The 144,179-nt window shown below is 39.4% G+C and overlaps 2 protein-coding genes across 6 annotated transcripts in view; both read right to left on the bottom strand.

Annotated features, from left to right (window-relative positions):
- gramd1bb (GRAM domain containing 1Bb) overlaps positions 1 to 20,287 on the bottom strand; it is a 169,669-nt gene extending 149,382 nt beyond the window's left edge. For 4 of the 5 annotated variants that reach the window (XM_036149451.1, XM_036149452.1, XM_036149453.1 and 1 more), the window contains exon 1: positions 19,975 to 20,286. The gene's annotated coding sequence lies outside the window, so the exon portion shown is untranslated. Of the gene's footprint in view, positions 1 to 19,974 lie in introns of all 5 variants that reach the window. The other variant, XM_036149450.1, reaches the window with a different exon arrangement.
- Positions 20,288 to 47,088: 26,801 nt separating this feature from the next.
- clmpb (CXADR like membrane protein b) lies at positions 47,089 to 133,150 on the bottom strand. The gene is made up of 7 exons (XM_036149493.1): positions 132,640 to 133,150; positions 66,374 to 66,525; positions 59,278 to 59,479; positions 51,566 to 51,733; positions 50,358 to 50,480; positions 49,686 to 49,827; positions 47,089 to 47,893 (listed from the first exon to the last, which is right to left on the bottom strand). The coding sequence occupies exons 1-7, from the start codon at positions 132,668 to 132,670 to the stop codon at positions 47,557 to 47,559; spliced, it is 1,155 nt and encodes a 384-aa protein (XP_036005386.1). The 5' UTR covers positions 132,671 to 133,150; the 3' UTR covers positions 47,089 to 47,556.
- Positions 133,151 to 144,179: the final 11,029 nt, after the last annotated feature.

Genomic DNA, 144,179 nt, shown 5'->3' with positions numbered 1-144,179 from the left:
CCGCCGTTCCTCTGCCTCCTTTAGAAAAAGTCTTATTCAGATTTGGAAAATATATAGGCGAACACATACAGTGATGAGATGTTAGAAATTCATAGGACAATTGTTACTTAGCTCTACCAACGTGATTTTCATTGAGGAGTAACAAAAACAAAGCCAGAAAACGTCCTGTTTAAATTTTGTCATAAGAGATACAACACACATTTCTTCTTTTTGAATGACAGCATTTGGAATATGCTCAGTGTAGCAGAAAGATTTACAGCAAACAAACTATCTACATGCAGAATTGCTATAGTGGGAGTATCACGTTGCTGGATAGTTTTAAAGTGGGCAGCTAAGGTAACATTTTTTTGGGGGGGAATATTGGGTAGAAGCTGGAGTACCCAGAGAGAACCCATGTTAACAGGCAGAGCATACATCTTTCTTTTCCAAAACTACAAAATAAAATGAATGGATATTACATAAATATGGTAATTGGAGGGAGAAATAGAAGGTGCTGGTATTGCCACTGGCTAAACATTCAGACAACCATGACAACAAAACGTGTCACACAGCACTGAGGGATTTGTCGTAGCTCTAGTCGTCTGCACAATCTTATTAAATAGAAATAGCCTAATTTTTTTTAGAAGACTAACATTTGTAAGGGTTTTAGCAAATACAAATGTTATTCCAGATCAAATTATGTCTGCTGTCAGATTTGTCTGGTTCCCAGGTGTGTGTCTTTGTTGAGGCTGGTTCACACAGAAAGATTTTTAGTTCGATTTTTTTCCCCCGATCTTCCCCTTCCGACAGGTCCTGATCTCGGTGTGGGTCTTAAGATAATCTTAAGAGATATTCCTGCCGTGTGTGGTGTGATCTGCTCAGTAGAATTTCGAAACCCCTCCGACCAAAGATCGGGGATATTCAACATGTTTGTCTTGCCCTGATATCCAAGCATGTGCGGTGTCCCCCTGAGGATAAACGAGCACGAGCCTGTTGAATGTGACGTATAGCCAACTAGAAAGCGAGATGAGAGAAACCCCGAGAAGGGGTGCATATCATAGCGCAGCCAATGTAGAGCACCCCATTCACGCCGTTCCCACTCCTTTAACCAGCACCCTTTCTTTTTGTAATGTTTTCTCAGTTAAACTTAGTCCACAAACTATCGGCTTTGTTCTTTCTCATCATCCATGTTTATTTACACTGAGTTCACGCTTGTTCCTAAGAGGTTTCACAAGATTTCCTGTCTAATATCTGAATGATCCTGAGTGAAATCTGTTTGTGTGTGGTGTCCGGTCAGACGGCATGCAAAACACATTGCACACTGTACGAGCAAACCTGTTTTAGCCACAAATTTATTTTATCATTACGCGGCACGTCTCTCAGGCTTTGAAAATCTGACAGCTATTTTAAAATCTAGCTGTGTGAACCAGCCTTTACTCTAATAAGCAGTAATTTAACAAAAATATCCACATGCAGTACTAATTTACACTAATCAGGCAGCACCACATTATTGCCTGATAATGAGTTGATTTCCTGCAGAAACCAATTCCTGCAGAAAAAAAGGCTTCCTTGAGATCCCTAAATGTGTGCTGTAGTACATGCTAGCTGCAGATCCTTCAGTAAGTTGAGAGATTGGACCTTTATAGATCAGGACGGTTTGTCCATCCTACAGATGTTTCTTTTAAAAGGAGGCCCTGTGCACACAGCAATGAGCCATTAAAAATGAGACTTGTTCCATTTCTGTTTACACACACAGACACACACACACACACACACACACACACACACACACACACACACACACACACACACACAACGTGCACTAATAGAAGCGCTAGAAACTGAGTAATGCTACGAGTCAATGACCCAATCCAATCTGCTGGGTTTAATAGAAACTTTTTAACCAGTCTGTCTGTATGATTCAATTGATTAAACTTTGTAAACAGTCTTAAGATGACGGCTGTTGTGAATTGGCACTTTCTAAATAAACTGAATTGAATCACTGCATGGGCTCACCGTTTATCAAATAATAGATCTCGGCCCACAAAGCACTAAATGGTCTTGGGCTGAAATACATTTCTGAGCTGATTCTCAGGTGTAAACCATGTAAACCTCTTAGGTCTTCAGAGACCTACTTACTCAGACTTTCCAGGACCAGAAACAAACAAGATGAGGCAGCATTTAGTTTTTATGCCCCTCAGCTCTGAAACAAGAAAACCTGAAATGTGCAGAAACTGTTGCTTTCTTTACATCAGACCTGAAATTTATTTAGTTGACTTGAATTTTTGATCAGAATAAATCTGACCAATGAACAGTTTCAAACATTTATGCGTATGCCTTTAAAATCTCTATTTTATCATATTTATGTTTGAGGCAATGTTTTAATGCTTAGTTATGTTCTGTCTTTTCATTCATGTCCTATGAAAGCTGACTGAAAACAGTTGCCTGGAAAATGGCTCTCACCTGACTGCACTGTGCCAAGGGTAAGGTTTAGTGCAGAGGAGATTATGGTGCAGGGTTGTTCTACTAAAGTGGGAATGTTCAAATATTCCCATAAACATATTACTAAACCAAGAACCAGATCTGGCCGCTTTCGTGCCCGAGGCAAGATCTTGGACTTAAAAATAATAAAAGTTATTTTTCAGGCAACAAGAGAATATAAACTATAAATACTTACAGGCCTGAGATGGAGTAAAAAAGGTATGAGTTTTTTTGTAATTAATTTATTTTCTACCTGATATGGCCTTTCTTTGGCCTACTTACAGATTAATGACAGTATTGCAGTATTGCAGCTAAATATGGGGCTGTTCTAACACCGGTTCACAGCTGTTTCGTATATAGAAAACAAAAACACTGAAGCCAGCCTCTGATTTATGGCTTCCAGATTTCCTGTTTAATAAGTAAAAGAGCTCTTTCAGGAGCTTGCAAAAACAACAATAACAGAATCCAACTGTTGACATTTAGGTCAAATGTAATTTAAGATTAAAACAGAGATGGACAGAAATATGTCAACATCAACTTTATTTATATAGCCCTTTACAACAAACAAGTGGCACCAATGGGCTGCACATCAAGAACAGAATAATTCATAGTAGTTAAATAGAAAGGGAAATAACACACAGAAGACATGGACAAAATATTCCATTTATCCATCCATCCATCCATCCATCCATCCATCCATCCATCCATCCATCCATCCATTTTCTAATACGCCTATCCCTTGTGGGGTCACAAGGGGTGCTGGTGCCTATCTCCAGTTGTCAATGGGCAAGAGGCAGTGTACACCCTGGACAGGTTGTCACAGAAAATCCATTTAGTTTAAAAGTAATGGAAAAAAGAATGTTGGTATAGAAATAATTAATTATTAAATTATTAAATTAAATTATTATAAACAAAGAACACAAAAAAGCTGACTACAATATTGAAAGCACAAAAGAACATAACAAACAAAAGAAATCGAAACCCCAAATCCCTCAGAATTGTGAAAGTCTGAGTGACAAGCTGCTAGGTCCTTGCTAACTTTGGTAGTTCAACATTAGTGCAACTGTGCATCACTATGACAACACATGGCAGAAAATAAGACGAAAGAAGGGGCTTCTTTGTTGCAATGAAACTCCAAGACAGAGACATTTTTTGCACCATTGCCTGTTACACCAACAGAGAGGCCTGAGCCAAAAAAAAACAAAAAACAAAACAAAAACAATGTTCAGCTGATAACTCTGAAGGCACTTCAAACGATGACGTCCCGTAAGCCGTACTAGAGCTATGAGATCAGTTTGCAGCTTTAGAGCAAAAAATATCCTAAGAAAACAGAGGTCATCATCACTGAAGTTTGTGATCAACTGAAGAGTGTGTAAATACAAATGCAAGAGGATAAGAAGAAAATAAAAGCCATATCAGGGCAGACTGTTAAACAGAAGAGAAGCGGTGAGGCAGAGTGCTACAGGATCCGGTGGTACCCAGCGCTGTATGGTAAGAAAGTTACACCTGAGGAGGACATCAGAGGAGACATGATGAAGCTCTTCGCTGCATTCACACCTGATGATAACAGAAAAGGTGGGTTGCCTCATCCACGCTTTGCACAGAGTTGGTGTAGCCCACTCCCATCGGCCTGTTATCTTTCAGTTCATTATACAATATTTTAAAGACAAGATCTGGAAGATTACTTGAGAGAACTAAATACTTAAAGAGCAGAGGAAGCTACTCAAAGAAGATCTAACACACGTTGACAGGATGGAAAATCTTCCAGGGCCCTCACATTTACATCAACTGGAACAAAGTGACTCGTTGAGGTTGAATTCCATATAACAAAGACAGACATTTTTGTTTTCTCTCTAATATTGTGAAGTTTGTTTTATAGACATCGGCTAACTGTTCATTGTTTGAATTTGAAGTCACTGCATTAATGTTCTCTCAACGCAGAGGAATCTGCAGTACAATACGAAAAGAAAAGGAGCTTTTATATTTTGCAGAGGTTTTATTACAGATATTGCTTTTCTGCATGAAGCCCATTCATATAAGAAGCTCACAATGGAAAGATTCAATAATATTTTCCTGTTGCCCAAATCATTCACGTGGCATAGCAATGTTGTGAAAAAGAATTGATGCAGATATTTCAGGGAGTCTATTGTGTCATATGAAGAGTGATGGATTATGTTAATTTTGAAGTTGGACAGCTTGCAATTTAGTAATCGTGTTGTTCATGGACCAAGTATTGCAACTTATGCAAAGAACACCTTACAAATTCTCTCTAAACCTGGATGCCTTGAAAGTAAAATACAGTGACTCCACTATCATCATAGCTGGTGATTCTAACGATGCTCCAGGAAATTATGAGCCTCCAAAAGTCACATCAATATCAAGTCTCAAACCTACTCTACTCTTGAGTGCAAATGATCACTTTCAGGTTTAGTTTGTTTTGTATTTCATTTTAATTTATTTCATTGTAGGCAATTGCCAATGTGGACTATATCAAGAACCAACCCCGGGAAGACTCAAAGCTGTTGTAGCTGCAGAGGGTGGACCTTTGCTATGGTAAAACCTTTGCATTAAAATGGGATGTCATTAAAGTTCATCTGCGTAAAGGCTAGTGACCCAATACTTTTGTCAGAATGGTGTAGATTACAATACCAATCTTATCTACTGCAGCACTTAATGTAGATGCATAACATAAAACAGAAATATCCAGTGTCTGCACTATCATGACAAAACTCTAAGCCCTGTTCAGCAGCTTTAATTATTTTTTGTAAACTATTAAAGCAATTGGATTCAAAATATCCATCATTTTGTCAAACCTTTTTAAACTGTGGTGGATTGACATGTTTGCTGATGTACAGGAGATCATAATTAAAATTTTCTGCACATCATCGTCTCATCAGCATTTCATCAGCCGGTTGTAAACAATGCGAGACAAGACGTACTGTTTCAACTGCAAATGCAAAATGCAACCAGCCCACAAACAAATCCAACCGTGTCTCCCCAGGAAAGGAAGAACTAATTTCTCTCTTCCTAATTGATCTCTTCCTGTTCAAGTATCTGTACAAGTCAGAGGGTATAGCCCGGATGAGTGATTCATATGACTTCCAGATTTTTTATTCCATATGCACAGCGCAGTGTGGACCATAAATCCTTGAGATTACAGCAGAATTACGTTCAGTTTTCATCGCCTGCCGCGGTTATAAATGAACAAGCTGTGTGTCACTTGGCAACAAAATAAAATCTATCTCTGCTTCTGTTCAGCGACAAAGCCAATATGTTCTCATACTGGTTTGCCAGTGAGTCAGTGTCTCAGAGGAAACTTGACTTCACAGCAACAAAACACAGTGACATGTCTTTAGAAGAGCGAGAAGTTGGCAGTGGGATTTTAATCCCACAGTCTACAATATGGGTATGTGTGATTTACAGCAACAGGGCAGATAATGTGTGAGCAGAGATGTTAAACCATTGTTCAATAAATGGCTTCTTAAAGAATTTGAATAACACATTCTCAGCTGAAAATCATTTCCACATACCCTTTTCAGCTCTTTCTGACACTGAATGTGTCTGAGCTGATGAGCTCACACTCACATGAATTAATTCAGTTCGCCACACTAGTAGCTTCAGTGCCCAGTTTTATGCTGAGTCTAATTTCATATCTTAGTTCTTAATGAGCTATTTCTGAATGTAAAGGCTATCTTTTCATTTGTCATTCCAGGAGACTGACTTTGTATGTCTTTGGGTCCTAGTTTAGCTTTTTTGTTTGATTATTCTTTTTTTTGTTTTATTATAAAGACATACAATTTCTTGTTCATTGCATTTGGAGTTGGATGGATAGTGTTTGTCAACAGCAATTTTGAAGTCTTGCCATAGAATGGGATTTAGGTTCTGATCTTTTTACTGGATTTGTCCAACACATGAAGATGCTTTGACGTTACGTCTGCCGAAGGAAATGATATCCACGGCATGATATTTGCCACCATTTTTTACAGTGGGAATGCTGCCTGCATATATTTGATTTGCAATATTAGGTTAACATGTCTAAATTATGTTTTCTGTAACCCCAAAAACGTAGTTTTGGTCTTATCTTACCAGAGAGCCTTTTTCCACTTTTTTTTTTACTTTGTATCTCACATGGCTTAAGGCTTAAGACAAACTGCAAATTGTACAATTTATGGCTTTCCTTCAATGGCTTTCTTCGGACCCCTCTTCCATACTGTGCCATGCCATGCCACAAATTAGACAACTATCTTGTCTCCAACTTTTGCCACCAGAGCCTACGTTCTATGCTGATCCTCCAGGGTTGCCTTGATTAATGCCCTTCTTGCCCAGTCAGTTAGTTTAGGTGGACGGCTGTCTTGGTAAATTTGCAGTTGTTTTTGTGGCCTTTCCATTTTCAGACTTAACAGTGCTTCTCGAGATATCCCCAGTTTGGTATATTTTGTAATCTAATCCTGCTTTAACTTTATCCACAACTCTATCCCGACCTCTCTGGTATCTTTGACTCCACTACGCTTTTTAGTTTTACTTTCTAAGAAATGACATAGCTATAGAGTTTGTAGACACGTAGGTACCATCAACACAAAGACAGGCGTGGCTGTATACGATAAACTTCTTGGTCGGACAGTATATTCTACAGGGAGGGACCACGAATCCGATCACATTTGAAGCCGGCTGCCAGAGTGGATAAGTCTGAAGCTGCCCCCTGAAGCGGCTCCGTCTTTATACGAATAACTGGACTACACACTGACATGTTTGCGCATGCGAGCCGACGTAGACCTCGCCTCTCTTGTGACACGCATGCGCAAAAAACAACAACAACAACAATGGTGACTTCAGCATTATGGTTGTGTTTAAGACACTTTCAATTTATTGCGGATTTCAAACTTACAGATATTGCTCCTCTAATGTATTTATGAAGACAGCCTTCTTGCTGGTCCACACAAATGTCTCTTTTCTCTCTACTGTATTTGTTGTTTTCTCCCTGCTCTTCTTCCTTCCACTTCCTTCTTTACTTCTCTGACAGCATTACTGCACTACTCACTGGCACGGCATACTAAGGTTCGTCTGGCTTTCTGCAATTTCATATTTATGCTCAAACTTTTCTGTCCAGATACAATATTCATATCTGTATGAATGTAGCCTTATAAATTGTCAATGATGTAAAGCTCTCTTTAAAACATCACATGGATCAAACACATAAAAACATTTAGGCTAAAACTACGATTCTCTTAGAAATAGCTTATGTTTTGCTGTTGTGGCTCATGAACATCTTGCGTCTGCAATCTTCCTACTTAAGCTAGACTTTGGTGTTGTATTTACGTGAATGCCCCAGCTAGCTCTCTACACAACTTGCGTCTTGCCTTTCATGTAAATTTGCTATTTATAGCAAAATACAAAACTCTCAATCACCATACACTATACTTTCAGGTAAACTGGCCATCATTATCTACCTGAAGACTTCTACACTGGAATACTTTCATTTATAAATCCATCCTCAGCCTGCTATCTACGTTCTAAGATGTATCAAAGACAGTGTAGTCACACCCTATGCTCCCAGGATTTTATTTATTTCTCTGTCCCTTCTGTTTTGCACAGAATTCTGGGAAAAGACCTACTCCTATTACTATCCATTATGCTCCATCTTCCTGGTATCCACTGCGACAAGAAGTAAAATTGTCCAGTTTGATACCTTTGGAACATTCAAGGCACATTTCACAGAAAATGGAAAAATTACAATTTCAACTTTGTTCTTAAGTGTTTTTAATTCTGTTTTATGATTAATGTGTTATTTTGTGTAACTAATGTCTTGTGTCTCTGTTAGCAGGTATCTCTTGTAAATGAGACCACCAGTGGTAATGAGATTACCGCTATAAATACAAAGGAAACAAAACAAAAATAATGATATAAAGACAAACTCTAAGGCCTTCACGGAACAGTTGTATTCACACGGTGATTAAACACACAGATGGGTTAGGGGACTTCTGAAGAAAATTGGTTGCACTTGATTTTATTTGGGAATGTCAGAGTAAAAAAGGCTGAATACAAATGTACATCACACTTTGCAGATAGAAATTTAGAAAACAGTGCATCCCTTCCTTTCAAGTGTCAATTCTTTTGCTAAATCATTGAAGTCTGTGTTCGTCAACAGACATCCAAGGGGTATAAACATATTTGCAAGACACTGCGAATGAGGACAAATACATATTTATCAGCTTCATTATTACAAACAGTCAGTACTGTAACAACAAATAAGTCTCACTGGTTGGAATGCCAGAGAGGATATATTGGACCTATCATGAGATTATTTGGAAATCTATTTCTTTAAAGTTTTGACTTAGAAAAATTGTTCATGATGAAGTTTAAATGATATAGCCTTAATGACATTTTTCCTTGACTTTTTTTTTTGCAGAGGAAACTGTTTGTGATATGCAAGTAAATGAGGTTTGCTCAAATGGGAGTGAATTAGTCGTTTTTTTTCTTTAAATGTGAAACAGCAACACAATTAAAACAGTCCTTTGAAAACCTGCTTTGTAATTCACCTCCTTAATAGAAGCCACAAGTTTAGATTTTCCATTTGAAATGTGATGAATGTCAGTATTAAATCAACCCGACAGTTCCTTTAATTTCCATTGAGGGGTTGTTATATAAAAAAACAACTTAATTTTTCAGTGTGAAGAGGAAAAAAGAGCTCTGGCATATCATTAAGGAGACACCACGAGTGAAAAGCCATCTGGAAATAGCAACAAGTAGCTAATTAGTGCAAAAATAACAGACCCTTCCAGCTGCAGATAAAAATAATGGTGAATTCAGCTTCTTTGGGCTCACAGCATAAAGTCCTCACTGGTAGTTAATGAAAGCATTTTCTCTTTGACACTAATGGAGCAGCGTGATCAGTCATGCTTAAATCCTTGTGAACTAAATAGCAATGAAGCGGTTAAAAGACAAAGAAACTATTACTTTGCAATAAATGTAAAAGGTGTCAGTTGCACAAAATAATGTAAAGAAACAAATAAGAATGTCCAATAGCTTTGAGCACTGCACAGATGAAGCACCAGACGACTGTATGTGATTTTTTTTTTTTTTATTAAAATACATATTAACATGTCTGGTACGTTAAGACCATGTTTCCTCAATTGGTGGGACCTACTACTGGTAGTAGTCGAGCTGTTTTTAGAGGTAATCAAATGCAAATTAGGTAAAATAAATCTTTCAAAGTTAAATACAAGTGAACTTACTGTGGTAGAGGGAGGCAGTGAGCCCAAAACAGAAGCTGATAGCGATATATTCAATTGTCCATTTTGCTCTTAAGTCCAAACTTAAATCTGGAAATGAACCCAATAACCCTGCTGCAGTCCCAAGTTCAAACAGCAGTGGGAATTGATAATTGACTTGCTCAGTTAACAAGCTAACACACTGTTTGTAGTGATTAACAATGCTTTTCTCTGGACAACAACGTGTGTGAGTGAAGACTGATGAAATGCACACTCTCACTGAAAATAAACAGTTTTATATTTCAGTAATCATAAAGATTTAGATGCAAAGCAGCCATATTAGATTTTGATGTTCAACTTTAACTTGAACGATTTAACTTCTGAGTTAAAATGGAACAGATCATTACTTCACATGATCTCTCCCATCCATCCATCCATCCATCCATCCATCCATCCATCCATCCATCCATCCATCCATCCATCCATCCATCCATCCATCCATCCATCCATCCATCGCTTATTTTCCATTGAAGGGTGAAGGTCAGCAGATCAGTTTTTATTAGTCGTTCCAAAGGTTTTCAAGGCTTGGAGATTTTGGCTTTGGTGGTTTCATCATTTGTTTTATGTACACGTTTTATATTTTTGCATTTATTTCTATTCATATTTTAATTATCAGCAGGGTGTGTAAAGCTCTTTGGCCAACTGAGTGATGATGGTAAAACTAAGTAAGACAAATGAGTTTAAAAAGTGAGAATGACATAGAGTAACAGACACCCACAGATCTTCTGGAGACAACATACGGTGATTATTGATGAGTCATTAAAACTTCATCTAAAAGAAGCACATTTGTGAACCTTTGTTATGGCCTCTTGTGGTTAGGTTGGACAGTTACCTTTCTTGCAACACTAATTGCTGAAATTGAACACCTGAGGACCAGGTAAGGCCCACATCTTTTTTAAACTCCAGGTGCCACCTACTCTGTCTCCACAGGTATGCTGCTGCCTTTTGCTTTGTAGGCACACTGCAACACTACCACTTGCATTCTCTACTCATGTGCACCATAGACCATTGATTTCATTTGACTTTCTGACTTCACATTGATTGTTTTAGCTTTAACCTTGGTATGATTGAAACACTACGGAAGCGTAATGCTGCCACTGGAGAAAATTATTTTGTTGCTGCATTACAATTCCGTAAAATGCATCTTAAAATGTAGATAACATCAACATTTCTATAAATGGTGTCTCTCCCAGCCAGGTTGCTTTCACACCATTATTGGTGGACTTTAACTTAACCCCATTTTGTTTCCTGTGGGTGTTACTTTAAATATTAAACAGCAACACAGTTTGGATATTTCTCAACAGGTGGTTTTACCGTTAATTCAGGGGTGCTGAAACAAAAGTATGACATACTGTTTAGATTTCTATGCTAAACATTTTTCAAAATCACATGACCTTTTCCTTCCTTTTTATACTCATCCACTACTTTGAAGTGATTTTCTGTGACATAAAATCCCCGTAAAATAAATGTATCTCTTTGTTTGCATCTGGAGACGATTTTAAGCCAGGCACAATTTACTCAACACTTATTTGGTTTAAAATAATTAACCAAAACCATAAAATTGCATATTTTGGGCTCATTTGAATTATTTCTTGCTAGTTGTAAACTTACATTCTTGGACTGTCTTGGGATTACACGTAATTGAAATAGAGCAAAGGCCCTTTTTTACCCACAAATCTTCCCCTGCAATGCAGGCAGCATCATGGTAAAACATTCAAACGTTCTGGGAGTTTTTTGCACTATAAAGCTATGCTGCTTACTGTTATGTGAAAACATTGTTTTGAGGCTGCTATGGTCAAAGAGAATAATATATGATGGTGTGAGATATTTAAAGGAAGAGCTCAAATCTTAGCCACAGGCTCTTTGAAAAATATGATGGTCTAATTTAGTAGAAAAATTCCTTAGCTTTTCCTGGGAGAAAGAAATTAGGAAGGTTTTTTTTTTTTGTATTTCACATAATCAGTGTCTTGTACACTGTAAACTCCAATTACAGCCCACTGTGTGAACTTAATTTGCTGCTACAGATCTGTCAGCAAAACGAAAGCCCTGTGAGACAACGTGAAAATGGAATGATCGCTTCCCTTTGATCTCAAACGCTTATGAATGCATCTGAACTGTGCAGCAAAGCAAAGTTTTGCCCTACAGCTGGGGGCATGTCATAGTTTTACAGTGAACCTTTCTTATGGTGTCAAATTGTATCAAAAAGAAAACAATGGATATGTATTACAAATATAAAAGGAAAAAGATTTCTTCTTTTTCTTTGGTGTTGATTTAAAAAAATATATAGCAATAACATTTTCATTTGCTCCACAGCTTTGTGAACACACAGCACCCTCCACATTTGTTGGTACCCTTGCATACGGCGTTAAAGGGAAAGTTAAAATAGATTCATCTTTTATTGAGGAACAAAAATTGCATTATGAGTATTTTTTAGTGAAGTAACAAATCCAGTATTATGAATTACCTGTTCTTTGCAAGATAATTGTAAATAAATGTGAATAAAGCAATTTAGCTTTTTTCATATTGTACTTTTTAAAGCTAATCATAGTGTTTAGGAAATTGTAACAATGATATGTCATTCAAATTATGCAGATATGCATTCATCTTCAAAAATCAGAAGATGGCTACATAAAATACTGTAACTATGCACCAAACACATCACCAGGCTTATCACCTTTATGTGTCAATGGCACTAATGTGCACAGCTTTAAATAAATAACAACCCAATGTTGCCTTTTTGGCCTCTCAAACCTTAGTTTCTGCAACTTGCTATTGATATTTTGGATTGTCAAAAAATCTTGTGGCACAGACATTACTGCTTGGAGATTAATACAAACAAAGTAGTCGCTTTTACAAATACTGTGTAAAAGCTACTACTATGACTCGATAATATTACTTAAACACATATTACATAGTTTCAGCCTTTACTTAGCTTCCTGAACATTTGAAGAGCTCCAAGATGATGTAGTGAGACCGTTCTTTTCTTATCAACTCAGCTAATAATTAGGTAACTACTTGGAGGCACACACAGACCGTGTATAGAGAGCAATGAACCAGCCCAAGATGTATTAGGAATGGGTGAAGAGACAAAGTAATTTCTCTGCATATACTTTATTCAGTCCTGACAATGGAGTATGCTGCTCATTTTACACCCTTTGTCTCAGGACACACAAACTACATAAATCCGGTGAACATTATAAGCAATACACACACTTCATCGCGATGACATTACCTGATATTTAAAAAAAAAATTGTGTTTTTATTTCACATCTGGACCCATGTAAATGCTTTTTTTAGGCACGCTAGAAAAAACAGTAATAGTAGGTTAAGTAATGGTGTGACAAAGGAAGGAAACAAAATGCTTTTCTCAGTTTATTGTTTCCCAAGTTGATTGTTATTCAGTCTGACACTATTTACAGTGAATTTCTTTGTGTGCCTGTATTTCTATCGGTTTTCTGCTGCCACCGTTTTGTTACAATTGTAGTTCAGAATCTATTGTGTGATTTCAAAGACTTCAGCATAAGCCATTCAGGAAAAAAAATAAATAAAGGCTAATACTGATGCAAGATTTAGTTTTCGGCTCAAATAAAAATAAATAAAAACAGTTTTGCTATGTTAAAGTGTTTGGCTTTGTAAGTGGAACACTTTGTATCTCAATGGGTTTTTAATCAATGTTGTCGGCATCCGTCTGTCTCAGGAGACAATGGTGTAGCTTCTAAACTTTGGATGATCTGTACTTCCCTTAGTGACTGTTTAGACCAACCTATGAGCGGCAGTCTGCACGACACAAAATACTATGTAATAGTTTAGGCAGTAAATAATAGTAAAATTACATTCTATTACCGTTTGCTTGGGCTCTATGTCACACTTTCCATATGTTTGGATTTTCATATGTGTTTGTATTTTGCCAATTTCTTTGTTGTTAAGCTTCCTAGTTGTGCTTTCTTTAGTTATATCCTTATTCATATTCTTAGGTGTTTAAATTTCCTGGGTGTCTTTATCATTCTGTTATTTTCTGTTTCTTTTTTCTAGTTGGTGCCATTTGAGTTCATGTATTTAAGGATTGTGCTCTTAGTCTCTTCTTTACACATTTTGTTGGATTCCTTCTATCCATTTGTTTACAGTTCCTATTCATTATGCTTTCCTCCTCAGCTCATCTGTTTTCATTTATCCCAACTGTTTCTCATCTCCTCCTCATTACTTTCACCTGTTACTGTCTCATTTTTCTCCATACCTCCATCGGTATTAAAACTCCCTGGTTATATTGCTCATTTCTGGTCTCTTCTGTTTGATTTCTTGCTCTCTGTAGCTTCGTTAACATGCTCCCTCTAATTTCGTTATTTTCTCCATGACAGATGTTCTTGTCCCTGAGCTCATTTATAAGTTTAATTCTGTCATTGTTAAAATCCTTGTCTTCATTATGCTGCTTCTGAGGTGCTGCCTGCATGTTGGTCCTGCTAAAACCTCACAGTTATTACAGTCAACTGCATTACTAAATCGTTCATATGAACTATTCACATAGTTCATCGTCAAAAATGTGCAACGTCTGTTATTCTTGTTTGTCAGACAAACTAAATGTCTAAATGTCCTTACTTGAGCTCTGGCCCTGTGTTTTGAATTTGAATAAGATTATTATGTAAATAAACAATTCTGTGACGATAACACAAACATAATAGTTATGTAATTTAAATAGAATATTCCACACAGACTCAAGGAGCATAAAAATAAATGTATGAAACCTTCAATGTATTATGATAGGGCAATGGGTGTCATTACTAATGCTGCGCATTGTATGTGTGACGGTCTTCATGAGCCTGCTTAAGCTGGGTGGTGGCCTCCCACTAATGTGTTCCTTATGATGGGTTCCAAAAACATTTATAAACATCTAATTTACTAAGGTTTTAATCTCCACCATTTAATTTCTTCTTCCTTTCTGCTGCTCTTTTTGAGATTGTTTGATTTAATTAGTAAGAACCAATTGCGACACACATGTAGAAATAAATTCAAATAATTAACAATAATCAAAAGATTTTTATTTTGTGATAGTTTAGAGATTTCATCTTGCTCAAATTCAGGTAGGAGATACTAAATCCAAATAGGTATAAATACAGTGTTTTTGCCAAAGAGATAAGCATGGTTGAATTAATTAACATATGCTTGGTATCAATCTGGGCACTCTTGACTGTTACATATTCATCAGAGTGACAGCCTGTGACAGCCGATATTAGCTTATTTAACTAGCTTATTAAACTTTATTTTTGAACACATAAGGACATAAGAAAAGTAGAAAAGAACAAGAGTTTTGTTATGCTAGTACGTCGACACATGTAAAAGCAGAGAGTAACCAAATTGGGAAGAATGTTTATACCTCAACTGATGACTTGTTGTCCAAAAAGCATCCACGTTATTGTGACGAATAAGGGCGGACCCAAAGACAACCCGAGACAGGTCAGTGGCTCTTGAGCCGATTTTATTGAAAAAACAGGGAAGCGGAGGCTTTCGGGACGTACTGCTCGTGCTTACGGGCCGACAACTCCTGGGGGGGATAGAGACGGGTTAGTGACCAGTGGAGGCGATAGAGAGGATGAGCTGAAGGTTTGCTCACTAACCTGATGGGGAGATGACTTCTTTAGGAGTCCTTGCTCCAAAGCGTGTCGGAAGCCGAGCGACAGGGAAATCCGGGGGGCGTCGTCCAGGGGCAGTCTGAGTTCGGTCACGGGGAAGGCCAATACGTCCAGGCGACAAATCCAAGGGGAAATCCAAAGAAGGGTCCGGGTCCAGTTCCAAGATCCAGTTTCCAGAGAGCACAGATTGATTAAGGGACAGGCAGGTTCCAGTACTCACGGGCTAGCGGGGTCAAAAACACAGGAGGGCAATCCGGGGTCCAGAGGCTGACACAGCAGGGCTCAGGCGGGCAGACAGAATCCAGGAGAGGGCTAGGCTGGCTCAGAAATGAAGGCAAAGACAGGTCGGGCAACAGACAGGCAGGCAGGCAGTTTGATAATAATTGCTGGAAGTTCTCACCGGTTGGCTCGAGACGTTCTGGCACTGGAGGCTGCGAGGCGCAGGGCTTATAAGCCGGTAGAGGTGGAGGCAGCGCAGGTGCGTTGATTGCAATTAGCAGCTCCAGTGCCAGAAACGTTACAGTTATGGGTGATAATATTTCTATTAGAGAAAGGGGTACCTGAGGCTCAAAATGTCCTCTGCCATACGGGCGTCATGTTGACAGTTTCTAGTTATTTAATTTGCTGTGCTAGCCCTCTCCTTGTTGTTTATGACTCCCTCTCTCTCTGGTGTGACACAAAGGAAGTGACTTTTGCTTGCTGGATGTTTTCTTTAATTTCCCTCAGGTATAGTAGTAAAATTATGTCCTTGCATTACCTTAATAGTTATCATGTGTCATAACTTCTGCTATAGTAGATTGAATACAAAAGTGAATAGAGAACAATGAATATTCTCCGCATCTGTATGGTTGATAACCAAATCAGACAAAGTTCTGTTGCTAAGGGATGCAGGAAATTAATGCATCCAAATGTATATATAAAAAGCCCTTTCATACATAGCAGCTCGAACATAAACATTACATTTATAGTGGAAACCTTTCAATCACAACTGACAGAATATGTAAAGCATCTTATCTTGATCTATTTGCATGTCTCTACATCAGACTCCAAGCTGCAGCATTCTTTAACTACTTTGATCCAACTTTAACTTAATTACACTGCCAGAAAAAGAAACACTTGTAGAAAGCAAAACAATACAACGCAATGCTTTTTACATGATCCTTGATTGAATGTGAAGGCAAATCCATAAAACTGATTTATAAAACTGCAGATGAACCTAAAACAGACATGGTAAAAATTAAATAAATCTGTCAATACCTCTAAACAAAATACACAATTTGTCTTATGATCAGGGACGGACCTAGCCCTTTTGGGGCCCTAGGCAAACTTTTGTGAAGTGGGCCCCCCCTCCAAATCTGCCCTGAATGTAAAATATTCTGTAGGGCTTTATGTTGCAATACTGAGACCCAGACAGTGTGGACACATTTTCCTGTAGTCCCTCCCCTGGGCTCTACAGCTAAAGAATCAGAGACATGAGCCTACAGCATTCAATAATAAATGTGTAGATTCATCTGCAGGGAGCTGTCAATAAACAAGCAGGTACACCAGTGTGCAAAATACAAAATGTTAGATGTGCCAAAGTCAGTAACACTGCTGCTCTGTCTACGCGCTGTGGCTTTCAGCTCCTTCAAGAAGATAAGGGGAGCTAAAGTGGTTAAAATGTCCCACTATCTCTCCTCATTTAAGAAAAGATAAGGACTATATCTTTAATAATAACAATAAATAATGATAAAATAATAGTACTACATTTTGTTTCAGCTATATACATCTAGCAGTCAACTTGACCCACGGACTGACCAACCCACCAACCAACCAACCAACCAAATACTCAGCAAAAACAAATCTACCTAGATTTAGCTGATGGTAAAACACTTTTAAAACAAGACAAAAGGAAGAGAGATGTTTCAATACAAAATGCCCAGAAGCCCAAACATTCAAAACAAAGGTTGACTTTTTACTTCCTTATACGTTTGTGGGAAAACAGTACTGGTAATAATCCTTTAGCCCCAAGCAAAACACCGTCTGTATATAATTATTGCAAATATTTGATTATCTCCTGACCTCATACCCTGTAGTGACTTGCCATACAACAATTTTATCCCATATCAGTCAATTAGGCTCAAATAGATTTAATTAGACAGCTGCAATGACTACAGATCACCTGCTTTGACTTTGGGAAACAGGCTCCTTTGATGTAGGGCTAATGGTGTTATGTTTCACATTAGCACCACAGAAGGGGAGACTAACCCAGGGAATGCAGTAGTAGGGAAATTCAACTGTATAGGGTCATTGAACACAAAAAACATAAAACACATCAAAATGGCATTGAAATAGGACCACACTTTGGACCGCGTCTACTTGCTGTAACTTCTTTACAAGACAAAAAACATATTTTTATGACAGCATATAGAATTTGGTTTAGTGTAAAATGCACTCTAAAATTTTGTGGAGACAAAATGTTCAAAATCATTTATCTCCTAAATCTTTTTCCTCTTATGAGAGCTCGTCTCTAAAGAGCACTGTCTTCAACTTTTGTCTTCCTAATAAGATTATGCTATTCAGCATATTCTGTGCAGTCTTTGTAATATGATTGAACAGGATCTGTCATCCCATTTGCAGCATTAACTAAATATTTAATAAGAATAAAACACAGTTTTTGTTAAACGTATTAATTCACTGGCTGTGACTCACAGCAGACATGACTAAAATTGAATTGGGAGATGTTGAAGGGTGCAGTATGATTCAGCTTCCCCCTATTTACATAAACTGTCTAACCAGCAAGTCCAATTGGTGATTCATCTCGTTACTAAACCTAATTATGAGCTAACAAATTATGTGTTCAACAATTACTACATTTTTATTCATTTTAGTACTTTGGCAATATAACTTTTTTTCTATGTGTTGATTATTGGTGCAGACAGTGCTGTTCGTTTTTATTACTGGACCTGAAATTACACACAATAATGTATTACATTTTTAAGCACTCATCAAGCCAATTTGACACCTTACCACTTAATTTGTCTCTAATTTATTCAAACCACATAGCCAAAAGTGACATGCTAGTATTGTATCTAAACTTCCAGTTAGGAAAACACCTCTCTCCACTATACACTGAAAGAACTGATCTGCAGTAATACATCAAGATCCTTTATTTATTTACTGAAACATATTAACTCTTTAGTGACCATGCGTCTTGGGGACTAGGCTTAGTGCATGAGATTCTGGAAAGTTACAGAAACTGCTTACATTCCTGAAATTATACATCAGATGAGATGTACAGTGAGTTTAAAAAAAAACAAAAAATTATATTGTCTTCTAATGCCAAGATTCTTCATTCTTTCCAACCTGTATAGGGGTTGTGCTGCTACACATGGTGGGAAATCCTTCTGAAATGAGGGCCGATTTAAACAGCTGTTGATATGGTTTTGCACTGAAAACTATTCTGATGAAAGTAGATAAAGGACTTACTACTGCAAAAAGAACAAACTGTTCATTATTTTCAATGAACAGCCTGTTCTGAACCTTTTCACATGTTCTCAACATAGGGCTTAGAGAACTGGGACGAGACTGTATGTTTATGTATACATGTCAAAGGGAAGAGTTGAGTTGATTTATTACAAAGACCCCACTTGGTTACTTGGCCATTGTTCCCCTGACAAACTTCCCTACATTCAAACATTTCAGGTTTTTACTAAATATGACATATTCCCTCATCTATTTTTCAAAGGAAATTAAAACAATACATTCCCAACAGTGCTGGCTTCTTAGGAAAATGTAGAACATTGTGTTTGTAGTATTAGTTTTAAAAAAAAGGGGCTGGCCAAAAAAAAAAGGAAAAAAAGGCTAATGGTCAGAACAATACGATAGACACTGGCGTAGGAAGACTTCCAGTAAAGAATGAATATCATAGGATTAAAATAACTTAGTTCTTGTACTTGGAGGTTGTTTTGTAAAATAGTTTTTTTCTGCCATAGATATATATAAATGTATCTATTCATTTATTTCAAGTCCTTAGAATATATTCATCAGCAACAATTTCACGGAAGCTAATGCGGCAGTATATCTATCTATCATCTCTATATCTATATCTATATATATATATATATATTGATTGCAAGCCCTCAGCCTCCACATAAATCCTAATTCTAAAAGACAACACACATATTTCAAAGTGTGCTATTTCCAACAGAACACCTGCTTTTGTTGCTGTTCGTGGCTCCACAATTTGTTAAGTCTGCCACAGCTGGTCGAGGCACAGAGAGGAGCAGCATCGTTTTTTCTCTATGAAGGCAGGCTAAGTGAGGAAAAAACAGAAGTGCAGGTGGCTGCAGACTTATGGGCTGCAAGTTGCTGCCCTGCTTCCATCACCAACCCTGGACCGATCAAGCACAGCTCTAGTAACGAAGGTAACTGAAAAAACTAAACTATGCTCGGAAATTTTACTCCAACTAATGCTGATGTGGTGGTGACTGAGCTCCCCAAACAAACATTTCAGTCACACTTGCATGCACATAGACCTGTCATTTTATTCACATTCATTCACGCACCTCCAATGCAAATAGTGGAGCAATATGCAGGAATAAGCAGGCAAACAAAAAACAGGAAAAGCTGGCATTGGTTACCTCAGTGAGCAAAGTGAGGTATGGTTCCTGGGCGAGAGTCAAAGATCATTCTGCCGGTGCCATCTGTCAAGCAGGTTGGCGAGAAAGCCTGTAGAGGCAAGTGTCCTCTACACCCCTTCAGTTTCAAAACAAAGTCCCGTGTTGGATCAGAGCCGCGAGCCAAGCTCCAAAAGCCGGGGGAATCCTCTCCTGGTCTTGACGCCAATCTGAAGCAGCTTAAATCCCAAATGAGAATAAACGAAAGATGCACCTCTCTTCTCTTCTTACACCTGTTCTACCAGCCACAATACACAGCCCGGTGTCCGTATGTCTCTTCTGTTTCCCTCTCTGCTTTTTTTTCCTCCTCCCCTCTCCCCTTTCTGATCCCGCTCCACTCACACATTCCGCTCTCTCGCTCACTCTGGCAGAGCACACTTTACCCGCTGAGACTCGCACAGACACACAAACCCTGTCCTGTGCCACAAACATATGCAAATATCAAAGATAAGTAAACAAAATGACTCTCACACAAACACATTCGGCTCCCACACACAGCGTTTGTGGCGATGGGGCTTGCTTCTGCCCACAGTTGCTGTCACATAAAATAAATATATCTGAAATTTAAATGTGTTGCTATCATTAAGATGATCTGTAGAAAAAAAACTGGAAGCCCCGATGGCTGAGATAAACACAGGGTTGTTGCTTTTGCTGTTAAAAGAATAAAGATTCTCACACGTTCTGCCAGGCGAGTTGTTTGTGAATGCATCACGATAGAACTGAGGAAACCACTGCTGTGATGTAAAAACCAGTATCATGACAAGACTTTAAAGATTGTGTTAATTTCATGAGAAAATCCTATTTTCCCATGATTACGTAAGAAACGCCACATAGGATGTTCGTGTGTGCATGTCTAGCATGGATGTGTGCACGTGTGTGTGTGTGTGTGAGTTTAACAATACAGTGTAAAGCTACCCTAAGCGTAGCTGCACGCTCTCTAAAGATGTTCTATTTTCAGCCACCCGTCGTAATGCACAACAGAAGAAAGAGGACAGCAAAGCGCTATTATGAGAATCTCCCCCAAATCTGCCCCCTCCTCCTGACACCACTGCTGCTACCTTCTTATCTTCCTCCCTCCATGCTGAAAGCCTCCGCACTTAAGGGGGATCAGCGAGAGGGGGGGGGGATGTCGTTGTCTAAGAGATATAAATAGTCTGCAAGTGACCTGATCCATGGATGCTTAGAGCCACTAATGGCAGTTAGCTATATAAAACGAAATAACAGGAGACTTGAAGCCCAAACTGGTCTGTCAGAAAATTGTTATGCAAATGCATTAAAGTTGTTTTCTTGGAATTCTTAATAGGTATTTTCCTTTTGGATGTTTGCATATATCCAGAGGCTAAAGACAAGGTTCTTTTAAAAAGGTGCTGCTGGGATCAAGGGCGGAAGTGCCGTTTAATTTTTGGGGGGAACACAAACAGAGGTTTCTCCTGCACTGTTGAACATTGTGTGGCCATGTGTGTGTGTGTGTGTGTGTATACTTGTACTTGATGCTCAGAGAGAACTTTTTTTTTCATATTTTACTTGCAAAGTGAGGACATTTTGGGAAAGTGAGGACCCTGTCCTGGTCCTCACTTTTTTGGGATACCAGTCCTGGGTTAAAGGTTACGGTTTAGGTTAGGTTTAAGACGAAGATGTGAATTAGGTTTAATTTAGGGCTAGGTGTGCACTGGTAATGGTAGGGCATTGGGTTAAGGACTGGGTTAGGGCAGTGAAATGCATAGAAAATGAATAGAACTCAATGCAAAGTCCTCAGTAAATATGTAAAAAATGGATATGTGTTTGTTTGTGTGTGTGTGTTCTTGTACTTGCAGCGGAGTGAGAACGTTTTTTGCTCATATTACCAGTACAGTGAGGATTTTGCTGTAAAGTGAGGACCGACAAAAGGTCCTCACTTTCTAGGTTTAGGACTAACTTTATGGTTAGTTTTAGGGAGTTAGGTATTGGGTCAGGGCTAGGCCATAGAAAGGCTTGAAAATGAATGGAAGTCTATGGAAGTCAACGCAAGGTCCTCACTATGTACATTAAACAGGAATGTATGTGTGTGTGCTTGTGCTGGCAGCTTAGTGACAATGTATTTTTCATATTTTATCACAAAAACTGAGGATGAGAGAGAAAGAGAGTGAGAGAGAGTTTGTAAAAACCTTCCAGGAGAAGCCTCTTAACTTTATTGGGGGGTTACAAAACACAAAAGACTCATTATGATTATAAAGTAAAGCACAACAGCCTAATCGGTAGATTAGGTCAAGGTTTTAAAAGTATGGCTAAAGAGAATAAGAAGCTTGCAGAGTTGCCACACATATGCATTCTTCAGTCGTTTACTGCAGTACTCAAACTATATTACAATTGTATACATAAGTAAAAAAAACAGTTTTGTTCAAACACTCTTCAGTGTCTGAAATTAAATGAAACTTCTACAATGTGTAGATAAAATATACTTCTGAAAAAAGTTAAATCTATTTTATACACTATTGTAAAATCTTTTGTAAACAATCTTTTTTCAAGGATTTTTCTAGACCAGTTTGCTAGATACCTTCTCACAAAACTGTTAGATTCCAACAGAACTGATGAATAAGAAATAAAACATGCCAGTTCAGTGGGCTATGATTATACTGCTTAAATCATACTATATAAAGCATACCTAGTACTAAAAATGTGTATTCTTGTTCAGTATCAGTGAGTTCACGGCATGAATGAGAATTTAAGGTAGAATTACTAGGGGGTGGGGGGTGTGTAATCTGGTAACTTATGCTGCATTCATGTGGAGCTTTACTTTTTCAGTTTCATTAAAAATGGATTTGGACTACAGTTAATAATGTGACCTTTATCAAATAAACCATTGTGTTGGTGGGGAAGGGAAAAATAGTAGCTTGTTGAGCCATGAATGATGGAAACCAGAGACAAGCTCAAAACTGATTTAGATTTTTTTTTCTACGTTTGAAAACTTTAAATAACAATATATCCCTAGCTAGTGCCACAGAAGGGAAAATTGTCTCTGCATTTAACCCATCCCTTAGGATGCCACACTGCTCCCCAGGTGCCACTCAGTGTGGCACCTGGGGAGCAATCTGGGCTGAGGGTTTTGCTCAGGGACACACAGTGGCAGTCTGTGGGGATCAAACCAACGCAAATGCACTGCTTTAACCACAAAGCCACCACTCCCCCATTTCACAGTTTTTGTTCATCATTAATATCAAGAATGTATAAAATGTTTACTGATTTTAAATATAGAGTAAATGGCATCTAATAATCTATGCTTTTTCCTAACTAACATAACTGTTGGCAAAGCCTACATTTGAGATATCCACACAAACAGAGCGAAAGTCCGGTTGCCTATGATTCAAGCTGTTGCGATGACCCCGATAACTGAGAATTTGCATAGGCATTTGAGAAATATGACAGGAAATTTAATTGAACATGGTTAAAATTTTAAGTACTTGTAAAGTCTAAATTTCTAAGTAAAAAAAAAAACAATAATTCTCCTGGCTTCTGACCACATTGTCCTGTGTCCACTGACTGTAGTCAAAGTCATCTGAGAACTTATGATGGCGGCAGCCGGGGAGTTTATGGAAAGGTTTGCAGTGTAGCGGGAGAACAGGAAAGGTGCCAGCACAGTTTCCTGCAGGGCATCGTACTACAGACCAGCCTTTCAGAAATAGCCCAGTGTCCTGAAATACTGTGGGCAACCAGTGAGGTAGCCCAGAATCCACAGGGACAGGTGCTCTTCTACCCCTGGTAGCAAAAGTGTCTGACTTCCTGTCTGACTCATGACATTTTTTGTCAAATTGCTGCGTAATTCAGAGCTACTCACCACAAGGTGGTCTGCCGGACCTATTCACTTCAAGCAGATCTAATCGCTATGACGCGATTTCCCGTTGGATCAGATGGTTTGGTGTGTTTCAGCCTTTAATTGAAAAAATATTTCAACTTTGGGTGACATAGAAATAATTGGCAATGTGTAATTTCAGTTAAATTAACTGACCATAAATAAATAAATAAACTGACCAGTCGGGATTATTGAATCACAGCCTTTTTAGCAGATATCTGACCAACTATGATTAGCTTGGTAACTCTGCATAAAATTAACTACCAGAGTTGCTTTAGCCCCAAGCATTCACACAAAAGTAAAAGTAAATTCCTTCTCTCACAATATTTCATAGTTCTTGAGAAAGCTCAAACACTTCTGGGCCATTAGATGCGTGGTCTTCAAAAAAATAAATAAAAAGATATCATCTATAAAATAGAAACCTCAAACAGCACAAACAGAATCTTTAGAAGGACAAACATTGGACATTTGTCTGGTGAACAAATTACATTTTTTTGTTTTTTGGACTGTTTCTGAGTGTTGGGAGTAGCAAAAACCTGAAAACTGAAGTAGCAAAGACAAAAACATTTGCCGAGCAAAACAGCACAAAGACAGGAGAACCGATTGACACCAATTTTGTTTGATTCAGCTGATGTGGGCAGGCTGGTTGACATTTTGACCTCAAAACAAAAGCAGCACAAACTAACATTATAATAGCACAAAGCAGCAACAACTTCACTCACATACTTCATTCTCTTCTGGCTCATTGCTTTACTATTGAATATTTGACAAACCAAACATTTTTCCAACATTACTTAAACATATTGCAATTTTAGTTTCTTATAACTGCATCACCCTTTCTGCATAATCTTAAGCATTGCAATTCAGCAGCATTGTAGCTGGAAGGCCTAAGCATTGACGTGGAGCCTGACCAGGAAGCTCAAATGCTGTATGTGATTAAAAACAAAGACATGCATGCAGTGATCTACATGCACAAACCACACGCCAAGCAACAGAAGAGCTCATTCGCAGCCTCGGATGAAGAATTTGTAAAACAGGAGTTTGCAGCTGCAGCAGGAGTTTTTTGTTTTGCTTTGGTTCTATAATAGCCGCACAGTTCCTTTTTGTATTTTTATTCTTATTTTTCTCTTTTTCTTTGATCCACTGTATATATGAAGATACACTGTAAATAACTGATGCACCTTTCCTACTTTTGCACCTTCTTCTGATTATTGACTAATGAGCCGATATGGCAAGTGAATTTCTCCAATGTGAGATCAATAAAGCCTATCTTATCTTATCTTATCCTATCTTATCTTATCTTATCTTATCTTATCTTATCTTATCTTATCTTAAATTAAGCAGTAGACATCTGTGTGGCAATGTGGCTGCCATGAGCCGGGTCCCCCACATGCTGTGGTTGTGTAGGGACTGTTCATGTCCTCCTCTTGCTTACTGATTGTTTTAGATATAAAAGAAGAAGGTCAATATTAAAAGGGTAATTAGTGGACAGATGCTGGTGCTCACAGTGGACATCATAAAAGGAGCTTTGGAAGATGAGAGGGTGGGGAATATGTTGCAGTTACTGACATATTTAGCTAAATAAGTAAATAAGTAAACTCTGTGCTCCGAGCTCTACTTAGCAATAGATCATCCCAATCATCTCCTTTGTAATATCCTGGTAGCTTGCGGGGCTGAAATATGAGCTAAAACCTTTGTTAGCAGCAAAGCATTGTACTGAGAGGAATATGTTCAATTTATATGTGAATGTTCTTTGACCAGAAAAAACAAAAGATGTACAAACAAGAACTCGTAGCCACTGTAAATATCTTCATTGCTCTCTTCAGCCCACTGTTATACAGATTTTATGTAAAAGAAAATGAAAAAAAAACTCACTGGTACAAAATAATGAGATGCCTGTGCAAATTCTCAGTTATCCAGGCCTTGGCAACAGCGAACAGACTTATATCGGAGGTAACCAGGCTTTCCCTCAGAAGTTTTGCCAATGTTTGCCTACATACACTTTCAGCATCATAATGAGAGTGCATATAGACAAAATGTTGGCAATTACCTGCCCATAATCCTAATGCTTGTTTTGTATCTGTGGTAGAAAAACCTTCTTTGAGCGACCTTTGGTTACAAGATGACACGAGTTGACAACTCTAATATTTTTTTTTATCTCTTTAACACTTCAAGTTGCAAGAGGAGTGTTCTCACTATTGTATTTGCTAATGCAACACCTTGCAATACCTCTTGTGCGCTCAGGTGAGGACGGAGGCAGGGCTGTCAGCAGATCGTCGTCTAGTAGTACGTTTGGCATGATAGACCTTGCATGCTATCATAGCTCATCATACCAAAGTATCAGCCATGTCATTTGGAGAGAGCTTGGAGTAGAGCCTGTGCTCCTGCGGATTGAAATTACTGTTTTTTTCAAGCGTCTGATCAAGACTCCGTGTGGGCGGAGTCTCCTTTGGAGATTCGCAGGGCACATCTTCCTGGAAATAAACCCCTGAAGGTCCCCATGAATGAGCCAGAGAGTGTCACTGTGATGAAGGATGTCTGGGTTTCCTGCCTGGATCTGTTGCCCCCTGCAACCTGACTTTGGATAAGCAGAAGATGGTGGCAGAGTAAAAGGGGGCTGAATATAGAGTTAATGCCACAGTTTTCAGATTTTTATTTGTAAAAGAAATTGAAAACCATGTATTCCTATCATTTAAGGTTTGTGTTAGTTTATGACATGAAGCGTCCAATAAAATATATTTAAGTTTGTGCTTGTAAGATGACAAGGTTTAAGGATACTACTTTGGCAAGACATTGTATGGTCTGTTGGTTCAGTCGATGGACAAAGCATATTCTGAACCGAAAACAGGAGTTTGCAGCTGCAGCAGGAGTTTTTTGTTTTGCTTTGGTTCTTTAATAGCCACACAGTTTCAATAATGAGACAGAACACATTAAATATTTCATATGTTTCAGGCGTGCCGCTGTCCTGATTCAAAGGCTTACAAATCTGTATGTGATTTCACACTATATGGGCACTGACAGTGAAAACGCTCTGCCGAATGCATGTGCTGATTGGTCAGGCCATCACCCACATCATCTGATGAATAGGCTGAACTGTAGTTTTTCTGGCAGGCAGCTGAAACTCCTGCATCTCTTTAAATAGGCTTCGTTCAAAGCTTGTCTTTTATTTCCATTGATTATTCATAACAACAAGGCAGTACACTTAAAGCATCTTTTCCTTTTCCGCATGTCTGTCCCTTGTGAGTATGGCTAAAAAGCTGTTTTCATTCTCAGAGTAAATCTGTTGTGCCACCATGTGGACAGCGAAAGGCAGCACACCCGCAGATGCAAAACTAAAAACAAACGAGGAAAAAAATAGATCTTCCAAGAATTCACAATAGTTTTATTTAAAATGCTTCCAATATAGACCTGATACCTTTGAATGTTTCTCTGCTTTCCTCAGAGGACAGGGAAATGTCCCAGGCGGGTCTGACCAAACCACAAGCGTGAAGTTTTTTTAATTTTTTTTTAAATCTTTGAACGGCACCGGATGCAGAAAACGAGGTGGAGACTAAATCAATTTAGCCGCATTGTCTCATTAGCTGGGGCCCTTGGGTGAGCTGGGCTCCATGGTGATGCCCTTGCAGGGACAATGTGGTGTCGATTACAGGAGCAGTGAGGCAAGAGACTGGAAATGTAATTACAGGTGTTAAAAGTCCTTATCTTTAGCTTAGTATAAAACAGAAAACTGTCATTTCATGCAGCCTCTTATCTTTTCCAGATTTTTAGGGTTGTCATTGAAGAAAATTGCTTTTGAATTTGTCTTTGAACCTTTAGGACTACCTAGGAAGGCTCCAGTACAACCTATAATTATCGGATGAAACAGGGATTCGTTTCACAAAGGTTGTATCTTACACAAATACTTTTAGGTTCATTAATACAATGGGTGTTTCATTAAAAAAAGACCATAGACTAAGAGTGTTCATAAATTGCTGATTAACCTTGAGCACTTGCACCAGCTTATTGATTGACTGAGAATAGGATTAGGGTTCAATTCAATTCAAAAATGAATTATTAATCCCAAAGGGAATTCAAAGTTTGCTATAACTCATTATTCAAGTTTCTTCAAAGAGTTGCTGATGACTGTGGGCAGGAGGTCTCTTTTGTAGCGATCAGTACTGCAGTGGATCTGAAGAAGCCTCTGACTGAAGACACTTTGCTGTCGCATGATAGTCTGATGAAGAAAATGCACAAGGTTGTTGCAAACATTGAAGAAGCTAATCTTACTCAAACAGTACTGTCTGCTCTGTCCCTTCTTGCAGACAGCTTCTGTTGTCCCTCCAGTCCAGCCTGTTATCCAGGTGAACACCAAGGTTCACATTCAAGATAGGATAATTGTCTCACACCATGCCACAGAGCGGTCCGCCAGCTCTCTGTACACAGCCTCTTGTCCATCTTTGATACACGCAATGACCGTAGAGTCATCTGAGCATTTCTGCTGATGGCAGGAGTCTGTCTTGATGACAGAGTGATCAGACAACATGATCCTAACAGCGCTGCCTGCTTGGTCCAGACAAGAGAGGGATAGTCAAAGTATGGGTAGGAAGGCGCCTTCAGGTCCAACTCCACAGTAATAAGCATTGAGGACTATGGACCTGGATTGTGAGTTTTCTTTGGTACGGGAACATGAGAGGATGTCTTCCACAACATGAGAACCTTTTCCTGGGTCAGGCTGACGTTGAAGAGATGCTGGAGAATCACGGAGAATCTCCCTGCAGGCCTTTAGGACTCTGAGGCCTACATCATCTGGACCTGCAGCCTTGTCCCCGTTCAGCCTATTCAGTGTCCTCTTCTCCTGACTTCCAACGACAGACAGACAAGCAGGGAGGGAAGGCAAGGGGAGCAGTAGCATCTCCTGATCAGGTCGAAGAAGAACATGTAGAAGTAGGTCCATGGCTGAGGTGGAAAATAAAATATTTGAGATGTGACAGGAAAGCTGTCAATCAATGGAGGGTGGAATGTCAGTATGGTTGGTGGCAGGAGAGGAGGATGCTGAGCTTAGAGTTAGACTTAGACAGACTTTATTGTCATTTAACTGCACATTCACAATGTACATTTGAGCAAATGTTTATCACAAGGCCTTGAGTAAAAACACGAGAGAATAGAGAAACAATATACATCTAAGTATTTGCCATTTGTCAGAAATGTTGTGGCAAACCAAAAAGACATTTCACATGTACAGAAAGGTTGTCTAAGACGTGAGCGTACTTCTGAACCGAACCCATTGAAGAATGTGTTGAATTAATTGGCTTTGTTCAGATTTCCATCTATCCAATCTTCCTTCTTGAAGCCTGTGATATTTGTCATCCCTTACCACACGTTTCTGCAGCTTGTTCTTGTATGCCTCCTTGCTGTCTTGCCTCCAAGTTGGTTTTGGATACTTTTCAACCTCCCTGAAGGCTCATTTGTTTTTGTTTAGCAGTTCCTTCAGGTCACCAATTATTTTTCCAACATGGCTTGTCCAAGATGGTGCTGCGGATGGCTGCCTCAGTGCTATTATGCTGTTTGCTGCTATTCTGCGGTCACTTTCACCAAAGATTATCACGTGAGAATCAGACAGTGCTATCTGGGCAGATTTTATCAATCCAGATATTTTTTTTTCTGAGATCCCTGTTGGATCCTTGGTAGCTCTGTTGTGGGATTCACCAGAGATGCAGATGTGGGAAATGTGCAGAAATGCTCGTCATGATCTGTGCACTCTGCTCTCATTTATCCAACTAACCAAAGTCCACTCCCGGGTGAACAAAACAGATAAGCTGCTCCTTTTCAGCACAAGGGCTTATAATGGGATTGTAGACATTTTACATCTACTGAAATTATGAACAACAGTTTTGAAATTGAACAAAGAATGAAAATAATAATCTTTTTTTGCTGCAACCTTTATTTATTGACAATGGCGCCACCAAGGGGTTGCCAGGGGTGGCCACGGCCTTCCCGTGTCTTGGCCCACCTCACTGGCCACCCCACTCGCTAGTGTAAATTGTACTAGCATCAGTTTAGCATTTCATCCCATTGTGCAAAGCCAGCAAGGCAGCTGCTGTTCTCGACCTTCTATCATGCTTTTATTTTTGTCTGCCAGTATCTACGTTCCCCTAGTAATTGTTTTGTTTTTCAATAAATTAATAAGTGTACCTGCGATGGACTGGCGACCTGTCCAGGGTGTTCCTCGCCTCTCACCCATTGACAGCTGGAAATAGGCACCAGCACCCCTCACGACCCCTATAGGGATAAGCGTGTTGGAAAATGGATGGATGGATGGAATAAGTGTTTACCTTATTCCTAATATAATTACAAAAATGAATTGTTGTTCAACTCAACTGTACTGCTATTGGTCTATACACATTGGATCATTAGTAACATTAAAATCAAACAAAAAAACAATATGGTTTAATATAGTTTCTACTGGCAGCTTAACTACAACAGTTGAATAAAATCCAGAAATTATGCCTTTTAGTTTTTGTGTATCACCCCAAGAGTTTAAGTGGACCCATCTGGCACCATCTGGCCCCACCTATAAAACATTTCTGGAGGCGCCACTGATTATTGATATAAAGTATCATTAATTGACCTAGCATGCCAGAAACTCTGTCTAAATAATTCTAGATATTGAAATAATTTTAGTAAAGGAATCTACCTTCATCATTTGCTTATAAAACAGAGATGGCAGTTTCTTAAAAAATGATAAAGGACTTTTTTTTTTTTCTAGAGTGTCCATGGTGGAGTGAACCTGAAGTTCAGGACAGGAAACTACACGGTACAAGAAAGCAACTGCAAGGTCAAATGTCTGCTCTTCTTCCTCTGAAGGCTACAGTCCTTTAGTGTATGTGTCACCCTGCTGTGGATTTTTAATGAGCACTGGTGTCATGTGCCTCTTTCTCAGTTGTGTCCTGCTGGGTCAAAACCCTGAAGGTGGATCAACCTAGAAGCCTTGACGAGCTTCTTCTTAAAGCTTGTTTCGTTTTGGAAGGATGGAGGATGTAAGAAATCTGCATACAGTCAAAGAGAAAAATTACATTGCCAAAATTTTACTTTATCATGCATATGTTATCTCATGTTTTATGTGCCATATTTTATGGCTTTAAGATAATGTTCTGCAGTACATTAAAATTAATACTACATATTTAACTCAGTGTCACCAGCATCCCTTTATTGCTGCAGAAATTCTGCTTTAGATAAAAAATTAAACATATTTGACATATTTTAAATATTTTTAGGAATGAATGCAAACCAGCCATTACAAACCCCATAAATTATCTAGATCAATACATTTCCTGGCAGCAAAGCCCAGCATTGAGATCTGACCCAGACAAATGGCGTGACATAAGTGTAGGTAAGCTTGCACCCTGTCATCCAATAAACAGCTCAGCTTGCTAACCACCTGGTTTTTAAACCAGTCTGCTAGTTAAACATCTACAGAGTGCCGTGATTTTAAGCAGGATTATGTTGTTTTGTTATGTGGATTATCTGAATCTAATAATCTTGGAAGGAAGCTTAATGGAGCCAATGCCTTGTTGGCCTTGCTGGTGTGCTGCCTCACTCTTTTGCTACAGAAACATATCATTTCTAGGCTTAGCTGACCAGTGAAAATGTAATATATAAAAAACAAAAACAAATTGTGTGATATGGTAGTTAGTCCCATCTACTATTGATACTCATTACTATTGGTAACCCTGATAATGTTTCATTTATGCACTTGTTTCTGGCAAAGATGTAGAGTTTCAAGTTAAGAATATCTCCACTTGCTAATTTCCTAAAAAAAGTTGGGTGGGGGTGGTACCCAGAAACACTGAGTAAAACCTCATACTTTGACTGTTTTGAACAGCTCTCTATTATTCATGTAACATTTAGTCTGAGTTACAGGTGCTACATTTCAGCGTTCATCAAGTGGGATGTTTCAGCTCAGTTTATCTGCACAAAATACCACCAAGGACAGCGTTAATCATTGCTATTGTTTTAACAACAGTGCAATTATCAACACGGTAATCAAAGATTTGTACTTTTACAAACTAAACTTGCAATTTCCTTTAAAAAATGTAATTGTTAGAATTTTCTTTGCTTAAAAGCATCCAATCAAATTTCTAATTCTCAGTAAACAGATTTAGATCTATGTCCTGTAGCATTTATAGGAGGCTCCTGGCTTAGTTCACATTATGTCATGTTTTGCAGTAGTTTCCTGATCCAGATGCAGAATCATATACAGAGTGCAAATGTAGACGGAGTTTCTTCAGAAAGAAAATTACAAAGAATGAGCACAACTAGGGGATGATCTTGAGTCCGGGGTTAAGTTGAGTTCAAGTAAGAAACCATAAACAACTACTAGAATCACTAGAAAACTCGAAGAACAAAGTTTAACAAGAGTACAGGGGGCTTGACTAAACCAATAAACGTTCTTCATCAGGCAAACAGTGGTCCTCCTGCAGATCCTTAGATCTCCAGTAGTCTAATGAGTGTAATTGCAGATAGGTGATCTGTGTGCTGCAGGGTGGTGACGCCCTCCAGCAGGCATCCTCTGTTCAGAGACAGAACTGACACATGCACAAATCACGCCAGGATCATGACAGCTTATGCCTTGCTTGGGTTCTGCCTACTTGGACCTTCAAATGATTTTGAGCTGTCAAATATTGTGCAGTGTAGGAGGTATGAGATTTTCTTCTGAGTAATATGTATATGTGCTTCAAAATTACTGTCTTCCAGAGACATGAAAAAAATCGTAATTAAACAAAAATCTTGGGAAATTGACAGTCACAGACATATTCCCACAGAGATAAAACGAATTTAAGAAATGTCAGGCCTAAAACTTTTGGGTTCATAAGATTTTATAAAAATATGTGTTAATGTAAATAGTTTTGGACTTCACGTGACAAAAAACATATGGGCTATTTTGGAATATAAAAAATAGGGATACAACAGACATTAAATAGTCTTGATATATAAACTAAAGCAACAAATTCAATATTGACCATGTTAAAATATGCAGAAGAGTTTTTAAAAAAGGTCTTCATAGCTTCCAAGAAGGTTTCACAGAGCATTCAGGCAGAAAATTAAAAAGTGCTTTGTACCAGTGTTAGGAATTGAAATAGACAATTTATGGATGTTTTCTTTCAGTCCTGTGAAAGAAAGCTAACAAACGTTTGAGAAAATTGCAGCTCTATTCACATTTTGATTAATTTAAAGTTATTGATAGCACTCTCACAGTGTAAGGAGTCTCTAGTCACTATTGCCAATGATCTTCCAACTAATAGCTCTTCAGGCCAAATTTAGGCCAGATTCAGCAAATCTGGAAAGAAACCCTTAAACCCAGATTTAGAAAGCCCTGTTCCAATGCTTTGATGTCATCTGTGTTTGTGGATTATTATGGAGGGTTGGATTCAGCTGGAATAAAGAAAAAAGATAAATTTGGGAACTAAAACTTGGCTGCGCCTCATTTTACAGTCAAAGCTTTTGAGTGTGTCCTCATTAGCATCCTCATACAGAAGCCGGCTTCCATTTAAGCCACTGCAGTGGAGAAGATGGTTGGAATTAGCCACAGCACACAAACTGAAATCATTTAATAATTAAAATCAGTCTGTCCCCATTTCACACAAATATACAAACAGCTCACATACGTGTAATAAACCCCCCCCCCCACACAATGTTAGATCCAGCTAAGGCCAATAAAAGACATGTACGGTAAGCATGCAAGTATGAGCTACATTATTACATTTTGTGTGTTTTACTTTGTACACTGGTACTATTTATCCACCAATCACTGAAAATACAACAGTTTTTTTTTCTCAGAAAAACTAAAATACAATAGTTATTTAACAGACTAGATTGAATACAGGCGTTGTAACACAGTGGTATTACATTGCCAACAGTGCTGGTTCAAAACACTTACTTGGAATCATCATAGGCACAGATGTCAAAGTAAGTTTGGGGTTTTAATTATTCATTTGAACCGTTCCGTGTCGTGGGCTGCAGGGTGGCGAGGTTGGCAGCAATTTTGCCAAGCAGCCAGAAGCCCCTGGATTCAAATCACACCCTGGGGTATTTCTGCATGAAGTTTGCATGTTTTCCCTGAGCATGCTTTCTCCAGGCACTGTGGGAAGAAGGCAGAGTACATGACTCTTAGGTTAATGGTCTCTTAGGTGTGTTTGTGTATGATTGTGTGTCTTTATATTGCCCGGTGATGGACTGGCAACATGTCCAGTGTGTACCCTGCCTCTTGCCCAGTGACCGCTGGGGATTGGCACCAGACCCTCTGTAACCCTGCATGGATAAGCAGGTGTAAACTGTGGATGGATGGGTTCTTCTCCCAGGTTAAAATGATACAACAACTTCAGTATTCTTGAATAGGTATTGACTATGTTTTTGAATAAACACCTATGTGCACATTTTGTCCATCTCTGTTAGCTACCAGATCTAGTGAAATGATTCGGAGTCCTACAAACAAGCCATCCATCTCAAAATATAATTTATGACATCAACGTTACTGGAGTTATTTACGTTGCCACGTCATTATTTGGTCAATACTAGTGCTTGTTTCCGAGGCCAATAGATGTCACAGATATCCAACTTGCCCATAGCGAGAAACGGCAGCAGCGAGGCTGTCTGAACCGGGGTGACATTTTTATTGCGTTATGCTGCCACAGACACAGCCGGCGGGGCTGGCACCACAATTATATAAAACCTAAACCCGAGACATGCTCAGGCACCTGACAAGTGAGCCCATTCAGTGGCGCTCTCGGTGTCCTTCAGCTCACAGTTTTACTGTTAATGGCTGTCATCCACACTCCCTATTAAAGAGGGATTAAGTGTCCCGGTAATGACAACCTTCTTACTTTTTATTTGACGTTTGTAGCAGTGAATCACACCACTAAGAAAATTACCTGATAATTCACTCTGCGCATCAATTTTACCTCTTTCTACTGTGAATGAGGAAAGTCGATGCTGATCTGTGATCGGTTTGATCAGAATAAGCTGCTGGGTGATATAGGAACAGTCAAACACGGAGGACACGGCATTAGATTTCTGGCCCTGTTAACGTCGTTGCAGTTCGATAACAGCTCAAGCATTCCACCAGCCCCTCAGGGCAGACAGTAATCCGGAGAATTTCAGCCCACACTGAGGGTATGTCATAAGATATCTGGCACATTTCACACTTCAGGTCAATCTCATCTTAGTGAAGAACAAAGATTTTTTTTTTCCTTCAGTGCAGAAGCTGTCTTTAGATCATACCACATCATTAGACAGATGCCCCTGGTTCTCGAAACACTCTCACTGAGCTGTGTAATTTGGCTCTGACACAGTTGGCTCCCATAGCTTGTATGCGGAGAAAGACAGATTCATGACATTGGAGGGGCTGATTACTGTTCAACAGAGGAAGACATGGAGGCCTAATCACCATACTGCTGCGGCAGCCAATAACCAGGTTTCATATTCTACAAAGCCACAATTAGAGACTAATTGTCCCAGGTGAAGGCTTCCATAGCAACAGGCAGGGATGTCTGCTTTTTCACAGCAATAGTTCACACGAGGCTTGGATGAAACTTAGATGAAACTCTGAAATTGTTTTTTTGGATTTAAGAGATTCATCCTATGAATTCTTTAAAAAATAATTTACCCTTTACAAAGTAAAAACGTTAGATCTGTCCTCGGGGTGTTCAAAGAACCTGTACGCAAAGTGTTTACATTTTTTGTTGTTGCAGTTTTCTAATCATGTTCACAGTCAGTTGAGTTTGGACTGACTGATTTATAAGAACGAACATCCACACATAAGCATTTTACACTAGCCGCAGTTACCTCCATGCTCCTCGTGAATTATCTCCACTTGGTAATAAAGCTACGCAGATATAGACTCTCTTTTTCTTTCGTTTGTTACTTCTTTTTCTTTTCATGTTTACTTTCTCTACCCGCTTGCTGGGCAAACAGTGTGGATGGTCCTCCATTATAACAGAAAACGGCAAATAGAATTGTCTACTGTCGTCTTTGCTTGTTTTCTACTCCTCCTCCACCAACGGCACGTCTTCATATAACAGACACGTGGGGGAAACACGTATGGCTGACAAGTTTGTCCCCCTTCGGCTTCTGAAATCAGAAATAGCAACGCAATATGCTCTCTCCCACTGGGCATGTATTTTTGAACTTTCTGAAGTAATGAGAACGTTTCATTTTGGATGTGAGGTTATTAGACCTTGCCAGAGGTATGTATTTATGAAAGCAATACTTGATGTTTTGCTAATTCAAAGCCAAATTAGTCACACACTGTCCCTTCAATGTCCATATCTTTTATTACTTTGTGTAATAAAGTAATAAAAGTCACATGCAAAACAGTTTTGTTGTGGTTGTTGTTTTCACGAAACATTCGTTAAATCAATTGTGGATCTGATCCCAGTGAATGCCGTGCAGTGTGCCATAAAACGGGATTATGCTTTGGGGTGGGGTTAGCGTTTTGATTAAAATAGCTATTTTAGAGGACTCCAGGTTTTCTTTGCCGGATCCTCCCATCTCTCTGTTACATGAATGTCTGTGTCATTAAGAACTGGGTCATAAACTACATAAAAACATAAAAACTGATACAGCTAAACTTCTAAATTTATAATCTTAAATATTTTTTCTTTGTAATTTTAAAAAGATGAAATAGATGCTTCTAAATTTTTGCAATACCTTGGAGAGGACATTTTCTGAATGCCTAAATATTCTTGTACTCTGCTTACTCGACTCCTGACACTATTTAATGCTTTCACTGGAAAAGAGGATGTACTTTAATGAAGACTGCCACACAAACAGGTTGTCAGACAAGTGTCAGGAGACACGATTCTGCCTGACTGTTACTGACAGCAGCAGTATTGTACACAGTGGTCTGGAGAAGGGAGGGGGAAAGACAGAAGAAAGATTGCTCTGTGATGAGTCTGATGAGGATTAGGTGTGGCAAAGCAGATTGCCATGCTGGGATCCGAATAAGCACACTCATGCAAACACACTATATACTAAATAAAGAAAACACAAAGAAGAAAGAGCCAGCTGAAGTAAATAATCTACAACTATTCAGTTATAAACTCCTTTCTTTGCAATTAGTTTAACTAATAGCTTTCAGGGTTTAGATTCCAGTTCAACATATTCATATTCATTGTTTCTTAGTTTATGCTAAGATAATTCAAAACCTGAACTGAGCTATTATTTGAATCTTTGGGTGAATGGAAAAGACAAACACACATATAAAGCAATTTTATGATGCCACTAAGTGTCACACAGCAGCTTCAGAGCCATCAAATCACACACATTTAAAAACAACACAGCTTGCTCTCAGTTCACCATGTTCCTCCGGTTATAGATCTGAAGTTCCACCAGGGGGAGCTTTAAGCAAAGCTTCACAACAGCTGCACTGAATGCACTGACATACATGTTTTTTATTTTCTTTTATGAGGTTTAAAAGGTTTAAGCTACAAATATTTTGGCTGAGCAATCTATCTATCATCTATAATAATAAAATAATTAATTTTAATATGCAACTTGTCCACACCACCTGGGTTTACACAGGCTCCATCAAATATTTCCGGTAGCCAGGTTCAAATAATGATGTTTCATATGTGATTCAGGGCTTAACTCATGTCATTAAGATCTTGTCTGCATCTGCAGATTACATGAGAACTATCTCCAATCAACACCGGGGGGTGCAATTATTTTAGTGACTTATACCTAAATGTTTGTGTGGCAATTTACTGTTTACTTTTCAGATTACAGAAGGATGCCTAAAGAGAAATGTGGACAAGTAATAATTGAGTTGAAAAGCTGTCTCAGAGCCAAAAGGTTCCTCATCTCTTCTGCAGTTGGGCCAGTTAGAGAGTGGATACATTTATTTCTGACTCAGAATTAAGCGATCTAAAGATTTAAAAAAACATCTATCGATTGAATTGAACACAGGTAGACTCTACTAATTAGGCGACTGCAGAAGGCTACTGATTGCTGTGCATTTCATTTAGGGATAACACAGAATAGCTCTCTGAATACAAATGCACATCACAAAAAGGACACATTTTTAGAGCATATAAAACTTTGATCTCTCTTATGCACTACCTTGTGTTGCTCTGTCACATACAATCTAAATAAAACACATTGGCAGTTGTGGTAAAAAGGTAAAGGGGTGTGAATTCTATTTATTTATTAAGGATTATTGTTGACTTTTTCATTTGCTGGAAAACACAACTATTACCTTCCTATCTACAAAGAATCAGAGGTACTTTCAGCATGTAAGAATCACTCTGATCAGGTGAGAACAGAGGTATCTAGTCATGAAAGGGGAGATTATTCTTCAATATTTATTCATTGCCATCTTCAATATATATGGCTTTGTCCAAATACTGCCAATTTATTTCTGTACTTTCAAAATGGTTTTGAAAAAGTCTCCCCAAATATTTCACTTTAGAAAGCAAATGGTCTCCTTTTGTATCTCCCTTTCCAGTGCTGTTTCTTTAAGCTGTTTAGCACTGATTTAAAAAGGATTAAAACAGTAACCAAACTGAATGGATGTACCCATCTTACTCCAGTAAATATACAAATATTCTGTCGCAAAGACCTTGCTGTTACCAGCATGTTCAATGACTTTTACTATGACGCCTTAATGCAAGGCACATTTGTTCCACTTCCTTTTGCTGCTTTTGGTAAAAATCTAAATCAGAACATAAATAGCAAATTCATATTTCTCTTTATAGTCCAATGTTTAACCCATCCCTTAGGGAGCAGTATGATGCCACACTGAGTAGCGGACGTGGCACAATCTGTGGTGAAGGGTCTTGCTCAAGGGCCCAGAGAGACAGATTGAGTTCCCAACCGGTGACCTTTAAGGACCTCTCCAAGATGCAAAATTCCCTGCGCCCTGACCACCAGGCCACCACTCCCACTGATGTTCATGTAATAGTATTTGATCATCAACAAAGTTCTTCTTACAGAACAATTTGCTTAAGTTTGTATAGAGTAAATCATTCACCTGAAGGTTGATGTATCTCTCCAGCGCTGTGTCACAATTCACTGCATTTTATCTTAAGGTGTTACTTTAAGATCCTGTTTATCTGCTGCAGCCAACATTATTTTTAAGCATGGCACTTCCTTGGTTGTATTTAATATGTCCACTTTTCCCATTTTTTTATTCATAAAAAATCATGTCAGCATATAAAAGGGTCTAGAATTTATTCCGGGAGCTTGAAACAAACAAAAATTGGGTGGTGATTGAAATTGGAGGGTTTTCAGATTAATCGGTATGACAGGTGGCTGGCTCGGAGAGAAATCAAAAATCCATCTTTTTCTGATCAGGGTGCATTAAGCACAACACTCTTCAGTGACACACACACACACACACACACACACACACACACACACACACACACACACACACACACACACACACACACACACACACAAATAGTTGAGGGTCATACAAAAACTGGTTACTCTAACATTATTGTGGTCTGCCTTCTTTGATGTGGCTTTAAATATGGATCTAATAAAGTTATTCATGCTATCAGGATACTGTTTTGAGATAACCTTTTTGTAGAACAAAACTGCCCTGGCACGTGTAGGCAGCCATCTGTTCCATACGGTGTGCCGTGACACGACACATAAAAAACGATATTGTGATTCAGAAATCAAATTAGTCAAAATTGCAATTAGAGCATCACCCTAACTGCAATTTCTGTTTTGTTTTCTTGTTAGAATTTTTTTTATGTCCTTTGAAAAATACACCTATCCATAGGTGTAGTTTTTGTACAATGATTTTTATGCTTGAGCAATTTCCCAAGTAGATCTTATGATTATTGTTCTGGATCATTTTCAAATCCTCAATAATGATTTAGATGTTTTTATACTTACCAGCCATAGTTCCCCTTTGGAGTATTTCTATCTATGGTCTATCAACTATATATCTATATTTTCCGTCTACAAATCTCACACAAAATACAGCTTTATGTAGAAAAATAAAATATCTGATCTTCATACAAGAGTTAAAGGCCAATTTGTTCTCTGCACAAAGTTTGAAATACATGCTGTGAGATCATTGCATTTGTGTAATTGACATTGCAGGGATATGGAATAATGTGTAATATAGATCTGGATACTGAATGTCCTGAACTGTAACCAAGATGCCCAAAATGCCATTAGGGTAGTACAAGCATGTGAGTGTGAATAGTGCCTAGGTATGCCAGAGAGGGTGGTTTATGACAGTCTCATCACACGTGGCCAATCATGTAGAACAATGAGAACAGAGGCATGAAACTGGGGGTGGAGTGGTGTGTTTTGGCCTTGAAAATCTGAAATAGCTTAGGATAGATCATTTTTATTGTTTGAAAATATCACATATAGCATGCAGCCTGTAGCCAGCTCCATGGATGGATCATTGGGCAAAGTGTGTTATTCATGCATTTGTGACTTCCTGCCACCTTCTCTGCGTCCTTGAAACAGATAAAGCCACCATGTTTCCCGTTTGCCAAGGTTTATCCATACTGTGTGTCTTGGCAGTTCGACAGATTGCCAACATAATTCTATGTTCCATCCTCAGGTTTTGAGAAGCTTTGGCTCCAAGTGGATGCACAAAACTAAATGTGAATTGGCTTCAAAATATTATAAGAGTGAGTTATGTTGTATTTAGTACAAAAAAAGTACTGACACATTCAGTCAGTTAAATGCGCAGACAAAGCCTTACCTAGTCTTTTTAGCCCAGTTTTAAATTGTGTTACTAATAAGTTATTATCCTGTAAAAAAACAACAACACCTCTCTGAGAAACAGATGTGACTTCATTGTTAAGGTGAGCCCATTTTACATTAATGTGGATCTGAATTTAAGATCCTAATAAATCGTTCTGTCTATATCCACTAGCTGTTAGACCAAATGCAGGTCAGTTTTACCACTCGTGTAAAAATGTTGGATTTTAAAACAGGCATTTGTAATAATGCTAAGACTAATGTAGCTCTTTAAAATTCACAAAAAAATATTTTGCGCTTAAAGATATGCATCATACTACTTGCTCCCTGCAGACTAATAGAAAGTCAGTCTGTGAATAGAAAGCCAGCCAGCCAGCCAACCAGTCAGCCAGCTGTCTGTTTAAGGGTGACATCGTGTAGTCAGCCAGTCTGTATCAAAACATTAAAAACTGTGGGTATCCCACCTGAGTTTCTGGAAGGGATCTGCTCAACCATCACACACATAAAAATAGTCTGTTTAATTCTACTAGTACATTTACAGGGACTGTGTGCTTTGGTCAAAATAAAGACACAGAGTAACAGACACTGCAGGTGGGTCGGACCTAAAACAAAGAATGAAATGTGGAAAACGCTCCTCATACCCACTGCAAGGCGTGTGGTGCATGAGGCATTAAATGTAATGCTCTGGGTCTCCTTCTCTTCCCAACTCCCAAGGAGCCTTTGCAATACCAGATTTTAAATACAAATCTGTTGGTTTCTCCCAGAACTCCGAAAATGAGTCGCCATCGGATTCTTTATCAGTAACATAACGTGAAATATATGGTCGGATGAACACAGAAAGGGTTCCCCGGAAACAAAATTCCTTCATTGTTTTCTCAGTCCTCAGGCATAATTCCAATAGGAAACCTTCAGGTGAGCTGAAAACAAGAGAGCACAAGAGGAGCCAAGACAGCGGATGATCCAGTCTAGTCAGGTTGTGAAGAGGAACAGGCGAAGTCCCCACTCTTTGTATTCTCCAACCTTGTGAAATCTTGAAAGGGAAGACTAAGTGCTTTGTTGATGGAAAAAATGGGGTTGCACAAAGCATTACCAACAGTCTGATAATGCTAGGGCAGTGAAAGAATAATTTTCTCTAAGCTATTTTACACATCTTCACAAGGAGTGTTATCAAGTCCAAAGGGTTAGCGCCACTGTCATATGCCAATATGCTGTATATAACACATCTTAAATGCCCATAAACTAATACAAGGAAAATCCTTCTTTAACTCTTAAGTCTGGGGTGTAGCTGTGCAATGCTGAAATGAAGTGCTGCTAATATTCATGTTTTCTCATCTTTGGCCTTGCAGGTTTGATTCCTCCGATAAGCAGACAATAAATGTAATTCTTTTTGACAGCTGTCAAATTCTGGTTTAGTCAGCCAAGCCGGCGAGACTGACCCTTCCACAAACACATACGTAAAGCATACAAGTTTCTACTAAGCATAAAAGCTCTGACCTTAACACCTCCCACACACCAGACTTGGCAGAGGAGGGGAGGCTTTGGAGCACTGATAAATTATTCACCAGTTTATAACTCTAGGAGTCTCCCTCATTCCAATTCTAAAGGAAGATGTCACAAGAACGGTTAGGTTGTCATTGAATATTTTATTTGCAAATGAAAGAGTAATAACTCAGAAGTCGTAAAAATATACATTTTTTTTTACTTGTGATATTTACATGGATTGTTTTCATCAAACGAACAAAGGAAAAAAAAAAGTTCTTTATTGTTTTAGAAAACCAAAAAAAAAGAAAAAAAAGAAAAGACAACGCACATCATAAAACAGATGAGAGTAAAGTAAACATAAGTGTTTTACATTTCCCTTTAGTCGAGCCATGCTGAGCCTGTCTGCCCCTGACACTGAATCGACGCGGTCAGGAGGAAACAGCCGACCACACAGAACCAACACACGCCGGTGATGAGCATAGCACACAGAAAAGTGCAAAGTACATGGATAAACGTTTGAAATAACTCAAAAGAAGACAGAAAATAAAGCTTCAAAAATCATTTTGAGTTGATATATTTACAATTTTTGATTTTCTTGTTTTTTTTTTATTACTTTTGGTTGATTACAGGTATGTTACATCAAAGCAAAGCATTCCCATTCATCTGCTCAATCGTCTATGACATGCAGGTACCTTTTGCAATCTCTCCTCACCTTCCTTGAGGTTGAACCGAGCCTCGTCTGTCTCCGCTCTCAAAAAGCAATAATACATCACATTCTCTTATACTGACAGACAAGGCCAAAACCACAGATTGCCCTGCTCGACAGCTTTAACCAGAAATAAAACGCGACTGATGGAACGTAAAACACTGTAGCTACATGAGATTCATTCTCCCATCGCCTACCGCAGGATAACCATTAGCCATTTAACGGCACCTTTGAGTGTTGATAACGAGACAATATGCAGCGCTGACGGATAATATTGGATGTGGAGCCGACGCTCTGAGCTGTGGGGCGTGTTAAGACTTTTTCCTCCTGCGCTCACTGAACTGACAAAAGCGACTTAAAATTCATTTGTTGGAAAAAGAGTGAGTTTGTCGGGCCACAAAGGGGGATGCAACGCGAGGGCTCATAAACTGGGGAATCTGCCACCTGAGACGCGCCGACGCTGCAAAGCAAATCAAAAAAAAGCTTGGAGGAATTTATAAAGCTGGAAGACTTGTCCCCCCCCATCCTCCACCGCCGTTGCTACTTTCATCTGTGGAGGAGGGAATCTCAATGACAAGAGCCCACAGCCCTGGCTCAGAACCAATCCTGTTATAACTCTCCTGTTTCCCGGTAGCTCTCTTGTACATTCCCAAGCAAGGGGGAGAAGAATATTTCAGCATACGCTATCAAGATCTTTAAGATGCACCGCAGTGTCTGTTTTAGTGAGCGCTTGCAAGTGCGTGTGTGGTTTTCCTACTGTATCTTTTTTTTTTTTTTTTTTTTTTACGTACAAGTGTGTGCACATGTCCTCTGAGTGATGCCGCGTCCTGTTCCGTGCCGCATTTAGTATCCCGGCTCCATCAGTCAGCCGTAATACCTCCAGACATTCGATCCATCAAATTGATTCTGAAGGAGCAGAAATAACAGGGAACGCTTGTTTGGGCTTTCGTTTGTGCAAATGGTGTCAGCTTCTGTGAGGTGTGCTTGGATGTGCACATAACTGCATTCTCATATGCATCCTGCATATGATAGGTGCACCTGTTGATGTGTGCGTATATACAACTTGTAACCGTGCGTGCGTGCGTGTTCGGTGAGATGCCATCAATACGGCCCTGGCAAATGTGCATTCTGCACGGAGATAGCGGGAGAGTACAAGTACCCTCCAGAGCTGATGAGAGTTATGAATTATAGACGCTCTTTGTCTCGAGATGCCACCCCCACAAGCAAAAACATGACTGCTGCCTGTGAAGCCAAGTTCAATAGGCATATAAAACTAAGCAAAAGCTAAAATAAACACTGCCAGTCTGCAGTCATGTACACTTAGACAGAGGTTGCCTTGCTTGACTGCATCCTTCGCCCTCAGTGAATGGGTAACATCGGAGTGTGTGGGTGTGGCCCAAGGGCAAGTACTGGATTTACATGCATACACCCACACACATACATACACACACACACGTTCGCACGCATTAGCTAACGTATGCGCTGTCATGCCAGTGCACACGCTCACAGGCAACCCTCCTCTGTTACGAACAAAGAGAAGCCTCCTTGGTCAAATGTGACACTCTGCTGCTAGTTACATTTTTCACCAATTACCGCTGTGGTTAAGTCATGTGAGAAATCCAATGTGTGAAATCAAACACCTCCTTTCCTGGCAGATGTTGCGCATTTAGACCTGAAAAACAACCCAATCCGTCCTAATGATGCAGAGACAAGAGTGATGAGAGTTTTAATCTTGGACATAACAACACAAGATACGGTGGGGGAAAAAAAATGGAAAAAAATGCTAATGGCAAGGCAAACTATTCTGGAGACTTGGTGGGTCCAAGATGCCGCTCTTTGTTAATCCTCACTACTGTGCATTTTTGAAATAGAAATATAGGCCTTCCTTTAGCTTTGCTATTTACAGTTCTAGTTGTTTTAAACATTTAAATGATTGCTCTGACTATAGATGTGAGCAAATTTACACAGACAGTGCTCCAAAGGATAAGAAAGCCCCAGTGTGTAAGATTTTCACACTGGCGCACCATCTGGATTTGCGCTAAATGAATTACATAGGACCTTGCCGTTAAGCGTGCAATAACTACTATGGAAGCCATGGAGTGTCATAAATGTGACAATGTAAATATGTCCTCAATGTATTTGGTACCAAGCTACTGTTAATAGCTTGATGCTTTTTGGGCTCGTTGCTGAACGTGCCCTTGAAAATTCCACCCTTCCAGATAGAGAAACCTGTTTCGGTGATTAAATTCTTCAGGTTAGTGAATTATGGACAAGGAGTTTCTAAAATACATCCTTCTGTGAAATAGATATCTTGAGAAACTACGACCAAATATAGCTTTGTGTACTTGAAACATAATGCAAACTGAACCCCTTTTACAGACACTTTCCTGGGTTCAACAAAATCTTCTGAAACCCTGTCACCGTTAAACTGTAAATTTTATGTTTAAAGGCATGGATAATGTCTGGATGGAAACACTTTAAGAAAAAACTAAAAGTATGTTAAAATAATATAATGATAGAGCAATGAAAAAATCTGGAAAATGAATACTGTCTGCATATACTCCCCAAGGTTATTGAGAATAAATGCAAAAGGAATTAGTGAAAAATATTCCTGGCCTTTATTCTGATTTCTACACCTGTCTCTTTTGTTTCAGCTCAAGGATCTTTAAAATGAGTTGACTTATTATCCAGTTAATTAAATCGTAGAGTCAAAGCTACTTTATGTTTTAGCTCACCGACCCATGTGAAGATTGAACACAGTGATGGTCTTGAAAACGTTTTACATTCTTTCTTCCATTTTATTATTATTATCATTGGTGGCATAAAAACCAAAGAAAAACGAAAAAGAAAAAAAACAACAACTTTAGATTTCACTTTAGATTTCTCACTTGACCATTTCTTGTAAAAGGAAAATCTCTCCTGACGTCCCCTTATTTTTTTAAATGAACTGTCATTGTGTGCGTATATCTATCTGTATGTACAATATAAAACAAGACTGATTACAGAATGTACAGTACATAGTCCCGTGGCATGGGATTGCCTTCTCTCCGATCACTCTACTTGGTGTTCCCTCGGCAGCCTCTGTTACTGGTGCAGTTTTTTGTGATATCGAGTGTTTCCTGCTGGTGACCCTCAAAGCTGCATGTGAACAGAGAATTAACCACTGTTACACTGAAGATAAGAACCAAGGGAGGGAGGTGGAGGCTAAAAAAAATAACATCTAAAAAGGAGAGGGATTGCAAAGGCACACTAGATAGGCTACTCACCCTTTTTTTTTTAAGCTATTTTAAATCAAACTGCGCTTTGTCTCTCAGAGGATACAGCAATTGAGTTTCTTGCTGACAACAAGCATTAACCAAGCGAGTGATTGGGCGAAACAACAATGAAGTGCCACACCGCATTTAGAGATCCCAGGAGAGTGTCGGATTTGGAATCGCACCCCTTGGTCTCCTTCCTTAGACACACTCCAATTAAATGTGAAAGTCCTGTGCCTTAGTTTGATGCTGTACCCTGAAGGGGGTTCAAAAAAAATGGACTCCGCCATCTTTTTACATCACACATTCATCGCAATAGATTTTGGCTTTAGTTAAGAAAAGTAGCTGGTAAAAAGAAACGTGAAAAATGCCGATCATAAGCCGTCATGGGGCATTGGTGGCACTTCTTGAAATAAACGATTGGACACATGGCTGTCTTTGACGTTTTGCAACTCGCTCTGGAAGCAGAGACTAAGGAAAACAGAGACAAAAAAACAAAACAAAGACTCTAGATGCTCTAGTAGATGCTTACCTCTATGTTTAAAGTTCCGCTATAGGTCTAATAAATGCTACTAAATTACTTAGGAGAATATTTGGTTGCAGTACAGGAGTTTAACAATGTAGATGTGGGAGAGCGATAACAAGTCCGATGAGTTGACTTCGCCATCAGTGCTGTATCCTTCCCACCCCCCCCCCTCCACTCCGCTCCCTACCCCAGCCAAAAGGTGAGGTAGATGAGGCGTTCCCGAGCCAGCAGAGTCAGTCTGTGGTTTCTCCTGGGTTCCTTTGCGAGAGCACAAAAGACCGAGTGCAACGAGGCGGATGATGCACACGCCGCACACCGTGTCTGTCCACATGGATGGGCAAAATCGGCCGGGCCCAAGGGGGAGGGAAGGGGGGGGGGGGAGAGCGGTTTGTGGTTTTCGAGCAAGTAGTTGGAAGCAGCCAGACGGAGGCATGGAGTGACATGAATCAGAGAATCACCCCTCCATCCTGGCTTCCAACTTTATTAAAAAACAACAAAACAAAAAACAGCTTCCCGCACAGTCTCCCACTTTCCCCCTCATTTCCGCCCTACTTATGTTCATCTGGTATAACTGGGGGTGAGCGTAAGTATGTTTTTAGTTTCCTTTTCTCACTCCATGCCTAAGCCTTTGATTTGATGAATAAATAAAGATCTTCTAGGGGTGCCTTCCACCTCAATGCACACGGTGCTTCTCTGTACCATCCGAAGCAAAAAGAAGAAACTCAGCAAAAAAGTTCAGCCTTCAGCCTTGGGATCATTTTGCATCTCAGGTTTCTGCTTTTTATTTATTTTTTTGTTTTGTTTTGTTTTTGAATTCAGCAGGGGCAAGCATGTCTTATATTTTACCCTTTAAATTATGCATTCATTAAAAGTACTTTTGGAATTATAGTATTGATTCTTTTAATTACATCCTTTAAACTAGTTGCATTTCTTTGTTTATGGAAGAGTCTGAGTCTTTGGGAGGTGGGGGGAGGGGTTGTGAGGCTTCGGAGAGGGGTCGGAGTCTTACATGGCTGCAGGAAAAGGGGCGTGGCTTTCAGTCCTACACAGTCTGAAAGGCCTTGGTCTGGGCTGGGACCATGAGGGTTGGTGGTGTGGGCCCAGACATGTTCCTGGAGTTGAATTTTGGAGTGACAGGGGGCTCGGGCGTTTTGGGGGGCACCACTGTGGTGTAGGCTGGAGGGGACTGGGGGAAGCCCGGAGGTTGTCCATTTTCTTTGAGAGCTGCCACGGCAGGGGGACGTGGGCGGTGGCCACGCTGAGTGCTGTTGTGCACCATTGACTGGGTGGAGGAGGCGCCAGAGCGCGAACTGCCAGAGCGGGACGAGGATAGGGAGTTTGGCTTCACCAGTTTGGCCTTGGGAGCCTCAGCATCTTCCCTGTATGCCGAGAAAGACAGCAAAGAAACACAACAATATTTATTTGATACAACAGGAAAACAACCCCCACACAATAACTGCACAGCATAAGGCTCGCGCATAACACTATTCCGAGGTCTAAGGCACATGGGACTTGTAGTTTGCCAGGGTCTCATGTAATTCATGAGATAACCCCCATAGCCTCAGAGTTTTCTGCAACACATTTGCATGGAACAATAACATATGCAGGAATCACTAGATCCCCAGACACAACTGTTGGAGCAAACAAAAATGTGCTGAAAACACAATGAAAACTTCCCCAAATAAATCAACTTTTACTGCAGTTTTATCCTGGTAACATCCCCTGAGAATGCACCGGAGTGGCCCATGGTTGTAGACAATGACTGACCATGGCAGCAACCCTCGTTATTTCTTGTCTGATTTCAAAAGCAAACTGCCATAAAAAAGGATATTAAACGTACAGAAAGTTTGTTAAAAAGTTCTAAGTCAGTACAAAAAGTCAGATAATGCTTGTGAACACGCAGAGACAGAAATGACAGTTTGCTTCATCAGAAACAACTAATGCTTTGTGTATTTTATGTTGAGAATATATATTCTAATAGAGCCAAAACACAAAATAATACAAATCAAATGGAACTAATAAAAATGTATGAAGGTGGAGATTTTATCTGCTACAACTTCATACAAAAGCTTCCAGATAACTGCATGCAGAGAACAAGGATCTTAAAGTATCACTATAGGTCTAATAAATGCTAATAAATACACGGACCAGTTTCTAAAAATCCATTACAAAACTGTTGCTTTTTTTTTTAGCTAAATGGGATAAAAAAAAAAAGTACCGAATTAAACAGGTAAAAATTCCTGCATCTCGAGGAAAAATCTTCAGATGATGCTGACAGAATCATACAAACTACAAAAGCATGAGCTTGTCAACATATATGACCTTGAGAAAAATACAGCCCTTTCACTGTATAATGCTAATTATACAAGATATTAAAAACATAAATTGATAATATGATCTAATATAGATCACTTAAACTACAGAAAAAATCAAATTATTCCTTCTGCTGCAAAACGGATAATAATACATTGATTATTACTATTGGGATAACACTATAACAACTATTTGGTACTGACATGCAATATTAAGAACGAATATAGCATGGACAATAACAATATTTAGTAGAACTTTTTTTTTTATTTTAGAATATAATACAGTGTTGCCATTCTGCTCTATAAAATGGTAAAAGTTTAACAGGCTGATTTAGCTGGTTGGTCTATCCGCTATGGTTGCCAGGTGGCAGTCAGTTACTTAATATGCTTGATTGTTATGGCTTGCCAACTGGAGTTTTAAATCAGTGTTACATCAATACGCAATAGCGGGGTGATCGTAAATGTTTCAAAAGAGACAGTTTTATCTTTTTTGTGTAAGTGAGGGAAACATGTTTTAGCTTTAATTGATCCAGCTAGTTGTAGCGTGCAGCAACATGTGGGGGAGGGGTAGCGTTGCATTACTCTATAATTGAGAAACCTCTGGTGACCATAGCACCTTCTCTGGCATCTTGTAAAAAAATATTTTAAACCATGGGAATAGTATGAGAAAAAACTGCTTTATTAATTCACCTTGATAAACCTTGACATCAGTAACTGGCCTATGCCTAAGATAGCCTGATTGAGACGTGGCTAAAACCCGTGAAAAGGCAAATGTTTGTGTCCCAGTTTTTAGTAAGCCTTGTTTTAAACAGGAAGATGGTTTCAAAAAAAGTGACAGAAGAAAAGAATATTTCAGAACCTGATCTCATTTGGGGTCTCCTCCTCCTCGTACTTCTTTTTCTCCTTCTTCCGGAAGACGAGCCAGATGATTAATATGACAATGAGGACACCGAAGGATATTCCCACCACTGCTCCCGCTACTGTCCCCACATCCCTCACATCTGTAGATGAAAAAAAGGGAGAAAGCGATGACAGATAGATTTAGTTTCTCTCTCTCTGGTAAAATAATATTCCCTTTTCTCTGTTAGTCCTCAATTTATTAATAACCATTTTACATGCACATATACCCGACAAAGATTCACTCCTTTCTTTTGAGCCACTCTATGTATAATTAATTTAAGGGCATTAATTTTACACCCAGGCCTGAAAAGTATTTCTGCTGAGCTACTAGATCTGTTGAGACCCCCCCCCCCCCCCCCCCCCCCAAACACACACACACACACATGACCCTGTCAGGGGACTCTGAAGGAATGCATCATTTCTGACAGTGAAACATGACATTTGAAGCAGAGAGGGTTACCAGTGACCCCAGCTTTGAGTTCACTGCATTCGAGAGGAGGGCGGAGGGGAGGAGAGGCAGGGTGGAGAATAAATGTATTTGCTGCCGCAGTTTAAAACAATAACCCTCAATCAGTGTGGCAGTTTGGTGCGAGGTGAAGACTGAGAGGTCAAGTTCCCCACCACAACTCACGCTGCATGGTGACCTCGATGGTGCAGTTCTCCTCTCCCACGTCGTTGCTGGCCGTGCACCTGTAGACACCCGTGCTGTCCATGGTGAGGTTCCTCAGGGTGACAATCTCTGGGTTCTTCAGATCTGCCCAAAATAATGTAAAATAAAATAAAAAATAGGACGTCATTTATAAGCGGGGAACTGAATGATAATCAACGAGAAGGATTTTCCAGTGGAGGTCCATCACGGTCAGGCGGACCTGAGCAGAGAAGCAGGAATACGTCTGACAGGGTGACAGAGTCCCATGGCCCAATGGGATATTTAGTCATCTCCACCACTGACAACCGTGTGGTATTGGCTTTCACTGGACTCATAAATAATGGCTGGTGATGCTGTGTGTTATTGTCCCGTGAAAAGTAATTATACAGAACAGGTGGTGCTTGGTTCATATCATTAACTGGAGTGTTATTGTCTGGACACGTGCCACCAAAAAAAAAAAAAAACACACACAAAAAAAGTCAAATACTCTGTATTTCTCACCTTGTCTGTTGTTTGGGTTTTCAATTGGATTAAAGGAAATGACTGCAAAACCTTTGAGTGCATTGCATTAGATTTTTTCCCCCCCACTTCCGCCTCACTCCCAGAAAACGTTCACTCTGCGTTGCAGCTACGATTCACTTGAGGCGGCTTGACATTTCAAATTCATTAGATCTCAGCTTCAGCTCGAATCCTCGTAATAATACAAGTAATCCCAACGGAACAAAATCACAAATCACAACGTTGTTCTGTTTGATTTCCTGGAAAGAAAATACAAACAGCACTCGTTTTTTTTTACGGTTTTAGGCTCCATTGCTTGTATGCGGGGAGAGAATCGGAGCAGCCGAAACATATCAACTGATTGCAGTATCAGTGGATGAAACTGGTAAACAAAATAAACACGTCTCCCCTTGAGCCAAAGGTTGTAGCTTTTAATTATCCTCGTGAAGCTGCTAAAGGATCAGCGGTGGGAGAAAAAGGCTCGCTTCGGCAGATTTAGGTGCCGCTGCGCTTACAGACGTATGGAAGTAAAGACGAGGGGAAGTGGAGTTGCAGAGGCGTCGCTAATATAAAAATGAATTATCATAGCATTTCTGTGCAGAGGGACTAAATGGTGAATCAGCACATCATCTCAGTGTGGTGTTATCTGTCTTTTTTTTTTAAAAGTCTTTCTAAAGCATTATTTTTCTTACCTATCAGCGCCAGGTTTGGCAGCTTGCCCAGACTCTTCCCTTTGTCGAGCACTCGCTCCCACTTGTAGCTAATGGGGTCTGAACCATCGCTGGATTTACAGCTCAGCTTGACATCCTTGCCCTCCAGGAGTTTTCCATCCATCCAGCACCTTGGCTTGGAGGGCTTCACTGTAAGCAAACAAAAGATGTGCCCCGGGGACAAACAAAATCAGAAGAAATAGCAGATACTGTTTTTTTTTTTTTTTTTAAAAGATGGCACACTTCTTAGAATATTAAGGTTGTTGCTCAAAATCAGTAAATAACAAGCTGCCAGGTACTCCTTTGAAACCATTTACGCCTAAATGAAGCAGAAGGGTGTAGTTGTTGCAAGTTGTGTAGGAAGTGAATTTAAACTATTTTCTTTTCTCCTTGTACGTCTAAATGTTCCTAGAAGGCCACCGATGTAGTCAAAGCAAACATCTTAAACATACATTTTGCCACGTTAGATGTCAAAAACATGAGCATATGATCTTGCCAGGTGTTGTGTTCGAGTTCAGTTGAACACCTGCTAATTCACGGTGCAGTTCCTCTTACGTGGATAATCTTATTCTGCTCATTTAGAACTTCTGCATTGCTAAAAGAAATGGGAGATCAGCTATAGTTCTAAACATGAACTGTGTCAAACCTTAAACGTAAATGCTGTGGTTTTTTATTCACTGAATGGCTACTGTGATGGCAGAAGACAAAATGGGTAAATATTAGGGCAATGTCAAGCAGCAGAAAATGATCATGGTCAGTGGAAAAGGTTAGGTGTGAAAACTTTCTTAAAGAAACACCTTTAAAATAAGTAGGTAGTGTAGTCAACTGTCAGCTAAAACTGGATGATTCCTGGGTATCTCTGGTTGGCCAGCTGGCTTCCACCAGCTTTGAGGGAACTGTTGTCTGTCACCCAGAGTGGGTCAGGAAGCTAAATCAGTGACCCATGCTGGCCAACCTGAAGTGTTAAAGCTAGATGATAGGGATTTGATTCAGAATAGGACGCTCAACTTTTATTTTTGGCTGCTTAGAGCCCTTTAAGTTCTGGATAAGTTATTTTCTGGTAAAAATTAAAAACCTAAAAAAAAAAATCTTTTTAATAATTCGAATGTACACCGCCTCTCGTCTAATGACTGCTGGAGATAGACACCAACCCCCCCCGCAGCCCTGCACGGCTAAGTGGGTATAGACAATGGATGGACAGATGGATAGTTAGGATGCAGACTCAGTTTTATTAGTGTTTTTGTTTGTTACTCTTTCAGTTTGTTTTGTTCATCCTGTTTTAGTTTGTTGATGGCAACTGATGAAGGAAAAGGCTTTTTTTTTAATAATATCCATCATAAATATTAAATCCTAAAATATGGACAGATATTTCCTTTTGCCTCTTTAATGTAATAGAGAACCCGGGTAGAAAAGCAGGATTCATTGACTGATGAATTTATGAATTTTCTCATTAAATTTAGTTTTACTGTATCTGATCCATGAAAGCAAAATCATATACTGAGGTTAAGGGCTTGCTTTAATAATATAGAGTCATTTGAAGTGATAATTTACAGAACAAAGATTGAGAAAAAATAATCCAATCTAATCAAAGGAGGTCTGGTGATACTTGTATGTAAAGGATAGGATGAATAATAATTTACAAACATATTTTTCTTTGATGGCTGAATTCATATTACAGAGTAAATGTAATTAAAACCATCCAGCAATTATTTCTTTTAGGAACAGATCACAAATGAGAAAAATAATAGTAATCGAGGTTTTAATTTAGTTACATGCTAATTGAATAGCAATGCCTTACAGACCGGATTTAGGAAGTAAAGATCATATCTGGGGTCTTGCTGTGTGGAGTTGACCTGCCCCTTACATGTTTTTTTTCTGGGTAAGTTCTTAAGGCAATCAGAGTTTTATTTCTTTTTTAAATTATTTTTGGGTTTTCTTCTGGGTAAGTTCTTAAGGCAATCAGAGTTTTATTTCTTTTTAAATATTTTTTGGGTTTAACACGCCACGCATTGCAAGCATACGATACGGCTACGATTTGCCAGGGTAGTTTTGCTCAACAAAAACGACATCTCAAGAGGGGATCCTTAGATTGACTTTATTTAATCAAGACTGCATCTAGCATCACCGTAGACGGGTCACATTACTGAAATAGGAGCCTGTGTTCGTTTGACCTTCAACCATTTGTCACCCAAAGGTGCAAAATTGTTAGAATGGTGAGAATGGTGGAAAACTTGTGACACTCAGCTTCCAGGAGCAACAAAGGGCAGGTTGACATGGCTCTAGAAGCAGTGGAGAAGGGGCAGGATCTCACAGTTTCCTCCATCTTTTTGAGGCATTGAGTTGGGGAATGCTGCCCCTACCCAACCTGTTACTGGGGGCGTGTAGCCAGCTAGTTGACAGAAGGATGGTTCATTTTAAAATGCTTACCAGAAAGACAAATACAGCTGTTTGGAAATGTGTTGATTTGAGAAAAGTAAGAGCAGTCTAATGGTGGAAGCTTAAGGACAGCACAATAAGTATATCTACAGAGTGTCCTTTCTAATGTTGCCACAAGTAAGTGCCTGATGTTATTGCACAAGTTTCCTTTGGTAGAGAAATGTGTACCATTTGGTTCTATTACTCGGATTGAATCGGAAAGAACACGACTGACTTTGAATCTGTTTATGTCATTGGATTATTCTGATTATGTATTTCTGTATAAAGCTGCATCTGTGTGTTGTGTGAAGTGCCTCTAAATGACATTGTCTTGAATCAGGGATATTTAAATAAAAAAATGGAATATAATTACATCAATTATTAATCCCATGACTCTATTTGTTAGAGGTAGGAAGAATTTATGCTTTTTTCTTTTTTAACTTAAAGCACCTACATCATGCTATGCATTTTTGGTTTTAGTGTTTCTGCCAATACGGAGACATTGGAATTTTACTCAAGTTTTTCATAGTAGGAGAATCTCATTCCAGCCCATGCCTAATCTATAATGAATGAGTGAACAATTTGGACACAGAGAGGCATTAACAACCTATTAACAGGCTATTTTATTAAAAAAGGCATTTCAAATTCTACCAAATTAAAGTTTGCTTTTGCAGTAGCGGGGCAAACTGTTTGTTACTCTTTGAAAGCAATTATATGGCATTTTACAAGTGTATCAAAAGCTTTTGTGCAAACACTGTGATACCATAAGACTGTGGTATTTCTACTCTGGTGAGAAAAGTCCGTCTAATGCATTTGGATGTTTGTCCCTGTGTTGGTCCTGTAACGGATTGCCCTCTGTGCTGGATGCCGGTACCAAGTGGATACTTGTATTTTAAAATCGTCACTGGAACAAAATGCAGTTAACTTTGAGTCTTCTTCACAGAGTGGCCCTCTTTCACTTGGAAGAGATGGATGAGTGTCAGTGTGAACGAGTTATCTCTTAAATACAGGATGTTGTCTTCACTGATTGAAAAAAAATATATCAGTTTTCTGAGTTTATGACAAGCAGGTCACCTGGTCAGGGTCAGGTTGATTCTGCTCACAAGCTTTCTCTCAGAATCTCTAAAAATGACTTGACAAGAGACCCCGTTTCTCCTTACAACCCTTCAGAATCGGCAAAAAAAAAGATCTGTCTACCATTTAGGTGAAGCAGATATGTGATTACCTTCATAGATCAGAAAATGGCTATGGGAAAATAGCTGCTTGTTTGCATTTTCTCATCTATACAGTCACAGCAATAGCTAATAACAACTGTAACTGCAACAAACATGGATGCATGAGGGCCCAAGTTTATTTTGCTCTCGTGTGTGGTGAGCAGAATGATAAGAAAGGTCAAATGTGGCATCATAGGTTCACCAAGCCTCTCTGATCACAATTTATTTGTTTTATGTTTTTGTACATACCTTTAACGATAATGCCTGTTAATATGGAGGACACTGTAGGTGACTTGTTATGGTAGATAATTTGGGAACCTTCATAAACTGTAGTTTAATTTACTACACATTTAAACTTACAGTTCTTTTAAGTTGGTTGGCGATTTTCTGCCAGTTTGCAAACTGGTGGCACAACAGACAAAGGGCTTTCCACGGGGAACGGACAAACAGGGCCTCAGACCAGGCCATGAATGGGTGTAGTAACATTTTCTCCCCAGGTCAATAGTTTTGGTCATAGTCTGCCACAGCTGGAGGCACAGAGCAGTATAGCTGCTGCCTGCTGAGATCCGTACAGCTGCTCGGCTTAGATTCTTGCTGAGAGGCACTGCTTCGCTATAAAAAGAAAATGGAGCACAGTCGTCTCCCTCTCTAGTGACATATTTTTAGACGGTTGGTGGACTAAATTTATATATGTGTTTTGTGTTTTTGTGCAACTGTCAAAATCATCCATGTAAGAGTTGTGTGCGCTCGCTTCTTTAGCTGCTTGTGCGCGAGGCCGGAGAAACAGTAACTCTGTCGCGGTAACATATTCGGGAGTGTGTCAGAAGCAGAATGTCGGCGGCTCACACACGCAGTAAGCAATATAATGAGAGCTGCTGATTGAGGAGCACCGAGCATCTGTCGGCTCTGCCATGGCGAGGAAGGCTGAACTCCGGCAGAGGTCCTTAAAAAGTTTTCCAAACTTACGCCACCGATCCATTTCCCTCCTAAAGCCCGAAATCTGCGCGCAAAAAAAATCAAACACTCAGTCGAGCATACGGTAAACACCTTGGCACGGGTGACCAAGCTTGCACATTTTGCTATATGCACTGGCGAGCGAGCAAATGCAACCACTGGCACTTACTTTCTCATGTCGAGCCAGCTACACGTTCGGCCGCCAAGTTATTATCTCAACGCGGGGGAGCGGGAGGAGAATCGCAGACGTTCGTCCCCTCGCAGACGTGAGAGTGTCACCGCAGAGCTGAAGGCAATTTGTAAAAACTGAGGCTCTAAGTCACCAGAATGTCTTTATGGAAGTCAGAGGAGAGTGAGAGCGACAGGATTAACAGACTGCTCCATTAGAAAACCAATAACTGCTGGTTGAACTAATCTCCCGTGATGTTTTATTAAATCGCCTGCTTTTCTGACATTGAGAACAGCTCTCGTTCCTCCCGCCGGACTTTGTGTCAGGATCTTATGGCAGAGCTTTTCCTCTTTTGCTGCCTGTCCTTTAACACAGGGGAGCTACAGTGTATCCATTGTCCAGGCATGGAACACATGGTATTAGCACTGATTGGTGATGAGTTGTTTATTTTGAATGCATCTATTTACTCTGGTATTAACTTTTTTATATTTTGCTCTTGGTGTTTCTATAGAGTTAATATCACATTAGAATAGTTTGTTCTTTTTCTTCTTCTTTTTCGTTGCTAATAATTGTGTGTAGCTGTAGTATGTGTGTATGCCACTGTCACACCCAGATTTCCTCACTGTGGGACATTAAAGGAATTCTTATTCTTATTATAAGTACAAATTTAATTACACCAAGTATAAAAAAGGCCCTTTGCGGTGCAGTGAAAATGTATTCACGCCCTGTTTTCTATAAATTTTTATTTTTTTTTGCAATTTTGTCGCACTTAAATGCTTCAGATTATCAATATTTAATTTTTGACAAAAATTACCTGAAGAAAAAAAAAATACAAAATGCAGTTTTCAAAAGATATTTTGGTTAATCAAGAAAAAAATATCAAAAGAAAGCTGGTTTATATGAAAAACCTCATTCTTATTGTTTTATATTGTTTTTTTATTGTTTTCTATATTATGAATTACCTGTGATCAACCAATCTTTTTTTTTATTTTTTTTTTAGCAAAGTTGAATTAAATTTCACCAACTACAGCAAGGTCTGAATATGTTTAGATCTGAAGAATAAAGAAGTTGGTCAAATAGAATCAGCCTAACCTGAAGTAGGTTAAAAGTTCTCAAAAAGCAACACGCCATTAGCCTCGTGAGACCATCCTGATCTCACGAGCTTTCAAGGTTTCACTCGCAGATCAGTCTGGCTACTCTCCGTTAAAGAAAATTTGGAGCCGTTCACCAAACGAACGTCCAATCAGCGTTGGCTTTGAGGCGAGTTGAGGTGTGACGCAACGAGAAGCGCGACAGTTCAGTCTAAACAACATGGCGGCTTCAGCCGATGAAACTAGCGTTAGCGTGGCTATCGAGCAAGTTTTATCGGAATTACAGAGTATTTCTTTGCTGAGCTAACGAGCCTTTACCTGCAGCAGCAAGAGTAGTTCGGCTTGTGGTTGTGTTTTCGACGACGAATCTGATTGGTTTATTTGGCCCGTCTATCACCAACATAGGCCAATCAGCTAACCAGTATTTTTGCCCCTTCCCAAAATTACTTCAACGGAAGGTTTCCAGATGGATATGCGAAGCAAATCTATCTGGCGGCGTCAGGTTAACACGCCATGCCCTTATCTAAAAAATGAAAGAAAGAAGTGATAGGAAACAAAGTCCTTGGCCTCTATCAGTCTGGAAAGGGTTATAAAAACAATTTTTGAGGCTTTTGAGGGAACTACTGTCTAGAGAGAGAACAAGAAACAGCGGTAAACTGTTCTGGAAGCCTTATCAAAATTACACCAGGAGCTCATCATCAACTCATCCAGGAGGTCACACAGGAACTCACAACAGCATACTGCAGGGCTCACTTGCCTCAGTTAAAGTCAGTGCTCATGATTAAAAAGAAAGGCAGTGGGGAAACATGACATCCATAGTAGACTTTGAAGGCCTAAATAAATAAATAAAAAGCTTTTTTTTTTTTTTTATTTATTTTTTTTTTTTTTAGCAAAAAATGGTGTAGGAGACCATCTGACCATCTGTCTGTAACCTTTTGCTCAGGTGAATTTTGCTGATGTCATTTGTCCTGCTCCAGAACCAAAGAAACAAAGGTGAAATTCATAAAATTATTTAGTCAAAGTTCAAATTTTAATCCAATTGAGATTCTGTGGTGGGACCTTAAGCAAGTGGTTCATGCTCAAAAACCATCCATTTAGGATTAAAAAAAAAATTCTACAAAAAAAAATAATTAAAAAAAATGGGACTAAATTCCTCCACAATAAATTCCTCCTGTTATTAGACTTAGAATTGGACTTAGACAGAAGACATATTGCAATTGTTGCTGCCAAGAACGATATAAGCAGTTGTTGGATTTATGGGACATTTACTTATTTTTACATAGATTCAGCTTGGTTTCCACAGCTTTTTATTTAATAAATGAAAGAATCGTTGGAAAGCTGCGTCCTCTTAACACAAAGAGTGGGACAAAAAAACAAAACAGAAGGAATATTTCAGAAGCAAATGCTTCTTTCAGAGTGCTGTGTCATTTATGTAACAGAGGACGTTAAGCGTCTTTGAATTTACCAGCAAAGCTGTCTGCGTAACCCATTCCCTGAATCCATCCTCCCGAGCCCACGTCCATGTCCCTCTATGTGTTTTCCGTCTCACCTCATCAAGAAACCAATCCAAACGGACCCAAACAGCATAGGCAAAATCAAATCACACCGTCTGCATCAAATTGAATCATTAGATCAGTCAGCATGATGGAGGAAATGTGCCAGGCTAATGATCTTCTGATTAGGCCTACATGTATATGTGTGTGATATTCTCCGTGTACGTTCTCAGCGCAAACCAGCTCTCTCATCACCTGACGGCATGTCTGACGATCTGCGCGGGCATTCTTCGGAGAGTGTTTCTGCGACCTGAGCTTATTTGTTGGTTTGTGTGAGAGTACGTCTGAAAACACACACCCAGAACGATAAGGTTGACCTGGCTCCAGTGGTACTTTCCGCCAGTCTTGACTTTACAGGAGTAGTCCCCAGAGTCGGTCAGCAGCAGGTCACTGATCAGCAGGGAGGCGTCACCGCCCAGGTACTCCCCGGCGAAGGACAGGCGGCTGGCGTCGCTGCCAGTGCCCTCGGTGTAGACCTGTCCTCCGAAGAAGGTAATGATCTGAATGTGGAAAAGAATATTTACTGTAACACAGGGAAATTGGTCCTTCTCACATGACGGAGAGACAAGGCTCTCATCGTTTCTGCAAAGGCTCAAAACCTGCCGACCTGGTCCTGCCTGACCAAGTCTTTTTACTATTATGAAAAATACAGGCTCTTTTTTGAACCCTGTATCTACATTTGAAGTGCTTGTTATTTTTTCATTGCAAACATTACTCCAATTCCTGTCACTTAGCGCATTTGCCTAACTAGATCTGTCTCAAGAGGAACACCCTCAATCTACTTAACCGGTTGTCAGCCGGCAACATTAAGAATCGCATAACCCCAAAAGATGGTGCATGCACGACTAGTACATAAGCATAGCGTTGCCCTGCTGCCTGCACCGTGTTGTGAAATCCTCAGTCCCAGTCCTTACAGTATAAGTAACAATGTTAACAATTACTTTAGAATTAACCCCTGGGACAGAATATTTTGCGGATGAATGCGTTTGCTGAGATGCCACGGCTCGTTCAGCTGATTAGCTGTGAGGACCGCTATCTCCTTATGGTCTTTGTACAAGCAGAGCTGTCAAAGTAAGCATACAAAAGGACAGAAAAAATCTATTTGGTTGCTGATAAAAGATTAAAGCACCCACGGTGGCACAGATGAGACGTTGGAGCAGAATAACAAGCCACACAGAAGCACAGCAAAGTGCATAATGTAACACTGTATTTTCAGATGGCAACACGTTTCATTTGGCTTGCAAGGAAATTACATTTTCGTTAAAAAAAAAAGGTCAGGAAAAAAGAAGAAGATGAAATCAGATCAGTTTGTCTGCTGTGTTGGGTAACGCTTAGATCTAAATAGGAAAATTTTTTATTTATTTGAAGAAAGTTAGATCAGAAACGTGACACAATTCATCTACAATGTCGTTTTAGAATCTTACATTCTTTATTTTCATGATGAAATGCAAGAAGTAGAGTAAATAATCATTTCAGTACAACTTAACGTTGGTATAAAGTTAGAAATAGTACAACACAGCTTGGTAATTTGCAATGTGACGGTAACTCATTGAAGCGTAGTTTCTAAAAACAGTAACTAAAATATCTGAATTATATAATTAATGTCAACAGAGGATGATGTGAGTTTGGGCTCTCGCAGAGCCATAGTCTGCGGTGAAAACTTCCATTAGATCACTGCAAAAAGGTCACACACTGCAATTTCTGTGGGTATATGGTGAGCTGGTCTTTGCTGAGGCTGTCTCAAAGAGAAGGTTTAGAGTATTTATAACAGAAGTTCAGAGGTGTCTTTTTAAAATAAAGATAAGTGTGTTCATGTGGAAATATATTGTTTTGAGAGAAACATGTGGCTTTGGACCTGCCATCGCATGCTGATGGATTAAACCTCTTGAAATTGCATCAAAGAAACAATAGAGCTTGAAACTTTTTCTTTTTTTTATTCTGACTGGAGTGGTACAGGAGACATTTCCTCAATTGGACTAATTTTACTAATCCCTAATAAAAATATACTAAAGACAGTTTAAAATAGGGGTCCTGTAATTCTTTACTTTTGTTGCTGCAACTTGTTTTTCACAAGCATAATAGCAATAAAAAACAACAACATAGTTCATAGCGATTAATTGCAGCACATCAGAATTGGTTAAAATTGTTGTCAGCAAGTCATAGCTTTACAAAATCTGGCATTAAGTTCATCCCTAATTTATCGCTTAACGCCTAGATTTTGGTGATCAGACAAACTTTCTTAACATCTTCATTCCAAACCTTAGGCTACATAAATGACTCAGTGATTTGTAAAGCCTAAACTGAAGCAAAAAGGGAAACAACTGATGAATAATTTGACCGTGGGCATGTGTAATTTTCAGCTTTTTCAATGCTTTTTTTTTTTTTTTCAGTTTGGTGCATGTGTTCCTCTCCTTTTATCTCTCCCACTCTGTCCACAAGCACAAACACAAACAAACACAGCTGTCACAGTGGCCTATTACTCAGGGCAAGTGAGAGCCTGCAGATGGGGGCCTGCTAAATGCCGGTGCCACAGCACATCAGTGCCGAAGAAACGGGGGCACCTGCTGGGACCACAGGTGACCACTGGCCACTTACACATGCATATACCCAGATCTTCGCACGCAGCCGCCTCTAACGTCGCTGTCCGCGAGCGCAAAACAGACACGCATTACGGCGCAAGCGTGAACTGCCTTGGCACCGTAAGAAAACATTTTGAAGATGCTTGCCTATGGGCACTTTGTTCGCTATTTTTATGTACTGTGGACATTTATTACTCATACATATGTGAGTGCAGACTGCACCATATGACGATGTGTATCCATGCCTCTGGTTATGTCTGGGTGCATGCTGCAAACACTCTTATGAGACCGAGATACTGAAAATGCCCACGGGAGTGAGGAATTGGGGTAAAATTTAGCGAAATGACCACAGGCTGTTGGTGTAGTTTCCAATTAAAATGAGGTGGTTTATTTATTTAGCATGAACTGAAAAACTCGATGAGACACTCCACCTCCCCCCCACCTCCCCCACTGCGTTCTTCAGGTTTAATTAAAATAAATGTGAAATAAACAAATGTCGTGCATTCATGCATTAATCTTGCATTGCCAATTATGCCTCCCAAAGAATGATAATGAGGCTCTATAATGATAATTTTTCTTCTTTTTTTAACATTTTGGTTTAATTTATTAATAATTTCATTCCACGTGTCGGTGGCTGTGGATGAGATTACATAACTCGGATCTACAAACAGGCACAAGCTTATTTCAACATGGAGCACAGCTGGGGGCTCTCCATGTACCCACTGAGGACTAACGTCTGGGACTTCAGCTCCAGTTTACATCTGGCTAAGACTCAGAAGTCGTCAAGAGTCCTCTTTTCAGTGGAGATCGGTAAGACCAGATGAGCTCAAGGAGCCCTTTCCCTTGTTTACTTGAATATTTCAGTTTGCTTGTTATTTTACCATTATTTCAGGGTGCCTTGAAACCTCAATTGCATGTGTTGTTTGCTTTTTTTACAGGGATATTACCAGTTATTTTCATAGTTCTGTTTAACTTAACAGTTTACTTGACTTTATTATATCAGCGTAACATGCATGATGCTGAACTGGAGCTCATAGCGTCCACCTGTCTATCCACCTCAGTGGACCATCCCCCTAATCAAAGTGTTGGGTATTTGTTTGTTTGAGGATATAAAATATCCACTCAGCTAATTCTCAAATCGGTCAATTTCCAATATTTAATATTCAAAGCAGTTTAAAATAGTCTTGATAGCTAAAGTTATTTTGGGTTATAAAGCTATGTGAATTGCATAAAAGGTAAATACTAGGCTTCAGTAATAACTCTTCTGTCTAACTTACCCAGCTTTACAGGTGTAACAGACACTGATAGGGAATCCATCTGTTATCAGGCTTATCAGAACCTCCCTGCGAATGGATCAGCATCATTTTCATGAGCAAGAAAATGTTCTGACACCTCAAATATAGCCCCTCCTGCACATTTCCTAATGAAAAATAATATTTAACCTCCAACTTATGTGATTTGGATTATCTTTTGTATAAATTGGTGGGGGATAAAGTATTAAAATGTCTGGATAAAAAAAACCTATCTCCACTTGTTGACTTACTCTAGCTTAAATCTGGGAAACAATAGTTAATTTACCACAGTATCTTTAAAATGCATTCCACTCTAAATGCAACGATTTATTTTATGCTTTATCTTACCACTGATATTGCAGGCCTCTATGCTGGTTTTTACCAACCAGCACAAAGATATTTTAAAAGTAAATGTAAATGTGCAATACTTATATATAGTCGAGTTGTGTTGCCTTTTTTCCCATCAGAAATAAAGTTCTTGGTTGAACAAAAGTTGCTTTAAATCTAAATGTGCTAGTGGTATGAATAGTTTTGGGCTTAACTGTATGTATGAAGATAAGCTTTGTGACAAGCAGCAGAGTCAAACTTTTAGTGCTTGAGCAATTTTGCAGAAACCTGTTTCTCCACTTCTGGTGTCCCGAATCATTAACACATGCAACCTGTTAAACTGCTAAATAGAGGCTAAATGTTTGACAACATGCCCATTACTTTCAAATACTGTCTTTAGCAGAGAAAAACCACCACACAATTCATTCATTCAGCTGCAAGCTTTGTCTCATAATCAAATTTTTGGATGTTTGATTTTAATTAATGGTGCCTTCAATGTTATCGTCCCTTTAAATATTCATCACAATATGGCGGCTTTTTTCTGAGTTCATTAAAATGTAACACTTGTTTTATTCTAGTTTTTTTTAATCCAAGCTCCTTTTTACTCCTCCAGATTTCACAGTTTTTCCATTTTGACAGTTTTACATCTAAGAAAAAAATTCCCTCTTTTCATCTCTCCAGATATTAGTGTCAGTTTCTGCGTTCTTAAACTCTCCCTTTAGTCAAAACAAAAAATAAATGAATAAATGCCACAAAAAAGTTTGCAGAAATACTATTAAATGTGTTTATTTAAAAAGGTAAGGGGTTTCAAACTGAATCAGATAATATATCAGACAAACTTTGTATGACTATAAAGTCAAACTGAGAACAGCCAAAGAAAATATACTAAAAACTGGATATTTTGAGTGAATTTGAATTTAACGAGCCAGTCATTACTAAAATTACAGTTAAATGAGATTGATCATGAATAAATTGGCTCAATCTGATTTTTCCCTCTGAATGAAAGTCTTGATTATATAATGAAGTCTAAAAATTATGTATGATTTTAATGTTGTTGGATTAACCTTCATCTTCACTTTGCCGCTCTCAGTCATACAGGGCTCTAATTATTCTTCCATTCCTTATTAGGATTTGTGGAAATATCTCAGTGGTGACTCTTACTCTTAAGGAGCAGAACCACAGTGCCAAAATAAATTGTTTAGGGGACCTCATCAGTTCACCACAGTTTAATCTGATAATGTTAATCACTAATTATTCATGAAAGAAACACCTTATTTTATGCCATGTGGGCTAAAAACATTGCTAAGCAGTGTGCAATTCTAGTTTATGGGCCATTTTGATCTGCAGAAAGTATTATTTTTGAATTACTATAGTCTTTTTTTATCAAATACTCATCAGAACTTAGTTATACTACTGCTGTATTTCTTATAATTTTACAATTAAATTTCTATTTCGCCTCCTCAGAATTCCAGTAAATTTACATTTGTTCTCATTTATAGGGGGTTAGGATCCCTCTCATTCTTTATTGTTCATTATCTAGAGAATGATCTTTTGCAGCCTATTTTTGCGTTACTGAAAAGCTGATGAGCACATCTGTTGAATTGAAGTCATTGTACTGGAATCATACTTGAAGGGTGTCACATGTAAGAAAGCTTTTAAAACAAATCAATAGATTAGCATTGTTTCATAGCTCTTTGCTTGCCTTACATCTAAGGCCTTGTACACACACAGGGTATTTATAAAAACGAATATCTTCCCCACATTGTTTTTAAAAATAATACCGTACACACAGAATTGTTTTTAGCAAGGCTTTCATCCACACAAACGTGTCTAAATTCACAATAGACTATTGTTTTAAACATGCCAGATGCATAGGGGGTTATGCACCGCAAAGCTAAAACCTACGTCACCCAGTCAGAATCCTTCAAAATAAAAGTGATGTTGAACAGCATTGTGCCTGTGTAAAACGCTTTTTCCCTTTTGCACCTCCACATATTGGAGCAGCTGTGCTTGTAAAAACAGACAAATGAAAGGCCTCTGAACCAGCTGTAATGTTTAAGATGTTCCATGTATGCTTTTACTTAGAAATCTCGATACCGAGGCAAAGACAGGAAATGCTGTGTGTGTGGAAATAAACAACCAGAGATAAACAAAGGTTAGTGAATTTGTCCATTTTAACAATAATTAGACTCATATTGTTCACAGTCAATCACAACAACAACATAGAAATCAGCACCTCTTTGACAACATTACATTTTTACTTCACTGTATGGCCAAGTCTATAACAATGGCCACAACCGGAGTATTTATAAATCTCCACTTTAGAATCATTCGGTTTTAGGCATGTAAAATGGTGTTTATGTGTGGATTAAAGGTATAACCGCATTAAAAATGTATCCGTTTTCCCAGATATCCAGCTTGGTGTGGACTAGACCTTGTTTTCTTCAGTTGAATCAAAGTATTAAATCAGAGCGAAACGTCGTTGAGAGGTGGATCAAATCCTGCTGTATCAGTGTTAGTTGCACATATATCTTCAGTTTCTCATATTAACAGTGAAGAATTGACATATGTATTGTAATGGCGACCAAGCAGATAGCCAACACCAGCAGACATTGATGATGCAGTTCTGGCATAAAAACATCTAGCATATTACCCATGTGTATTCTGCGGCTAGTGAAATCCAAAGACATAATACCATGTCCTTATCTTATCAGTATCAATCTCACAGTAGCCACTTAGTCATTTCTAGAACTGTCTTTACAAGGAAATTTTTTATCTTATTTATTTCCTATTGCTTTTTAAACATTACTTTCTTTTTGCAATTTCAAGAAGAATCCACATTTGCAATGCGAATGACTGCAAGAAGTTACCTATGCATTTGACACAATGGACATTTTAAATGTTTATGGACAATTAAAGATAAAATTAAGGGCCTACTCCCAAATCAGTGTAGCATTTGTAGCCATTTTGTGGGCAATTGGACCATATGGAATATATAGCTGACAGCAGAGACACTGTCTAATTTCAAGACAAGGGGACAGAAATGGGATGAATAGAAAAGACTCAACATTATACAAATTCCTTTGTTAAGGAACGCTCAATGTTCAACGCACAACTATTCATCCAATTATAACAGCTAAATATTTACAACCGTCCAATAAGACAGTAGCGAAAGAAATTCAGTAAGAAATCTCACCACTTTCTGCTTTGAGTTAGGTTTCTGTAGCAGCCACTCGATATCAAGAGAGCCAGAAGACTGGAACTGGTGGTGGCATGGTAAGGTGGCATTGTCCCCAACAACCTTCTTCATCTCTGTCTGGGCACCCACTGACAGCAGGCTGAACAGAACTGAGGGAGAGGAGAGATGAAAAGATGAAAAAGCAAGTGGTGACATGTCAGATCAGAACAGTGACCTAAACCTAGAATGAGAGAGACAGGTTGTTTAGGTAGCAAACAAACCACAGAGATAGAAAATTGCAATGAAAGATGCAAAGAGAGATTTGTCTAAGAAGCAAAAAAACGATGGTTGCTGACAAGCAGTATGTCTTACACGTCTCTAAAGAGAACACTAAAAGGGCACAAAATATTTTTTACAGGAGGCTTATCAGCAGAAGTGGTTCGACAGACATATTAGCAAGATCTAATCATTAGCTGGAGTTTTGGGTTGTTGTGGTCTGACATGATGTCATTACATACACACTAGTATCAAGGTGGAAACAGTTCTAAGATCAAATCTGACTTCTGTCTACAACTTTAGTTAAATGTAAAAAATGCGGCACATAACCAGAACACCACACAGTCCAAAAACTCACACAAAATTGAAGTCTCTGTTGCGCTTATTTTTTTATTAAAGCATGTATACACATAAGAATGACTTTAGGCACTGGCAAGATTAGCCGGGCTTGTGGGTTGACCATCGAGGCTAATTTATTGGAGGATACTGGACAGGCCCATGGGCTTGAGAAGAATTAACTAAAGGCGTCACTGGGGTTAGCTGGAAGCTAACACTATGGATTGTGTGTGTGTGTGTGTGTGTGTGTGTGTGTGTTGCCATGTGATACTCATGATCCAGAATGGGCAATGCATCTGTGAGATATTTGACTCCCTCCAGTTGGTACAATAGAGCACCCAATGCTGCAGAGTTAAGCTAATCTTATACACACAAATGTAATGTCCCTTTTTGCCTGCATGAACTCATGCCTAATAGTCCAGCTTTTAGTAAAATACCAAATGAGACAACCACATGGGTAGTTCCTGAAATTAAATGTATCAAAGTTTCCCATTCTTATCAGTTTCTCTGGAACTAAAATGCTAACCAGATAATAGGTGAGCATCATGCATGGGATTCACATCATGTTGTTTTTTGACAGATCTTGGTCCACTGTGTGACTCAGCTGGGACACACTGACAGTTAAAATGCCTTTGTATGCAGCAGACATAATCACGGGTTGTCAAATGTTCCTCAGAAGGCCAGGCCTCACTGGGCCCCTGTCCACTTGTTTACTGGTCCAACCTCACAGGAGCCAACACCCTGCCCCATAAGTGATCTCTGGGCCAATAAAAATGTCAGCACTGCACTGTGAAACCAATGAGTCAGTGCTGATGTAGGACACAGTGGAAAAGAAAGAAACCCCCTTCCTTCCTGCTTCTGCACAGTGGACATCAATAGTTTCTAAAGTTTCGTTCAAATTCTGTCTCAACTTTGTGAGTTAAGAGTCATCCACTTTAAGCAAAAGTTTCCCATGACTAAGATTGAAATAGAAATTGCGCACCATAGATACACTATGACACTGGCTGATCGACCTGACCAATGGCTGGCCGGTCATACACTCAAACACCTGATTGTTTTTCGCTCACCATACCTAAACAGCATAAGGTCATGCTAACCACAACTCTTTTCAGTGTTGACGTTGTGACTGAGAGAAAACCATTTAAATGTAGCTATTTTCAGTACCAGAGAAGCGTGTTGAAAAGAGATGGAAGGAAGTACCAAAGTTGTAAGAAACGACTGAAAAGGAAACTGCATTTTCTGCCGAGGCATGTCTGTCGTTCATTTTATGACCTCTTTCATAAAAGTGCAATTAGTACCTGACTTTGGGACATTTCATCCAATTGGTGAAGTAGAAAATTTACCCCGAGACGACTGCAGTCAATATCAAGAAGACTGAATGTACTCTGTTTCATCCGTTTGAGCTTTCATCCTCTATGTGTGCCAGATATAGAAATGTTGGAAGCCTTTTAGGAAACCTCAAGTTAAGTTAAGGATCTACAATCTCTTGGAGACTTGGGTTTAGAGTTACTAATGCTAGATGGTTTACAAAATGTCAGAAACAGCAGAACAGCTAAAGGTTTCTAATTGTTCCATCAATGATTTGGACACGTTTGCTTCTCTGTCTATTCCCCAACACAAGAGTAACAGGATAAATCACTGAGCCGTTTCTTTTCCTCTGGCCCAGCTGTTCTTATCAGTTCAAATATTACCAAGGAAAAAAAAATGGGCCACCCCCTCATTGAGGAACCTCTAAGCCCTGAAGGTGTTCATGTTTATGACTTTTTAATGCCACATTTGCAGGGTCATTCATCTTGTGGGTTCCCCGCCAATATTGGTTTGGAGATCAAAAAAAAGGGAGAGAGGGCTTTTCAGTGCAACAAACTCTCGGGAGCGAAAATACTCAGACCATGTGTGCAAGCACAGCTGGTTCGACCTAATGGTGCGAGTTAATGTTTGGTGGTGGCAGAGAGGTCTGCTGGGAAACCTGTACCCACAGTCTCCCTGCAGCTCTTTAGACAAGCCTCTGTAATCAGTGCCCCTGCACTAATTAGCAACCCGGGGCTTAGCTCACTGCTGAGTAGGTGGTCTCATCTTACCTTATTTATCATGTTTTGCAACCTAAGCTATTGATTCGCAACACAAGAGCGTATCTTGAAGTGTTTACATGACCCAGGAAAGTTTAGATTTTTCATCCAGGGTTACTTGACAGTCCAGAGGAATGATGACTTCCCATCCTTAGAGAGTGTTACAGATGGTTTACTCACAATGGCATATGTCAACATTGGGAATAATATTTACTAGTTAAAGGGTGTACTGTCCTCTAACTATTTATGATGAGGCAGATAAGCTTTTCTACGACGGAGGGGATAACGTGGCGTCTTTCCAAAAAACGTTGCGCTGATGTTAGTCTGAGATGTATTTGAATTGGCCCCATTCTCAATGTGCACAGCTGGGCTGGCTGGACTGCGAGACCACACCATGTGGGTAAACATCAACAGTGTAACCCCACAGAACTCATCTCGGTGGAACATTTTGCACACATGCTATGAAAATTCTTGCATGGCTTTATGACCTTGGCTTTCAATTTGCAGCAAAGTCACTGGGAGACAATAAAAACTGGAACCTTTTCAGCATCGGCTTGGAAATTATTCCTCGTCACAGTTGCATGTATGCATTCATGCATTTTTATGAGATTCCACGCGGACTTGAGAGAGGCCATCAAAACGAATGTGGCCATCTTGAAGGGAAGATAAATGTGGAGAGGCCTTGGGATAGGGTATTGGTGCCACATCCCATCCCAAATCCTCTATCCCACTTTCTCTTCCATTGTGTCTTCTTTTCTCCCTGCTTTTGGATAAGCCGTGTGCTTTGTGGAAAGTTTCAATCTTTGCCCTCAGAAAGAAAGGAAAGCACCATATCATAATTAACAAAAGTGGGAGCTAACATCAGAGGTTTTAGAAAGAGAGAGGGTGTGAGGGAGAAAGATAGACACGTTTGACAAAGCAGGAGAGAGAGTGAGAAGCTTGGGTGAAATATGGAGGAACCAATTTCTATGAAAAGGCCCTAGGGGGAGTTGTGCTCCAGTAAATCCGCCTTACAGAACCCTGCAATCTCATTATAGTGTAGCCAGCGAGACGGACAGACAGACAAACAAGACAGGCCTGGATCTTTCACACTGCCCCAAAGTCAAGCCCCAGATCCCCCCAGTCAGCACATCGGCCTGGCTGGAGCCTTTGCCATGTCCAAAGCTTTATGACCTCTGGTACTCAAACACAGCAGATCAGAAAGGGAGAATGAAGGGACAGAAAAAAAAAAATGGGCCGAGGGAGGGGAGGGAGGAATGGTGCATTGCCTTATTTTGAGCTCTCACGCCAGGCTAAGTCACTGCCGTGGAGGAAGGATTATACCATCACAAAGGTGGTTTTAGACACAGGAAACCTACAGGACAAATATAGAAAAAAACGGTTGGAGGTATCTAGATCACTACTTCTCGTTTGTGCTAGTTTCTCCGTGCACACACCTACAACACAGAGAGAAGTGTACCTGTCCCTGTGCATGATGTATCAATTATGGGAAGCGCGCTCCTTTGCGAAGACAAATCAACAACTACCCAGTCGCACGTCAGATCGAAGTAACTTTCAGCAACGACACTGGTGCCTCAGTGCACATACCTATAGTAATTTCAGGCAAACACACTCCAGTGACGTTTGAGTGACACTTGGAGTCTCACTGCAACGTGCAAAACAATTACCTCCAATTTGTGCCAGAACAGCTCATCTTCTGTAATTACCAGGCATCTCAGGGAATGGATGCTAATACACAGAATCAAGGGGACAGGCGGCTGTTTGAGTTTGATGCATGCAGCTAGCAAAAATTCACATGGCAAATGCAAATACAATTCATCCATTCTTACTGCTGACACCAAGCTGGATGTTTTTTTTTTTTTTTTTTTTTTTTTAGCTGACTTGGGGACATGCTGAGAGGAGCATACGGCATGAGGCTGCAGCGAAATAACTCAGAGCTCAGCGTGTTGTTTTACAGCCTTTGTTTTACTTTATCCATCTACTGTTGTGAGACCTGGACTCTCTATTCAATTGTATGGCACACACTCTATAAATACACACAAAGTTTACAGAAATGTTGAGTTTCTTTCCCCCTCTTTTGAAGAACACACACATGCACACTTCTTCAGATGTTTCAGTCGAATAGTTGGAAGGAAAAAAAAAACATAACCAACATCAACTCTACTTTCATGTTCTCACAGTCAATAAACAACTTCTTATGGGCTAAACGAGCTAAATATTATCATGCACTATTAAAATGCATGTTCAGTATATGGCTGACTGCACTCGTCTTTAGTTTCAAGGGCCTCCTCATGAATTTGTTGCCCTTATGAAATTTAAAAGGCCTCTTTTTCTTCAATTTAGAAGTTAGGCTGGGTCTTTAAAGGGACAAAACCTGTAATCCTGCTTGCCTTGCACCCAGCAACCCCTATCTGCTGACACAGATCTTTTGTTGATAAAACTGTATAGTTGTTAACAAGGATTGCAGATGAAGCAGTAAAACCTCACATTAGCCTAAAAGCACTTTGCGTATAACACCTTACCATCTTTATTGCAACAGAATTTGTTATTAGTTCGCTCGAAGTGCAAACAAAATCAAAACATTCAAAATATGTAATGATGAGACATTGAAGACTAAACACTGTTGGGTTAAAAAAAGGCCAGATTTGGGTTATTTGTTTTGATCACCCAAAACAAAGGTTCAAGATGGAAATGCAGGACAAAAACAGCCTTGACAAGTTCCAGAAAATCTATCTTCTTCCAATCTGTGACCATACTAAATGCTATTAATGTTAATGTAAATATCATTTACATTAACATTTGTCTTATAACATTTCTGAAACGAAGTTTCCTAACTTCTGGCCCCCATTTGGCACACCTCTGTTCCTGAGTTGAATAATAAACATTTTTAGTTACTGTTCTCGTATATTTTTAATATTATCATTTCAAGTAGGAGTGGATGGAAAGACTTATCCATCACCCAGATTACTAAATAATATGAGGGTTAGAGGGAATGATTTAAAGTTTCAAACATGAAATGTTTTTTAAAATAATTCTGCATTAAAAATAGTCACTGATCCGAACCAGATGATTTGAGTTTGTCATTTCCCTTTCAGTGCAAAGATACACTGGCAAAGGCAGTGTTTGAGTTTTTTTTCCCCACTAAAGGTCTATCGCTTTAAATTGTTGTGTCTACGACTACTTTTTGGTGGAATAAAGGCAATGGACTGGGAAAAAAATAAGGTATTTCAGCGTATAAGCCCAGCACATTGACAGTAAATGACGCCAAAGACTGGCGCTGGGTTGTGACACCTAAAAAAGTTAACCTTTCACAATTATTTGATAAGTAAGACTGGCTTCATAAATTCAGATTATTTTACAAATAGCTTCAATTTGAAGAATAAAGACAAATCCAACAAAACTGAACAAAAGCCCCGCTAAATGCTCTATTTGCCGTTACATTATTTGAGACAGAAAACCGATGCAAATATGTAAAACAATTAAGAGGCAGGGTCCTTCTTTTAGATTACTGAACTGGGGCATTCGGTTTTTTAACTTCTAAAATTAGCACAAGTGTTTACTATGATGACCATAAAATAATGACTCTACTCATATTGAAAAAGAGAATTCTTTCATCTTCATCTTTGATGAGAATATATGTGGCTGGAGGAGAGATGCTTGGAACTAAAGATGGGAAAACAGAGCAAGTATCCTTTACACAATAATCCTTTGAACCTGGAAGGGAAGCAAATGGGAAAAGGAGAAGGACCGATGGGAATAGGAAAAAAATAGATTAATACCATGTACTGTAGGTCTGAATAATGTAAGCCCCTGTGGTAAATGTTCACCTTGTGCTGCTTTTATTGCCTTCATTAGCATCCCTTTCATGGCCTTGTCATCGCTGTCATGTTGAGCGATAGCAATATCATTCCGCCGACTCATCCCAAAAATAGATCCAAAATTAGTTTTGCAACAAGCACTTTTAATTCCCCCAAAGTATTCCATATTTCCCTGTGCAAAATATGGATGCAGGGACGATGGGGGGTGAGGGGAGCTAATTATGCCCTTCCCCAAGGGAGTGAAAAAAGCGATGAAACCTGCTTACATGGCTATACACATCTTATCAATGTGGCATCACCCACACTCATGGGTGCAGCTGTCCAAGATGCTCTGGCTGCTCCATAAATCTTCCTGTTTTAGCCTGAAACTGTCCAAAAGAACAAAAGCATCTTATCAAGAACAACACTTTTTGGCCAAAATGTATTCACCACCATCCACCATGGCTGATACGAAACGAATGTTTCCTTTTACCTTCCTAATATAGTTTTGCATTAGTCAAAACAACTACAGCTGATGTGTATGCAGCAAAAAGGGAACTAAAAGTAAATAAACATTTCTTGAAATGAGTGTGTTTGTCCTTGTTGTATGCAAGTTTAAATGATTCCATCTGCAGATGGAATAAGACTTTTGCACTTAAAATAGGAACAACTCATCTCCACCATCTTATTTCAAGTAGACTATATCTAATTATCTTATTTTATGGGTAAAAATACTCTTTTCATTGTCAGATAATCTTATTTACCTGCTCAAATCAAGAGCTAATACATTTAAATACAAATTTTAAGTTCTTTTAGTTCCCTTATAACAAGACTGAAAGGGTGATAGCATACCAGCAACTTTAACTCGACTCTATTGTGAAATGGCAGCTTTTGTTGTCAAGTAACTAAAAAATGCATATATATATATATATTTATATATATTTAAATCATCGTTTTTAAAAAGAAGGTCTTCATTTTGAATGTTAATTACATTACTCTGCTGGTAGATGTTTAGAAGTTTATGCTGCTGAAACATTCACAGGCTTACATCCACTGGAGGGTGAAAAAACATATTTTCCTCCCTTTAATGTGTATCAAGTGAACAAAAAGTCCAAATGTCAAGTGGTCTGCTTTGTACCAGATAGCACGCCTCAGTTAAAAGGGAGCTTGGACAGTGACCTCTCTACGAAGCAACAAATTGTCCAAACATCTGGCAAAGCCTAAACAAACCAGCATGTATGGAGAGTCAGTTTGTTCTGCATGAGCGTCCCCATATCTGTGAGATAGGCGACGAAGGAGAAGGGGAGTTAACATCTTTATGAAACTTATCACCAAGGCGACTAAAGGTGTGTACGTCTGGATGCATGTGGGTATGCATGCAATGTGTTTGTGAAAAGGGCAAATCTACCCTGCAGCACATGCACACAGTCTTGACTAAACCTGCTGTTTCCCACTGAGAACATGTATTAAAGGAGGACAGGAGAGAATGTCCCTTCACATATGGGCTCATTTCTAAAAAAAAAAAAAAAAATTAATTCTGAATAAAACACTTTAGTTATGCTGCTGCCCATGAAGTTTTTGCTGAAACTCATTTTTGTCAGCGTACAGATCTAAAGCCGAGGAGAAAACAATTGATTTGTTTCAAAGTAAGCAAATATGGGTTATCAAAAGAAAACAACTCCAAATCCGGTTAGGGAGATTGCATTTTGCCTGGACTGAATCTCATTTGTTTCAGAAGGAAAACTTTCTCTTTTTTTCCTGCAAAAACAAAAAACAAAAAAAAAAACTTTTTAAATGTTTTTCAGGGCACAAACCGCCTCAGTCCCAAGTTTGATCTCTTTTTAGCACTACCATACAGTGCCTTGAAGAAGTGTTCATGCCCTGGAACCTGTTTGCATTGTGTCGCGTCACAATCACAAATGTCGTTTGTTTAATGCATTATTGCATTATTGTGAAATGAAAAGAAAGGTTTTTATTATTTTTCTATAATTACAAATTAGAATCTGGAAAAAAAAACAAAAAACATTGTTTTGAGCTTTCTAGAACCACCTTTTGCTGCAGTCACAGCTGCAAGTCTTCTGGGCAATGTCCCAGCCAAGACATCTACAAATTGATTTTTTTTGTCACAGTTTTTCTTTTTATCCAGTCTCAAACAGGTTTTTGTCAATACTTCAGGAATTTACATCCATTGATCTTCCCATCAACTCTGACCAACTCAGAGCTGAAGAAACAGCTGAAGAAATAGATCTCCATTCGGCGTGATGCTGCCACCAACATGCATCAATATGGGGCGGCTGTTTTCAGGGTGAGCTGCAGTGCTAGTATTCTGTGATAAATGTAAGTTTCTTGCATGCAGGCGAAAAAGTTGACCTTTGGCCTAGTGTCTGTGTCTGCTACATAGCTTATGAAAAACTTTAAAAGGAACCTTCGATTTTTTTGCCAGATGTGTGGAGTGTGTTAATATTTAATGAAAATTAACTTGTGAATAAATTCTCCCACCTGAGCTGTGGGTCTCTGCAGTCCCTCCAGAGTTTTATAGGCCTCTTAGCTGCTTCTCTTGTTAATGCCCGCCTTATCATGCCTCTCGTTTTATGTAGACGCTCATGTCTTGGCTGGTTTGCTGTTCTGCCAAACTCTTTCTATTTTCGTGAATTGAATGGCGCTCTGGTGGGTGTTTAAAGCTTGGGACAGTATTTTACAACCTAACACTGCTTTGAACAGCTCCACAACTAAATCCCTGAACTGTTCTTTGCTCAAACATCTGAGGCTTTCGCAGAATGGCTGTGTTACACTGAGATTACACAACTTCTGAAGGTAATGAATGTCACTTAGAAATTAAAATTCATATGCTGGCCACCCATTTTAGATTTTTGCAAAACATATTTTGAAAACCATCTTTTTGTCCATCCATTTCACTTTGCAGTGGACAATCAGATAGAATCCCAGTATAAACCATTGAGGTTTATTGTTGTTGTGACACAAACTAAGGTTTATGAATGCTTTTTCCAAGTATTTTTTTGTACTTTGGCAAGTACAAGTAGAAGAATATAGATATACTTTAAAAGGCATCTCAGAATTCTCCATAGACAACTCAGTGGAACATTTTTGCTGAGATCAAGCTTTGCCTGACCCTGCATACCTGACAGATGGCATGGCGAGAAACAAGATGAGCCGTATTCATTAAAAACACTGCAGAAGACAGGTTTGCCTGCTGCTGATCGAGTTAAATCTTTCCAGTTGGGCATTGGTACTGGTGTATATCAAACCAGCTAAGCACCTTTGGGGTGCGGACAGATGGGCTAGCTGTTATATATATAATATGCATATAAGAAAAACAGCCAAAAAGCCCACACTGAGTATATTAGATGTACAACCGTTCCCTCTCACAACCTCAGGTAAATGTGAGCGTCCTTCTCTGTTCACAAAATGGTCCCCAATTTCCCTAGTTATTTATGTGGTCTAATCTCAATTTGTGGTTGGCAAGCATGTGAATGAACTCCTCTCACATTGTTGGAGCGCCTGGACATGGGCACTGACATCAGCGGATCAATACTTAATACGCTTTTGTGCTACCAAGTCCATTTTGCTGCAATATGCAATTTTTTTTATGTCCATTAGGTTGAAAATAGAGCTGACTAGGTGTATGGGCACAGGAAGTGGAATGTACCGTGGTCATCCTGATGATGGATGCTTTACAATGGTGTGAAACCGATGGAAACTTAAAATACTATCCACCTCTTGCTCTGGAAAGCACTACACCCTCGACTTTTATTAAACACAATTCAATAACCCTGCGGAGTTTCAGAACAGGCTTTAACGACTTGTGGGAAGACAAAAAAAAAAAAAAAAAAAATGAAGCTCCAGTGGGCTTTATGGTTCAGTATGAAGACACGTGGAAAACAAGGGGAACGGCCAGAAAACAAGCCTACAGCTAGAACTATATTTGGAGCCACATTAAAGTTGAGCTTCAGAGGCAGTGGAAGATACTTCCAGTCTGGACATGTAAGCGTTTCATTTTGTGAGCTCATATAGTCAGGCGCGTGCGCGGATTCTGCACACTTTCCTTCCTTTTCTCCTCTGCATTCTCGCCTCCCTGCGCACACAGATTTACCTCCGATGTTTAGGTCACTGCAATTATTTGTCAAAGTCTACAGTCCCGAGTTCACCTGGGGTCTGATGGTAAGGCCTCTATCGGCAGTGACGCTAATTTACTCCTCTGGATCCGAGGGAAAATAGAAGCTGATCGCAACAGGGCAGCTCCCATGTTGTACATTTCATTGGCTAATTGAAAACAGACGGGACTCTGACTCGCTGTCTCCATCCGCCCAGCCGTGGTGCTGTACGTCAGACATATTAGTGCTGCTGTCAGCCCTACGGTATGCATCTGACCACATCTTCTTACTTGATCAGCTAGGTGAAAAATAATAAAACTCGGAATGCCCCAGACGACATTGTTCATGCTTCTAATGCCGCTCCGAAGGACAAAGAAGTAACCTACCCATCTAAAACTCATGGCTGCAAAGGACACAGCAATGGCCATCTCCCAATAGTGGAGGCACATGTAACGTCTGCTTCAGCATCTGTAACCTGAAATACTTTTTAGGGGAGTTGAAAGAGTCAAAAGCATTATCTTTGTGATGGCTGAGGAGGGCAGCATGGGCTGCAAGGCTTCCAGAAAAGGCTTCACTTTGGGGAGCTCATAGATCAAGCTACCATCTGTTCTTATGATTAGGTAAGGCCATTCATGCAAAACCCAAAGCTTTTCTTTTTGTTTGCTTGCTTCAGATAAACAGCACCCATGTACAACACAGCTGCAGTGTATCTCTGCATGTAGCAACGCACAAAGATGCACAGTGATGTGGAGTCCCGTTGGGATTTGTCTAATTTAAGCTATAGCACAGGCCATGTATGTGAATCAGAGTGACTTTGAAACATAAAGGACTTTTTAAAGATCAACTATGAAATCAAGTATGGCCTAAACCTGCCATTTTTGTTTTCCTGGAGGAAGAGCCCTGTTAAAGTATTTATACCCTTGGAGTTTTTAGTGTTTTTTTCATGTTACAGCTACATACATTAAAGCGTTTGACTGGATGTGGATCCAAAAGTTGTGGATTCGATTCCAGCTTCCTCCTGCCAATTGTCGATGTGCCCTGGGCAAGGCACTTAAGCTCAAGTTGCCTACCGATCTGCGTATCGACATTTGAATGCTTGCACATTTGCGAGTGTGACTGGGTGAATGTGGCTGTGGTGCAAAGTGCTTTGAGAGATCATTTTGGTGCTGTCTCTTTAAATCAGAGCATTCCACTCCACCCCGTTCAGCCATTTTTGTATTCTATGCTGGAGGGCAGTGTAATGAATTGTGTGGGTTAATACACCAAACACACAAACATTTTCACTTATCTACTTGTAGCTCAGAATCTTTGAGCTTGTACTACAGAATTTACAGCGGAAAATAAAAATGGTGGATTTGCGAAATTGGTTAACCGGAAGTCCATGGCATTGTTTAGCAGCTCCGCAGCAAATAATGTGACAGGACTGTTCAAAAAACTTAATAGAGAACAGAGAACACTGATTCGCTTGAAAAATATGACTGAAACACAATATAAAGATATATACACAGCACCTGGGCTGACTACAATACATTTTTCTGGGCTGAAAAAAGACAGTTTTGCATGATACGTTCACTTTATTACAAATGCACAACAAATATTTTGATTTGTAAGAAGGTTGGAGATGCCTTGCATCGTTTTCTTTCCACTTCACAGCTACATGCTCGTATGTGTTGGTCTGTCACAAAAAATCCCAATAAAATTGACTGAAATTTAAGGTGACAACATTAGAACATTTCATGATGTATTTACTGTCATTACACTTCTATTCACCTACCAGCCTATTTACAACTAACTCTTTTTTTACAGGTTATCAAAAAACTCATCCTTCTTTTCTAAGTTTAACTAAACTTTTTGTTGCGGGCTTCTATCAGTGAACCACACACACACAAGCACACACACATGCACACACCTTCAGACAAATAAGCCTGCCCTTTGTGCTTCTCAGTACCAAGTCTTCCCACCCCCACGTCTAGAAAAGGAATGCCCACACGGCCACATCCGAGGGCGGAGAGAAGATTGAAACCAGATGAATGGAGCTCGGGACAGAATTCTTGCCAGGGCTATATTTCACTCCCAGAGCCTGATTAAAACGAGGTGTGGCAATAGCTGAGGCCAAGGCAGCCAACTCTGGCTCTGAGAGGAGAATTTGCTTGCACTCACATTCTAGGCAAAAAATGAAACGAGGGGGGAAGGTCGACAATGAAGCGTCTGGAAGGACCTTGTGTGTTTGAGGTAGAAAGTTTTCTGACAAAACACAGCCAAGTTTGCAAAAAAAAAAAAAAAAAAATTCAGTTTATTTAATCCATGATATCCACTAGAGATTGATAGGACAGGATCCAGCCTTGACACACAGAGTGTTTTATGAAGGATGCAGTGGTCGTTAAGGAGGATGTTTAAAGTAGGCCACTGGGGTGCGTTAACTAACGTGTCAAGTGAAATGAGGGCAAACTGCAAGAATTTTGGAGCAAGGACTATCACTGTTGTGCATAAGCGACGCATATGAGAGAAAACGAATACATCTGTTCAGCAGCGTAGACACAATTTCACTTGGATTTTTACTTAGTGTTTGCAAAGGCACTCACACCTCTTAAACCTTTTCACAATTCCCCATGTCACAATAACAGGCTTCTGAGTATTTTATGTGATGAACAATACAAAGTAGTAATAAGAAATAGTAATTTTGAAGTGGAAAGAAAGGGATAGTTTAAGACTTTCTTACATTTGCATTCAACACCCCTGAATGGTGGTCCTTTGGTCCTTCGGGGCATATTTCTATGAGCTTTGTACATCTAAAAACTGGAATTTCGACATATTCTTTCCAAATGAGCTCAATCACAGCAGGTTTGGATTAATAAGGCAGCAATCCTCAATTTATGTCACTGATTCCCCTGTTTTAGTAAGCTGTGGAATTTGATTGGGTCATTCTAACTCAATGATATGCTTTAATAATATGCTTTTATGGCGAGGAAGGTACGTTCAGGGTGATCTACAAACTGCAAATTGGACCTTATAGCTTTCTTTTAAATATGTCCCTCTTCAAAAAAAAAAAAAAAAGACCCTGATTTCTGAAGTGGAAAACTGATCGTAGTCATGTCGACAGATTCTTCCACATGAGCTGTGGATACATAACTTTTTTTTAATCTACTAAAACATTTATAAAAGCCAGATATCATTTTCCTTTCCTTTCAAGACTATTTATTAATCTGCGTTAGTCTGTCACACAGAATATCAACAAACTGCAATAAATTTGTGGTTATAACGTGACAAAATGTTAAAGGTTTGAGAGGTGTGGCTATGTTTACAAGATGATTTATGCATTTTGATGTGTGTATATATATATATATATATATATATATATATATATATATATATATATACACACAGTGGGACATTTTTGTTGCTAAGACACCCTTTTTCCTTGTGTGGCTAAACGATGCTTTTCCATAAAATATGTTACAAAATTTAATAATATTGGATTCATACAAGTCTTAGAACACCTAGGATTGTCAATAGTGCAGAGAGTACGGTGATGTATTTTGGAAGTCCCACAGGACATGACAGCTTCTTTGCGACATCATGTCTATGTCTGTGTCTTGGCACATTGTAGCCAGGGTTAAGAACTGTGACTAACTTTGGACCAGAGCTCGTCTGGACAGAGAGAAGCCAAAATGTGCCGATCTCCCTGCCTTAGCTTGACTGCGACTTTAAAGTCATGATATCACCCCATGTAAATAGACATATAAAATAAGATTGCATTTGCATTTTCTTCTCTGAACAAATCTGTAGTGCAGAGCAGCAACAGAACATTACAGAGTTGGGAGTCTAGGTAGTGTAGGTGCCTGTTTGTTTCTGACTGTGGTACCTAGCGCATGTGTGAGTGTGAAAAACTGATTAGAGGCCCGTTTTCATCGACTGCCTGCAGCCGGCTCTCCAGAGATAGCCAGACAGAGTGGAAGAATTTGGTACTATTTTCCAGCGCCGGCTGCTTTCTCTTTCCTCTCCGCTGCAGCTGGTCGGCCACACTTGCGAGACGAAGCCAAACACACTCCCCCTCCATCCCCTTGACATTTCAGCTATGTTACCACCGAGAGGGTTGTGGCTCGACTGCCTGCCGCCTCGACTGTGCACGGGAGTAAATACAGCCCAGCTCATTTCATTTGGCTATAATGTTTAATCTACATTTGCTTGGTCAACGAGAGGTTAATCTCATTACCTTGTGCTAAATGGCAAGCTCGGGCATCCTCTGACAAGAAGAAGGCTAGACATGAGTTAATTAAAAGAGCAATTAAAAGAAGACATCAAGTCCCAGTAACAGTGGTGATATGTTAGCTCCCTTGACACCCATGCATTGATGTTGAATAACTCTATTCTGCTGTCGTGTGTCACAACTAAACAAACCACTTTTCATAACGAACAAAGCGGAGCAGTAATAGTGGAGCCGAGAGTCTTGTTTGAGATCAGCCTGTTTTGTGGCCGAACATGTGTTTCAAACTAACCCTCAGAAGTCATTGTGGTTTACACACTGGAAGTCCGCTTGTTAAAAGTAAGCCTCACCACTACACACACACACACAGACACACACCTATTAAAAATGTTAATTAACTCCAACAGGTTGTTAAAAAGCTGACATGCAATTAGTTCAGACAGAATTGGATAGGGCTTGCCATCACCAGGGGTAAAGGTTTGGCGGTGCCATGTACTTCAGCCTATCGGAGATGGTAAAACACAAAAAAGTAAAAAAGGACTTTAAAAATGAATACTTTCAAGTTGCAAAGTGAGATCTGTAGTCATGATAATATCAGACTGAAAAATAAATAAATAAATAAATGACAAACTATTCTTATATTTACATTATCTCTACCTCAATGTATTTTATTGTTATCTTGTGATAGTCCAACACACAGTAGTGCATAAATGGGAAGTGGAAGAAAAACAGTCTTGTTTTTAAGTTTTCTTTCTGCAAATACACATCTGAATAGTTTCCAGTTCCTTTTTTATTTAGCCCCATGTAAGCACATATTTTGGAGCACTGCCTTCTGTTGCAGTTAGGGCGACACATTTTTCAAGCTGTGTTTCCCCCAGTTTTGTGGATTGAGAGTCTTCCTTTTTTACAGTTTTTCCAAATTTACTCAATAGCCATAAAATTGTATTATGAGCATGCATGAGCAGCAGTTTTTTTATTCTAGCCAAAAATTCCAAATTGCATTTAGATCTGTACTTTGGCTAGGACGTTTTAATATGCATTTAATCAAAACATTCCTTTGTTGCTCTGGATGAGTGAGCAACAATACAATAAGACTCCCCTTAAAAACAGCAAGTAAATAGTTTATAGATATGTTATTAATTAATCTGTAAACACTTTATAACTCATTCATAAGTCTTAAATTATGTAATTAAGGGCAAGCAAGAGACACAACTGATCAGTTTGTGCTTACAAGGTATTAACTTAGTCTGAAATGTTTGATATAAGCAAGTCTAAATGAAATATATATTGAACAGATTAGGCTCACTTGTTGGCAAGAAACCGGTCAGTTCTTTCTCTTCCTTGCAATTAGTTAATACATAATAAGCACATATGAATGAGTTATAAAGTGTTTACAGATTAATTAATAGCATATCTATAAACTATTAGCCATGTATAAGGGGAGCCTTATTGTAAAGTACAGATGAGGGTTGTTCTCCACATGAACCTTTATCCCAGTCGCAGGTCTTTTGTAGCCTCCAAGTTTTCCCCCCAGAATTGCCTGGGTTTTAGTTCAATGCGTCTTCATACTGATACTTACTCGCTTCCCTGTCTGTGCTGAAGAAAAGTAATCGCACAGCATGATGCTCCCAACACAATGTTTTCATATGGGGATGGTGTATTTGGTGTTGTGTGCAACATAATTCTTTTCTCCCACATGCAACGTTTTACATGTACATCAAAAGGTTCAGTTGGGGTCTCCAGTTCCACTGACTTACAATCCTTTCCACATGGCTTTTGGCAAACTCTAACGTTGACTTTTTGTTGCTTTCCATTAACAACAGCTTTTTTTCTGCTACTCTTCCATTCAGGTCAGTTCAGCTTAAAACTTCTTCACAAATCTATACAATACCTATCTGCTGTGTTGTGTGGAATTTTCTCAAAAAACCCTGAGGCCTTGACAGAACAGCTCAATTATTAATGAGCTGAAACTGACGTGACGGCGCCTGTCACATCAATCCTCGAGACTCGTCAGTAACGGACCAATCAGCGATGGTTACCTGCAAAAGCTGCTGACCCTTTAACTCGGACAACATTGCTGAGATTTTACAATACGGAGGCATTGTAGTCAGAGGGATTTCATTAAAAAAGACTGTTAAAAACGGTCAAAAATGTCAGTGGGGAAAGTACAATTCAGACACACGTTAGGCCGGACATTTAGAGGGTAAAATATAGTTTATTCTATTTCGAAAACCTAAAAGGAGTCCAGAAAAATGTAAAAGATGGATAAAAGCATGACCTCATTAGCAGCTGAACACAGCAGTGATTGGCAAGGATCTACAAAGTTACAAAGGTAACCAAATTTTTGTCCATACTTAGATGCTTAATAGTTCAATTAAAGGGTAATGCTTGATGCAAGCTCTGCAGTGTTTTATGTGTTATGGATATCTGTATGTTGCAGCTTCTGGTTGCATAGGTTGAGTCTTTGTTATCTATGCCTTTAATAGGTAGTGAAATGTAAAATTTGCACTCCTAATATAACATTTTACCATGGACAGCTCAATTGCAGCGTGAAAACATCTAATGTAGTCTAAGGTAAAAATTTTAACTTAGTAATACATATTTTACGTTGTGTATAAGTTGGATATTTAAACTCTGGCTTTATTGTTGATTTGTCCTTGAAATAACTTCACTGACTTGATGTACGACTCGTTTGAACATTTTCTCCCCGTCTTCTTTGCCTTAATGTTGGTAGATAAGGCATGCATGCCTCTGGTGACGCAGTGCGCTTTGCTATAACCTCCACTACAACTTCTTTGTTGTCTGGGATTAGATGTGCCTGGGGTACACTTCCACGTGGTCAGACCAATCTTACAGTTGGCGTCATGTCAATCACACATATGTGGATTCCGTATATTACTGTGTGACTTCTGAAGACTGCTGATTGCACATTTTATTTTGCAGTATCTGACGAAATGGGTCTGACAACAAATGCATGCCATATTTCTCAGATGTAACACTCTACTTGTAAAACATGATAAAACTATGTATCTTTTTTATTCCAGTTATCAAGTAGATGCTAGTTTGCGTTCCTCTATAATATAAAGTCACAAGAAATCCCTGAATGCTATGGTTTTGACATGAAAAACTGTGAAAAAGTTCAAGGGTTGGCAATAATTTTGGAAAGACGCTGCTATTTCCCACAATGCATCACCAAAGAACCATTCATTTCTGCTTTGCCCTTTCCCAGACAGACAGACTATTAGGCCCGTCTTAGTGTTCGGTTGCCTGTTAGCATGCAGCCACGTGAGGATGCTTCATGGGGAAATAGCCTGCTAGCTGCATGCCCTGGGGCTACTCCGAGCGGCTTCAGCCTCCTTCCAGATGAATCATAAACAAGTCCCTCGGCATCCGTGACTTAATCCCCTGTGACATCGCCACAGGGAGACAGAGAAAGAAGGAGCGTGGGGAAAAGGAAAACATGCCCTGTGCTCAAGTTTTAAGTGAATTAAACATTAGGATGAATGTGAATGAGGTGTATCTGAGGGTACGTCATCGAGATGAGGCACTAATTTATCAAATGTTAGAATATAGATGCAAGGATGGGTATTTTAAGGGGGTGTCGTAGGATGGAGCAAGGCTCTATATTTAATCTTTGCTTTGTTGACGTAGCAGTCACTTCATCTCAGGCTCTACCTTGAACCTCCCCCCTCCCCACCCGTAAGCCCTAACCCACTCCCATTTTTTCTACATGTGATTATAAAGTAAATTAATTTCCCACAGTGCTTTCACTTGAATTTGGCCCCGCTGCTAATGCCTGGACAGTCTACAGAGTTACAATCCACATTATGCAAAGAAAGCCCACAGGGAAGCAATAAAACTGGTATATTTTTGGAACCTGAAAGGAGATTTTGAGTTCGGATGAAACATGCAAAGTGTTTTGTCCACAGTCCCCGAGGACTATTTACTCGCTAATTAAACAAAGACTAAGGTGAAAAAGGAAAATTTGGAAGCTCTACAAGAAGTGGCAGCAACTAAAATTGGTGATGTGTTTTTCTCTAAAGGTTTGGAGTATGGTTTGTTGACACTGCTGCTTCTGCTGACGCAAGGAGCTTTTGTCTTGAGATTAATGAGAGATGTCCGGCTCTCCGGCTTTCTACATCCCACGCAAAGCTTATAAACGGCCTCTAACCAGCGAGAACTTTATGTGGCACATCCCTGCGAAGGTTCTTCACTCAGAAAATAATTTATTTTTGTATTCTACACCTAATTTTCACCAACATGGCGACCGCAACAAAGGTGAAGCTCAGTTATATTTCAAGTCCAAAACGACACTTGAGTTTCAGAGTGCCAAAATTATTCCTACAGAAGGAAATTCTGCACATGGTATGTTACAACTCCCAAGCAGTTTATTGGAAGTTTATGTGATAGACCAACACAAAGTACTTGTGATGTGAAAGAAATGGAATGCATGGTTTAATTTTTTTTAAATAATTAAAAATCTGAATGGTGCAGCATACATTTGTGTTCACCACCCACGAGTCGGTAGTTTTTTTTCTCAGTAAATTTACAAGCACACCGTGAAAAAGTCAACAGATGTTCAGCAAAAGTTTGAGTAAAGTAAATATCTTACCGGATGACTCCATTCCTGACTTGTTTATTCTGCTATTTCATAACACTTGGTGGTCTGATGTATAGCTGCATGCTCAAAATTCCCCTTTTAACGTTTTTTAAATGTGCATGTTTTGTGGGGCATATACCTCACAGCTTCGCACAATGAGAGACCACATTTTTTTTGCTAATTCTTCTTCCAAAATAGCTCAAATGCATCCAAAATGGATTGAGTGTCTGTGAACATCACGTCTTGCTTTACATTTTCAACTGAACTTAGGTCTGAACTCTAAAAGATATGAACATATTCTTCATTTTAACCATTCTGTTATAGCTCAGCCCTAGTCTCAAGTCTATTGCTGAAGGCAAGCATCTCCACAGCATGATGCTGTCATCACCACCTGTCATTGTGAGGATGGTATGTCCTGGTTGAAGTGTAGGGTTATTTTTCCTCTGCATATGGTCTTTTTGCATCTAGTTCAAAGGTTTATTTTTGGCCTCCTTTCACCAGAGCACATTCTTCCACCTATTCTTGGTCTTTAGTCTTCATGATAACTGTTTGTTCACGGATGTTTTTATTTTTCGTGACAAACCTCTAAGAAGGCAGCTGCATTTAAACTGAACTTCAGTTATAGGCAAAATGCATTCACTAACAAGATGACCTCTAAAGCTTTGTTGCAGCAGATTTAGATCTATTTATCTAGGAGAAACAGTAAATGAGACTAAACACCAAAGTACCCAATACTTTTAGGCTTAGTTTTTATGTTTGCAGTGTTAAAACTATTATTTTCCCTACACTACACAGTAACATGCTACTTGGTCTTAGTATTTCACACATAATCTTAATAAAATACTTTGATTGGTGGGTAATGTGACAAAGAAATGAAAAGGCTCGAGGGTATAATCAGTTTTGCACAGTGTCAGTTTACAGTGGATGCTCATCCCCAGATGTTGTGCATTTGAACATGCTGACAATAAGCTGGTTAATATGCCGTTTTGTCTATGACAGAAGGGAGCACCTGGATCTTGCTCTACAAGATCCAGGTGCTGACAAGGCTATTGTTATTTTAATTCAGACAACCAGATGGAAATCACAGGTCACATCTCTCTGGTCCACATGATGTACTTTATAAACATTCCGGGGTATTTTTAACTCCTCGAAGTTTGTATTGTTGGGGGGAAACCTCACAGCCACGTTTCTTTACCTTCAGACGAGCCAGAAGTGTCAAGCTTCTGAAAAGCTTCAACACTTATCCTTATCTATTGTAGCGGAACAGCTCAAGGGTTTTACCACTGATGTCCTTGAGATAAACTCTCAGAATATTTTTTTTTTCATGTTGTGGACATCAGAATTAATCCTTAAACAAGTTTAAGATAAAAAAAAATCTTGATGCAGGATTAAGGATAAATCAAAGAGCAAATCCCACTTGCTAAATTGGCATTCTTTAAGTCAAAGTGGTAAAGAAAAAAAAAAAAATCAAAGTCAATACTGATGTAGCTTGAGCTGGAGGAAATGAGTAATAGCCCATACTGGATCCTTTCTCCCTCACTGAGAGTTACGTTGCACAGGCGCCTCAAAAATCCTGTTGCAATCTCAGCCCATCTGCTCTTCAGGGGAATAGAGGAGTTTGGCAGCCTAAAGCAAGAGGTTACCACCACCATTACCAGCAGGAACTCCAGTTCCCCACCCCGCCCCCATCGCAATCTATCTCCCTTCTCACTTATCTCCCGGCCTTGATGTTCCCCAGACCCCATAAAGAACACACTCAATCGGTAATTGCGGTAAAAGCACACTTTTTCATGTCCCTGGATGACACCTGGTCAGCACAGAGAATCCATACTCCCCTGTGTCATGCTAAGGGCTAATTTAGTTTTCTTCTTAAGTCCACGAGGCAATACGATTCATATAGCTCAGCTATGCATCTGAAACACACCAAGGAACTGGCAGGGTTACATTCTTATACCAAATTCAGGGTTTAGGTTGTTGCTAGAGATGCTGGGCAGTTTTAGACAAACAGTGGTTCAAAACTTGTGACCCAGTTTGTTGGGTTAGAGAAGAGACAGGAATAAGACTCATCATTATTCCCAGACCGCCGTTTTGAATTATTAAAAAGACCTGATCAGACTTTACTGAACTAATTCCACAGGATAAATGGAGAATTGGAAAGAATTTGTGCTGCATAATTTAAGTGACTTTGTTCGCCTTTATATAACATTGGTCTTTGACTTGCTAGGTAGTCAGGTAGTGTGATGTTTTCAACAATTAGACTGACTTTTAAATAGTGAAAAGTACTTTGCAATATTTTATATTGAGTAGGAAATTTGCGATTCAAACTGAATTGTTGTAACATTTATGTCAGTGTTTTTCTTTAGATGTTTTTTTAATGCAGTTAACTTCAAATGACAGCTGGCCCCTTTCTGGATGCTCTAAGTGTCCTATGGGTTCCTTCCCTAGTCCAAACACATGCATGTTATGAAATAGCAGAATAAACATGCTAGGTTAATTTCTCACCCTAAATTGCCCTTATGTGTGTTTGCATGTGTCTGCCTGCACTGACTTTTTAAAGTATCACAGCAGAAAAACATGAAAAATTTACAAATATGTACAGCAAGGCCTACCTTTATTATCCATTGCTTGGTTATATTAAAACTAAAAACTTTCCCATTGTAGTAATGGTAGTGTTACATTAATAAGATTTCTATGTGGAACACTTTTCATTTTTAGCTATCATTTTGATTTAAAATTAGAGATATTTCCAAACAGCCAAACCTGTCTTTATTTGAAGAGATCTCATGAAAAAATGTAGTTGGTTTTGAAGCTGTTTGTTTTTGTCTTTTGTGTCCTTTGTCTCTCCACGTTGCCTTGTGATTGGACTGGTGACCTGTCCAGGGTCTGCCCCAACTTCTTAGTGCCATCATCCTGATACAAAATGGATGTTATAGAAAATGTATTGATCATTCACAATTACCAAAATCTTGTTTAGTATTCTAGGCAATGGATTCAGAGCCTAAACATTTGAAAACATTTTGTCATGTAGTTCTTAACAAATTCGGACATACATTTGCTTTGGATAGACCATTTCTTACATGCAACTTCTCTCTCTTTCTCATATATATATATATATATATATATATATATATATATATATATATATATATATAATATACACGTACAGATCAATATACTGCACTGGATAATGTTCCAGAATTACACCAATAAGAAAGCACAGTTTTACCATTAACCTTCAGACATCACGACTTGATAAAAATTGGCTGGTGCTGTATAAATCTACTTACAGCAGACATGTGTTTATTTATCCCAATGTAGCCAATCAGGACCATTTTATCTTCCCTATTCTTGGTGGATTAGGCACTAATCTGCTTGCTGAGGGGGAAAAAAAGAGAAGGAGTGGGAAAAAAAGCTTTTCTCTATCATCTCCCCCGCATTAATGTTTCTATTAGTGGTGCCTCCCAATGATGCAATGTGACACTTGTGGCTTTGCACGAGAAGCCGCGCTAATAGGAGGAAGAGAATATAAGGTCAGAGACAGTGAGAGAAAGAGACAGATGAATACTGTTCCTGTGTGAGCAGTTGCATGTGTGCACAGGACATATAAAGTCAAAACTCACACATTCAAAATGAGTGGTAACAAACACCTTTCCATTGGCAGTTTCTACATAAATGAACAAAATATGACTTGTAGAAAGTGGTGGTGTAACAAGACTCTTGGCACAAGATCTTGCAAAATCACTGTTTAGTTGTTGTCAGGGTGTGATTGTCTGGTAAAGTAAGTTTAAAGGAACTAAGGACAGAGGATCTTCAGTTGTTACTATGTTGTGTGGATCAAGCCGGCTAATAAAAACTTCTCAATAAGCTCGCTGACAAAACTAATCTCTAAATTGGTTAGAGTCATATTTGTCACAAAGAAAACAATGAGTTTGTGTACAGAATGTTAAATCTGCTACATCTGAAAACAATCTTGGGGCACACCAAGGCTCAATCTTGGTCCTATTGTTATTCAGTATGTTTATTAACGACTTACCAAAAATGTGCCTATCGAATGTAATTTGTCAAATGTACGCATATGATGCTGTTCGGTATTACCGTGCAAACAACAAACAGGTAGCTGCTCTAAATTTAACTGCTGCTATGTCAAAAAGGCTCAAGCTGGCTATAAGACTCTCAATAACACCTGATTGTCTCCAAGTCAGTTTGTATGTTCTTCTCAAAAAAGCAGAGTGCTGATAGACCCAGATATAGTGCTGACATAGACCCAGATATATCAGTACTTGGAAGTGAACTTAAAATACATCACAAATTCAAGTATTTAGGAATCCTTCTTGACTCACAGTTATCTTTTAATAAAACATAAAAAAACTGTGAATAAAATAAATTACAGTATCTTAAATTTTATTATATATAAGAAGTCAGGTCACCTGTCTATCGCAGGGACTTTTTAAATCCATTATTTAATAATACTGTGTCCAATCTAACCATGTATGTTGCTGTACTGACAAATGCATGTGACACAGGTCTAAATATAAGAATTAAGTTGATTTTGTGTAACAAAAGTCCAGTCATGTCTTTTAATTAATATGTATTATTATTTCCATATTTAAGAAGCAACTGACCATCTGGAAATTCAATTTCAATGCTCAAGTGGTTAGATCTTCTCTTGCAGAATTAATCAGAAACTAGGTCATGGTGTCAATTTTATTCTCAGCTTTTAAGCATCTTGCATCCCAAGATGAACACATTTTCAGGAGAGGCTATATTATTGAATCATTGCCCTGTTATTTGACCATAAGTTGTGTAAATAATGTTGCCATGAGACATGTGTGAAATGTACAAGGTAGGTGAGAGCTGTGGAACTCATGGTGTGGAATTTTTTTTACATATCAAAAAAATCCATGGTGGCCTGATTTGAGATCACACTATTATGCTACAGGAGAGGAGGGTGAGGCTGGAACTTTATTTACCTGATGCATTGAAACACAAGGAGGACATGTCACAGTAGTGTCACAGGGTAATACAATATTGTTTGTGGATAATTCTGCACTGGACAGTAATCTTTAAAACACAGTGTGAGGAAAATTACACCATTAGTGTATCTGTAAAAACTCAAAAAAAAAAAATAGCATGCTTAAGTTAACTAGGATGACCAAAAATTGAGATAAGCATAAATACCTAAATATATGGATTGGCAAAATCCTGGACTGAAAAGGTATACACTAATTACAGATTATTTGAAGCACTGGTTTCGATTTCCAAAACCATAACTAAATAAAAGCATTTTTCACAATTCCAAGATTATTGATAACATCTGGTCTCATTCTTTTGAACCCAAAATCTCGTGAGCAAAATGTATTGTATTTCTAAAACAGCAGAAAGGCAAATCAAAAACAAGATTTGGTTGACTTTTAAGCAGTGCTGGATTGTGCCCAAATTATAGCTCGCCGTTAGTGAGTGATGGTCAAGGAGACTACTTCTGAAAATTTTAATGAATGGAGTTAGCTTAGGGCAACACTTTAAAAAGCAAACACACATCTTTTCCTCTTTCTCTAAACAGTCTGGAGAGAGCATGCAAACCTAATTAACCATCTGACTCGCATAAACATTTCTTGGGCTGCACCTTTGTGGCTGCTCGTAAGCACATGAGTGCACGCGCATTTGAGCAGGAGAGTAAATGCTTCCCTCAGCAATGTGGTACTGGCTGCAAGGTGCAACCTTTCCAGCCCCAGTGTCCTTCATCTGTAAGGTCTCCCTTATTAAAGGCTGGCCTCACTATCCCTCACTAATGCAAAGTAGGAAGGCTGGAACTAGCGTCCGTCCGAAGCTAAAAGTGAGGATATTAAAATAAAACAAGACTGGATGGGGACTCCTTATCCTTTCCTGCTTTAAGCACCTAATGTGTGCTCGTCGCTGTGGTGACAATGTTCGATCCCCTTTACTTATACATGGAAAGGAACATAATCATCTACAGCATAAAATATTAAACACATGCATTGGAAATGCATATAATTTCTTCTGTCAAACAACGCGCTTTAGAATCTTATCACAGCTAAAAGTAGGCAGTGCCCCTACCCATCAGTCCCGGAGCTACCCTGTACAGTATGCATAGGTCATCTCCACTGCTAAAAGCGTAGAGAAAAAAGTCAAATGACATTTGAAAGGCGACTCATAAAGTTCCCACTGGCAATTTCCTTACACAGTACCACATTGTTCCCTGTGTATTGCAGTAAATTAAAGAACAGTCTCTAGTTGTCTGACTGTTTCTGTAATGTCACTGGGTTTTAGCAGGAATTAGCTCTAATGTCACTCAAGTCTCGCACACCCGAATGTCACTGGCTTGTAATTGGCCTGCTTGTAAGGCTGCAGTGCTGCTTGTGTCTGTGAGCGATAGAAGGACACAAAGTTTTGAGGGCTCCACTCAATTCTAGCTTATACCGGTGTCGAGGCGAAGCTAAACAGTCCACAGCAGCCGACTCTGGTTCCTTAAAACTCTAACCGTGCTCAAATTCAAAGTGTCCCAGTTTGTTGCCGCATTTTTCCAACAGTGCCTAGAATTCTCACTGATGCAACGTGGAAGAAAGAGTAGAGACGAAAAAAGCTTAATTAGTGCCAAACAGTAGTCAAATCTCTACGCATATAGTTTTCTGCAGGGCTCATGCAGAGTTTTCTGTCAGTTTTATATGGCCCCTTAGTGCTCAGTGTTATGAAACAAACAAAATCAAACAGGGCAAAATAGGTTCTATTGTACACCAAGTGTTTGATTGTCATGCAGCCAAATAAATGCACAAATGTCAGCATGTTGAAGTAAATACAGTACCCTGGGATTTACCCTAGGAGTAAAATATTCAGAGGTCAGAGGTGGAACCAGTCACAGCTGCTCTAAAGTCCGTGGCAGACGGGCTCTGTAGACACATGGAGATTACTCGCACTCAGGCAATATTTTGCATTCTCCTCTTCTCAAACAGATACACACAAACAGGCATAAGCGACACTTAATACAAACTATGACTTCCCGTGTCACATCAAAGCTTCCAAGGACTAGACACTTTTCAATCCTGTTAAACACTAATATTTATTAAACGTGTCCTTTCACATAGAGAAGGGATAAATACCAGACTGAGTGTATTGAGTTGTTATTATACGCTGTCATTTTTCTCTTTTCTTAATGCGTTTGGCAAAACACAGTCTCTGGCAGTTAATGTGTGCTTTAGCAAAGGATTCAAGTTTCCAAAAACCTTGGTGATATTTCACCAGTTTCTCCCAGAGGAAAAACTTTGTTCCAGCATCAGCGGTTAGAGTTTTGAAATACAATAGGAATGTGAAAAGAGAGCCAAATAGGAATGTGTTGTGCAAATGTGACTGGAACAGAGAAGAGGAAATAAGCTGCCTTGCAAAAAGTATTTGTATCACTTCAACTGTTTCACAATTTGTAACATTAAAACGACCAACTCCAGTGTATTTAATTAGGATCTTCCAATAGAACATCAATGTGAAATACAGGAAGGTAAAGGTGTGGCATATTGTATATACTTATTATTTCCCTTTTAACCTGATATCTCTAAATTAATTGAAATACAGTTCAATATAAACTAAACGTTCTGTGACAGCCTCTGAGGTTTGTTAGAGAACATTGTCAAACTAACAGCATCATAAAGCCCAATGATAACAGCAGACGGGGCAGGGATAACGTTGTGGCAAAGTTGAAAGTATATAAATCTATATCCTAAGCTTTACATATCTCATGGTAGCCTGACCAGCCAGACTGATTTACGCTGTGTACGCTGTGTATCAGTCTGGTAAGTCAATGGCAGAGCTCAATTTCAACAGCGGGGCTAACAGGGTGAGCGTCATCAAGCAAACTTACCAGTGAACAGTTTTTTACCGCTTTTGTCTAAAAAAAAAAAATCAGAGGCTACATAGTGTACTCACATGCACTTTCTTAATCTTCCAAGGCACCAAGCAACAAAAATCTCTGTATGTATCTTGACTGTTATGGTAGCACAAAAGCACCGCTGCATTATGGGTAATTCTGCCGCTGAGATTGACACACGGTAAAGTGTGTCCCGCCTCCCGCACTGTGACTCGTCTGGTCTGTTTTGGGCTGGAGGGAATGGAGCCTTACCAGACTGATTTACGCCCCGTGTAATTCAGGCTCGCTGGCCAGGCTTATCTCATGGAGAACTGTTCTATTCATCACCTGAAAAAAAAAAGTGTATGGCACAAATGCAGACCTAGCAAGACATGGCCATCTACCTGAACTTACAGGCTGTAAACAAGCATTAATCAGACAAGCGAACAAGAGGCCCATGGCATCTCTGCAGAAGCTGCAAAAATCTGGTTTCACGCAGGAGAATCTCATGACTTAACATCTACTGAGCACTCCAAAATCTGGCCTTTATGGGAAAGTGACAAGAAGAAAGTTTTCATTAATGTTTGCCTTGAGACATGAAGTGGGACACAGCAAACATGTTGGAAAAAGTGCTCCGGTCAGATGAGACCAAAATGTAACTTATCTACAAAATGCTATATATATGGAGGAAAAATACTGACACGCCACATCATCATCATCTTCACATCCTGTTGTGTTTTAAGAAAACCTGTTAAAGAGGATTTTTGTGGTTTTAACATGAAAAAATAAACTTTTGCTCATTCTAAAAACGTTTCGATACCGATCCAGCACTAAAGTAAAAACGCTTTCAGAAAAAATACTGAGCAAAAGGCTGGTGGCCTCTGATGCGTATTATTCGGACTATAAGGCACACTTAAAATCCTTAAATTTGCAAAAAAAATTATGTTGCGTCTTACCGTTGTGCTTACTGACCGATTTTATGTGGTACAATGCGTGCAAAAAACTATTAAAATCTGTAAGTAGAACTTTGGTAACGAAGCTGCTCCGCTCAATGGATATTTGGAGCATTAAGGTACACTATGTCACTACCTGATTGGACCCCTGAGCTGTCTACAAGACTGCCTGACAGTAATTTTTTCGACTGCGTACGCGGTGTCACAGTATAAACCTCTCAGCGGCAAGAAGTCTTTACATCCAACTGTTTTATATGTGACACCGAACTTGACACACTAGTCCAACTACTCTGTCCTCCCGACAAAGACGGATAGAGAGCTGTGTACGTGAAGGGGTGGAGTGATATTACACACTTGGGAAGAATATTAAGTGCGCCTTATAATCCGGTGCGGCTTGTGGTCCGAAAAATACGGTAAGCCTGTTTGTGGTTGTCCGGACCTTGAAAACTGAGAATTTGCACGGGCAACATGACAAAATGTGAAGCAATTCCAAAGACTATGAATACTTTTGCAAGACACTGTTTAAAAATAGGAGCTTTCAGGATAACAAAATGAGATGCTGCTGTACACAGAAATGTTCGGAATCATGTTGACCATATACACCACAATGCAAGAAGGAAAAACATGAAGCGTGAATACTTCTCTGTTTGTGTCTTAATATGTTTACTCTGTAAAGTCGTCATGTAGGACTCAGCTGCCTTCTGCCTATTTTCCACCAAGGGCTGATTCATCCTTGCTCTGTGATTACACATTGTTTGGTCTGTTTGGAAATGGGATAGCAACGGCAACATTCTCAAACTAACAAAAAAAAAAAAAAAAAAGTGATCAAAAAGTCACAAAGCTCTTTTACAGACGCACAATCATACTAGTTGACCCTTTTAGATCTATGACACACAGTCCAGACATTCCTCACTCCAGCTCCATCAGAGCTTTGTTTGGATTAGCTGAGAGAGAGCAAAACCCCTTTGGTCCCTGTGGCTTCTCGGCACACGTCAGCCTGCTGCTGGGCTGAACTCGCGCAAAACTCTCCCCCCCACACGCGCTGACATGCCATGTACTCGAAGTCTGAACGCGCTCTCCCTCATGTATGGTTGAATCTAAAAACTCTCAAACACGCAGCAGTAGGTACCGTCCTAAATCTAACACAGACACACACTCCCTCCCACGCACGCACACACATTAAACTCACATTAATGTAACACTGACCAGTCATCTGGCCTTATACAGGCATAGTGGCGACCCATTGCCTTTCATGGGAGCTGGCTTCCTCACATCGTGTCCTCGGGCTCTTTGCTCTTTGCAGCCCTACCAGTTCACAGCAGGAGAGGAGAGACGATGGAAGGATGGAGTAAAGGGAGAGACAGTGGACTAGTTTAGATAAAAAGCTAAGTAGACTGAGAAAGGAAAGGATAGAGGAAGGCGGAAGGAAGAAAATGGTCCGAAGCAAGGAGAGAAAGCAGACATGTGACAGAGGGAGCAGGGCAGGCAAAAAGAAAGAGACAGACAAAAAAGAAAGCCTTGGCATGAGACAGATGGGATGAAGTGTGCTCTTTCAATGTTTATGCTTGAGTTTTCCCTTCGCAGAGCCTCTGTTCCTGCACTCAGAAAGCACCTGAGAGACAATATCAGAGCTGAGCTCAAGTGTTTTCTGCACCCTCAGTAAAAACATCTTAACAACAGAAATTATTCATGTCTTCACTAATAATGGAATCTCATTCCTGTAGCCGAAAAATACTTTAATTTGACAATTACCATAAAGGAGTCTGACACTTGAAAAAAAAAGAGCTAAATCACAGTGATGCAGTGTAATAAAGCGGCATTGTATACATCTTAGGTATGACGCACACATGTAAGACAGTGAAACACAACCCAGCAACTTGACAAAAGCTTTCAAAGGAAAAGAAAAGAAAACAAAAGAGAAGAAAAGAAAAGAAAAGAAAAGAAAAGAAAGAACAGAAACTATGTTAGTTGTTTACTGCAGTTGTCTCCGGGAAGGGATATTCAAAATAAATTCAGGAAACGTAAAAATCAGGTAATCTTAAAACAGATGAAATGACAAGAACAATTAATTTGTACCCTAAAAATATATATTTTTTAAGATAAACTGTGTAAACTGGGCCAAGGGATGCCACTTTAATATTACTGTGCAACATTTTACATTTTGATGTGGGCTTGTTTTGTTCTGCAATATTTTTCTTAAAACCATCTTAAAGATGCCCTCTTAGGGTTGAAAAACGGCTATTTCAGCTGAATTTTCCTATTGGTTCAAACAGTACATGAGTCTGACTCCTGCGGTGAGTCAGAATCAGGATTTGGAATCCCGATCATTGGGAGCATTCAACGATAGTATTTAGCGTCTGTTGAATGTGCAACGTTACCCGCACTTAGCCCCGCCCCTCATGGTCTCTTGGCACCGCCCACTTTGGTGTCATTTTTCAAAATTTGTTTGGGGGTTATGTTTTTACAGCAGACTGAGTTCAGAACTAAATACTACTCATGATCTTGAAATGTACAACCCATTTAATTTTATAGAGGTTGAATCGGTAATTAATATTCGGCGATAACACGTTTGGCTAACAAAACACTAACCCATAGTCTCCTGCTACAGTAGGACACAGTAGGATCTGACAAGCTTCTACTGACAAGTCTTCCAAAGATCTGAGATCTGAGAACTTTACTTTTCTACAAACTCACTGTTATAGGGATTCTTTCTACTAGAGGGAAGGGGACTATTACTGATACCAGCTACACAATACCTTTCTTCCACAAATCCCAACTATCGCTTTAAGAATGTATCACCTCATTAAACTTGTAGTGAATTTAATATTTCTTATTCTGTCAGGTTTTTTTGCGAAAGGGTTTTTGGTGAACAACCTAAGTGTTTTCAGAATAATAATAATATGATTTTTGGAATCCGGAATAAAGGAAGGTTTAAAGGCCTTGGATAGTTTGAGAAAGAAACATAATGTAAAAGAAAAATATAAAGGTTCTGGTGTTGGGATTATTGGAAGCAATTTGAAACGATTTAAGGTATATTTTAGTTGGACAAACGACATCTGAAACAACAGACCTGTACTCTTATTTCCCCTCATCCTCTTATCCCCAAGATGCTAACATTGTTTTAGCAAGTCTTTGCTCCTCTGTTTAAAAGAACGTTCAGCCAAACATCCCTGTTTTTCCCTCTCCAACAGTTGGTTCTGGTTGACTGAACATTGAGACCTCAGTCTCCCGCGTGACTCAGGGGAGTCATAACTCAGTCATTACAAATGAATGAGCTGGGCCAAGGCTTTGGTACATATGCGCGGCACGACAGGCACAATGTAATGGAAGCGACATTTACAGACTTTCTTTTCTTTCCCCCCCTTTCTGAGTCACTGCAACGTCTTGGGACCAGAATATTGATTTTAAGTTAAAACCCAGAGACGTGACTTAAAGACATGGCAGGAATAGCCCAGTGGATATTTATGACAATTAAAAAAAAGAAAAAAAAAAACAACTCCTAAGGTGCTCACCCTGGAGACTGACAAACAAAACAGGGAAAGTCAAAGATGGATTTAGGCCAAAGTAATGCCTACGTGTGATGCATGACGGTGAGGTAGCGGTTGGGGGAGATTGCGTCCTACAGTAATGGTGACTCAGAGGATCGAGCCAAAGCAAAACGCGGAGTATTTAGAGGAAACAAACTGCACTGAACCGGAGCAGAACGTCCGTTGTTCAATAAACCATTAAGAAGAAAATGTTAAAATGAACTCTAGCAATTTCCTTCTGCTGTTGCCGCCATCAGTTATTTCAGAGTGATAGGATGGGTGCAGATTCAGGATAACAGAATGACCAATAAAAGCATGGCCCAACGTGGAAGCTGCAGGCTCGTTTCTTGTGTGCAGAACTGCTACCCTGCACTCTGGCCCTTGTTGGTTGAGCCCTCCAGGAAAAACAGTGCATGTTCCCATCAGTCATGCTACACTGCAGTGCACCACTACCCCCTCTCTGCTTCCGTGTCCCTTCCACCCAATCTATCTTTCTACAGCATGGTGACCTAAAGTCACTGTCTGAGGGGAGTCTCTCTAAAAAAAAAAAAAAAATGGAAAGCATACAGGTCAAGAATGTGCAAAACAGTAAGAAAAGAAGTTTCAGAGATAGAAACTTGCAAGCAGTGTTGATCTGAAGAACACAGGGATGGATATCTGTGAGGGTGTGGTGCATGGCAGACTGCAGGAGGCCGCTCCCATGCTGTTTCACTCTATCCTTTGCAGATTCTTTGAGGTGGAGCTAAACAGATTGTTGCATTTAACTTTCTAAAAGGCCCACACTTGCTGTTTGGTGTATTCCTATAAGCCCGAAATCCCCTTTCTTTTACCATCACTATCTTTGTTTTTTTGCAGCAGTTTTTACTTTCCTGTTTTTTTTCCCCCATGCCTATATCTTTTCTTTTTCTTATCCTCCCATTTTTACCTGTTTTTCACCTCTCTCCTATCCTAAACACACCATATCCTCTCTCTCTGCTCACTGTCACTTTTTTTTTACCTATCTGCCCTCTGCTTTGCTTGGCCCCCCTCCACTGTCTCATTAGCTGACAGCTACAGAAGTACTCCTGAGAGAGGGCCAGATGAAACCCAGAGAAGAGTGCTGTGACCTTCATTTCACATCGTGACCACTATCAGTGACAAGCCATCAGCTGCAATGTCGTCTTAGGTGCATGCTCACAAGCCCCGTCCTGCCTGAATGCACCTTAAAAAAAAAAACATACAGTATGTAGTAGCAGGCCAGACAGACCATCATGAACACCCAGTTGGACACAATGTGCAAAAACCTGCGCACGTACAGACATTTCTTGGTCCACATGTATGTCAGCAGGCTTCATCCCTCAACTAGCTTTTCACCAAGGCAAAAGAGGTGACACATCCGGCAGGGAAAAAATGATAGCCAACTGCACCGCCTTCTTTCTCATCCCCCTAAAATGATACATTGCTAGTGTGGGCGAGGGGTGATGGTGCCAGAATTGCGCAGTGGCCAGAGTCCTTGAGAGGTACGCACATGCAAACAGACCACACAAGTCACACACAGAGGGGCTATGCTGTAAATAACGCCCATCAGCTTGTGATTTAATCAGCTCCTGGGACACATGGGCGATCCATGTTGTGTTAGCAGGCCATCCTTCAACTGTGTGTGTGCGAGAGTGTGTGTGTGTATGGGAGGTGTGTGTGGGTGTGTGTGTGTATTGACCTATAAGGTCAGCGATCTAACCATGAGGGTGACCTCTTGAAAATGATAATGACAAGTTAGCAAAATGCTAATTTGTCACATGGACCTAATGCATAACAATGTGGAAGCATGCTACATACGAACAGCGAGTCTAACTAAGGCTTTTTGTTTTTGGATCAGATGCCACAAATAAACCTGCCTGCACGACTAGTAGTAAAATTGATTCAAGAGAAGGAACAAACAATTAGCATTATGAAGGAAGCTCAGCTGTGATGATTACAAAGCCTGACAGGATCCCAATTTACCAGGATGCGGAAAAAGCTGCATCAAGACAACGATCGTTTACATCTCTGATTAGGTACCATGTTGATTCAGATATTTCGTTTGCTATTCTGAGGATTTTTCTAGCCACATTAAGTTATTTCTTTACCGATTTGTAAACCCCTTTTGTACTCAAGTCTTGTCATCTGAACCCAACCTAATTTCATTTGAAACATATACAACAAAACAACAACAAAAAAAAAAACATACCCATGTACTTAATCACTGAGTTATAGACATATATAATTATGTAATAGGCTTGTATTTCTAATGTTTGTTTTTCTTATATGTGAACTGGTCCATAATAGATGACATGAATACAAGAAAAAAAAGAAGAAAGCGAAAGAGTGAAAAAAAAAATACCAGTGGTTCACAATAGCTGAACATAGTGACATTGTGGAAAAGTTTAAAAAATTTAGATGAATGAAGATTAGAATGATTCAAACAAAACAAGCATTACAATTCTTTTTCAAATAAGAAAGGTTTTCAAAGGATAATTGATAACTTTACAGTAGGCTGACTACCAATTTCTGGGGAAAGCCCCCGCTTTGGACGACTCATCGCAGGAAATCTCCCTGATTTCCCTGATTATGACAGAGGAAAAAAGTTGCATGCAGCAAGAGCTATTTACCCGGTCCTGCCACTGTCAAGACATAGTTCAAGAGCTGAGACCTCCACCCGTCCCATCAGCGTTGCGGGGCGATCAACGACCCCCCCGGCTGACAGAATAAGCAGGAGACATCCCCATTTTCATTTTTCGAAATCTGGTCTCCTTACTCTACTGTCCTGAGACTTTTTACAGTTTACTAAGTGCTAAAAGGATCAGGCCAGGTATGTTACTTTTTAGGAATCATCTGACAGAGAACACATATTAACCAGCACCAGTGACCAAGATCATATTTTTCAAGCCCGCCAGCCTCTCATTTATTGAACGCCACTAACTTTCAAAAGCTTCTCTGAGGTTTGCTGCTGCCAGTGGACTTTTTCTTTTCCTTCCAAGGTGCATAACAGCAGAATCATGTCTTAAATCAAACTTCTTGTACTAGCTTCCTATTGAAATGAACTGCATAAAGAACCATGACCAGTTATATGGTTTAAATTAGCAGCTTAAGATGAAATTCAATTTACTTGGTTGGGGATTGCAGTTGATATAAAATTCTAACTCAACACAAATTAATAACCTATATTGGTGGAATAAGAGGAACAAGAGGCAATGATTATTCATTCAAGGGAACATTCAAGGGAAGTGCTTTGAGAGTTATAAGGAGCTGATATCACGTCCGGGGTTTAACATTTTCCTATCAAGAGATACTGATTTGCTCTTGAGTGATTGGTATCTTTATTGGGTTTTATAAATTTCAAAGTTAAATGGAGCTGAGATGTCAGCATCAGTCGGTTTCATGGAAGGAAAAGACGCAAAAAGGAGAAATAAAGGGGGAAGTTTTTTTTTTTGTCCATCAGCTGTCCAATGTGGACCCCACTTTGCTCAATAAAGTCTTGATAACTGTTGATTTAGATGCACAAATATTTTTTGTTTTTGTTTTGTTTTTTACTGCTTGAAAACCTGAGTTTGCATATGCTTCTAATTCTGAAATCCAACACAAAGGTAGTTATACTTAAAAGATCACTTCATCAAGCAAAAATGGCCTCTCTTCATTGCTGCCATGCGACATAAATTAAATTAAGGCATTACACACACATTTAATGGGAAATACTTCCATATAGTATTTTTCACAGAGACGAGAAAAATCATAATTTTCTAAAACTTATTGTGATTAAATAATTTTGTTGAAAATTTACATCGCAAAACTTTTGATTCTAGAACGTTCCAACAGATCCTTCGCATGCTGAGTTATATAATCTTGTTCCATTGGGATAAGACACACCAATGATTCACAGCCTTAATGGAAGTGAAAAGTGATGAGCGCCGCCTTCAGTAAAAGTGAAAACTAAATAAATGAAATCATACTCAAGAGTTATTTTTCATTCTGACATATTGATGGCAATTGGTTAAATTTTTAATGTAATTATATAGACTACATATGAAAATTGTACAATCTAATCTTTTTTTTAATTCAGACAATGCTTTTTAACCCTAAAAAAATTAGTTAAAGAAACATTTCTACTGTTTTTCTACCTGGAGCATCATTTATTGATTTGGAAACACCATTGCAATGTTAGTTTTTAAATATTGAGGAATGCCTTGTCAGGTCGGTTCACGGAGTTCTCACTTTATCTTTGATGGGTCCTTCACATTGTGCCTCTTTTTTCAAAGGTTGTTATAGAATAAATTATGAATCAAAATAAGTAGATACAAAAATGGACGAGATTGCATTAATTTGTGGATTTTACAGAGTCCATCTCCCCACTAATCTTTAAAGACTCAAAATGCTCTAATAAACAATAATACTTGTCTTTTAGATGTTTGTTCATTATCTATTTTGAAGTCAGCCTTTCCAATCAGCTCTTTAACTTTTTTTTAAAATGCAGTATTGATTTTTAAGGACACAATATAATAAAAAAAATACATGATTTATCAATGCAGAGCTGATTAAAACGCTGACACATCCCCTCCCTAACATAAACAAACTCAAAGCGGCTCTGTTTTTGACCAGCAAGGCACTGTAAAAGGTGCTGAGCTCCTTTTGAGAGTAATGGGGGAGGTGTCTCTTTTGCTCAAATGGATCATTGCACTCCAGCTCCCAGGGTGAGCCAAGAGATAATTTGTAGGGACAGGCAGAGTCTCAAAGTAGACGATGATTTAGCTGGGTAGCTGCAAACCATTGAAAGATGCACTTTAATCCATTGGAAAGAGTTAATACAATTCACCATAACTTCTCCTGATGGAAACTGACTGTTAATAACTACATGATCAACCAAGAGTACTCCTAAAAATCACAAATCTCTTAAAATAATTTAAAAAAACAACATTAGTCAGCACAACTGGTTTTTATCTCCAACAGTCCATGAAGATGTGTGAAGGGATAAGGTGCACCACTCTGAACTGTTAAGGCCATCGCTGGCATGCCGACTTCAGTGTCCTCTGGCAGAGAAATTGCAACCAAAAACTCCATCTGGAAAGCAAAATGAGGACTCAATAGAAAGGAATTGGCTCCCATAGTGGCCACGACCAATGCTGCTTCATCACTGGAAGAAGTCCCCCAGAAGGCAATAAAGAAAAAGAGTGAAGTGGGATTGAGCTGCTCAAACAATGTACTTTTTTTCTCTTTTAAATGAAATGACTTGTTTAATGGAAGTCTTAATAATGAATGCAACTTTGGAATTTTTTCAGAAACTATTAAGCTGAACTTCCCGCTTTCTTGCATTCAGAGGTGATAAAATATTTACAGTTGTGCAACTTTTTCATTTTAGGATTGATTATTCCCTCTCCTCTTCCGCCCAAATGAGCATGAGTTCAAAAAGTTTGTTTTTGCTGACTCGCTTTACTAAACAAAATTGAGAAATGCTGCGTGGGGTCTACTCTACGGAGAGGAAAGCATTCCGGTAACAAGAAAAAGCACTGAAGGCTTCACAGTTGTGTTGTTCTGAGTTTGGTTTACCTGCAGGGGCCAGCTAAAGCATAGTAATAATCTAAAACTGTGTTCCAAACACAAACAAGGCCCTGCATATGAGCTACAACTACAGATAAGATAAACTAGGCATATTTAGTGTGCAAGCTTTTGCAGAAAGCCTTTCCAACATTAAGTCCAAGTTATTTCATGCAGAAGAAAGTGAGAACCAGTGTGCTGTAAAACCAAATTCAATCGATTAGAGAGCAAAACACCAACAGATTTAAACCTTTATATTAACAAACCATGAGAACTTTTTTTTTTCCTATTGTATGAGCTACATGGAAAGAATGATGATTTTACCAGTGCATCAACTCCGCCTGATGTGGGTTGAATTTGAGTACATTTCTTAAAAGCTCAAACAGCAATGCTCATTTGCTGTAATTTACCAGAAAAAGAAGAAAAGAAATTAAATCTGTCACTTATGAATTCCATTGCCTATTAGCAACCAAGTGTTTTCTTTGTTAAGTAACCATAATTGTTCAGCGTAGGAGTCAAACATTTATCTGAGGAGACAAGGATGGCGAACATTTTGGAGCAGGGGGATGAGTCGCTCTGTAGGGAAGATTCTAAAAAAGAAAAAAATCAATAAAGTCATTATTTTAATTATGATTACAAAACCATAGTCGGGAACAGTACGACTGTACTATTTACTTTGTTTGAAATGTCTACTGTGATGTTTGTTCTGGCTGAAGAGAAATCTCATTTTGTTGAGGTCACGCTTTAATTTGGGAACAGGTGGGCTTAGACATAGAAGCTGGAGAAAAATTTACAAAAAAAAAGAGCGCTGATTACGATCTTAGCTCAGTTGGGGATGGATGGGCTCCAGGTGTTTTCTACTCGTGCATAATATCTATTCATCGTGACTGACTGAGAGGATCAACAGGATCTGCAATTTTCAAATGAACCCCATACCTTTTACCTTTCAACTTTTCTGTTATCTTTTTCCACTCCAGTCTTAGTCCCTGTTGATCCCCCCCCACACACACACACCTTTGCCTTTCAAAACCTTTTATTTGACATTTTAAAACGGATAACCATCTTTGCAGCTCGTCGTTGATTGAAGATGTAGTTCACATGAAAAACCTCTCTATGTCCTTTCACCCGCAACTGCTTTTCTCCGGGTCTTTTCCGTATTTCAATCCATGAGCCACGGAAGCTGGTATGAAATGTTGGTATGAAAGGCCTTTTAATAAACAGCCACAATTCTACTAAATGTATTCGGGTACAAGCATCAAAACTACAAAGTACAAAATGCCAGACGTTTTGAAGAACCAGTTTTGTAACTACTGGTAGATGTTATTTATTGGAGTCACAAACCTTGTTAAATATTTCCTGAATGGAATATGGGTAGCTTAGAGAAAATCACATTAAATAATGAGTCAGCAGACGTGAATTAGCTTGAGGTCAGCACGAAACATCTGCCTTTTTTTCGTACCTGAAAAAAATACGTGGTGAGTACACCGGGTCTCCCCCAAGCATGGTGCACCATGTCGTTTTTTTAATGCCTCGATGTTTGAGAGCAACATAAAACACTCAGTAAAGTTTCCGTCTGGGAGAAAACCTCCTGGTCAACATAAGCTAACACTAGCGGTTATTAACTTGACGTACACTATGGTACCCTGTTAATGGGCTGCGTCCTTCCTTCTTGCTGCATCACGCAACACTCCTTGCAAACCTCCTGCAACTCACCACGACAACTACCTCCCAGGATTACCCCATTTTCTGGGGGAAACTCTGGTAAAATGTCAAACTGGGGAAATTCTTAGCAATGCTCGGTTCTCACATAACTTTAATCCTATTTAGGTCAAATCAAATATCACGCACAAGTTAATTTACATTATCTAATAAGTAATCTAGTAATAATTTTTTATTCCCAGTTCCAGATGATAAAATCCAAATCTATAAAGTTATACAGGGAGGATGAAAATGGACAGATGTATAGATGGATGCTTAGAAGTGTTTTGAAATGTTTAAAGTTTAATGTTAAACAAAAAGAAAATGCATAGTTGCACTGGTGTTATAAAAGAAGCGCACAGTGAAACATTTATGAATACATATTTGGAATATCAGGATTCAGTAACAGACAACTGAACACCATACATTTGTAGGCAAGTGCCCGGATGCATGTACAGCAGGCGCTAAGAGTTCAAAACTACGTCTCTCCATTGTACAGACACATTCACGGGCAAACACGGGTCTATAATTGTCTCGCTATTCATGCACTGCATTCAAACTTAGTTACCTTAGGATTTATTGTATGTTCAGCCTTATTTGCTGACTGTCAGGAATATAAGCAGCCTTGCCCCTGAAACGCACAAACACACACACTCTCACTTACTTACACACACCTATTTGTATCTGGACAAATCTCTATTGTATATTATCTGTGGAGCATCTGTCTCTGCACGGTGCAGAAGTAAATAACCCATTCCCTTGTAGGGAGGGACCTGCTAATGAAGTCAACTGTATGCCACTGCACTGCGTAACTCACTGAGGCTCGCTGGCCGCAGCACGGACTCCCACCCCCCCTTGGCAATGTGCTTTTACTTGGCTACTTGCTTATGCTGCAGTGACATATTGATTTCAGAATGGGGGAGATCATGTCGCTTTTAACTTACGTGTGCCCTCCTCTCCCTTTCACTCTGCCACAACGCACGGCACAGAGGGCTTTGAATGCACTTATTAGGAATCCGCCGATGGAGAACCGGGAAGCAGAACGGGATGCAGATGATGTAGACAGATAGCAGAAGGCTCTTCGGTGTAGGGGCCCTCCTTCTTAATGCACGTCACACTATCATCTTGATGTCTTTGTGCAGGAACATTGTTCCCCAGTTTGGAAAATGAGGTAAATCGGATTCACAAAACAAGTGGATTAACTTAATCACCCCTCGGCTTTGACAATGACCTTCGCTTCTGAGGCATAATAAGGATTAGTTAGGAGTGGAAGGACATATGCCATGCAGAAGAAAAAAAAAAGATTATAGTTCTCCCATGACAGAATGACTGAAATGTGCTGTTGCTTCATGGTGAGAGGCTATGATAAGAGGCCATGGAGCACAGCGTCATGTCGCTGGAATATTGTTACAAAGGGAAATTGCGAGCAATGTTTGTCTGATGACATAAATATATAGTATAAACCTTCAGTGAAGCCTTTTTAGACACAACTCTGCTTTTTATTGGCTATAATATTTGCATAAACACACTGGAGCAGAAAGGGAAAGGCTTCCATTTACATTATAGCTATCGATTCCTGCCCGGCTATCATACGTCCTCCAAGATCCCTGACATTATTTCGAGGGAAACGGCATAATATTTCTTACAGACCATGCCACATTATTGATCTGGGCACAGGAAGGAAGTTATTTTGAGGACCGTACGAAAGACAATACACCCATGTCATTGTGCGGTGGCTCGATAGGACATTACAGTCGGCAAGGTGCCGGAAATTGATAACAGCTGTTGACCCTTGGCCTGACTTATCAGGACGGTAAGATCAGGTGTGAACGTAAAGTTACCACTGGGAGAGGTAGCAAAGGATGACTCAGGTGGCAGATGACATTGAGAAAACAGGCTGATCAACAACCAAGAAACCCATCAGGATGTTTACGGTTAGCAAAACTGATCCCTCCTTTAAAGAAGGTAGGAAGACCGGAGCTCTAAAACTTGCTGACATGAGTTCAACAAAGGACCTTGCTGCCTATTGTTGTGATTGTTGTTGTGATTTATGTTATGGTAGCAATTGTCAAACATGATCTATAAAGGGAGGGTACTAAGAAAAAGAAATGTGCGTGGTACTCTGGCAATCAGGTTAGTGGGCATCTCCAGCACAGCTTTCTTTGTGTGTGTGTGTGTGTGTGTGTGTGTGTGTGTGTGTGTGTGTGTGTGTGTGTGTGTGTGTGTGTGTGTGTGTGCAAAGTGGACAGATGACACTAAAGCAAACCTTTGCTTAATTAGTACTATTGCTATAAGGTCTCTTTTTTCAATCTCCAAACCTCCTGCTGGTCCTGCCCTTTATGTTTGCTGCACTTCTATTGTTTTTGTATGCCTGTGTTTATCATGGCTTTTTTCCTGACTGCATGGTGTCATTTGCAAGTAATGATGGTAAAACGGGCTGAGTGATGTTATGTAATGTCTTTGTGCATTTTTATGCTCCTCACAGTTTGTGTTTGTACAGTAGTGATCTCAACCACAATACATACATTTCCATTTCAAGGCTCCAAACAGCCAGAGAACACCTTGGTAACTCCGGCACATTTCTCTAACGCCTCATTAACATTGATCGCTCAGATTGCAGATACCGATCAGACCTGAACAAGGGGGAATTTGCAGATTCCGATCTCTGGCCGATTGATTTTGCTATCTCTAGTGTTTCATATCTTTTTTTTAACTAAGGTTCATCTTTTCCCAAACCGCTTTTAAAAAATTTAACAAGTAGAGTCCAGACTCATACATAGGAGTGCTGGCACCACCCACTCTGTCTGTCTCTTGATGAGAGACAAAGTGGCACTGCGAGTTGCATAAGGCTTGCCGTAGTGCAGCGACACACCTTCCTGCAAAAGAGAAACAACTCTACCCCCCCCCCCCTCCAGCCCCACACTCAGACACACCTTCTCCATCTCTTCATCTCATGCCAGCAGTGTTCTCCCTCGCTATGACGCCTATCAGCCTCAACAGTGACGGGCAGCTTGTCCGATGTTCACGGGGGTGGGGGTGGGGGGGTGATCTGCGAGTAGAGGTGGAAGACACATGCACACTGCAGCAGCGGCTTGGCAGCGTGGCACTGACATTGTCTCTTCAGAGGCAAGTGTAAACAGATTGATTGGGAGGCTTTACTGCAGTTGCTCTTGCTGACTCACCTTTTACATTATGAGTGAGGGAAAAGATGCAGGGCAAGGAGGACGTGGGATGCTCATGAAGTGGTTTTCTCCGTCCCCTTCTCTCCCTCGTTTGCTTTCTGTCCAACCCATCCAAGGGTATCCATCAGAGAGGAAGTGAAGCAAACACGGAAATGATATGGGTGAGGTGGGTAAGAGAAGGTGAAGTCCCACCTGAAGCTATTTTATGAAGCGGCTGTAGACATAGGAAGGCCCTTCAAAGCGAGGCTTGCTCTGATTGCTAATCTCTCCCCGTGGATACAGTGTGTAAACCCAGCAGCAAGGAAGGTCTGAGACTGTTAAGAGGGATTGTTACCGCATTATCTAAGCCGGCTGGCTAAGGGGGGAAGGTTAGCGGCATGCGCTGGCAATGCTGGGGGTAGATGCGCCATTTTTCTATTTTAAAATGAGCCCAATGTCACCGTGACAGAGCGCCGCTCCTCTGTGGGCAGTGCGGGCCAGGGGGGGGGGGAAATGATGGATGAGTCGCCAGGAAGTCTCTCGTGCCTCATCACCATGTACACGCACACAAGTGTTTCACGCAAACATGTAACACGCATTCACGGTCAGTCTCACACGATGACGATGCATACCCTGCAGCGTGTTCGCTCACACTCATCTGGTGTACACATCCCGCATGCTTTCGCACACAAACACCTGGACAAACATAGACACACAAAAAAATTGCAAAAATTGCTCAACCAACGGCATATCGGGACATGGACATCAACACGGTATGCTCTGAGTGATTTGTTTGCTTGCACAAAGGTTATAATTACTCACGACCATATAAACACTCCGAAGCAGGTATTTACAGAAGTTCTCAGCAGCAAAAAACACATTCAGGCTCACACCTACAGCACGTAATGTTGCCGTCATTATGACTTCAGCCAAGACTAATGCCACAGTATCAATGACCTTTTTGCTACAGCTCTTTCCCTCCCCTCAGGTCTTTGACCCAAAACCCCAGTGAACGGCCATGCAAAGCAACCCACAGAGTTAAGGCTGAATCCGATTTCACCCTTTGATCTTCACTGTTAACCCTCATCCCTAAGGGGTAGGGAGTCCAAATTTCTTCTGTGCAGCAGCAGGAAAGCTAAGGGCCATGGCTCTGTAACCCTTAAAATAGTTTTTAAAAGCACTTATAAATGAAAGGTTATCCATTTTGTGAGTTGTAAATATCAGCGGATTACTGTTATCAAGATACAGCAAGGTTTAAAAATGTTTGGATTGCAAAAACAGTAAAAGTGTCTGTAACACTGTCCTGTTTAAAGCATTTTAATGAGATGCCAGAAAAAGTGTCAGGAGTTTTGTCCAGCAGTAGCAATACAACACAGCCCCTCCTCCACTGTTTGCTGCCCACTGCTAGTCAGCTGGCTCAACGTATGCCACTACACTTTTTTCTTTTTCTAAAGGCTGATAGATTTGAATGTTTTTTTTATATTTATTTATATTTCCAGTCATTAAAAACCATCACAGTGTAGAAAATAAAGGAGATTTTTTTTTTTGTTTTAAAACAACAGCCTTATCTGAGCAGATAAGGCAACAAATAAACTTTGCTGTTCTGCTTTTTATAGAGCAGAATAGCAAAATTATCCTATTATGTTGTGTAATTAGAACTTAAAAATAACAGTATTACCTTATATTAGAGTGATGATGGGTTGGATTTTCTAAAACATGACTGTTTTTTGTCTTTATTTATTTTATTTTTTTTTTGCAACTGGAAATGTCTGCAAACAGGTAAAAGTCTTTTTTTTTTTTTTTTTTTTTGGGTAAGAGAGGGATTAGCAGATTTCTTTCAGCCCATTCAGCTGTAGAAGCCTAAGCTCTCACTGGCACTTTGTTTGGCATCTTTCAAGAAACGTTGGGAAGGGACAATGAAAACTGTAACGTTAATAAAACCTTTGGACACCTTGATAGTAGTAAATATCCCATGCCTAATAACAAGCATAAAAATAAATGACTGCATCAGGACAACTAACTGTTTATATGAAACGCATTACACAAAGTGTGTTTATGTACCAGGAAACAGTGACAACAGATGATGAATGAGCTTCTTGAAAGAGTGTCTCATTTCTCAGGATATTTTAACCACACTAGGGGCACCTCTAAAAACGTTGGATGCAATATTAGTCCATCCATGACTATGCAGGAGATGGTAAAACTTAACTGCTAATGCTGCGCTTAGGCGTACATATACCCATACTCATCCCTTCCTATCCAACCTACCGCAAGCAGACAATCATTCACCGCAGCTCCTGATATACACTTCCGAACGATTACATTTAAAAAGCAATTACCCAAAGTGCTGATTACCTGCTGAAAATCGCAACCACTAATGCCACTTCAATAGTTAATTTATGCCACGCTCATGCAAGATCATTCAATTAAATAGGGCTTATTTCTATCTCTGGATCTGCACCACATGAAGAATTTTCACAATTTGGATCTCACAGTTGGGACATCTAAACTGAGCAATGCAATAACTCTTGAGCATCACAAGAATCTGTGATCTGATTATTGCATATTTACAGTGACTGCAACAGATTACAGATGTCATCTTTTTTGGAATCAGATTACTCTAATTCCATTACATCCAATCAAATATTGCTCCTCGGCCGTGCTGATCTGACAGAAAGCAGCATCCTGACTATCGTTGCACAGATGCGGGTCTATACGAGCAGCGGAGGAGAAATATGGTCAGCCTCTGGTGAGCAAGGTGCGTAGAGCTGAGTGCCCATCCATCACAACCCTGCAGCAAAAAGCTATGCTGGCACAGTTGGCTCGAGTCCCCCTAACTCAGATCTTAAAGGAGGGGAGGAGCAGGTTGAGAAGGGACAGGACAGCAAGAGAAAGGGATTACAATGATAGTCCATCAAGATGGAGGAGGGAGCTTTGTAAAATCATCCAACAAGGGGGTCGGGGGAAAAAAATGCTTGGCCCCTTGATTGATGGAGTAAGCTTATTCGATTGTAGTGTTTTTCCTGCAGCCCAGTACACAGAGGTGCACAGCTATGATTACTTGAAGTCCGGCCATGGCAAGAAGTGGATGGCGGCTCCACTTTGATATTAGGATTAATGACCATGCTGATCAGTCGCCTGGAACATCTTTCATACCATATATATTGCATTCCATAGCCAGGCGGGCAAACTGTGGAGAACAGCTCTCTAGTCAAACATAATTAAATACACTACCACAGAAACAATCAATAAACAATAAGTGGGATTACTTCAGCTCAACTACAGGTGATGTTTTTTTTTTCTTCTAAAAATCAATATGGAAAAAGAATGAGATCTTTCAAATCATCTATGCCACAGGTCATGCAAACGCTTTTAGACTGAACAATACTTAACAATGCATAGGCATCAGACAAATCTGGTTAAATGCCCAAGGTCCCTACATTAACCATTACTGGAAAAAAGAAAAAGAGAAAGGAAGAAGCGACTTTGCTCATTAGCTTTGGGAAGGTTGCGCTTCAACACAGACATGCTCACAAAAAGATTTTAAATACGTTAACATTGATCGTTCATAAAAACGTATCCCTCAGGTAAAAATGTCACCTTTAGCGTCACCTAAAGAAATTGATCTGTCTTGACAATTAGGCTCTTAAATTGAAATAAAAGACATCATGAGCAAATGCTTGAAAAACAAACATCAGTCAACACGAGTGTGACAGCATAAGAAAATGCTGTTTTCCCAGGGGGAATGCAGGAAACCTCATACAGTCATTATAAGTATTTGCTCACCGACTTGATGGGTGTCTCATGCATAACTTTTTTACAACTGCCTCATTTAACCAACTTTACTAATATACAGCTTTTTCTCAAATTAAATATGACTGTACTGAATTTTAGCAACCAATGTTAATGCAAACACTAGCAACAACAACACGATAAGGCAATTATTTGTAACAAATGCTCGCCTGTTTTTTTTTTTAGCAAATGGTTAATGGGGCTATTGTGACTTAATTTTGGGGATATCTGTGCTGCAGACCTAACTTTAGTTTGTCCATATGCGGACATTTAATTTTAATTGTGCATTTATAATTTTTGCCAACTCTATAACAACTATATTGTTACCGATGAGTTCATTACCCTTTCAGAATATGAAAAACTAGAAGCTCTTTACTGCTTCTTGCTTTTGTCAAGTGAGAAGTTTCTCTTATTTAAGATGCAAAATCTGTCGGCTGTAACCAAGGAGTCTGTGCCCTCCCTCTTTCCTGCTGAATGCTATTCGCCTCGACTTTGTCATGACATTGCTTAAAAAAATGTAACTTAAAAATTTTAAAAAAGCGTAAATATAACATTACTAAATTGTCATGAAGTGGAATATGCCCTGCGGCCCATCTATCTGCGTATCCATTCTACCTGCTTTGTTCTGTCTAGTTTCAGAAGAATAAGTGACATAGCATCTCAACAAAACATGTCAAGAGCTGGCTGGCATTTAGGCTTGGGTCGGTTACGGTTATCAAGCTATTTCTAGGTTTTTAGAAGTTCAAAAAACACTATAATCTTCGATCATACTTGTCCTACTGTTCAAAGTGACTTTAATGATATGTCAGATGGAACGTAGAGTGACTCAGAGCTCCCTCTTTCCCATCTGTTATTGCCAGTCAACCGGCTGAAAGAGGAACATTACACTTTTCCTATGTTTAAAAGAAAGACAGAAAATGGTCTGAAATTATTTCGGCAACAACAATGTAGCCTAACTAATTCTCCAGATTATATCAGCTTGTTGTTCTTGTGTGACTGTAATGTTAGCTGTAGAAATATTCTGTTTCACTTTAATTTTTAAAAGTGTAACTCACCCTCCATGTAAAAACATATTTCCGCCCCCAGAAAATTTTGAAAAACTGTCAAAGTGGGCAGGGATACGCGGAAACGGGAGGGGGCTGTGTTTAGCATGGGGGGGGGGGGGGGGGGGAGCAGCCGCAAGCTTGGTTTGCCATATTGAATCATGGAGAGTGAGCAGAGTTATGCTGGTAGTTACACCACGGTTCGGTCTTTTATAGGTGGAGGATTTTCACCCCCCCCCTCATCCCCGGAGGTTGAGGAAGGCTTGTGGAGCACTGCGGGGCTGAGCATTTTCGGTTTGAGCTGCTGGCTCAAGGCGCTGACTCGGTGAAGCCCAAACCCGAGGCTGCAGAAGGACAGGATCGGTCCAGTTATATATTATCATATTTATTTCCCACTTTGTAATCCAGGTGGGATCACCGCCAGCTTTGTGCATCATGATTCATTTGTAATGTGGACACGAAGCATGGTTGATCTTCTCTTTGCTCTGACTGCAGGCAGGTTTGAATACGAGGGAAGGCAGTGAGGGAAGTTCACAGCAACCGCAGTGAAGTTAGTTCTTCAGTCCAACCCATAACCAACTTTACCGTGGTCTCACACCAGTCCCTTCCTGGCTGCCTCAAGACACTAACAGCAGAACAATTGGTTGCTTTCACCTAAATTCGCCAATAACACATAAAAAGTTGGTAGATTTGTTTCTAGTCGCTTTTTTGAAAAAAAAAAAAAAAAGTCGCTAGAGGGTTTGGAAAGTGGAACAGTGCTAGCTATGGAGGCACACGATGGAAGGAGCTGTGTGGTTTTTTTTTTTTTTTTAAGATAGAGTTGCTTTTATACCCCACAGCGGCAGAGCTACTGACGTCACTCTCTCCAAATTTTGTCACAGCAACAGAAAGAAATATGGATTCGAAATTCACTGCAAGACTGCCGTTTAACCCTAGGAGGCGCGACACTGACGATTTTAGACACAAAAGCAGGATTTCAATGAATATGCACAAATTTTTTTCCAAATAATGACCAGGATATGTAGACAGTACTATAAGACAAGCATGTTAACAGTTTATTGGCAAAAAAAAAAAAATGTTTGGGGGTGAGTTACCCTTTAAATTAAAAGTAAGAACTGTGTGTTCCTATAGTCACATCATAGGGTTTTTACTGATGGGTTTCATATCACGAGAATCTCAAACCAGGCTTAATAGGATGCTAAATGTTCATGGAAAAACCTTACATTTGCATCATCTTATATAACATACAAAAAATTAAATGCCAGTATTTAGACCACAAGCAAACACATAATTGTTGTCAGAGTAGACCGTTGCTAACTGTGCAGGTCATCTGGCGCCTTTGCCCCTATACACCTTTGGTGTCCTGTAACTGAAAACCATCACCTCTGTCACCATTCCTGCAACTTGGGAGAAATTTGTGGTGCACACCAAGCACTGACAATCACTTTGTATTGATGTGGTCCCATGGCAAAAGCAAACACGTAAAAGTGGACAGTAAAAGCTGCTCAAAACAAAGCTGATGCTAAATGGTGTCATGGTGCTTGTCCTTTGTTCTCCGTTTCTCCGCTGTCACTGCGTGCGAGCGTACCTGAGTTTCTCTGAATCTTATCTGATTGCTTGTGGCAGCTGCACACTGTAGAGGAAGCTTCAGAAGACAAGCATTGATTTCAAACAAATCTGCCTAGACATCTCCGGTTTCTGGTTCGGTACACCTTTCCACAGCTAATGAGCAGCCATCTTTATTCCCTACAGGGTAAGATGTCTTATTTCTTGCCTTGTGTTGGGACTCACTGGCGATTCAATGCCAGGGAGCAGAGATGGAGGAGGGAAAATAAAAAAAAAAGGGTATGGTGGTTAAGCCTGAGCTTTTAGACAGACAACTACGTATGGTAATCCCTTCTGAGCAGCAGTAAGCCCTCGGTTATCGCTCGTTAGAATTGTGCATCCTTTAAACACATTAACTTAGGTCTTAATGCTGGCCCTTTTTGTATGACACAGCATCTGTTGAAAGCAGACAGTCACTAAGCCATAAGAAGGAAGACACACGCTAATTGCTGTCAAGCTTGCTTTAATAGGTAACAGAGTTTTTTTTTTTTTAATTCATCAGCATATTTTAAAGCCATCTGCATCATTCCAGACAGCACTTAATGCAAATGTGTCAGGGAGAAAACCTGATGAATAAATTAGTCTTGAACACATAACATCAGCTCAGCATGTAAGTGTTCACATGGGTGTTTAATTACTTTTTGAATCATGCATACATATGAGCTGCTCATCTGGTTATAAGGTAAATAGGCTTATTTATCTCACTGGTCGTGTATATTAGAATAATTGCAAGATTGTCACTCAATTTATTTCCTGATTGACCTCCACCAAATTTTAAAGCTGAAAATCTCTTGGTCAAGCATCAACAAAAGATTTAGCAAAGGAAAAAAATGCCACAAGGCAGACAGAGGCTCAAAAAATTAAACAGGCATCCATTGAACAGCTAAGAATTTATCAGTCTGTTGTGAAGTGCTGACCACTGAGCTATATAATACACTGGAGTGCTAATCACCGTCTGTTTGAACGAGTCGCTTTGAAGCCACCAGCCGCCATATTGGTACTCCCTATTTCCCCCCAGTAACTAGGGAATATGTGCGCTACAGCATCGAATAACGAGGATTTTCTCATGTTCAGGGGGGGCTTAAGACTTTTAAAATGTCAAATGCCATATACTTTTATGTTATGTTCTAAAAATATCAAGTACTGAGAAAGTCACGTGCTGAAATATTTTGCATTTTATTCATTTAAATATATATGTTTAACATTTATAAATATATAAATAACAATGTACAAAAACATATATTTACATATGTGTATACATATATATATATACATATATACATATACACATACTTATATATACATATATATATATTTAATATGAATAACATGTAAAATTCTTCAGCACCTAATTTCCTAGTAGTAGATAGTGTTAGTACATCCACTGACTGTAGAATTACCTGTGAAACGTTTTCACTCAGCCAGAAAACTGCTTGTTGTTGCAACCAAATCCTATGAGATTCTGTGAGAGTAGGGAGTAGCAAGATGGCGGCCAGCGACTTCAGTTTTTCGGCAAAATCAGCACTCCAGTGTATTATATAGCTCAGTGGTGCTGACATGTAAAAATAAGTCACCTTTTGAGGGACTCTGATTCCTTTAAATGTAAAGTTATGGGTGTTTGAAGTTCTGTTGAAATATTATACGGTTTATATCTTACCTGCAGCAAATTATGCTCTTCGCCTCTCCATCTATTAATTGAGATTAGCAGGTCCAGAAGGCTAAAACTGGTAGTTGACCAAAACTGACTTTATCCTAGAGTAACTCCATTCTCAACATGGCATTTGCACTGAGAATAATTTTTTTAACAAAAAAGCTGATGATTACTAACAAAGGAAATTGAGACAGGAAGTGATGCATGGCCAGTAATCTTCCGGTGTCAAACACGGAAGCATTTCTGGACTTAAATACAAGGTAGCGTAAAAATTTATAAATTACAGTTCACTCTAAATGTTATGTTATATTTGCTTTTTCTACCGCTTTACTTTTAAAATCAGGCAGCTACTCTGACCAAAAGGGGTCTTAATGTTCCATTATCAGCGCTGTTTCACACAGGCTGAACACTGGTGATGCACCACCCCCAATCTTAATGTCCATTTTGAAATCATCAACTGTCTTGATAACTTCCCAATGTTAACGTTTTGACAGGTAAAAGGTTTATAAAGTAATGGCACATAAACCACTCCTACTACGCTTTCGAGACAGGAGTTATCTATGCTGCACACCATCTGTTTTGGTGTTTGGCCTTTTAAGATAGCTGTTAGCTTCAGCCTCTAAAAATAAAATCCTCAAAACATCAGTTTACTTCAAAGTAATACATTTGGCCTTTGCTGCCTGTGATCTCTGACTGTGCCACGCAGCACGCTGACAAGGAAGCGCCACAATGACTGGATGACCACGACAACAAGGAGGAGGGGGGGTGGCTTGTTACATATTCTGACTGCAGCTCACCTTAGGTGCTCGGTGTTTGCTGAGACAGCAGATTTGCAATGCTCTCTCGGCCCCTCGCTCAACCAGGGCAGGAGAGACTTAATTGCCTCATTAGTAAAAGGGCCGACGAGGATTCGGCCTCCTCCACATTGTTCAATGTCAAGAGTGCAACTGAGAGGAAAGGTTAATAGAGTAAACAACGTTTCCGTCTTCTAAATGCAAAAATGTTTATTTTCAACTATGATGGGTGCATAGTTAAAAGCCCCTTTTCATTGCACATTGGCAAAACTAGGCATTTAATGTTGTCTTATCAGGCGGCTGCATATTCTAACCTCTATTATTTCTCATTTCAGAGCATAGCGAAGCCTGCCACTGATGTGTTCCAGCTACCAAAGCTTCCCCTTTTAAGCTAGGACCCATCTCGAAGGCAGAGTCATCATGCCAACCTTAATTATTTTAAGAGCCTCAATTTGCAAACTCTGCTATTTCTACTTCCGCAGCTGCTTTGAGTCCCAGACAGCAAATCAAGCCAAAGGCAAACACTCTTGGTTTTGCCTCTCAAAGAACGACACACAACACAAAAAATGATGTCTGCCGCCGAGAGAAAATGTGATCTAAAAAAAAAAGCCAAATGGTTAATATCTTTGAGAGAAGCATTAATCCCGGACTACGTCACAGTTTTCCTCGAGCAGCTGCACCGAGATAGATCACTATCCTCCATCTAGAAATCGCAGCGAAATGATTTTGTACTAAACATGACAGTTTGGACAACACTGCCAAACCATGAAAGGCATCTTGAATGTTGTCCTAAGCCCCTGTCTGCCGCTTGACAAGAGATGTGCCGCTGTGTAAGTTGGGTCTGACAAAATGCATGACGGGCCAGGCTAAACAGGCAGACCAAGACCGAAATGTGTTGTCCTCCTCTCACAAATGCATTCCACTTCTGTAATGAATGCAGCAATTACGCAGGAACACAAAACCCCTCCAACATTTACTTTAGGTCTATAAAAATCCTCCACAGCCTTCCTGTTCTCGGTGGAAATTGGTTCTATTTTGGAGATCACTATATAGAAACAGTGAAAGGGAATGAATGCGCCGCTCATGCTGTGCGTTGCCTCTATCCTCGCTGCAGAGGCAACAATGAAAAATGTGCGGCTACACATCTGCATGGGCAATACAGCGTAAAGGCTCCATTTCATCAACAAGTCAAGTCTAACGAGTTGGAAGAAAAAAGGTGGTGGTGCCATATGTTCTGAACCACTTTGCTTGGATAGGGAAAACAAAGTAAGAGGACAAGAGAGAGGGAGAAAAGCTTTCTCAGCATTGAGACTCACACTGTACTCCAACCGCAGCCTGAGTGCTAGAGAAAAAAAAAAAAAAACCCTCCTTATCTCCCGTGGTAACAAATGTCTTCAACCTTCCAGGCCTAATAAAAGCAACTGTGTTCCTTAATGTTAATACTGGAGGGAGTGTTGTAGTGCAGTCACCGACAGTCGATGTTTAATGTGTGGAAACCTTGAAACTGATTAGTGATATTTAGCATAGCGTCTTTTTTTTTTTCCTTCTTTCTTTTTGCTGTGCCATGAACGACCAAGGGGCTTGCTGTATAGTTGGATAATTAAATCATCCATCACGCAACATCCGCAGCAAAACACGACAGGACCGGCACCCTAAAACCGGGGCCGACATCATTGCGTTTTACAGTTTCTGCTAAACGGTAATCATGCAAGGTGCAATTCTGATGACAAAGGACTTTGAGTCTATAAAGAAATGATCAGCAGAAATTGTGTACCTTGTAGAAATTCAAAGGTCAACTCCAAGGGTTTGTTACAGAACACAAAGAGATTAAGCCCAGACTCTAAAGTCACAGCATATAAGATTCATAACTTATTATCAGTATTATAGGATACAGAGACAGATGACAGTGATGTAGTAAAGGGATGATTCAGAAATTAACTGCTTAGTGTTTGTTAAAATAAAATGAGTAAACATCTTACCTGTATTACATACTGTAACTTCTGGTATTTTGAACTATTATGAATTCAGATTCACAGTTAGCATTGTTTAACACAGCGTACATTCAGAGCATTCTGTTTTTGACAGATAATGTAAAGATGAAACGGATAACCGGCGCTTAGATTATGGAGGTAGAGAGAGGCGTGGCTATTCACACATCTTGTTTTCGTCTACAGACAGTGCTCAAGAGCTTAAATTTAGCTTATAGTTCTTTTAGTATATTCCTTCATAATCAGGGTCCAGAAAAGGCCTTATTTGGGTCTAAGCCAAAGAGACACCATTTGGAGACTTGTGATGTGAAACATTTCAGAGAAACTTTGACGAAAAAGTAAGGCAGAGTACAAATTGTTAAAATAGTGGTCACCTAAATGTCTGCAACTGAGTGTTTTACACGCGTCTATGTTTAAATCGGACAGTGACACTGACTAGAAATACCTGACATGTGCTGACCTCATCGGTATGTCTCGCACAGGATGATTGTGGGTGGCCCACCACTCTTTGGCTACATTTCCTGTGTCAAAACTCAGCATCTTCTCTGTAAATAAAAGTCAAGTCAAATAGTGTCAACCATTTAAATGCTCCTAAAATAGCCCAACTATGATGTTTTTCAGACAGGGGTGGTTTTAGAATGTTACAAGTTCACTTTAGACTCGGCCAGTCCTGGACTAGCTGTTACTCTCCACCTTCACTTTCTACTGCTCGAGATTTTCATAACACGAGGACACCAAGAGCATTCACTCGTGCAGGTCGAATACTTTGACCTGCACAAGTATTTTTTAATCAGATCTTCACATCAAAAAGTCTTAGTTACCCTTTAAGAATGGAACAGATCTTCCTCCAGATGGTCTCCAGGTAACCATTTTGTCAACCAACACTGTAATCAGTGATCAGCAAACACCCTCCCTTGTACGCACCATCTGTCTTCAGGTCTTTGGTGGCCACTCTATGGTGACCATGCATGGTTAAGGATGAACATCTGAGGGACGGGAGGAACCTACGCTGATCGAAGCCTCAACTGCTTCGGGAAACAGTGGTGAGCAAATGAGCAAATGAAGTGAGACAATGGAGCGTGATGGTTCAAAACACCTAATGGAGTGGCCTGCTTGCTGAGCTAATAGACTGCTTCAAATTGAAAGGAGCAGCAGGCGTCTAAATAGAGCGATGAGGAACATTTCCTTCTGTTCATTTCATCAACCCCTGCTTGAAAGAAAGAGAGAAAGGGAGAGGAGAGGAAAAACTAAAAAAAAAAACGTACACAGTCAGCCATTGTTTGCTGTACAAGTTGTGTTCATTCAAATTCAGTCAATCCTTTAGATGGAATTATGATTGACTTCCTTGTAGAGTAAAAAGAAGAGCCAATGTTTTGTTCAATTGTCCCAAACTGTGGTGGAAGAAGGAACATCTCTTCCAATTTCAACAGTTTTGTTAAGCTTTGCATAGATTTATGGGTAGGACATATTGGGGTCATGGTCAAGCTGTGAGCTTTTTTTTTTTTTTCCTGCTGATACTAATCTCCGAGGAAGAAAACAGATTGTCCAAGCTGAATTCTGAACATAACAGTCAATAATCACAGTGTGAGGCGAGCCATTGCAGAAGCAGGGGTCTGACAGGTACACCAAATCCACAAATTAAAGTCCTAAACAACTGCTAAGAAAGGATCAATTATTAATAGGCAGCTTGTCGGGTTTGACACTGGAAAAAACAAGGCAAAAAAATTATGATTTATCCGACAACAAAGGCACCTTTCATGTTCAATTAGGGTTTAAGGTAACCAGTCATGTTACGCAGCTTGCAGCTGAGTGGGAGACCTGACCTCTTCCTTAACGCAATGGGGTCACAACTGTGCTGCTAATTAGCTGTAAATTGTTAATCAATAAGTGCAGTTTTTCCTTCTCCGTGTCACTGATGCATGCGTTCTCCCGACCTGCATCTCAGTAACAGGAATTTAGCTATTTTAGCAGTTTATTTTCAGACGCCGTTAGACTGCACAGCTGCATAGAAAACAGGAGATATCCCTGGTTTCAGAGACAGAGAACATTGATCAAAAGCATGTTCTGCTTAAGGAAGAAAAACACGGCGGTGTTAGTCTGCGCTGCCAGTTTTCACGGAGGCAGAAAGCACTTGAAAGCATCCCAACAGGGCTGGGGGTTCAGAGATGATAGCATCTCAACCTCTCCCCTGATAAACAAATCATTTTAAATGGTGTTTTTGCAAGGTGTCTGAATTTTAATCACATTTGCACTCACCATTAAATCCTATTTTGTGTACTGCCAATATCTGCGGAGAATTAGGATGGACGTTGAGTGGGGTGAATCCATACAAGACCGTTTCTTTCTCCGCCCTCAAACAGACATCAGCATTTATCTGTTTTGTTTGCTTCCTGATTTACTCTCTAATTACATAAAGTGATCCTAGCACTTGATTAAAATCCAGAACTAATGCTAACAAGGAGCAAATCACTTAATATTTTCTTGGAAAAGTGAAAGCTAGGATTGTAGTAGCACTATTATCCTTCACAGTTACTTCCTACCAAAAACAAGGTCGACGTGTGTGGTTTTGGAGCAAACGCTCCTGCTTGAAACAATTTTCTATGGAACACAACATGGCTGAAGGTGGAATGACGCGTTCAGGTCATGCGATGAGATGGTACACACTGAGTTCATGACAATGAGACAGAAACAGATTTTAACAAAAGATTTTTGAAAAACAAAGAATCTAGACTTTTTCGTTAGAGAAAGGATTTACAAAAGAAATGTGTTTTGAAAAGAAATCTGTTTTAAGTGGTGAATACTTCTGTACAGATTTGACTCTAATTGATGCAGCTTCAAGCAAGTACCAATCAAAGGTGATCATCATCCTGCCAAAGAATAGGTGTTAAATTGCAAGTCCAAATATGCGGTGGTCCTAAAGCCAAAAAACTTGAAAATTACCCTTTAATTGTTTTCATAGATAGAATAAATGTTTTAAAATGTCTTTGAAAGTTCTGAGGATTTTTAACTAGATGATATTAAAGTCAGTCTAGAGCGAAGTAGCATCTTTAGTGCTGATAGAAAGTTAAAAATCAGATACCAACTTTAGCGTTGTTGGCCGCTAACAGTTAGCAAGTGTTTAAAGTGTTATGTTCATGCCTGTTACTTTTCTTCTTTTCCATTGGTACAACACAATGCAGAGACATTAAACATTTAGTGATGGTGGAAGCTTCTAAATGCTAAAACTTTTTCAACTGCTCCGAAACATCTATGCCTGAACACATCTGAATGCATTTTCTGGTGAAAATGAACCAAGCATGCATGCACCAGATAAAATGTTTCCTCCTTAGTGGTCCCTAGGTTTGTTTTACTAGCATATGCTCCACGGGCTCCTGTTAGATGGATGCTGTTTCTCCTGTGTTGCTTTCTATGATTTTCCTGTGACCGCCACACAAAGAAGCTGCCGGTAGATGAGCTTTTTTTCTGCAGCCATCAAAGAGGTGTTCGCAATATGGGAAAAATGGAAGACAAAGTGCAAAAAAGAAGTTCAAAACCTCTGTGCACATAAGCCTAGCTAACATGTGTGGTGCAATACCTAAACAACAGTTGTGCCACTGCAAAAAAAGGGAACTAAAAGTAAGTGAAATATTTGTAATTTGAAATGAGTGTATTTGTCCTTGATTTGAACAGGCAAGTCTAAATGATCTGCCAATAGAATAAGATTTCTGCACTTAAAATAGGAACAACTCATTTCCCTCTTCTTATTTCAAGTGCAGTATATCTAATTATCCTGTTTTTAGGGGTCAAAATACTCATTCCTTTGGCAGATAATCTGATTTACCTGCTCAAACCATAAACATTAATTTCCAGAAAGTTTTACTTACTTTGCCTTCCCTTTTTGCCATGTGGCAATCATCCCTATTTTGTCAAAGAGTAGGGTGTCCTAGAGAAATTATATTCAATGTCTTTCCGATTTATTGTTTCACCATATTTTCACCATACAATGTTTCTAACGATGTTATTATATAGGATTAATGACTCTATAATGGTCAAAACTGTGGTGGTTGCTGGGCAGCAACAAATTATTATATCATTATTATTATTATAAAGTACTTAATCATTATTATAGTCAAAGTTAAATAGAAAAAACTGTCTTCTGAAAATTCTAAAACAAATTGGTTGTAAGAACTAATTAAATTCCTGTTCAGAGATTCCACCGTACTTCCTATCTCAAGACAGTGTCAGGGTAAAAGCACGCACCTTCATATCCAGGTCTCACACTAATAGTTTGCATTTATTCTCCTAGCCAAAGTCACATGACAGCAACAGGATACTTCACTTTGATGTGAAAAATCATGACTTTTTATAATAGAGTTTGGTCTTTAAACAAAAACAAAAAACTCTAACAGACGTATTCATTTATTTCTGTGTTTTTGGAATAAAGGTTTTAAATATCATGCATAGTGTGTAAAGAATCTGTGATCGGTGGAAATTTATTTTGCAACACAATAAAAAAGTGGATCAGGGTTTCTATAATTCATATTTAGTCAAAAGAAGTCATGCTGGCTGTAACTGGATTTTTGTTATGTGATAAAAAAAACAGTGAGAAACACTGAGATGCTACGTCCCAATATAAGACAAAGGCAAAATCCGAAAATAAGTTTATTATGTTAAATTAACAGCCCGACTTGCTAGAGAAGTTACTGCAAGTTAAATTCATCAAGATGACCATTGAATCATTACAAAAGATTAACTTTAAGGTTCTGTCTGGGTCAAATGGTGAGAGATGCTGAGGCAATACAGCTAAATGATAAAGTTACAAGCTGCAATACAATTATGCAGCATAGCTGTGTTATTGTGGTTGCTGTCATGTGGCCTTCTTATAATATAGTGGATCAAAATCATAGCGAGAGAACAATGAAAAGAATGACAAAGGCTTCCAAGTCATTTAAATGTGTCTTCTTAGGTAAAGTCCTAATTCTTTTTGGATGGTGAAAAAAACAAAAGTACATTCACTTCTTTATTTATTTTTTCTTCAGCGTATCTTGGTTAAATATAATTATATTCCACAAAATATGTATGCATTTGCACCTCATGACCAATCAAAGTGCTAAACAACTGTAAAAAATAAATGCAGGCAATAAAATAAAATAAAAAAATAATGAAAGAAGGTAGATTCTTGCTCTAATGACACTCCTGCAAAATGCTGAAATGACATTAAGTAAATATTTTAGACAGCATGGAGGATGAAATTAAATCTTTCTAACACAATCTTTATAACGCTGTGAACCAAAGCGTATAGAAGGGGAAACTCTTAGCTAAAGTGAAACCAAACTGTAACAACAGCAGACATTTTAGGTCCAGTTACTTAAAGTCGAGGCACCCGATGGAAAGCCCTGTAAAATAATTTTCCAGGCTTCGCACGTGGAACCTATTGGAGGTTAAAGTCCGCACCCTGCCTGATGCAGCTGTAGATCACTACCTTGTGTGTCAGAAAAATGCAGCTGAAGCAGTTCTGAAGTATCAGACAGATAGTGGCCTATAAAAATGCTTCATCATGGTTCAGTTCACAGAAAGGAATATTGCCTTGGAAGAATAGGCGGGAGGGGGGGAGGTTTTATAATTTGTAAGAGATTTTATTTCTGGAAGAAGTGATTTGTGTTGTGTGGTCTCTTGTTTTACACTAAGAAGGGTTCTACAGAAAGGATTATTGTTGTACTTTCTGAGTAAAAAGGGATTTTTTTTTTTTTTTACAATAATTCAGGCACAGTTTCTTCGTTATATCCAAACATTTGTCTGCATAGGCCTTTTGTCGTTTGCGTCTCATAAAATGCAAGACACATGCCTGAACAGAGTGAGGTCTGTGTCGTGCCTCTGACCTGCAGACCCCTCCCCCTCTCATCCTTCTCGGAGGAAAATTATTGCCAGATTATTTTGGAATGTATGAACAGGAACTGCCTTTTTCACTTTACTGCTAATCTTTGACAGATGTTCTGGGGAGGCTCATGTTCACATTAACTGGAGCCACATGCGCAGCCTGCTGATGGCACGACTCCACACAACTATGCAGCATAGTTCAGCAGTATTAGGAACAATAACAGGCAGATTGCTCTTGTGCATTCATTTTTACTCTATACAATAGTTTGAATTCGGGATGATCAAGATTCTTATGGATTTAAACATGGAAGCATCAGTTATTCAGTGGCCTTTGCATTGGCCGTAACCATTAATGGAATGTTTAGTAAACTGCATTTCCATTTCTAAACATCTATAGTTTATGTGGTTACTCTTCTCCATCTGTAAAAACAGATAGAGAAGAGTAACCACATAACCCCCATGTCTACAAGCATCACAATCAATGAAACACGAAGAATCTCTCAGGTAAGAAAAAATCTGATGGCTCGTCATTTAGGGACACTCAAAGACCATAAGCATCAGGAGGAAAGGTGCTTCACAGGTACGTCAGTGCTTCTTAATGATATTAGTTGTTAGTTTTAAGGATGCCTGGACCTTTGTGATCATCCTAGAGGCCTACTCCGTCACCCGGGGTCGGACGTTTTGTATTCCACCGCGCTCTGCCCTTGCAGACCCATTCCGATTGGCCACTTTTTGCTTTGTCTAACACAATCATCTCCCCATGGAAATCTGTTTACACTATGTGCTGCATGTGAAACAATTGACATTGGAGGGTGCAAGAAAAGTCATGTTACTAGTTGGAGAAATGCGTGGTAAATATTTGCTTGTCTTGTTGTAATCCCTGTCCTACAGTGTGAAGGCAAGACAGACTGGATTATGAGTCTTGTGTTTACACGCCGTGCGGTTAACCTATAATATGTGGATGAAATTACATTTCCACATGATAAATAATTTACTGGCGGGTGTAGTAGATTAATAGAAAACCAAAAGACTCAACGACGACGACATGCGTGCTGCTGATCCTGTGCAGCTGAACCACTCAATAAAAAGGCTCTGTTTGAAATAATATCAGGGTGGAGTTCAACCTGTGAGGTAATTTTTCTGTGATAAAACATTAGTCTAGTGGGTGTCCCTTATTTAAATATGAAAGTGGCAAATGCAAATGTGTGTTATAGTGCATTATTTTAAAACAACACAGAAAACAACCCCAGAAGCTTTAAAATGGAAACTAAAACTACAGAGACATGGAAGACAGGTGAAGGCTGTTACTGAAATGGATCAAAGAAAAGTCTGATCGTCAAACAGTCAGCCGATAATCAGCTGTAAGGTGATAAGATAAGATAAGATAAGATAAGATACTTCTTTGTTTTCCCACAATGGGAAAATTCGCTTGTGACAGTAGTCACACAATAATTCAGCCCTGAAAATAACAGCTAATCTAATCTAAAGTTAGTTTTAGAGCAACAGAGAATTAATTTCTCAGAAAGGCTAACATAAAAATGTTGCACAGTTATTGATAATATGATAATATTATCAATAACTGTGGTAGAAAGTCAGGTAAAACAAAATTCAAGTTAAAAAGGGGGAAGACAGCAACTGATATGCATGATTGTACAGCAACTAAGAAAGCCTACAGTGACAAAAGAACAATTAGAAGACCCTTATGTTGTTGTTTTTCATAGACCTCCTATGTGAACACAAGCTGTTGGGAAAAAAATCCAACATGACATTTTGTTAAAGATCATACTGACTTGTCTAAAGAGCAATAACATTTGTAAACTGATAAAAGCAAGGTTGCTCTGTTTAGGTAAAAGGTTGAAGGCAGTTTGCCAGACAACCCCCAAACACAGAATCAAAGCCATAATATACTGTGGTGGAGGAGGCATCATGCTATGGAAATGTACTATTGTGGCAGGCCTGTTCAGGGATCGTGGATCAGTTTGAATACATTGGAACCCTTGAAGAGGGTTTGCTTTATTATGTTGACTTATGCTGCTGAAGAAATACTCTTGAAATGGATGTTTCAACAAGATAACAAACCCAAAAAAAAACACCAGTAAGCGTCCTGGTTCCAGACCAACAAGATGAAAGGTATGAAGCAGTCAGGCTAATCCCCGGGATCTTAATGCAAATAGAAAACCTTTTAGGTTACATCAAACATGCTGTTTCAGAGACAAAACCAAAGAAATGTCTAAACAACCTAGCAAGGAAGACCTGTTTATACGAGTTGAAAATCTTTGAGCACTAATTTGTTCATACACTGAATAATAATTTAAAAAAATGCAGTCACAGCATTGTTTTCAACATTGCCTTCTCTGCTTCAGTTTTAGAAGAATGACAAATTTATTAATTGTTTCTCAATGTCCTGAAGTCAATTCAGCTTACTTCAAAAATACTTTATTAATCCCAAAAGAAAATTATATGTAATCAATTTAAAATGCGATGTAAAGTGTGGCCAAAATGGACGTTGCTATAGCTCCCTTGTTAAAAAAACAACAACATATTGCTAGTATTCTAATCACAACTGTGCTGTATGCGTATTATACTGATTACTTAAACATTAGCTACATAATGCAGGTGGCTTTGAATGTCTGCTCTCACAATGTGACTGCACAAGACAAACGCCACCAACAGAGCTGTCACATTCCTCCCGTACACTCCACACACAATACTTTCAAAGCTGGGCATGCACATTGGGGATGCCGACTGACAACGCAGAAGAAAATTGTAAGTCAAAAAACGAGATCAAAAGCAAGCCTGAGTGCATTGTAACTAGACGTCAAATATCAGAAAAGTCTCTGGGTTGGAATGTCAAAAGTCTTTGGCTGGCTGTGTGTGTGTGTGGGAGTGTGATTCAGGCACAAGCACATCAAGATGTCACTTCGTAACCTCTGGCTCAGGAGGCTCCTGTCATCTTCACATTTCAGAGATCCTCTGCCTGCCCCGCCAGCCATGCTAAATATAGAATAGGACCGAATTTCTGTCCGGAGCCACTGCTCTCTTTATCTACATCTAATGCTAGCTTGCGTACTTATGCGCACGGCCATCTTCTCACTGTTGTTCACTTATGCATGCAGACATGCACGGGTCGGCACATCAAGTGATGTTAACACCCTTATTGGTTTCCGAGTGCAGAGGTCTAGATCTCTTATAAGAGCTGCTCACGCTTTCCTATTACATTTCTGCCTCGGACTGTGTTATTGTGCCTCGGACAGCCGCTTTAAAATTCCCTCATTCTGCCCAGTGGAGCAATCAATCACTCGTCTTTACCTGGCCAAATCTCCAAGTGCAACCCCTCTGTAAGCGAGAGAGAGAAAGAGTTACTTTATTTGACCTTGTTCTGCCTCTTACTTCGTCTGGGCAGAGTTACCAAGGGGAACTGAAGAACTCTCTGTGGCAATTAATTGTGCTACTTATCTGTAATGTGAACACTGGATATTACATCTCAAGAAGATATTAATTTAAGGGTGTCTCAGGATGGGCAAGGCCAAAGCTAAATATAAAGAAAAGCCAGTATTAGAGAATATAGATTATTTTGTAATGCGATTTTTTTTCTTTTTTTTTACTCAGCCGTTGTTCATTTGGAACTGACACCGGGTGAATATGGTAAAAGCGTCCTTCTTTTCTGTGATGTGTGTTTGACAAGCAAACTAATTAAATTTTTTTAGCCAAATAAAATGGATACCATTCAATCTTAGAAGTAAACAGAGAGTGGAAAAAGCCTCACCATGGCAACAACAAGTCTATTAATACTTCAAGCTTCGTGCGTGGGGTTATTTTAAGACAGCAGGAATGCTATTATTAGCTACAAATGCATCACTCCAGAATATTTTAATATGTAGCGATTGCATTTTTCTTTAAAACACTGGCTGGAAATTTTGGGTTATTTTGATTCACCAGTTAATGAAACTAGTCGAAACAAGATGCTGGGTTCATGAAAATATCACCAGATTTTAGTCATAATTTTTGGGAAAAAATCCCATGTTTTTTTTTTTGTTTTTTTTATGAAGTATGGTGTTCCCAGATCACAAATTGAGTTCTTAAAGATTTGTAATCCACGTGGAGCATTCCAGTTAAGTGTTGGCCAGTTTCTGTATTGTGGGTTTCGTGCTTGTTGAATTCTAAGGTTGTCAATGTGTGTTTTTTACAAATAAAATAAAGATGTTCTAAATTTCAAACTGGGACATTTTGAACTAGATGATCAAACACTGACATAAAATGTTTTTAATGATTGGTTAGTATTTAAAAATCAATACCATCTTTTCTGTCTTTCTGTCACTTGCAGTTTTCTACGGAGCAACAAAAATGCTACCATGTAAATAAAGTTAACGTTTTGGGGCATCTTTGATGTGAATGTAAAATAATGTCATCAGCCAGCCAGACAAGACGTTTTTGCCATCTAAGCAAATGCCATATGTTTATATACAAAGTTTTTGTAAGTTACAGTTATATGAAAAAAAGTCTATATAATTAATGAAAGATACACCTCCATATCTTTATTAAGGTTTAGGAGATAGTTGTAATGTGGAAGCATTACACCAGTCACTTTTGTAAAGGTCTAATTTTTTATAAAACCACAGTTACAACACAACCTCCATCCCAAACACAACAATGGTTTCATTGCTGGTGCAACTTCTGAGCTTATCAAAATGCTCTTTTAAAGTACAAAGGGCCCCCATCCTCACTGGACCTCTCTTATCTCTGTGTCCTCTGCTCTAATGGCACTGACAGACTCAGCATTTTCAGTCAGAAACGTAATATGCACCTTTGCTAGCAGAAATAATAAGTAGAACAGATCCGAAAGGTAGCATTTGGAGGCTGGTAAACAAGAATGGCTGCACTGTTATGCAACTTGCTCTAGATTGATGTTACCACCAGGCGGGCCCTCTCCGCTCCACCTGCACATACATTGAATCTCAACTGGCAGGTTTAGTTGTTTTACGATGTACTTTAGCATAGGAAACAAACAAACCATAAAAAAACTATAAAAGACAGATGTTTTTTATGTATTATTTTACAATATTCTGTCATATTAAAAAAAAAATATGAATATGTATTCCCATTAGGCTCGTTTGTCAGATTAAAACCACCTTTTCAAAAATAACCTTTAACAAACATACTTTTTTCCTAAGCCCACATTTCTCTATCAAAATGTTTTTAATGTTCTGATGTAAAATTCCAAACTTAACTGAAATGTCTTCATAAACTGTTGTTTATGACTCTTGTTAAACATTTTAGAGAATGTGACAATATTAGATACAATTTGGGTAGATCTCCCTATTGAATTAATTCATTAAATAATAAATTCATACTTTTAAAGTATATGGAACCAAATATTTATTAATTTGATATAAATATTTCAAATTGTATTCAAATGGACACATATAACAATGCATTTAACTACTTATCTATGTGTGAGATTTGTGTCACTGTCCACAGCAGCTGTATCATCTAAAACCTTTTTTTAAGGAAGAAGACTAAAAAATTTAAATTATGGAGCAGATAGGAAGAGGGAGAATGGAAGAGTAGAGTAAGGAAAGAAAAAGAAGTAGATAAATTGCAATACAAATCATGTCTTTAAATGGTAAATATTTAATTTTCTAACATTACACAATTTTTTTGTAAAGGCCTATCTAAGATTATCTGGTCCCAGGCCCAGGCTAGGCTGTCAGCTGACAACAAACCAATTTGACGATAAAAAATATGGTACTTTAATGTTGCGGCATCTTGTGCCAAGAGGTTTTCTTATACTCCTACTGCCTCAACTTTATCCATATGGTAGAATGCCCTTAGGAGGATGGGCCTCCATGTCCTTAAAAACAGCAGCGCTCCAACTGCAGGTTGCTCATGTGTGAGCCACCAGAACTGACAAAGACTCCTGGATAGGTGTCGAAACGTTTTCAGAAAGAACTGAGCGAAAGTCCGGTTTCCTCCGATTTAAGCCTGTTTGCTGTTATCATTGTTATAATGAAAATAAATTTACTTGGCTTAGATCACAAAGCATAAAAAGCAAAAAGCAGCCGAGATGCACCATTCAACATAGTCAGGAGCGTCTAAACCTTCCCAGATCAGCATACATCCATGTCTGCATAATATTTGTATTGTGCAGTATTTCATAACTCTGGCCCAGGGTCAAAGTGGTTGCGATGCTTTAGCTTAACTTACGCACGCATGCACTCACGACTCTTGTCAAGCTACAGCCAACACCATCGTCTGCACCCTTCATTATTTTCAGCGAACAGAACAAAGAAGAAAAAAAAATCCAAAGGATCAGCATGTAGGTGCAAAGCTGCAGTTGTGTTGCATGTATCACCCCCTCACTCTCAGCCACTCCTAAACCATGACACAGGGAGCTCTAAACTCTTTCATGTGGGCCACTGTTATCCAAAGACTATTCCACCCTGCATGGGGGAATTGCGAGTTTTCCCCTCTCGGTTTCACTGCAGGTATTAGAACAACAGCGAGAAGTGCTGTGTGACGCCACTTACTGGAAGTCATTTTAAAACTCTGGCTCACACTCTGCCACAGAAACTTCCAGTCAGTGGAGTCACAGTGGAATTAAACATTCCTCATTTAGCTGCAGACCTACAAGCGACTCCAGGCCGTACTGCAACAGTATTGTTAGTCTAAGCACAAGAAACCTGACACTTGCTTTAATTTCTTGACGTGCAATGTAAGTGATGGCCAGTGGTTCATCGCCGTACGAAAGAGAAGTTTGGATTAATCATTTGGTAACTAATCCAGACATTTGCAAAAATGATAACCCTGACAGCTACAACTGAGCAAAAACAAGAAGACAGTACATGCATATATCTGTTTACATTAGTTTTAAGCATCAGTTAAGGGGGTTTTGACTATTCACAGCAGGCCTTCCTCTGAAGAACATGTGTCAGTACATGGAGGGTATATAAAACTGGGAAGGCAGATTTAAAGGGAGGGGTCCAGTGAACTTTTATCCTCTTTATTTTGCCTCACTGTAAGAAGATCCATTAAAAAGAAAGAAAGAGAGAAAAAAAAAAAACAGAGCAACAACTACGGGTTAAAAATTAAAGCTGACCTCTGCTTTTCATGATGTCTTCAAACAAAGCATAAAAATAACCAGCAGCTTCTTTATATATCCTCTTTGTATCAGAACGTGCCATGGCTTACTATAAGGCAATATATTCTGACATCATTCCGAATAGAAGTAGTCAGATGTGCTATGACGTTAAACAATGAAAAATTGTATATATATATATATATATATATATATATATATATATATATATATATATATATATATATATATATATATATATATATATATATATTTGTGTAAATTGTGACAGGAAGACACTCTTCTCTAATTAGCTTAATGTCTGAGCTCTTAAAGAAACACAAAGTGACTTACCCAGAAACAAAGAGCGCAAGATTGCAGACATCACGGCTGGAAATCCCGAATGCAGCGGAGCTGGAAACAATGCGCTCAGACCGCCTTCGGATTCATTCGGCTGACCTAAGCGCAGGCACGGCGAGGCGAGCTGAACGGCGAAATCACAGAGAAATAAATCTTCATTGAGCGCCTCAGTCCAAGGACGTAGTATAGTATGTTGCACACGCCCGACGCATCTAAGCCTCCCAAGGAGAGGGAGAGACAGAAGAGGAAACGTGGCTCCTTCTCGTCATTGTCATGTACATGGCAGGCGTACTACGCGGCGTCCAAATCAAAGTTGCCCCCCCCCGGCTGTGTGGTTCTGGCGTAGGACGCGTTCGTCTCGGACTCCCCTTCTCTTTCCTCCCCGGGCAGCCTCTCCTCATCTCCTCCTCCGCCGCACAAAAGCACCCAAAGAGGAGGAGAGGGCGAATAGGTGGCTGATGAGGGGATGCTGAAGGATGGAGACCTCTAGAGTCTGAAGTTCTCTTTCGCAGCCAGAGCATCCAGCCAGCACACGCTAAATGGCTTGTGTCGACAGGCTGGTTGTTGTATGCATGCTGTAAAAAAAAAAAAGAAAAAAGAAAGGAAAAATAAGTCATGCTTGACTGTGTTTTATTCGTGTTTTGATTCATTTAAAAAAAACAAGCAGAATCATTCCATAGTCACGCAGCTATACAGATTTGTTTACCAGTGTGAGAAATCACTTCAGCTGACGAGTAGATTTATGTGGCCACCATTATGGTAAATGAACGATCCTCCCAAATATGATGTGGCTCCGTTTGTAAATGTGTTTTTTTTTTTTTTTTTTGCTACCGCAACTGTAGAGTATTTGTCACAGAAGACAGCAGTTTGATCACATTTACTGTAGAACTTTCTGGCACTCGCAAGATATCATTTGAGCATTCGGAGCATGAATGCCATAAGCGTTTTGAGCTTATTTGCACCCTTCGTTTTTTCCCCCCACAGTGTCCTAGTTATACAACAAACAACTTCACTATGAAAAAAGGAGAATTGGATTCAAGCATTTAATTTTAGAAAGGGTCAAAAATATTCATAGAGACATACAGCTACATATATTATAAGTCCTTTTGGTGGGATGAGTGGCCAGGTGGTTAAGGAGCTGGACATATGTATTCTGGAGTGGCTACAAAAGGTCGCCGGTTCGAATCTCAGTCTGTCACTCTGGGTCCCCGAGCAAGACCCTTGACCACAGATTGCCACTCAGTGTGGCAGCACACTGCTCCCTAAGTGTTGGGTTAAACACAGAGACAAATGTCCCTTCTGTGGCACTATAGGCTGAAGGGAAATATTTTATTTTATTTTATGTATATTATCTATACACACTCCACTATAACTCAGTTCAATTTCCCCAAGGTTACACCTCGACCCCATTGCTTTTTGTAGCCGTCTGTAAGCTTTAGGCATATTTCTGACTGGAGCACTCTTCTTGGCAGAATTTTTAGCACTCATTTAAACAGGCAGGTTTCTTGGTACGGACCCAGCTTTCAAGTCTTGTCCATACATTTTTAATCCAACCTATGATCTATAAACATCTATGACACCATGCTCATAATCAAATATGTACTGATTAGCTACACAACACTGCAACAAAAACGCCTAACAGTGATGAAGGGATTTAAGTGTTTGCAAAGTGTTTGCATCATGGCCCTCTTGGTACACCTAGCTATCTAAGTATCATCGATCTAGCCGTCTATTTTAGGTGACGTTAAATCATTTTAAGGTAATCCTCCTTCTTCTTTAGCTAATCCCCTTTGTGTGATGCACCAGAACCAGATTACAAACATCATCCTACCATCTTTGTGTTTGATAGTTGTCGCAGCGTTCCTGGGTTTGAAACATTTATCCTGACGCCACCAACAAAGATTCCTCTTTTCAAAATTGCTTAAAGGTGTTAGGTTGGTGGCAGGGAGCTCTTTTTGGTCAACAGCTTGTTAGTCGAACTTGATGTTAAATTTTGAAAAGAGTCATGTTGTTCCAGCAGCTTTAAAATTAGGATCAGCCTCAGCCTTGTTTTAGAAGATTCAGATCAATTTCCTTTCATCCAAAATTGAGAGTTACAGGTCTAATAATTTAAACCTGGACACAAATAGGCTCTACAACAGGACAGTGGTCCGAAATAAAGCTTAAAAACTGGGCATGTGCAGGAAAACCAAAAGATTTAACCACCAAACGTGGAAAAAATAACAGAGGACGTGGTAGTTCATAGCTACAAAAAGTATGTGGTTTCTCTGCAACAAGCTAGAAAACTTTAGCTTAATATTATTGGGGTGTATGAATATATTTGAGCCTGTATGTATACTTTGACCCAGCCTAGAGTAAAAAAAAAAAAAAGGAATTTAGACTTCAATCTGTTTACAATTCACAAAGGTAACATGTTCTATAATAATTATTCTTTGACAAATTATGGTTTAAATTAATGATTAAAACCTCGAAATTAACAAGACATTCATGGCCATAATGGCTTCATGTAAACCTTTAGTAGCAACTATGTTGTTACATGACATGCCGTAAAGTGACTCGTAATAACCCTGTGTCGGTTTTAATCCACCATACTAGCCTGGTTTTATTGCATGAAATATTTAAACTTGTATATGAATATCACATCACTGTTGTTACTCTTACTGTTACACCTGCTCCTGTTGCTTTGCTACTATGTCATCCTAATTATTTGCCTCATCTTGACAACATTAAGTCAGACATGAAGTAGTTGGATTGCGGGGATTCTAAGTATCGATTTCCTCAATCCGCCAGGTGTAAAAATAGTCATGTTTTTTTATGATGCAATGGGCAATGTACTGCATGCATTTTTCTAACTACAGCCGCAAGCTCATAGCTATAATACTTATATTAGGCCAATATTCTTAAAAGAACGTCTTGAAGTGTAATTATTAACATGCGAGCAAGCAAGAGAAATGAGAAATACTGTAATTCCTTTTCCCTGAGGATGGTTTGCTGATGTGACGTGACAGGCTGACACACCTAGTGGGTTCTTTAAATGACTCCCGCGCTGTCTTTTGTGAGCATCTGAGGTGAAGCTGCTGTGATGCTTCAGGTTAATCCAAGGTTGCATTACTGCATCTTAAATTGACAAACTTAAAATATGCGTGCCTGATCCAACTGTGACGGTATTTTCTAAATAAATAATGCTAGGGCTGATAAATCCGTTTCTACACATCTAATCTAAAATAGATGTAAATCATTTCACTCAACATAATAGATTTTTTTTTTCGGATGACACAATGGCGGTGAAAAGAAACAGCAGGAGTGCAGATATGGCTGACTCTCTGCAGACTGAGTGACCTTTTCAGTGTTTTCTTTTTCCTACGCACCAGAAGTAAACATTGCAAGCCGGTCTCCCAGAATTGCATCCAGCCAGCATGACCTCTTTAACAGCGGTTGCACTGAGTCGGCTTGATTCTTTGTCCTAGTGGTCACACAGCTCTTCTGGTGCTGGTGCGGATTACGTCACAGAAATGACAATCAAATTTTTAAAAAACTGGGAGATGTGAGTGGTAATATTGTATGTTATGTATGAATCAACGCATTAGATTAGATTAGATTAGATTCAACTTTATTGTCATTACACAGGTACAGTTACAAGGCAACAAAATGCAGTTTAGGTCTAACCAGAAGTGCAATAGCAGCAAGTGCAGGATAAACAATGGTTCCATATGTACAGGAAATGGGTTTGTACTGGATAAATATAGAGATGTATACTATTATAGACAGATAACATTATCTAACGCATTAGCGTCAATGTTAGTTTATTTAGAAAGCACAGTTAGCTGGACCTAGGTGCTGTATAGTTAAATTAAGCAAATCAAAACTAGGAAAGTGTCTAATGTCATTTGCCCAGAGTGAAGCATCCCAGAGAATATTAATACATTTCAAAGTCTAAGCAATAATAAAATAATAATAATAATATTAAAACACTTTAAAGTCCGGAGCAGGACCCATATATTACTGTCAGCCAAATGTAAAGATGCATAAAAGCTCTAAAATAAATTGATCTTACATTATAGTATCACAATGTTATAGCAAATGTTTCAGAAGAATCCAGCATTTTATTTGAGAGCATATTTCACTAAGGAAAAAAGTTTTAATAACAATAAATGATCATCATCAAAATCATGAGTCATCATCAAAAATCATGAGTGTCATATTTGTACCTAGAACTTTTTTTTTAACATGACAATGTCAGGTTTGTGGAGGTTGTACCAGGGCCGAAACACAAGCTATGTTTACATGCACAAAATTTGGATTAAAAACCAAACAAAGGTGTTCTGTTTATATGGACACACAATCAATTAATCTGATTGTTATATGCATCTGGCCTTATTCAGAATAGAACCACTCTGACATGCGCCGTTATCAAATTTCCCTAAAAAAAACTTGAACAAACAAACAAACAAACAAACAAAACACAGGAGAAGAAGTACTTCTATCTTTACTGAACCACAAAAATAGTAAACAGTGAATGAATTTGTTCGTCTTCTGATTGCCCAGGCTGGACTTGCACAAGAGGCCTAATTATGACTGATACGTTACTGAATAAATAAAAAAATGTATTGCCTTTTCAATATTCCAAATAGAAAGGTTGTATCGGGAGCACAAACATTTTTGCCTCCCGACATATTTTCACCACTCAAAGCGGAAATACGTCACGTTTACGTCAGGTCCACATGTGCACTCGGGTCAGTTTGCCTCATTCAGAATAACTTGATCTTGACAAGCGAAGACAAGGACCAGGAACGGAGCAAGATGCTGACAGGACTTAGGGGAAGCATAACAGATGATCCAACAAAGGGAGAGAAGAGACTGGCGGGTTAAATGGGGGGAGAACAGCGGGTAATCAGCACAGATGACAGAAATGAGAGTGATTGAGCTGAAGGAGAGGGAGAGAAATGGACACAGGGAAGAAACACAAGGCCTGACAAGAACACTGAAACCACATGGAATAAACAGAATATAACTAAATAAACTCACTAGCTAAACTAAAGACCGACAAGCAGGAAAAATAAGGATCTAACAGAAGAACTACAAATTAATATGTGGAAAAGCACCTCATGCCTACTGTTCATTATAAGAGAGGATTTGTGACATTGTCAGCCTGTTTCTCATCCAAAAGTCCTGGCATCTTCTCTTTAAAATACCTGAGAATGTTCAATACAAGTCAGAGGGGTTCTACCAGTAAATTAGTCATTGTTGGGTCCATGCAGAAATGGTTAACCAGACAGCAAAAAGTCTGCCTTCTTCCATGGCTATCTAAATCCCTTAATCTTAATCCTTGAGGATCTGTGAGGTGAGCTGAAGATAAGATTACACAAGAAAGGACCCAGAACTGCTATTTACAATTTTTTTTTTGTAAAACATCGACCAGTAAATGTAACCAGCACGGTTTGTCATTCCTATAAATATATTATTTTGTAGACTATGCTGGCAGAAATTAACATGAAATGCATCGTGTGTTGAATTCAAAACATGCCACATTGCTGTGCTATTTATATTTTGTAAGCTATGATGATTCATGACTGTGATCAAAGGTGGTTCAAAATCTGTTTGGATCCGGAAGGCACGTTCGTATTCGCTTAATATCTTTTTAAAATTTGTCCGCCAGCTGCAGAAACTTGGGATTATTCAATCAATCTTTTCAAACCTGCCACACCGCATTTATCTCTTGAGAGGATTTTTGGTGGGATGTTTTACAAGAGCAGCATGGTTTAAGTTGGGTAAACAAACAGCGAAATGAGAAGTGCGGCTGTGTGCTGACGGCTGCTCTCAGGCCCGGAGACAAACTAATCCTCCCCTCTTCTCTGTCTCAACAATCAACAGAAATAACAAAAGGATTCTCGCTCGCCTGTGGCCAGTCTGCTCCCTCGCTCTCTCTTTCAGCCCTCAAGTGGCCAACTCTCCAGCACCAGTCTTCCTCTTTCCCTTTCCGTTCCAATAACTAGATAGCTTGAAACAACGTCTCACATGCACCAGCAGACATACACGCATATACTCGTTCCTCTCACAGTCTGCAGAAACACAGTGATAAAGAGACACATGATGGGCAGAGGGCGCAACAAAAACACATCATAGTTCCGGATGTTGCAAGAAGTGACAATGCTCGCTGAATGGCATGCTATCAGTCTTGTGTGGCTTATTGTTTTATTTGTAATTCCATGCTGTTCTTTTTACTTTCATTGCCCTGTCTGTCTTTGTACTTTTTCAGTCGAATGTAAAAGGTCACAGTCTCATTGCGAGTCTCCTCCACAAAGAACTGAGCTGCAGTCGGAGTGAAGTGCACCAGGCAAAAGCAGCTGTGAAAGAGCCATGGATGGCTGGGTTTCAAAGACATGCATCCCTATGCTAGTCATGCCAGTTGCGTTGTAATCTGAGCCCAAAAAAGGCCAGTAAATGACACATACTATATTTTCACCCACCAGCTACTTTATTAGGTACACCTGTTCAGTTGCTTCTTTACACAACGAGTGACCATGCCAATTGCATTGTAGCCATTAATAGCATTTGGACAGCTAGATGTGGTGAAGACAACTTTCTAAAGTTCAAACCAAGCGTCAGAACGGAGAAGGAAGGGGAATTATGTGACCGTGAACTTGCCATGGTTCTTGGTTCCAGCCCAACTGGAGTAAGCACCTCAGAATTTGGTGTTCTACTGCAATTTTCACGCACAACCATTTCTCAGGTTTAGAGAGAATGGTCCAAGAAACAAAGATATCAATTGGCTGACAGTTGAGTCTGCGAAAATTCTTGCCGACGTCAGAGACCAGAAGAGATTGGGAAATCTGGCTTGAGATGGCAGAAATGCAAAAGTTGCTCAAATAATCATTTGTCACAACCAAAGTATTAGGGAATACCATGTTAAACATTGAAGCAGACAAGCCACATCAGCAAAAGACTAGACCTCCTCTTTTAGCTTAGAATACGAAAGTAAGGCTACAAGTCAATCAAAGAAATGCTGTCTTGTCTAATGAGAATTTAAAAGCAGAGCTCCATCTTTCCTTGAAGCAATAGTCGTGGGATGAATTTTACTTGTCATACATTGCGCCTCTTAGTACCAACAGAGCATTGTTAAATAGCAACTCATATAATCTCAAAACAGTTACTTGAAGATGATAATGACTTCATTGTATACCAACAGCCTCTCCAGTCACCCGGTCTCAATCCTTTAGAGCAGCTTTAAAAGGTGGTGGAACAGGCGATTGGAATGATGGATGTTCAGTCAACCACTTCTTAACTCTGTCATGTCAACATAGAGTAAAATCTCAAAGAATTGTTTCAGACCCTTCATTGAATCCATGCCACAAAGAATTAGAGCAGTTCTACACAGCACCAGCAAGGTGTACCAAAGTGGCCAGTGAGTGCATCTTCAACTTTTCCTCCCAAGGCACCTTTTCTACACAAATCTAGAGTTAGATTAAACATTTCACAGCACTGAGGGTTTTGAGCCTGCTCCATTAAAAATGAATGGATGACAGCACTTTGAGGCCAGATGTATTTTTGATTGTAATGATTGCATTGTGGTTTACTTGTCTTGCAGACATTGTAGATGGGGCCACAAGAGGCAACCTGTCTGCGTTTGGTGGTTTGGCCTTGGTGCATGATATAGCACCCCAATGCAGATGGCCTCACAGATGGTTGATATTTATACCACAGGGCCTTGAAAAGTCACCAGTGTGGAAACTGCTCTTTCCCCCCGATTAGTTTCACATCACTGAGAGCGCAGCAATCTCAACACAGTCACTTTTCAGTGGACTGAAAGGGAAAAAAAAAACAGTTTGAAGTTGTGAAAATCATTATAAAAGCTAAACTGAAAGTATGACACTGTGTTGGAATAGAAATCCTGGACATCTTGACAGTGATGATGTATCAGAGCTCTGCCTCCTCTTTTGTGCATGAGAATGTAATCCTCTGAAGTGCAAGCGTGTATGATTTAAAAAAAAAAAAAATCTTCCTGCCTCGACACGGCTTGCATTTTAGCTGGCGGTGCATTTGACCTATGTACTGTAAGTGGATTTGCAGTCTAAACTGGAGAAACAAGATGCACCTCAGACCTTGGGACAGAGACAAACTACTTTGCGGAGACAGTTCCTTCTGTCCTACTGAGCAGCCGTAACTCCCTTATCATGACATCACAGGGATGTGTTAGTGTTTTGTTGAAGCACAGACAATACCCTGCAAACACGCACACACAAGAAGTGCGCAGTGATGTCTCGACTAGAGGGAATAAAAGAGGCGGGTAGTTAAAAGGATTCTTGGGTAACAATGTGGATGAGGAAAGGGGAAAAAAAAGCTCTTTTGTTTAGGCATCTCTATTTTTAGCAACCAGTGTGATGCTGTGCCGTTAGTGCTTTACGCCTCGCAGATCCTTTATAATTTAATGAGGGAGATGACGGCCCGCTGAGATTTATGGCGAACATCTCAAGGCAGCTCTGGCCGGCTTATTGATCCCAGATGGATGTTTGTGTGTGGGTCAGTAAAGTCTCCTGTCTATACTCTTTGACCCTGCCACAGGAACAAATTGTCACCCTCTTTTTAAGTCAGTAAAATAAATATACTTCTTGTCTGTTCCTGTATTCTCTGCTCAAACAAATTTCCGGTAAGAGATGTCTCAATCAGAGAATAATAATAATTCTATAGTAAGGTTGGTTCTATATTGCTGTGCAGAGACACTGTTATTTTCCTACAGTTTCCTTGTTTTTCTGTGTTCAGGACATTTCTATTCTGAGGTTGTGAGGCAAGGGGTGTGTAGAAACGGGCCAATGAGAGTGTCAGAACAACAAAAACATAGCAATTTGCTCAAATCACTGTCTTCTCCCCACTCTCTGTCTGCTTGTATCTGCTGCACACAAATAAAAAGGCTTCATTTGCAAAATTCACTTTCTCGCGTGAACGATCAAAATGCAACACTCTCCTACATTGCTTTCGATATATCTCATTGTGCTTTAAGCAGTCCTGCTGGGAAACATTTTGTGTATCAGTTTAATGTGTTCTGATGTACAGCATGTCTTTGTTTGGTGACTTACTTATATGTATATTTCTCTGAATTAATATATTCAATTCATTAAAAAAAAGCTTTTTTCAGACCTGTTCGGAATCAGCTCCTTAAGATGTTGCAATGGATGCAGTACCATAAAGCCTGTATCTAGATCTAGAGCAGGTATGAAGAGGGAATTTTAGTTGACAATTTCTGGAAAGCTGCCCTGCGATAGACTGGCAACCTGTCCAGGGTGTACTCCGCCTCCGCCCCCCTAAAGCTTTGTGCATCAAAAAGTCTTGAAGTCACCTCTCTTCATCATAAAACCAGGGAACACTCTCAATCTTGTTCTGCAGAAAACACTGAAATAGCGCCAACTTGTTTTTTTTAAAACTAAATACCAAATTACCAACCTGATTACAGAGACACATCAAACAAATCCAGTATTTCTTTTATTTTGTTTTCAACCATTTGCAGACTGAAGAAAATTAAGAATTGCATTAGCGCAAAAACAAATACGGGCACTAGATTAGAAGTAAGGCGTGTTAAATTTAAAGTTTTGCATATTGAACTATGGTGTATAACACACCAGGTCTAATTAAACAATTATTCAAGTACCTAAAAGTTACACATGGCAACCTTTATTACCATCTCTTCGTGTCCTGAGCAACTATCGCCAATCCAGAGAAGGAGCGCCAGCCAGTGGCTATTTGTTTTTTCTTTCTCTTTAACTTAACATTAAAAACTAAATAACCTCAACCACACAGGAGCACCAATCAACAAGAACAAAAAAAAAAAAAATCTTAAAGCTACAGGTTTATACATTTCTCTGTCTGAAAAATGGGTATATGTTTATATATAGCATTTTATCTATCTATCTATCTATCTATCTATCTATCTATCTATCTATCTATCTATCTATCTATCTATCTATCTATCTATCTATCTATCTATCTATCTATATCTATATATATATATATATATATATATATATATACACAGTATATATATATATATATATATATATATATATATATATATTATTTAAACTTAATTTTTTTATGTGTTAAATTTATAATTTCACTGGATTATCTGAAATGAAACGCTTCTCAAATACTGACACATCATTCTGTTAATTTTTTTATAAGCACCAGTCAAAAACTCTTTTTGTTCTCTTTTTTATATAACCCACATTTGCAAATTCAGTCTATCAGGAGGCCGCCAGTTCCTCACTGGGCGAGTGTTCCCTCCCACTGTAGGTGGTGGCAATTCTGTTGGTTGTTTTCCAACAGTGTCTTCTTCCATCTGTTGATCCACCTCTTTGTTTTCATCGAGATCATCACAATCCCAAAACAAATCCATCATAGGAGTTAGTTTTAGTCAACTGAGCTGGATTTGTATTTACACCCAACATCTGATTTACATGTTTGTTTGTTTTTCACACAAGTTTTATTTATTTCAGCATTGTAGGTTACAGGGCCCAGAATTTCTTGTACAATGATTCAACCACTTCTCCCCTGTCCACTATTTTCTTACCAATGCAGGTTGGCCCAGGTTGGTCGATTGTAAAGTTTCTAACATGTGGAACATGGCAAAACTAGCCACAGGAGGGAGCATACAGGCTACTTTTCCTACCGCCTTCTTTACCGACTGCACTATTAGGACAGCACTCATCATGGCGACCACTGATGCACTTCCGGTTTTGCTAAAGAGTCCTTACTCTATAAGGGTACCCAGATTGAAAATGGAAGTTCCATATGGCAACTATTATGACAACTTCTTCTCGTCTTGACAGAACCTGCACACTATCACCAGTACATGGGGAAGAGCACCCACCAGTGGCGTTTTATTCTTTCCTTTATCTTCAACCTAACATCAAAAAGCACCAATCAACAACAACAAAAATGTTCTCAAAAATTTAAAGCTACAAGTTCATAAATTTCTGTATTTGGAACACCACATGAACCTTTGCCAGTATTCCCACAATACCACAATGCTTTCACTATGGTGTGTGTGTATTGCATTCAATGTCTTAACCACTGTTTGTATCCTTTTTGCACATTCAAATGATTTCAGGTTTAAGTTTAAATGGTCTATATGAAATATATTTTTAAGATTGTACTTATATAGGGCAAGCTTTCACGTTACAAGGACTGAAAAAGGACCACGCTGACTCAAATATTACTATGAAAATGTATTTACCAATTACAATAGCATGCTTATAAATCAACCATTGTCTTAGTTTGCTTGATAGCAGCTTAGATTTACACCACACGAAGTGCATGCACTATGTAGTTGTATTAACTTCTTTGTTTATTGTGTTTCTTGGAGTTTAGGCATGTATAGTGATTATTTTACATTATATGTGGTTTCTGTCAGGGTTCTCTGTTTCTGTGCTTTCTAACTCTACTTCACAGGTGGCTGCAGTTGACGGGTGGGCGTGGCCCGCACCTGCAGCTCATCAAGGAACCCTCATCTCTGGCTTAAAAGGAGTGCACAGACAGCTGGAAGA

This window comes from Fundulus heteroclitus, chromosome 18, assembly GCF_011125445.2.
Source record: "Fundulus heteroclitus isolate FHET01 chromosome 18, MU-UCD_Fhet_4.1, whole genome shotgun sequence".
Classification (NCBI taxonomy): domain Eukaryota; kingdom Metazoa; phylum Chordata; class Actinopteri; order Cyprinodontiformes; family Fundulidae; genus Fundulus; species Fundulus heteroclitus.
This window is presented reverse-complemented; position numbering and strand designations above follow the sequence as displayed.

Excerpts from the sequence above, each read along its gene's own strand:
- clmpb (XM_036149493.1), bottom strand. The coding sequence starts at position 132,670 with ATGTCTGCAATCTTGCGCTCTTTGTTTCTGG. Across the intron at positions 59,480-66,373 it reads CTAACTCAAAGCAGAAAGTG|ATCATTACCTTCTTCGGAGG; the intron begins GTGAGATTTCTT and ends TTCCACATTCAG. Across the intron at positions 51,734-59,277 it reads GGTCAACCTTATCGTTCTGG|TGAAGCCCTCCAAGCCAAGG; the intron begins GTGTGTGTTTTC and ends GTTTGCTTACAG.